This window comes from Myxine glutinosa, chromosome 1 (assembly GCF_964187855.1).
Source record: "Myxine glutinosa chromosome 1, kmMyxGlut1.1, whole genome shotgun sequence".
NCBI classification, from domain to species: Eukaryota; Metazoa; Chordata; class Myxini; order Myxiniformes; family Myxinidae; genus Myxine; species Myxine glutinosa.
In genome coordinates, this window is record NC_136261.1 from 185,833,419 (window position 1) to 185,977,597 (window position 144,179).

A 144,179-nucleotide genomic window follows, 5' to 3' on the forward strand; every position below is an offset into this window, starting at 1 on the left:
GCAGGAGTTCCTGGGCATGGTGAACTTTTACCATCGGTTCCTGCCCCGTATCGCCCAGCTCCTGCGCCCCCTGCACGAAGCTCTCCGAGGTAAGCCGGGCAAAGGCGACGTTACCTGGACCGAGCAGATGGACACGGCGTTCACGGGCGCGAAGCTCGCCTTGGCTAACGCCACCATGCTCGCGCACCCGGCGCCCGATGCACCGATCGCCCTCACCACCGATGCCTCGGACTACGCGGTGGGCGCGGTGCACGAGCAATGGGTGCGTGGAGCTTGGCAACCGCTGGCGTTCTTTAGCCGGCAGCTTCGCCCGCCTGAACGCCGTTACAGTACCTTCGACCGCGAGTTGCTCGGACTTCACTTGGCGGTCAGGCACTTCCGCCATCTGCTCGAGGGCCGGGCGTTCACTGCCTTCGTCGACCACAAGCCGCTGATCTTCGCGATGGGCAAGGTCACCGAGCCGTGGTCGGCCCGGCAGCAGCGTCACCTCTCGGCCGTGTCCGAGTACACGACGGACATCCAGCACGTCATGGGGAAGGACAACCCGGTTGCGGATTGCCTTTCCCGGGCCGTCGCCCACGCAGTCCACCTCGGCATCGACTATGCCCGGATGGCAGCGGACCAGGCCGCTGACCCCGACGTCCAGGCCTTGCGGACCGCCGTCACGGGCCTCCGCGTCACCGAGGTGCCGTTCGACGGCGCGGGCGCGGCCCTCTTGTGCGACGTCTCCCTCGGGCGTCCTCGCCCCATTGTGCCCGCGGGCTGGCAGCGCCAGGTGTTTGACGCCATCCACGGCCTGTCCCACCCGGGCGCGAGGGCCTCCCAAAGGCTGATCGCCGACAAGTTCGTCTGGCATGGCCTCCGGAAGGCCGTCCGCGGCTGGGCCAGGACATGCCTCGCGTGCCAGCGGGCCAAGGTGCACCGGCACACCCAGGCCCCGTTGGCCCCGTTCACGGTGCCGGAACGCCGGTTTGACCACGTCCACGTGGACCTGGTGGGACCTCTGCCCCCCTCGCGGGGTTTCACCCACGTCCTCACCATGGTGGACCGCACCACCCGGTGGCCGGAGGCCGTGCCCTTGGCGTCGACAACGGCGGCCGATGTTGCGCAGGCTTTCATCGCCACCTGGGTCGCCCGGTTCGGCGCCCCCTCAGACATCTCATCCGACCGCGGCCCCCAGTTCACCTCGGAGCTCTGGGGGGCGGTTGCGCAGGGGCTCGGGGTCCGGCTGCACCGAACCACGGCCTACCACCCCCAGGCTAACGGCCTGTGTGAGCGATTTCACCGCTCATTGAAGGCCGCGCTCCGGGCCACCCTCCGCGACGGCGGCTGGGTCGACAGGCTCCCCTGGGTCCTGCTGGGCCTCCGGACGGCGCCCAAGGAGGACCTGCGCGCATCCGCGGCGGAGTTGGTCTTCGGGCAACCGCTGCGGGTGCCGGGCGAGTTCCTCCCCGACTCCACGGCACCATGGTCCGCGGCACAGCAGCGCTCCGCTCTGCAAGAGACCGCCCAGAGGTTCGCCCCGGTGCCAACGGCATGCCACGGGCACCCACCGACGCACGTCGCCCCGGAGCTTCGCACGGCGGAGTACGTCTTCGTCCGCCACGATGCCCATCGGACACCACTGCGGCCCCCGTACGACGGGCCTTTCCGCGTGCTGGAGACCGGGGCGAAGCACTTCACCCTGGACATCGGCGGTACTCCTGACCGCGTTTCGGTAGACCGCCTCAAGCCGGCCCACCTCGATGTGGACCATCCACCGCCAGTGGCCCGACCCCCACGTCGGGGCCGCCCTCCTGCGGGCAGACCCCCGGCACCGCCCAGCCCCGCCGCCACGGCGCCCCCCGGTCCTGCACCCATCCCAGGGGCAGCCAGGGGCATCCCACCTGGTATCCCTGCACCCCGGACGCCGCCGATCGCCAGGGGGCGCTTCGGCCGGGTCATTCGACTGCCCCACAAACTGGCCCTCCAGGTGCGCGGGAATTCTGGGGGGGCGCGTGTGGCGGACACAAAAGCCCACTGGCGTGGTGACATCATTCCACGCACCAAGTGGGCGGTGGCCACGCCCGAGGGGTAGGCGTGGCCTCATGATATACACCGGGCGACCAGCCCGGAGGAGTTCAGTGTTACAGTGTAGTCTTACAATAAAGACGTTTATATGTTACCGCTTGTCCGCTTCCTCCTTGCTCACAAGCAGCGCGCGTAACGCCGCGCTTTAATATCACAAATATAAAGACAATGGTTTTCAATTACCTTTGTTTGTTGCTTTTCTATAATCCTGAGCACTATTTTGAGGCCTTTATTGGATTCCTTGACCCAGAAAACATAGGATTAGCATATTTAATTAAGTTTCTAGGTTGACTAGAAGCCGAGATCGCGCAAAATATGTATTTTATGGCGGCCATTTTGAAAATCCAAAATGGCGGCCATGCAGATGTCTGTGCAAATGTCAACATTGATTTTCGGATTCTCCATGCTCTGACGATTCCAAAATTGTACAGGTTTGCCAATCTCCCAAAATTTTGAACGAAATTATATTTGTTAACATAGTGAACCTGACTACTACCTTTTCAGGTGAGAAAGACACTGAGTTATTTAGGCAGTGTGCACGTTGGAGTAAGGTCGTGGCAAACACCGAATTTTCTTGAGAATAATCTACAATGAGGTTGTTTGAGGTGAGGGAGTGGATGTAGAGGGAAAATAAGTCAGATGCAGGATGGCTTGTCTCAGGATGGACATACAAGTACCGTATACGGCTTGACATGATTCGGTTTACCATGGCTGAGGGGATCAATCGCATAACCGCAAAGGGAATGGGATTGGCAAGTTCTAGAGACAGATAGAGTTTCCTTTGTGGAAGCAAGTCCACATGGAATTTATATCAGATGCTGTACAGATGGCACCCCCATCGACTTGTGAGAAGGCAGACTGCAGCCCTTGCCAGTTGGCCCTATAAGCAAACAAACAGATTGTGTTGTTGAAATCGCTTTCTAGGTAGTTTTATCTCAACAGCATCAAACTTTCATTGGTTATAAGTTTTTTATTTACTATCAAACACTAACTGGTTTCACTAATTTTGTATGCAGGCTGTGGCTGCTGGTTGCATCAATGCATGAGCATGATGCAAACACCGGGAGTTCTGCCACCTAATGCAGAGCTCTCTGTAGATCAGCACAGGAATTTGTAATTTGTTCAGGGTTCCGGCGATACTTTGCCTACTCTTCACTAAGGACACATTGGGATCCTTTACGTCCTCCAACTAATTCTGGCAGATGTGACGTGCAGTTTATGGTCCATCTGAAGGATGGCAAACACACTTAGGCCTCGCACTGCCAGTAGACACCAAGGTAATATTTGTCTCCCGTCGCACCGCGGAGCGAAAGGGTTTGTATGGTTGTATGGAAAGTATGGTTTTCTCCTCCGTCCGTGCGTGTGTTGAACCTTGTAAGCGAAATATCTTGAAAAATAAACGAACTACTAACTTCTAATCTGGTGTGTGGGTGTATCTGGGCATAAGGGAGAACGCTATTGAAAATTGGGTCGCCACGTCAAAATCCAAGATGGCCGCCACCATATATATGTCTGAACCTTGTGAGCAAAATATCTTGAAAAATAAACGAACTACTAACTTCTAATCGGGTGTGTGGGTGTATCTAGGCATAAGGGGGAACGCTATTGAAAATTGGGTCACCACGTCAAAATCCAAGATGGCCGCCACCATATATATGTCTGAACCTTGTGAGCAAAATATCTTGAAAAATAAACGAACTACTAACTTCTAATCTGGTGTGTGGGTGTATCTAGGCATAAGGAAGAACGCTATTGAAAATTGGGTCGCCACGTCAAAATCCAAGATGGCCGCCACCATATATATGTCTGAACCTTGTGAGCAAAATATCTTGAAAAATAAACGAACTACTAACTTCTAATCTGGTGTGTGGGTGTATCTACGCATAAGGGGGAACGCTATTGAAAATTGGGTCACCACGTCAAAATCCAAGATGGCCGCCTTGCGTCTTCCACTTTGTCAACTCACATCACTTCACCGACGGGGGACAGGGGACGGGGACGGGGGACGGCCAAGTTCGAACCCAGGTTAAACAGCTCAGAGGTGAGTATGCATACCTCTAGGCCAATCTGCCAAGTCAACAACTGGATTATTTAACACAGGCTAAAACCCCCAGGGTCTAACAAGCATCACAGTGCTTCTTCCTCTTCTTCTTCTTCTCCCTCTTCCTCTTCTTCTTCTTCTTCTTCTTCTTCTCTTCTCTTCTCTTCTTCTCTCATGGCCACAAGTATTCCCACAGAGCCTTTCAAGAACCGATTGGCCAGGTCTGACGTTCGACTAAGATTATGGCAGGAATTTTGAATTTTGCCAGGGTGCGGGCAATAGATCACTTACTCTTTGTGAAGGACACCCTGGGACCTTTAAAGTCCACCAACTAATGTCGAAGTTCATGTCTGGCTCATGAAGGTGAACTAGTCTGGCTCATGAAGGTGAACAAGTAAAGAAATAGATGGATTTAAGGTATGAAATATAAGTCGATTGAGGTATGCTAACAGTTGAAGGAAGCAAAGAGAAGCTGATGTTTCAGGCATTAACCCTTCATTAAAAAAAAGGAGAAGCAGGATAGGGGCGACAGTAGGAGTAAGTCAGAGATGTGTGCTTAGAGAGGGCTCAGGTGTCAGGGAGTGTGTGTGTGGCATTGAGATTCTCTTGTGTGTACTATGTGTAAATATTGTTACAGCTGTGGAGGAACTCTGGGAAGAGTTTGAAACAGCAAAGGGCTTACCTTGTATAGCCTTCATTGTTGCTTTATACAGATTTCTTCTCTATAAGAGCATGGGAGGAGTCTATTTATTTATATAATCCTAACCACCTGGGGTAATTGATTAGGTGAAAGCTGATTGCTTATTCCCTCCATTCACATGTGAGGGATGTGGGTGGGTCTTTGTTTTTCGTGTATGTATATATGTATATATATATATATTTATATATACAATATATATACATGTGCCTGTCACAATGACACACCACTGATAGTGAGTGGTGAGGTCCGAAACTAACCCGAGGCAGCACAAGCTGTCTGCTGCTCGAACACATTGTCTTTCCTCAGCAGCCCCAATCAGGGAGTGTTGGAGTCACATATTTATGATGTTAAGGCGATTTAAGGGCAGGACAGGACTCATGAACACTGTGACGTCTTTCCCTCGTTGCAAACTTTCAACATATTTCACCATGACTGCAGGTTAGTAGTTCAAATGGTGAGTGTCACCAGACAGTGCAGTGGCTGAAAAGATGAAAAGGTGAAACGAAAAGCTAAAACAAGGTCTCGGCCTTGTTTAGCCTCATCATGGCAGCACCTCCCATTCCCAACCACTAAAAAAAAAAAAATAACCACCTTTAGAGGCCATTTGTTCCCCTCAAGCGGGGGTTGGCCTTTTTCGGGAACCGTGGTTGTTGTTATTTTTTGGTCCCCTTTTTGAAGCAATGTTTTACGGCCGGATGCCCTTCCTGACGCCAACCCTTTTTGCCACCTTTAGCGACAAACAGGGAATTACCAGTGAACTGGTGCTCAATTAGCCGACCTCGGAAGGTATGAATACAGGCTGAGTCAACCCCCCTGGCGTTAATTCAGCGATCGACTGGGATTCCGAACCCAGGATCCTGGGATCCTAAGCCGGCACCCTAGCCGCTAGCCCAACACCAGGGATCCCATTCCCAACCACTGAAGGAGACTATTCTGATTATATGCTTATCATGCCTTTAAATCGCCTTAATCATGAGCCATTGTCACCTCCAAAAGTGTACAATTTCCGTTGTGACGGAAAACAGCACAATTGATCACTTGGCATTTTACATCACAAAAACTTTACGGTGTGGTCCAGGAAAGCCAAATATGATTACACCATGTCACAAAAATAATTTTCTTGTGTCCAGTGTGTCCCAGAAAACATGTCACTTTCTGGAAAATTCTATTTTTGTTGCATTTTATAGCACACAAAACATTACATTATGGTCCGCAAGGCCAAATCTGGTTATAGTATATCTGAATGCTTTTCAAGTGCACATTGTGTTCCAGAAGAGAATACTGTATCACTTTGTGGAAATATCACAAGTTCAAAATTTCCAACCGAAGGTAAGCCGAAGCTAGTTTACTCAATTGTGCTTTACCCATAAATCTGTTGATACTATTCATATCAGATTTAAGTTTGGGGATATATGAAAACATCACCGAACGAACTATTACACCTTTACTCCTTATTAGTGATTTGTTCCCCAAGAAAATTTGAGTTTAAAAAGACGTGGCCCAGCCAAAGGCAGAAGGGACCGGTGACAACAGGTGGGTTGTGGTTGTGCAAGTTTTCAGCCATGTTAAGAGCCCACTTGGAGCGATTATTAAACATCCATCTTGATATTTGATGCAATGACCAAGGTCTTTTGTAGGAGTCGGTTTGTTTTTGGTTCCTCTTTGGATTTTTAAGTCTTATCAGCAATTCCCATACAAGACCTCCAAACAGGCTGGAACTTGATGTGCTCGGGGTGTGGAGTGAGGATTGGAGGTGGTGGGGGTCGATGTGCTTGTGGCACAGTATTTATATTTACTTTCAAAAATAGCAATGCTCATTGTTTGATGTTATATACGATCTTTGCGTTCCTCCCTTCATTGTGGCAGGACGTTGTTAAACAGCTATGTCGAAGATACGACTGACCTTACCTTCTCAACTCTGAGGAATATCACACAAATGTATGTACATGTCAAATTGTTGGAATCACCTCGTGCTTTACCTGGTTCATTAACACGTCTGTTACGGGCACATCTAATGTTGCAAATTTAAAGGAAAATAAGTTCAACTGAAAATAAGTAAAATTGCTTTTGCAATTGTTTTGTTCACCGAGCTAAAACTTTTTGTTCTCACGTTAGCATTATATGGATTAATTCCACATTAGTTATCAGGAAATGATGTGCTACAAATTGCTGTCGCTTGATTGGTGATACACGTTGTCACACTCGGTTCATAGCCACGTGTTACGTGGTAGAGCAAGCCACAGACATTAGAATGTTTAATTCATGTCCTAATGATCATAACTGCATTATTGAGCCTTCACTTGATACTGCAGGTGCGATGTTACTCTCACCCTAACCCTAACCCTAACCATAACTAAACCTAAACTTAAACCTAAACCTAACAATAACTCTAATCTATCTATAACTCTAACTCTAACTCCAACTCCAACTCCAAGTCTAACTCCATTAATGCTTTTAAAACAATATCTAATGCTATAAATACTATGTAATGCAACCAGCAATTGCTATTTGATTAAATCTCAAGTATAAGTTATTAGCAGAGGTCATTTATTTATGATGTAAAATGGTGGAATTTTGATCCTCGACACCCCCCTCCTCCCTTTACCCTTCCACTAGCTGCACCATATATGCCCTTCCTTTCCTCCACCTGCTCCAATCTCCTCCCAACCCCTTCTTTTCCTTTCTATCCCCCATTCCTCCCACACTTCACACAATACCTACAATAATATTCCACAAATAACCACAATTCCACAATTCCCACAATACCCTTTCCCACTTTCCACACAACACCTTCCCCTCTTTTTCCTATCCCCTCCTCTTTTCTCAATTTTTATTTTCTCAATGTAACCTCCCTGATGGGGGATGTGCATGAGTAAACTAGAATGGCGCTGAACAGTTTACCTCTGCGAGGCAGAACAGTTTACGTATGTATCCGGACCTTAACCAAATTCGAATCAGCTTGTTGTCCCCCGTCGCACCGCGGAGCGAAAGGGGGACTATGGTTTTCCCCTCCGTCCGTGTGTGCGTCCGTGCGTGCGTGTGTGCGTGCGTGTGTGCGTGCGTGCGTTGAACCTTGTGAGCGAAATATCTTGAAAAATATATGAACGACTAACTTCTAATCTGGTGTGTGGGTGCATCTAGGCATAAGGAAGAACGCTATTGAAAATTGGGTCGCCACGTCAAAATCCAAGATGGCCGCCGCCATGTATGTCTGAACCTTGTGAGCGAAATATCTTGAAAAATAAACGAACTACTAACTTCTAATCTGGTGTGTGGGTGTATCTGCGCATAAGGGAGAATGCTATTGAAAATTGGGTCGCCACGTCAAAATCCAAGATGGCAGGCTTGCGGCTTCCACTTTGTCAACTCGCATCACTTCACCGACGGGGGACCTAGGCGTAACGCGTGTTCTTTTCACCTACCCAACTCACCCACCAAGTTTTGTCATAATCTGTCCACATCTTTTCATACTATATATGGTTTTTTTTCTTTTTGCTATACCGTATATCGTTTTTGGCCCTATCAATGGTGAAGAATCACTTGAAAAATAAAATACAGTCTAGTAACCTGATCTGGATATTCACCAAAATCGAATCAATTCGCCCTTGTCACAAAGTCAAGCTGTCCACCACGTTTCATCCAAATCCATCTGTAACTTTTTGAGATATCGCGATATATATGTCGTTTTTGGCTCTATCACTCAATGGTGAAGAATCACTAAAAAAAAGTTATAGTACCCAGATCCGGATCTTTACAAAAATCGAATCAATTCGTCTTTGGCACACACTTAACCTGTCCACCATAAAATCTCAGTGTGTGCAAATTTAGCCTCTACTGCTTAAACATGCTCCTTTCCTTTCCCGCTTTCCTTCTATTCCATAGTACCGTACTGCATAAAATGGAAAGGGGGAGAAATATGGCCATGTAAATATAGGTGCAATAGTGCATTGCTATTCCTTACCTGATATAACTAATCATTGTGTTGCTGTTTTTTTCTTCAGAAGAATCAGCACGGTACGAGGATTATACCGGGTGAAAGAACGTGCTTTTGCAGATCTTCCCAATCTGCACACCATGTGCGTATCATTAGTTTTTTTTTAGTGATCTCATTACCTTCGCGAAGAGTTGGGAATCTATCGCCGGCACCATGGCCAAATTCCTAAGTCGAATGTCAGGCCTGGCCAGAGGGTTACGTACTTTGAAATGCTGCACCTACATGTGCCCATGAGAAGACAGTTTGTAAACCACAATCTGGATTTGTCTTTAATAAACATTTTCACATGATCTTTACTATCCTGTAAACCTCAGCACTCTCCTTCTTGAATATCACTTGGAGGGTTAAGTGATTAGCATGGCAAAATTGTTGTATGAGTACTGTATACCGATTCTTGTGATCGGATCCAATAAACCCAACTTAACAGGCAAATCTGGCAGAGGAAACTTTTAGATTATTCTGAAAATCTGCAATTAACGTGTGGCTGTGTCCAAAATACAATATATGGTGTTTCAAAAGTATTGGTACTATCTCAATGCTTTATTTATAAAAAGGTATACAAGATTCAAAACGAAATCACCCATGTTAAGGTAGAGACTTGGGAGATTTTTTTTTGGCATTTTGACTTGCAATGATAGATTGGCGTGGATCGCATGTTCGATGTGACCTTCATGGCGTGCCAGGCAAGCATTCACTCTGATAGCGAAGTTCTGCATCACCCTCTTGCATGGCAGACCTGAGATGGATCTTACACACTCCTCAATAACTCTCTTTAGCTGCTAGAATTTTTTTTTTTTTGGTATACAATATCGAGGCTCGTGTAAGAGCTAACATTAATGACAAAAAAAACGGACACATAAGACAAAATAAAAGGAGCAGGAGACAAGATGGGGAGAAAGGGGGAAGCACAGGAGTACAACATTAGAGAGCAGGGACATCGGGAGATCTGTGGGAGGGAGAGGGCTTGGGGGGAGGAGGCGTGGGAAGATGGGTGGGGGTTGGGAGAGGTAAAAAACACATGGACACTGCTAGGACTTCCAGGAAAGAAGTCGGTATTTCAGAAAATTGGATCTGGGGTGAATTAACGGGGATAGAAAAGATCAAGGTTATGGGTGGGGGAAGATAAGAGAAGTCTTAAGATAAGATAAGATAAGATAAGATAAGAGATCAAGGATGTTACGAGTGTTGTCTTTGTAAACATTTCCCTTCCTGTAGCTCCACAGAAAGTCTTGGGAATTGAGGTGTTTGGGATTTGGGGGACTAGATGTGCTTTGTCTTGAAGAAGATTACCTTGTCACCGAACTTCTCTGCTTTGTCAGTGTCGGAGAGAGTGTTTGATCTGCACTTTGTATGGATAAAGTTTCATGTCCTGCCTCAATCTCAAAATATAGTGTGTGAACAGTGAAAGACCAAGTTCTTGTGAGCGCCGGTGAGAGGATCTTTTTGAACTTTGAGTGACAGAGTCTCATCACCTCAATGTTCTCTTCTGAATGTCCAGTCTTCTTTCTCTCTGATATCCTAAGATTGTGAACTGTACCTTCTTTCTGGAACTTCTTGACATTATGAGGAATACAATTTTTGCTGTTGGGTCTCTCACTTTGCAATGTTTGTGATAAAGCCACTGAGTCTTGATCACAGTCTTCATCTCAAGGTACCATTCTACCATTTTACTTCGTTGTTGTACTGTGTACGACATATTTACTCCAGACTAATGAAACTTGATGGAGACAACTTCCCAACTTCCTAGAACATAACCTAACAAATAAATAAGAATTACAACTCGATATTTGCGATTACAAAGCGATCGCCAAGGGTAAGCCTCCCCTTGCACCCGTGATCCATTGGTGGTCATATTATTTTCAGACCGCCATGACATTGATCTTCAACATTTAAGGATAGAGTGTAAACTAAGAAAATGTGTCCCCATTTACAATCTATCCAGAAAATTCAACATCATGAAAATTGGACGAAAATTATTCAAGTTATGATCAAAAAGGTGTTTTTGGTAATTAGGTCACAATCCGAAAAAAGTAGGTCAAGGACACAAATCAAATATCAGGTGCACAACTTCAGTGCAGGTGCACTATTATAATACAAAACATATTGGAAGGCCAAGCGGTGTTTGAGATTCAGCATTGGCAAAATTGAGCGATGACAAAACAAGCCCAAAAGTTTAACAGCATCGTAGCCAGGCTTGTAAAATATTATAAACCACAAACAGATATGATTAGCTTTTTAAACAGTAGCTAATGCTGTTTATAACATTAAACAAAGAAATATGGAGGCATCCAGACATCCGTGAGGTAAGTTTTACTTAGAACTGAGTGAAGATCTACTGTAATCTATATAACCCACAAGGGTTGGAGGTGTGCTCATTTACCAAGCTGCTAGCTAGCGCTTGCCAAGCCAGCCGTTCCTTAAGGGTTTTGAATGGCGTGCTGGCTCGAATGCTTAAACCACTTGGCGATCTCTCCACAAGAAACTTGTTAAATTAACACACCCCATGTTCTTGAGACCAGACCATAGATCGACTGTAATCTATATATCTCAAAGAGGAATGACCTTTCCTGCCACTCCCATAGTGAGCGGGTGTACTAGTAAATTAAAATGTCGGTCAGTGTAGTCAGCCATCGTAATGACACCATAGACGTAATGACGTAATGGACACAAAACTGCCGCTACTTTAATATGTAGAAAATGATTTATTTTAACTACCAGTATGTTTGCAGTCACTATGAAGGGATTAGTGTTACAATTAGATTAGATTTATTTCGAAAATGATATTACTATCAAAAAACCGAGGCTAATTCCTTACTTCTGCGATTATTAATATTATTGCCGAACACCGCTCATCATTGATCATGAACCATACACCGCTTCAATCCATTAACTTTGTATTCACGACATTGGGATTAAAGTGTTATGGTTATATTTACTATATTATTATTTTTACGAAAACGATACTACTGAAACGATACACTACTGTATTAACAAACCTGGGCTTAATTTGTCCGAAACGGCTTGAAGGTGAGGCATGAAGCCTCAGGCCTATACATACTGTATTGTTGGAAGAGACGTAACGCCAATGCTTTTGATATTTGATGGTCATTTTAACAATCGGTTTGTTTGTGTTTCACACTGAATGAAAAACGCAAAGATAAACATGGCGATTGTGATATAAGACAGGTTCGACGATATGAACGGCATATAAATTAAAATGGCGGTGTGCGTAGTCAGCCGCCGTACGCCGTAATGACATCAGATGTAATCACATCACCCTGTCATGTCACCAGATCCTCAGCTCTGATTGGTATACGTTTGAGGGGACATACATACATACATACATACATACATACATACTATCGTGCGGCTCGCTCAGTTAACACCGAGTACGCCACGGATGGATAATCGAGCTTAATGAGGCGTTTCCAATTCAATGGCGGATCGATACATGAGCCGGGAGATGAAGACCACCAAGGAGTTTTGAGAGATTTTATTGTTGTGGATTAATAAAGACATGATTTAAAATCTGAACATCTAGGATGTCTTTTCTTCCATGCGAAAAACACTGAAGGACACAAATCTCCTTGTTGGCATTTGCAAAAACCTTTCGTTTATCAGTACTTGGACAAAATATTACGCCATTTTACGTCCTCTCGTCCAATCAAATTTGCTGTTCGTACTCTCAGTGCTGGAGAATATCAAAACTCAGCCGAAAATGTGGCTCGTAGGACATAGAGATTGTGTTCAGAAACGCAAAGAAGAGTTGAAAAAGGCCCTTCCTTTGTCCTTTTTCGCAAGACTGCAGGGGTAAGGTGTTCTATGAATTCTTTAGTTTTTCTCTATGTTGTTGTCTTGCACACTAAATGTCCACGAGGGCTTTACATAAAAGATGTACACCACGTGATACGTTTTCCCTTTAAGTATGGGTTCATACCCCTCTCCGTGCCAGGCTCCATGCATGCATATTTATCGAAAAAATATTGTAAGTTTGATTTGCATTATGGAGTACAGGAAAATGGTGTGAGTATGGGAATTAGGGGGTGTTTGGCATTTACCAGACATTTTCATTTTTACTTCCGCCAACGAAAGTGGATGGAGGTTATGGTTTCACCCCTGTCTGTCTGTTTGTTTGTTTGTTTTGCTGTGAACAACATATCTCAAAAAGTTGTGGACGGATTTGGTCGAAACTTGGTGGAAAGGTTGTGTGTGTGACAAGGACTAGTCGATTCGATTTTGGTGAAGATCTGAATATGGATTCGGATACGAGAATTATAAAAATTTTAAGTGATTCTTCACCATTGAGAGATCGGGCAAAAATTGATACATAGCAGGATATCTCAAAAAATTATGGACGGATCTGGACGAAACTTGGTGGAATAGTCTAGTAGGAAGACTAGGTCCCCCTGCACCCCCCGGAGATATACTTCTAATCAGTGTTTCTAGATTGGATAAAATGTGTAGAAAATGACTAGCTATGGCCCCAAGCTGAAAAAATGTCCCACATACCATTTTTATGCAAATTACTGCTGCAAATTTTATGCAAAATTATGCAAATTTTATGCAAATTTTTGATGAGGAGTAGAGTTGAGGGGTCTTTGAGGGCTTCATCGAGGTGCTCTCGGTTGCAAGACTGGGTCATTCTGAGAAGCACAGCAGGGTCAGAGATCATGATGTTCTCCTCCTCAGTGAATCTCTCCATCAACAGCCTCTCCATTGCCTCACACACTGTTTTGAGGCAAAAGAGGGACTTTGCGTAGGCCTTTCCACTGAGAACACCTTTGAGAGATCCACTTGTTACTAGTTGTGCCTCAAAGAGAATCTCTGCATATCCAGAACCACGCATCTTGTGTCCAGTGAGCATCCCGATGTAGTTCATGGATGTGTGGAAGGGTCCAATCGTTACTACATGACTAGCAAATTCATTTGGCCAGCGCCAGATGATGGGAAGGGCTTTCATGCAGACACCCAGATCAAATGTATTCAGGACCCATCTCTGACCCACCTCAGCAGTTGCTGCCTCGGAACGCTTCAGTAGCTCACGAACAACTGCGTTGTCTGTGATCGGTTGGTGGATAGGCGTGCAGTAGTCGACTGTTGATTTGCTGGGTGGGGGAGAACCAGTTGCAGAGGTGAAACCCCCTAGCCCAGGCACAGGCTGCAGGCCATTGCCATGCCATGCAGGCACCAGGCACAGACCGATCACAGACAACGCAGTTGTTCGTGAGCTACTGAAGCGTTCCGAGGCAGCAACTGCTGAGGTGGGTCAGAGATGGGTCCTGAATACATTTGATCTGGGTGTCTGCATGAAAGCCCTTCCCATCATCTGGCGCTGGCCAAATGAATTTGCTAGTCATGTAGTAACGATTGGACCCTTCCACACATCCATGAACTACATCGGGATGCTCACTGGACACAAGATGCGTGGTTCTGGATATGCAGAGATTCTCTTTGAGGCACAACTAGTAACAAGTGGATCTCTCAAAGGTGTTCTCAGTGGAAAGGCCTACGCAAAGTCCCTCTTTTGCCTCAAAACAGTGTGTGAGGCAATGGAGAGGCTGTTGATGGAGAGATTCACTGAGGAGGAGAACATCATGATCTCTGACCCTGCTGTGCTTCTCAGAATGACCCAGTCTTGCAACCGAGAGCACCTCGATGAAGCCCTCAAAGACCCCTCAACTCTACTCCTCATCAAAAATTTGCATAAAATTTGCATAATTTTGCATAAAATTTGCAGCAGTAATTTGCATAAAAATGGTATGTGGGACATTTTTTCAGCTTGGGGCCATAGCTAGTCATTTTCTACACATTTTATCCAATCTAGAAACACTGATTAGAAGTATATCTCCGGGGGGTGCAGGGGGACCTAGTCTTCCTACTAGACTAGAAAGGTTGGTTGTGTGACAGGAATGAATCGATTGTATTTTGGTGAAGATCTGAATATGGATTCGGAAACGAGAGTTATTTAATTTTTAATGATTCTTTACCATTGAGAGATTGGGCCAAAAGCGATTATATAAACATGATATTTTAAAAAGGTTATGGACGAGTGTTGTGGACTAAACTTGGTGGACGAGATCCTTGCCTCTCCGTGCCGGGCTACATGCACGCATATTTATCGAAAAAATATTGTAAGTTTGATTTGCATTGTGGAGTTCAGGAAAATAGTTTAAGTACGGGAATTAGGGGGTGTTGGGCATTTACCAGACATTTTACTTTCCTGCAGAGACATCAGGAATCAAGTGTGGCTGGTAATCATCGACTCAGGAGCTTTTCAAAACCTTCCCAAACTCGAACACCTGTGAGTATCAACAAAGAAAGCATAACTACGTTCAGTTAACAAAAAACATTTACTCACTTGGTTCTATGAAAGATTGTTGTAGAGCTTGAAATAACCTATTGGAGTTCCATTGGAATTCTTAATAAGAGTGACAGATTAATTTACTTGTCACCAACAAACATTAAACAAATTGATGTTGCCTCATGCTTCCTTCACAACAAAAAGTTATCTCTGGAGTGGTGATGTGTGTCCTTATTCTGTGGACTTTTTTGGCTGTCTGGTAGCCCAAATAGCTAGTTGTCAACCCTTGACTTTTCACTGGAAGTTGGCCATCATGAGAATCCGTTCGTCGGTCAATACCAGACCGCCTATTGTCCAAAGTTTGGTGTGATTAAATTACTGTCATATTGACCTTTGCCTGTCCTTTCTTGCTCTCAGGAATATTGTTAACACGGGGATAAGTACATTTCCTGATCTGCACCTTATAAGGTCGACCAGCTGGCGGTTTTTCCTGTAAGTATTATTTTTATAACCCCATTCCCAAAAATATAACCTCATTTATAACCCCATTCCTATTCATGATCTGATTTTAATAAATTTTTGGAGAAATGAACCCTGTGTTTTCAATATTGTATACACTCCTGTTTCCATGAGATCCCACTACCCCCCCAAAAATATCCATGTGATGGAATCGCTATACCAGACTAGACACAAAAAATGAAAAAAAAATGCAATGTAAGGCATTGGTCATTTTTGTTCATTTTGCAAGTCATATTCATTTTTGTTAATATACTTTTCTCGACTAAATCTACCCTGCTGATTCCGAAAATCGCTGTTGCCAAGCTGGAGTTTTAGCCGGAAGCCCACACACAATTCAAGATGGTGGAAAAACTGGCCAGCAAAATTAATGAACCCATATCTTGGCTTCTCCTGATGGATGATACAGAGGGAATTTTTATGCTGGGAGTGGAGTTTTCGGGTTCAAGTTTTTTTTAAAAGAACATGAAATTAGACTGAACAGCAAGTACTTTAAGAGTTTTCGAAGTGTTTGTTCATTTTCTGTTCATGCATGTGCCATGATCATGGCGCCTGCAGATGGAACAACACTGCATGTTTGATTTTCGGGACTTGCACAAGTGACATTTGCACAATTTTTTCTTGCAGCTGCATGACACAACATCTTAGCATTTCTTTGGGACCAAGTCTATTGTCATCAGCACTGGTACCAATTGAGATGGGTCGCTGGTCTCCTTATGCCAACCATGAATTGTTGCATCAGCTGAATTGGATGTGCTGCTGCAGGCCAGTTCCCACACTGACTGCTGATAGTGGGTTAGTTTGATATGTTGCCGCAACACATCCCTTGTTGGTGGAAGTCATTCTGGCTGTCTGGTTTTCGTGAAAAGCTATCTATGAGCATCGTCAACTAAGTCGGTGCTAGTGTTGTACTTGCTAGTGTTGATTCAAGGGCTGGACAAATTGATATACGTTAGAGAGAGCAGATTCTGGCTTCTCCTTGAAGGTTGCTCGCCTGGGGATGAACGAAGTCGGCATTTCAGCACCTGCTTCTGCTGTAAGCTTCACACACCACTCACAGATGCCAGAAATTGGAAAGCCAGGAGTCAAGAATTCCTTGCCCTTCTGGGCTGTATGTCGAAGTTCTTGACAAACAGCAGTAAAGGGATATTCAGAAACTCCAGTACGGCCAATTCCTTCCTTTGCTGTATCGGCTAATCTTTCGAGGCGTATCAAACAGGAAGAGTGATATCATGCTTCCGCTGCAGTCAAGTCGCTGACCCTGGCAATTTGTGTTTCCAGTCTGTAGTCAGACTTGGTGAGATCGTTTGAGACGTGATAGTTTGATTTCTGTTGAAGGTCAGCACTTTATGCAGCACCTCTTTCTTGTGCTCATGACAGATAATACAATGGTCCCACGACATGCGCCATTGGTCAGATCTCCCCCTAGCACCGGCAGATCCTGTGGGGTTTTCAGCTGTTCCAACATCCTGAACATTCCATGAATCTTGGGCTCTCTCGCCTCTCTGGAGGCACAAAATCTTTTATTTACTTGTGAAGGAAGCGTAGCAAGGCTGACGGTACACAATTCGAGAGACATTACCACAACGAAGAGCCTAATTGATACGAATAATAGCACTAATGTTCTCTCCATCCGACAGTCTCTTCCTCTCTTCTGATGCTAGGCCTACTTCTAGGCCATCCAAACCTTTTTCACCAGGACTTGACTTTCCATCTTTCACAGTCTTCCTCTTTTGGAAAATTATACAGAGATTGAAGTTCGCATCTGCTAACCTGTTATAAAGTGCAGTCATTGTAAGGAAACCTGCTTGTTAATTAGCAATCTGAAACCAGTGTTATGGATTCTTCATTTCTCCCATTTAAATTTTGACAAACTTTTGATATTCTTTATTATAAAAAATATTGCTGTTTCGATTTGTAAATTGAATTGCGATGACGGAGGTGATGAAAATGAAATGTAAAACGAAAAATGAAAATATATCCTATCTATATATATAAGATAGGAAATGGAATTGATGGACCGAGAATATGGTTTCATCTCTTTTGGTGACCATCTTGAATTGCGGGCTTCCAGGTAAAAATCCAGCTTGGCTACAGTGATTTTCATATTCGGCAGGTTTGATTTTGTCTAGAAAAGTATGTTACCATACATGAACATGATCTGCCGCTTACATTGGTTTTTTGACGACTTTTCAGCTTAGCACGCCTGGTCTATAACATGTCTTCCCTTAAGAGATTACTCGTGTTAAGAAAAACATAACTGTTTGTTGCAGTTTTACTTTATCAAGTAGAGACCATCTAATTTCAAGTAATTGGGTCTGTTTACCAAATCGTCTAATTTTTCAGCCGAATCTGTCCACAACATTTTGAAATATCATGCTATATATCGTTTTGGTCCTATCCTTCAATGGTAAAGAATCACTTCATAAAATTATTAAATTCTCATATCCGGATCCAGATCTTCACCAAAATGTAATCAATTCGGCCTTGTGACACACGTAATCTGTCTACCAAGTTTTGTCTGAATCCGTCCATAACGTTTTGAGATATCCTGCTCACAGACAAACAAACAAATGAAAAATCGGCCAGAGACCGAGGACTTGCCGGAATGTACTTTTTTATCAACCATTTTGGACAAATATGGCGGCCGAACCACGCGACCGATGACTTCATCATTATTTGTTTTCTAAACTAATTTATTCCTTGATGATGCTCAAGAAATTTCATCTTGATCGATGAAGTTTTGTACTTGTCGAATTATGACGTCATAATGGAGGCAGGTATGACATCATCATTAAAATATTTTATTCCCCATGGAGAGTTCTTTACAATGAGACATGTCTCAATTTTTTCTATTCAGCACTTTCGGAGATATAGAGGTGCAAAATTTTTCGGTTTTTCCAAGATGGCGGCCGAACCACGTGATCGATGACATCATCATTAACATATTTTATTCCCCATGGAGAGTTCTTTACAATGAGCCATGTCTCAATTTTTTCTATTCAGCACTTTTGGAGATATAGAGGTGCAAAGTTTTTCGGTTTTTCCAAGATGGCGGCCGAACCAAGTGACCGATGACGTCATCATTAATTTTTTTTCTCCACCAGTTTATGCCGTCATGTCGCTCAAGAAATTGCATCTTGATTGGATGAAGTTTTGTACTTGTCGAATTATCAAATTATGACGTCATAATGGAGGCCTTGGGCCGAGAGAGTTAAAATTGGGCACAGTCTATTCCAGGGCAAGACAAATATGTGTGTAAAGTTTGGCGATTCTACGTGCAACGGTGTAGACGTAATACTGCGAACAGACAAATAGACAAACCAACCGATCAACATACTTGCCGGAATCTTTTCCGGCAAGTAACAAACAGACAGACAGAGGTGAAAACATAACTTCTGTCCGCATTCGGTGGCGGAGGTAAAAAAAATATGTCATTCTAAAGTTCTGGAACAAAATATCCAACTTGAAATGCATATTTTCACATAACATTTGTTATGTTACCTGGGTAATATGGTTTGTTGAATTCCTTATAGTGGGGCGGCTTAGCCCAAATATTCAACAGAATTGTGCATTTTGTGATACAAGCACCAAATTTGGCACAAATGTACATTAATATGTTGCGAACATTTTCAGATATTGGGCCACTTGAAATTCCGTAATTTTTTTTTTCAAATTTTTTCAAATTTCGTAATTTCAAATTTTTCGGGTGACACCGTCACAATTTCGGTCTTCGAGGCCGGCCGATAGGCAAAGTGTGACCGGAAGGGACGAGGTTCTCCTGACCACGTGGCCCTCGATCTGGGAAGCGAGAGGCGTTCCATTAGTGGACGCGCCCCTCACGCCCGACTTTTGGGCGGCCCCGGCAGGCCGTTTGTTTTGACGTTCCGTGACAGGCCCCGCACCCCCACCTCCGGGCCGACCGGAAGCTTGTGCTGAGTACATCATACCTGAACAACTCAGTGAGGCAGAACACAGCAGTGCACACCAGGGTGACCCCTTCAGTGCATAAACCAATTAACCTGTCCACTGCAGGGCATATAGAAATGAAGTTATTTTCTGCATATAATAATAATATAAGTTCAGTTCTATATAACAATTTCTGTTATCACCACTACCACTACAACTACTACAAGCTTTGTCTGGAATTTTGTGGACTAACAGACAAACAGACATACAGACAAGCTGGGATCAAAACATTACCTCCTTCCACCATTGAGTGGAGAGGTAAACATCATGGAAATTATATCATGCCCTAGATTTAATTCATGCTTACCCGTGTATTTGCTTCACTGGTTCACAAGGTCTTTTGCATTCATGTAATTCAGACTCTCGTCTTCATTGCTGACCACACAATGTTCGCAACATATTAATGTACATTTGTGCCAAATTTGGTGCTTGTATCACAAAATGCACAATTCTTTTGAATATTTGGGCTAAGCCGCCCCACTATATCGGCCGGCCTCGAAGACCGAAATTGTGACGGTGTCACCCGAAAAATTTGAAATTACGAAATTTGAAAAAATTTGAAAAAAAAAATTACGGAATTTCAAGTGGCCCAATATCTGAAAATGTTCGCAACATATTAATGTACATTTGTGCCAAATTTGGTGCTTGTATCACAAAATGCACAACAGGTTTGCTATGCTGCTACACTATTATCATTCTTGTCAAGCTGAAAGCCTGGTGTTGGATTAACAGTTAAGGTTGCTGGCTTAAGATCTTAGGGTCCTGTGTTTGAGACTTGTCATCCGTTGGATTAACACCACTCAGCCTGTCATCCTTCCGAGGTCGGCAAAATGAGTACCAGCTTGCTGGGAAGAATGAGCCATTTGAGTGTCTTGCGTTGAGTGGCGACCCGTCTAGGATTGTGACCCCTAGCCAAGGAAACTGCTTTGGCAGCCCTTGCATCTGAAGATGCAAAAGGAATGGTCTTCTTCTTCTCATCAAACTGTTGCTTCATTTTCTTCTGAATATTTACATCAATGATAGACATAGTACTACTGATAAATTTTATTCATGTCACATTATTAGCCCCTCTTGGACTTAGATCGAAACGGGGGCTAATGGATTGGGTCTTGTCCATGCGTCAGTGAGTGCATTCGTCCGCCACCATATCTCAGATGTGTATGGATCGATTTTGTTCATAATTAGCATAAAGACAAGACACGATGGCATACACGTTCATCTCACTTTATTTTGCGATCTAATTGACTGGTAGACTGGCGGCCATTTTAGTTGTAAAAAAAAACCCCAATATTGACCGCATCCTCAACCATTTCTCGGACATGCATTTACTGATCTTGTTAAAACTTGGCAGACAGATAAAGAATGATGGCTTACACATGCACGTCATTTACTTTCGAGATCACGTCCAAGATGGCCAAGTAGCATCCATTTTGTTCCTTAAATGCGTCCCCAACCATTTATCAGACATGCATGGACCGATTTTGTTCAAACTTGGCAGAAAGACAAGACAAGAGAGTATACATATAGGCCTACAGAAGATTTTGTTTTGTAATCCAACCAAAGATGGCCGACTGACAACCTTTAACTCAGTAGAGCAAAATTACTAAAACCACGGGGGCTATTACATTTTACGTCTTTTTCTCCTTCTTTTAATTAATCTCCATCCTCTTCAATGCACTTTTTGTGTATTAATAAGTACTAGGGCATGCCCGTACTATATATATATCTAAAATTATATCCCCCCCCTCTATTTACATGAAATGGTTTGGTCCATTCGCAAAGCCAAAGCGAACGGCTTGCGAGTACGGTGACAATCCCCCCCCCCCCTCTATTTACATGAAATGGTTTGGTCCATTCGCAAAGCCAAAGCGAACGGCTTGCGAGTACGGTGACAATCCCCCCCCCCCTCTATTTACATGAAATGGTTTGGTCCAAAGCGAACGGCTTGCGGAGTTTGGTAAAGAAATCGCCATAGCTCGGTAACTACTTCTCCGATTAATATGAAACCTTGAAAAGGCACATCCTCGGGTCCCCAGCAATATACCTGGCAAGTTTCAAGTATATCGGACCCGTGGTTGTCGAGAAACAGCGGTCACAGACAAACACACAGACACACAGACACACACACACACAGAGATTACTGGAATTATAGATAGATATGGTCCTGAATATGGGTTTTAACCCATGTGGACACATAGTGTGTGATTTTCCTGTTTGATGCTACATAATGGGTTCTCAGAATAAGCTTGTCTCAATCAATTGCTGTGTCGCCTAATTTTGCTCCATTTTGCAGAGAGCTCATGGACAATCCAAAACTCCTGGTTATTCCTCCAAATGCTTTTACCGGACTCTGTGACCATACATTAAACCTGTAAGCTTGCTATGTCCTCAACGCTGGCTGATGACCATGCACAAAAACTCACATTTCCCAATTATTTGTAATTTACCAGCATATGATTGTTTGTGGGTGAACAAAGTTTGCATCGTTTTCATGTATAATCAACCCCTTTTTTGCAGGAAGATCACAAGCAATGGCTTGCAGGAGATTATGGCCAGAGCATTCAATGGGAGCAAGCTGAAGGAACTGTATGTGTTATATAAGCGCGGGTTATTTGTACAACATTTCAAAAATGAATTGATGACAACTTGCCAACGTTCATTTTTTAATTACCAGTTTTAAATCAGTAGAACGATGAGCCTCTAAAACCCCATATAAGTTACATTAGGATTATCGTGTCAGAGGGTCTGCCAATGTAGACCAGACAGAGGTCTAATAAAGACCTCCATGAATATCGAGTTGATGTTTAAAGTTATTACGTTCAATATTTACTGCAGGTATCCCTCGCTTAAGGGTGTAGTACTGGTGAAAAATTGAGAAAACTACATAGGTACCTTTGAGAGGCCTTTACACAAAAACAAAGTCAAGTTAATATCTAATTTTCAGTTTTTCTTGAAAGATATAATCTTGGCTTTAACTCAGACCAGTTTCAACACTTCTTTGTCATATTACATGCATATAATTTGCATAAATTAGACCGTCAATAAAAAACAAGGAAAAACAAAGAACACATTTCTACTTCTATCTTCGATGTCACCTATCATTCTTTTCACACAAAACTTGGTACATGTATTATACATGTGTTACTCTACTACCTGATGAGAGGATTTTGTGAAATTATGTCAAATGTTCACTAATTAGATAATTATGCCAATTACCAGATAAAACTTGGTTGTCCTTCAATAAATCCACAATGGCTACTCCTATAAACAAAAGCCTTCATCATGTTAAAGGAAATATCCTGTCCAAATTTCAGCCCAAAAGAATGATGCATTTCCCAAGTTATAACAAATTTCATGCAAAATATTATATTGAATTGAATTGAAATTTGAATTTTTCAATAATTAGGGGTATTTCTATGACCTCTAATAGCATGATTCTTGTTTATAAGACTATAAGGAAACTGTTCAGCTAAAAATAAATAAATAAAAAAAATCACCTGTTCACCAGTACTACACCCTTAACGAATGGGTTATGTACCTTTATAGCCCTTCGTTATGTGAACCTTCTTATGCGGGAGCTCGTTTTCCATGATTTCTTAAGGGAAAATTACACTTGGTTTCCTAACCGTATTTTTTCGGTCTAAAAGCAAAGCCATATGCTTGGTATAACGATGGTTTTAGTTGCAAGTGACATTTAGAGTCAGGTCGGTCTCTTGACTGCCGCTGCTAACATGTAACCCAGTGCTACCTGCCGCAAGGTAGGGTAGTCGGCGACTAAACCGACTACCCTCACTAGCTTGCCAGTGGGGAGGGTGACAGTGACACCTTGCAGGAATAAAAGCAATACCTGTTAAAGGGCGGATGAGATCCCTCTGTGAGCCAACGGCCATCCAGTATGGAGATGGAGATGGTGTCTTCTAAAAACACTCATCCTGTTGGACCGCTTCCCTAGGTAGTATGTTGAAGACAGCAACCGCTCAGGGTCATACTACCGTTCGGACTTAGGAGCGTTAAAGTGGTACCCGGAACCATCTTACACTGACCGTGTCAAGATTGCTGGTCTTACTTTCTGTCTCCCTCAAACTACAGCTACTGGCAGAGCTTCAATCTCTCTTTCTCACAAACAAACATCATACACTTTTATTCATTTTCACTCCTCATCTTTACATTCTCTCTTTCTTCACTTTTCTCTCAATGCAGCTTTTTTATTTAAGGCCTGGCCTTGATGAGGACTATATAGTCCGTGACTGGAGCCTTCAATATTAAAAAGAAAAAAGACATTATGATATTATTTACCTAATAATAAATACAGTAGCACAACTAGAACGCACTCAGTAGACATCATACCTCCACCTGGTTGGCCATATCACTCAATGGTGAAGAATCACTTAAAAAATTATACAAGCTGGATCGGATCCAGATCTTCACCAAAATCGAATCTATTCGTCCTTGTCAGACACCCAACCGGTCCACAAAGTTTTGTCCGAATCCATCCAAAACTTTTTGAGATATCCTGCTATGTATCGTTTTTGTCCCTATCTCCCAATGGTGAAGAATCACTTTAAAAATTAAATAATCCTCATATCCGAATCCATATTCAGATCTTCACCAAAATCGAATCTATTTGTCCTTGTCTCACACACATCCGGTCCACCAAGTTTCGTCCAAATCCGTCCACAACTTTTTGAGATATCCTGATATGTATGTATCATTTGTGGCCCTATCTCTCAATGGTGAAGAATCACTTAAAAAATTTTAGTAACCGGATCCGACTCCGGATCTCCACCAAAATCTAATAATTTCGTCATTTTCACATACGCTACATACGCTACATGCCAACTTTCTTCCAAATTTGTCCACAACTTTTTAAGATATTTTGGTCACAAACAAACAGACAAATGGGCAGACAAACAGACAGGCAGTGGTGAAAACATAACCTAAAGTTAATTTAGTTGTAACACTGACTTAACAATATTTATTCCCAGTTCCTGTCGGAGGAGGCAGACTAGGTGGTGGAGGAGATCGTTATTTTAACCCTTTCATTCTGAGAAGTTAATTATTCGCAAGCCTTTTGAAAAGTTAATCCCCCCATTGAAGAGTTAATCCCCCCATTGAAGAGTTAATCCCCCCATTGAAGAGTTAATCCCCCCATTGAAGAGTTAATCCCCCCATTGAAGAGTTAATCCCCCCATTGAAGAGTTAATCCCCCCATTGAAGAGTTAATCCCCCCATTGAAGAGTTAATCCCCCCATTGAAGAGTTAATCCCCCCATTGAAGAGTTAATCCCCCCATTGAAGAGTTAATCCCCCCATTGAAGAGTTAATCCCCCCATTGAAGAGTTAATCCCCCCATTGAAGAGTTAATCCCCCCATTGAAGAGTTAATCACCCCATTGAAAAGTTAATTGGTGGAAAAACATATCCTACTTATAATCTCCACGGAAGTGATATTGCACGATCACCATGACACTGTGACGGTTCCTTCGTTGTAGCGAATGAAGGCCTTCGTTAAGCGATGAATAGGCCCAAATGAAACCATTCATTGTAGCGAACCTTTGTTAAGAGGGCGATACCTGTGTATATACAATCTACCGGTTTTGAGATATCCTGTCCATTAAGTTTTTGGTGGACAGGATATCTCAAAGCTTCTAATATTTACAGTCGTGGCCAAAAATATTGGCACATTGCACCTTTTTAAAATAATGCACCATGTCCTCCAGAAAATTGTTGAAATAAAAAAATATTTTGGTATTCACACATGTATTTCTTTGGTTTGCAGTGGAACAAAACAAAAAAACCTGAAAAAATTACTAAATCGTAGCTTATTCCACACAGAAATCCTAAAATGGCCCGGACAATATTATTGGCAGCTTTTAGAAGTTGTTTGACATAATTAGATTTCAAGCAGGTGATTCTCCTTTACTTTGGAATTCAACTCACCTGTGGTGAGTTGCAGGTGTCTGCAATATAAAAATCACTCATTCAACCAGTTTGAATAGAGAAAAGGAGTCATTCTGCTGTTTTGTGTCACTGTGTGCACCTCAATGAGCATGGAGAAAAGAAAGAAAACCAGAGAATTGTCTGAGTAGGTCAGTTACAAGATTGTAGCCAGGCATGGACAATCTCAAGGCTACAAGTCCATCTCCAGAGACCTTGATGTTCCTGTGTCCACCGTACGCAATGTTATCAGGAAGTTTAAGGCCCATGGCACTGCAGCCAACCTCCATGGACATGGCCGCAAGAGAAAACTTGATCGAAGATTGCAGTGAAGGATTTTTTTTTTTTTTTTTGTATACTGAATCGAGGCTCGTGAAAGAGCTGACATTTACTTCACAAACAAATCAACCAGACAAACAAAATATATAAAAAGAGGGAGTGGAAGACAAGAGAATGGGAAGCACACAAACACTTGAGAGCACACAACATTTAAGAGCAGGGAGATGTGTGGGAGGGAGAGGGCTTGGGGGGAGGAGGCGTGGGAAGGGGGGGGGGGGGGTATACAAAATTGTTCGAATGGTGGAGAAAGCACCTCAATAAACTGCCAAACAGATTCAAGCTGACCTTCAGACACAAGGTACGATAGTTTCAACTCGCACCATCCATCACCAACTTAATGAAAGGGGGTTCTATGGTAAGAGATCCAGGAGGACCCCACTGCTAAGAAAGCTCGACTGGAGTTTTCTAAAACACACCTGAACAAGCCAAAATCCTTCTGGGAGAATGTCCTGTGGACAGATGAGACAAAATTAGAGCTTTTTGGTAAAGCATATCATCTCTATGTTTACAGAAAACAAAATTAAGCCTTCTAAGAAAAGAACACCTTCCCTACAGTCAAACATGGAGGAGGTTCAGTGATGTTTTGGCGTTGCCGTGCAGCCTCTGGCACTGTGTGCCTTGAGTGTGTGCATGGCATCATGAAATCAGGAGATATCAAGGCATTTTGGAGCATGATGTTCAACTCAGTGTCAGAAAGCTTGGTCTCCATCAAAGGTCATGGGTCTTGCAGCAGGACAATGACCCCAAACACACTTCAAAAAGCACCCAGGAATGGTTCAAGATAAAATGCAGGACTGTTCTGAAGTGGCCAGCAATGAGTCCAGATCGAAATCCCATTGAACACCTGTGGGGAGATCTGAAAGCAGCAGTTGGGAGAAGGCACCCTTCAAATCTGGGAGAACTGGAGCTATTTGCACAAGAAGCATGGGCCAAACTGCCAGTAAAGAAGTGTAGGAAGCTCATTTATGGCGATAGGAAGCACTTGACTGCAGTTATTTTGTCCAAAGGCTGAGCTACCAAATATTAAGTCTAGAGCCTCAATAATTTTGCCAATGCCATTTCTTTTCATTTTCTGAATTAAAAGGATACATTAAGTTTGAATCAAAAACAAAGGTTCTGCAATATTAACAGTGAAATAAAGAATTGTGGAGACCAAATACTTTTGTCAATTTCAACTTATTTTTGTAGAAAATTGTGAGTTATTTGAAAAAAGTGCAAGGGTGCCAATATTTTTGGCCACGACCGTATCTTAATATAATTCACCAAATGTCCATCTGTCCATTCGAAGGTACTGCAAAAACGGCTGAACCGATCGCAACGATATTTTGGGTGGGTATTCCTGGGACCCCTTGGAGTAAAATAGGCTATATTGTTTTATCCAATTTTTTCCCCCAATTTTCCAAGTTTTCCAATTTTCCAGTTTTTCCAAACACGATGGAATAATATTTACCGATATGAACAGTGATATGGCTTTTGTTGAAATTCTACGTACCAGGAGAGAGTAGATCGACTCCTGACGAACTCTTCCTATATAAAAGTGCGGCTCCGAAGTAACATGGCAGCATGTGCAAAGCCACTGAGAAACAGGTGTAGCGGCCGCTTCCGTGTTACAGATTCGGCGCGCACTCTTCACACATAAACGTGCGACTGAGAAAGACGGGTAGTGGCCGCTTCCGTTTTGCAGAATTCAATCTTTTTTACAAAATGGGCGCCATGTACTGTTTAGATTTTGATGATTTGCGTGTGATATGATTCAACGGATGTTTATATGAATCGTTTAAAATAAAAAAAGCCTTCAATTTCTGATATTTTGCCTTTTCATTTGGGCTTCCCAATTGAAGCCCCGCCCATAGAGCGGGTACCGTTGCTAGTATATATAATCTACCGGTTTACCGTCATCCCCTAATGATCACCCAATAAATAAAATGAATTTTGCAGTTGGTCGCGTGTGGGAAGCAGGAAACGGGAAGATATTTCTTATAAATAAACGGTTATTTATCAATTCAGGGAAAAGGATATACAGGATGCCTAAAACAAATACCGAATGAACCAAGTGGTGAACCAACACAGATAGAGATGATGGGGAAAAGAAACTTGATCTTGTATACCACTATAACAGCACTCGGTAAAACGCATCTGCAGCAGGTGACAGTTGACATTTTGTATCCCACTGATACGATAGGCTGGATCTGCATCCGGACCTTAACCAAAATCTAATTGGCTTGTTCTTGTAACTTACCCAACTTATCCACCATGTCTCATCCAAATTTGTCCACAACGTTTTGAGATATCATGCTATATATTGTTGCGGATCTCCCAAAGCCCGTTCCACGTTAGAAAAGGGGGGATTAAACCCCCTTTTCCCTTGGGTCTTCGTGTCCACGAGGCCGAATCGCCACTTCCGCAGCAAGCGTGAAAAAGGGTATCGGGTCGACGCCGCTCGTACCTTTGACCCACGCTGCCACGAAAGCGGGGACCGGACCTCGCACAAGCCACGCTTAATTGAGTATGCCCGAGCGGTATGCGTATCACGTGACTCATGCCGTTACTTTTATGGAACCCGATTCGAGCGGTTCTATTCGTACTATGCCAGGCCAATGGATGGAAGGGATGGGAACGGTCAAATAAGAGGAATAACATGATTTATTTATAATGTACAGGATTCGAAGAGACACAGGGCAGGCACTTAATCAATGTTAACTTATCCCCAGACACAGGGCCCACTCGCGCACACGGGGAGAAGGAGGAAGAAGTTCGCGCGCCAAGCGCGCTTTGCCGTCGGTCGCTCCAGGGCAGCCCGCCCGGCGTGGCCCTCTGGTGGTCACGGCATGTATGCAGGAAAAGGCAGGCAGGAGGAGATCACGCGTCTGTGGCCTGGAACGGGTCGTCTTCTCGAGTGCGATTAATACAGCGCAGAGCGCAGGGCACGGGGCATGGGGCAAGTTCGTGTACAATGACGATAACCGGCAATTGTCCAGGGGCTGGGCGATTCTCTCTCTGTCTCGCACTCCAGCTCAACCCCACTCAACTCAGAACTCCAACTGAACTCAACTGACTCACGATACTCCCCGACTCTGAATCGACTCTGATCCTGACTCTGCTGCCTGTGCACACGACTCAGAACTGAGGCGGGGGTACCCGGGGCAGGGTTTTATGGCTCCGCCCCGGCCTTACTCGAATGTTCCAAGCCCCACCTCTCGTCGACGTGGTGAGCCACTCCCCTCGAGCCCTGATTGGCGGCTCATTGCTTATCGGCCACTCCCCCTGCAGCTCCTCCCTTCGGCCTTGACAGACTTGTTCAGGCCGAGCACATGGCATTCTATCGCCAAAAGACCGCCCTACTCACGGGCATGCTCAACACAAAACTAACACAGGAAAGGACTACGCTTACATTCACTAAGAAATAACTGAACTATCGTGAGGCTTCATGTTGTGGTGTGTCTACCTATGAGGGGGATTATCCTTTATTCCAAAACCGCAACACTACACCCCTCTCTCACCAGACTTCGTCCCGAGTCGAACCCACCAATGGCACGACTGGTAGAGCCTGACATGCAAAATTAATATTACGTTTAAATGTGACACATAGGTGTGGTTCCCCCTACCATTTACTCTGACCCATGTGTGCGACAGTTTTAGCACTAGATACGTCCCTCCTATTGCGTTGAGCAGCTACCTGACAGTTTCACACCCACAACTACCCGAGTATTTCCGGAATTTCAATCGAAACACATAGCCGGTGGGCAACATTCTTATATTTACAAGCACAGAACTTAACTTTATTTACAATGCTATGACCCAGGACCTGTTCTTTTTGGAAGAGAAGATTGGAGGGGAGAGAAACACACAGCAAAACAACACTCATAAATGGCACTTGCTGCTTGCTTCTTGCATCTTGCTTCTTGCTGCTTCCGTGTGCGTCTAACAAACCGGCTGGCCCCCTGACCGGCATACAGGCCATTTGAAGCATCAGGGCCATCTAAACTTGCAGAACTTCTTTATCCCTAGCACACAATAATAAAAATGCTTTTATTTGCTTTTCATTGGCCAGCAGGGCCGTTCTCACTTGGTCCAACTGCATGGCATCAATGCCACTCAACAAGTGGTCCGAAGCTGCAAGATGATTTTACAGCAAGATGCTGCACAGCAGAGGTGCAAGGCCACAAGGCTTGTGGTCCATAATGAGTGACAAGGTGCAGCAAAAATGCTGCACATGTCGGCTGCACAGATGAAGCAAGGGTGCAGCAAAAGTGGGTTGGCAGCAAAGTGCTGCACAGTTCGGCTGCACAGGTGGAACAAAGGTGCAGCAAAAGGACATGGCAGCAAAGTGCTGCACAGTTCGGCTTCCAAAATGGCCCTGGGGCGGGGAGGAGAGACAAAGCACAACAAGCAAAATGGAAAGGACGCAGTGGCAAACGAAAAAAAGGTGACCAGGCACCACCATGCCTGGTGCAGTGCGAGGGACGTGGAAGAGCGAGCAGAGCAAACTGGTCCCTAACCGTCCGTATCCCCCACCGTTGGCTACACTACCCTAGCCCCCTTGTATTTAGAATCCGTCTCTACGTCTTGTCTCCCATATCCCCCTCTAACTCCAAATTCGTCTCCCAATCCCTCCCAAGAAAGAAGGGATGGAACAAACACAATGTCTCATTATGTCATGATGCGTCTTACCACTCAAACAGTTCACAGAGCCCTGGTGTGGAGCTCGTCCTCCTCGGTGACTGGCTGTGGATGGTGTGAAGGGATTTCTCATCCTAATGACTCTAAGAACATTATCATTTAAACTACCCGGGGTCGTACCCTGCCAATCGGCCTCTTTAAACTATGTGGTTCTGAGAACTCGAATTCCCATTGCCCACACTGTGGTGCCCTCCAAAATTTGGGTCTCACTCCCGCAAATTTTCACTCGTGCCCTCGCACAATTTCGGGGCTGGGTCGTGTGGCCCTACCAGCAGGTCTAACTACCTGCGCACCTCCGCCACTGAAGCCGCCACCCGAGCTTACCTGCTCCTCGCGACTATCTAATCGGGGAAGGCCCTCCCTGGCTCTTACCCTCTGATGCCCACCTTGGCATTGGGCAACCCGGATCCTCTCCTAGGATCCTCGGGCCCCACTCAACAACTACCCTAACCGGCTCCCAGAGCCTACCTACGGCCTCACCTGGCCGACAAACTACCAGTGGCGGAGTGCCCCAATAACCATACGCACTAAGTAAGCCACACACCCAGCCATTCCACAGACTCACGCACCCTACAAAGCACTACTTTTCCTCTACCCGCACCACAGGTGTCAATATCCATACAATTTACCTTAGCCCTCTACCTGGCTTTACACTACCCACCCCGGGCTTCCGTGAATGGGTTCCACCTCCCCCCATTCACTCCTTCGCACCATGCATTCCACACCTTTTATTCCACACCTTTTATTCTGCACACCAAATTTGTCACACCACTACTTTCACACACCAAATATCTGGCACACCATTTTTCTCACACACCTCAACTCAATTCCATTTATTTTCCACCCACTTCCTCAAACACACAGCATCATCTACCTAACTACCTCCCCTACACTCGTGCTTCCCTCGTCGTCCCTTTACACGATGCACTCCCTTTTCCTTAACAACCACCTAAACTGTCTACGTCCCCTCTACAGTTCAGGTGTCCTACTTAAATCTTGGTCTCTAGTGTCTTCTAAATCCCTAACAATTATCCTAGCCCTCCCTCGGCTAGCTTCGGTGCCCCATGGAGGCAACCATTGCTGGCCCCTCCATGGACCTAACATTGCCATTCCCCTAAACTAATGCTCATGGGCCTGCCCCCCCCCCCATGTGAGGAATGGTGACACTACCATTCCCCCACGTGGGGGACACTACTCCCCAACGTCCACTACACTATGAGCCCCCATCTCTGGAGGTGCATTGTCACGGCTCGGCCTCGTAGGGCCGAGCGATCCATGTGGGTGGTTGGTCGCCTGCATGTGGTGTCCGTCCGGCATTTTCAATCCAAGGGGGGAGGGATTGATGGGCCCAGACACACTCTTTTCCTGCACACTTCGGTGCACACTTTTCCATTACACACTCCATAACACACTCGCTCTCCACACACTCAGGTACGGACTCCCTCTCACACCGCACAATGGTCCCATCACGAACGCCCGGGTCTCGCCTTTGTCCCAAGCGCGCCGAACACCCGTTCACGCCAAACACATTCGCGCCATTTTTACTCCCTGCGGGGCCCTCCTTCCTTGCCAGCACCTGCAAACTTTTTATTGGGTTAGCAAGCCCGGCATCACGGTGCAAATACAGACTTTGTTCAGGCTCTACTACACAGATAGACAAACAAACAGACAGGGGTGAAAACATTCAGAGGTAATGAAAAATTATTCTCTCAATGTCGCCGATAATACCAGATCCACACGACAATGGAGATATCAGGTGAAGATTTTATGCAGGCACGGGATAGTGTCTCTGCTGAACCACGACCCATGGTTGTGGACATCATGCAGGCTGGTGATTCTGATAGTATTGTGAAGTGTAGCTCTGGGAGCGATGGCAATGAGGATGCCAGGAGGCCAAGCAGGGAGAGAGATGTATTATTCACTATCATCAAATGTAATCTTTCATCCACATACCTTTTTCATGGCCTTTTTTTCATGGCCATGGCCTTTTCATGGTTCATGGCCTTTTTTTCCTTCTCTGAGACTGCTTTCATTGATGGCAGGTCCTGCTGTTGACTGCCCATTGTCTGTGGGTGGCACCATCTTCTGGGCCATCCCACATTGTGGGGTGGCTCCTCACAAAAGTACCCCCACTCCCTCTCCAGCCTCTTACAGTCACTCATCCACTGTGGCCTGAGCTGTCCTCTGGCCAAACAGCCCGTGATGAGGTTTTTAAATGCGTGAAGCGCTTTATAGGTGCCTTTGACCTCAAGTCCTCCTTCTGGCCTTACCTGAATAAGAGGTTTGAAATAATACAACCTTACCGTAGTCTGCTCTATAAAGGACGGTCACTGCCCCCTCGTGCACATATTACAAGCAACTTTCCCCTAACAGATCCCTAATGCAGGTGTAAAATTAACCTACCCAAACATACGGTCCTTACGATTCTTAACACAATCAATCTATGGACTATCCCCCCCCCCCCCCCCCCCCATTCCCTTCCACATAACGATACTTTTCACCATGGCTGTGGTTTACCAATTTCCAATGTTGAAAGAGGTCGAGAAAAATGTTTCTGGGAATGAGGAGTTTATTCGAAAGCAAGTGACTTTGGTGTTATGAGCTGGGATTGGATGGAGGGGATGAAGGTTTGCTTTGTCAATAACAATCATATTTGGGATTGTCCTGTTTGGATTCCCATCCTGCTCATGATGCTGGGGTCGCAGATTCAAATGTACTGATGTTCCCATTGTCTTTCTAACCCTAACTAATGTCCTTCTACGTTATGTACAAATGCATTGACATCTTTCAATGTCCTCATCCTGTGCAGGAATTTAGAATTTGGCCAGGATGCCGGCAATATCTCACATATTCTTCGTGAAGGACATGAAACAGGGATGGAACAAAATAACTTGAAAAGGAGAGGGTTAATGAGCTTTGAATATATCCTTAGTATGGTTAGGGGAGCTGATGAACAGCCACCTTGAAGCTCTGGAGCTAAGAATGGGATTGAGTATAGACTGAGGAAGTTGGTTCCACAGGTGAGAGAATGAAGAACAAATGAGTGAAAGTGAGTGTATTGTGGAAGTTTTACCAGAAGTTAGTTACTGGGACAAAGTGTGTGCCCTGCAAGTTGGGGGAAAATGCTTCATTAGAGCCTCTAGCTAAAGAGGCTAATTTAAAACAAAAGTATCCCAACTAAGGTAAACAATATATTCGTATGAAAGGATAAGTCCAGTATTTACTTGTTTTTAATCTTGAGCTATTTGGAGCTGGGTCGAGACCTTCAAAAGTAATCTGACTTGACAAAACCACCCTCCATTACAGAGGCAGCATTCCATTCTGGATTCTGCTGTTAACTGGAAGAGATATTAAATTGTTTGCCCGATGTGTCTACAATCACTTGTAGACTTTAAATAATCCACTATCTTTTCTAAAGGGTAATAAGCCTTATTCTATGGCCTACTTTTCTATATCTTTTGAGTTCAGTTGACCACTTTGCCATATTTGCATCCTTCCTGGCTATTTTACTACTGCTTGTGGTTCAGTGCCATCTATCACTATTGTGGCAGCCCCATGAGGCTGCTTGGATATTCAGCCTTCATGGATAGATAAGATGAAAATAAAACAAACTACTGTATGGGTATCACATTACTTTACATAAGTGTACGCATACAGGACCAAAATCTAAAACATAGTACGATATTAACTAACTTGAAAATGTACTGGACTATAATATTATTATTTATTATTATACTGTGTATATATATTATATTATTATATATTATATAATTATGTTATATATTTATTATTATTATTATTATTACATTATTATGTTTTGAATCAAGTGTCCATGATATGACTTTTTAATCAAACATTTTTTGTTTTTTATTTAGTGCTATACACTACCGGTCAAAAGTTTTAGAACACCTCAGTTTTTCCAGTTTTTGTTGAAATTTACGCAGTTTAATGTCTCAATGTACTCTGAAATTAAGCATAGAACTAATAAACAATTGGAGATAAAAAAGAAATCATAGAATCATTTTGTTTAACAAAATGTAATTCAAATTTTGGACTCAGCAAAGTCGCCACCTTTTGCAGATATAACCGCCGAACACACTCGTGGCATTCTTTCTGCAATGGGAATCAAATATTGTTCGGGAAGTTCTTCCCAACACTGTTGCAGAAGTTCCCACAAATGTGTTGCACTTGTAAGTTGCTTTGCTTTCACCCTTCTGTCCAGTTCATCCCAAACCAGCTCGATGGGGTTTAAGTCTGGAGACTGTGCTGGCCATTCCGTGATTTGAAGCTGACCGTCTTGTTCTTTTCGTCGAAGGTAGTTTTGACATAGCCTGGAGGTGTGTTTAGGGTCATTATCTTGCTGTAGGATGAACCCCTGACCAACTAGGCGTATACCAGAGGGTATTGCATGGCGCTGCAAAATTCTGTGGTAGCCCTTTTGGTTCAAGGTGTCAAGTCACTCTGTGCAAGTCGCCGACTCTGGATCCAGCAAAAGAGCCCCAGACCATCACGCTTTCTCCTCCATGTTTGACAGTTGGTGTCACACACTGAGGAACCATCCTTTCGCCTACTCGATGGCGTACAAAAACCCTGCGTGATGAACCAAAGATTTCTAATTTTGATTCATCGGTCCATAAGACCTTCTTCCAGTCTTCAGTAGTCCACTGGCGGTGATTCATGGCCCAGGCAAGCCTCTTTTTCTTATTTTGCCATCTTAGCAATGGCTTTCTTACTGCCACTCGACCTGTTAAACCTGCAGCTCGATGTCTTCTCTTCACAGTTGAAACTGAGACTTGCTTACTTCGACCAGTGTTAAGCTGTGCTTGAAGGTGTTGTCCTGTGAGCCGCCTATCATGCAAGCTGTTTACTCTCAGAAACTTGTCTTCTGATTCTGTTGTGGCTTTGGGTCTGCCAGACCTCTTCCTGTCAGAGTTTCCTCCAGTTTCCAATATACTACTTCCTGCAGTGCAATATTGTCCAAATAATGCTTCGGAGGGTGTAATAACAGTCTGTTCCAATACTGCTTTTATACAGACAGGGGGTTTGTAATTAAGTAATCCGCAGAGGTTGGGACACCTGTAGGAATTGTTTGCATCAACTTTCAAGGCTTAATTTACTTACATTGCTGCAGAACAGCTGTAAGTTGTTGACCCATTACTTGTTCCCTGAAGAAGGCCTTTTTTTACAATAGAACTGTGCAATTTACATTATTTTCCCGTTTTTGCTAACCTAAACTTTTTTTTAACCTTGAGCAGTTTACTGCTTACATTTGTACAATTTCAGGTTATTCAATGGACATTAAACTGCGTAAATTTCAATAAAAACTGGAAAAATTGAGGTGTTCCAAAACTTTTGACCGGTCGTGTATATCGGCTTTGGGAGAGTGAGTAGAAGGGTAGCAGGGCAATAACACACTGATGCAACAAGAAAGGGAATGAAGAAACAAAAAGATGGACAGGGAAAGGAACATAGTAACCTGCAAACATGAACAGTTGGTTTGGGCGCAGATGGTATTAGTTGGGGTAAAAAAAACAAACATCGTGAAGTGGGAAAAGACAGATTACAGGAGATTGTGGCCAAGTTGAGGCCTTGACGGAAGAGCGAGATTATTCAAGAAAGTTTCCAAATTGTGAATAATTTCAACATGAAAGTGCGTACAACTGGTACAAGTAAGAATTACGACTCTGTCCTGATCCGTACTTTCTTTACTCGGTCAGATTGCCATTCGTTGTTGCAGTCCTTCACTCTGTGGCCTAGCTTGGCCTTGGCCGTCAGCCCATCATTTTGTCACATTATTGCTCCATCAATTTGTGTAAGTTGCATTTTTTATTTAAAATGTATGACCTCAGCACAACCATGTTGTGAATCAGACTGAGGTTAACGCTTCCTTTGGAGCAAAAGCTGCAACCCAATGCACAGGAGCAAAATTACACCGCAAGCCAAGGAATATGCAGGGGATTGTAAAATCATTTTTAGATATCAGGTCTCCATTCAACTCTGTGTGGAGTTCAAGGTCAATTCTGCTTCTGTTTGTGCCGTTTTCCTGCTGTGCACCGTTTTATTTTCTCTGTAACAACAACAAGGAATAACAACAATGAGCGTTGATGGAGGCCATTTGGCCCATCATGCCCGCGCTACACCAACACCAGATTAAATAAATCCATCAAGCTAAGGACGTAATTTCACTGGTGGGATGGGGGAGCTGTTATATATGCAAATAAAATTTATGTTTAAATGAAAATATATATTTATTACTATATTTTATTTTATTTAATGGAGGATGGGGGCCTTAGGTTGTATGGTGAGGTATGCACACATGGCAACCACACATTCCCCTTTTGATGAGACCTTCTCCACAATCACTACACATGCATACTATCACACATCCATATGCAAACTGCCTGCTTGTCCTGCAAATATCTCTGTACCGCTCTATCTCCATTGCTTCTGGGTAATTATCTAATTCCAATTTTAACCTATCTACGTTTTCTGCTACCAGTACCTTTCAAAGAGACCATTCCATGCATTATTTACTCTCTACCTGAAAGACTCCTACCTTACTACTGTCCTAATTATCCTCTTCACTGCCCTCAAGCTATGGTATTTACTCTCAGGCTAGTTTTTTTTTTAAATATCATGCTATATATCGTTTTTGTCCCTATCACTCAATGGTAAAGATCCGGATCTGTATTTGGATCTTCCCCAAAATCGAATTGATTCGTCCTTGTCACACACCCAACCAGTCCATCAAGTTTGGTCCGAATCCATCTGTAACTTTTTGAGATATCGTTTTAGCTCTATCACCCTGGTGTTGGGCTAGCGGCTAGGGTGCCGGCTTAGGATCCTAGGATCCTGGGTTCGAATCCCGGTCGATCGCTGAATTAACGCCAGGGGGGTTGACTCAGCCTGTCATCCCTCTGAGGTCGGCTAATTGAGTACCAGTTCACTGGTAATTCCCTGCTTGTCGTTAAAGGCGGCAAAAAGGGTTGGCGTCAGGAAGGGCATCCGGCCACAAAACATTGCTTCAAAAAGGGGACCAAAAAAAACAAAACAACAACAACCACGGTTCCCGAAAAAGGCCAGCCCCCGCCTTGCGGGGAAAAATGGCCTCTAAAGGTGGTTATTTTTTATATTATACTCAATGGTGATGAATCACTTAAAAACTCTCTGATCCGGATCCGGATTCGAATGTTCACCAAAATTAAATCAATTATTTCTTGTCACACAACAAACTTGTCTATAAAGTTTTGTCCGAATCCGACTAAATTTTTTTTGAGATATTGTGCTATATATCATTTTTGGCCAAATCTCTCAATGAGGAAGAATGACTTTAAAATATATTGGATCCAGATCCGGTTTCCGGATCTTCACCAAATTCTAATCACTTCAAAATTAAATCACTTCAAACTAACCTCCACACCTCATTTCGTCCAAATCCGTCCACAATTTTTTGAGATATCCTGTTTTTACAGATAAATAAACAGACAGACAGGCAGGGGTGAAAACATAACCTCCGCCAACCTTAGGTGGCAGAGGTAATAAACCTGTGAGGTCACTTGAAGCAAAAATGTGTTTTGTCCAAAGGAATTCCTTTACAAAGTCATAATTCCTGATTTGTAACAAATCCGTGCACAATCCGAACATAATCTGAAAGCTTATAACCTCAGGCATACAATGATATCCATAACTTTAACCAAAATCTTCATTTAGACAACTTTATTCATCAAAAACGCTGTGACCTAGTAGCTTTCCAAGACCAATCCAAGACCATCAGCCCCCATATTTTTAAACATTAAGAAAGCAAAAACTACAAACCTCACAACACACAAGTCTCACTTTATTCTTCTAGGAACACCCTTGTCTTTTCAAATATGCAGACATATCCCCAGGACCGACTCAGGAAACCTGTCTCACGACGGTCTAAACCCAGTTCACGTTGCCTGATAGTGGGTGAGCAATCCAACGCTTGGCGAATTCTCAACGTTTCAATCGGCCACAACAAAATGGCAGCTTAAGAACCCAGCGATGTGTCAGCGGGCTGACCAAGATGGGGGACCGTCATTTTGGTTAGGCCATTTTTTTTGTTATGAGTAACCTGCTAATCATCTTAAAAAAGGGTGTTTTAACACACCCAAAACCTAGTTTTTATTCGTGCACTCCCTTGGAGGTTGAGAAGTATGCATGCAAGGTTTGGGGCCACTAGGTTTCATGGTTTTGGAGTTATGGAGGAGACACACACACACACACACACACACACACACACACACACACACACGCACGCACACTGACACACTGTCTTTTATTATTATAGATAAAGTCCTGTCTCCTTCAGCCGCTCCTCATAGCTGAGTCTAGCTTGGCCCAGAATCAATCTAGTAGCTCTATGATGAACTCCCGCTCTGGAAGCTACTGTATGTCCTTCCTAAGATGTGGTGACCAAAACTGAACACAATATTCTAGATGACACCTCACTAAATTAGTATACAGTGTGAACACTACCTCTTTTGATGTATCCGCCTTCAAATACAACATAAAACCCTGTTAGCTTCACCGATATATATAAGAGTATCTAGACTTTCCTAAATCTGATCACACCCCTCCAGGCTTTGTGTCATCTGCAAATTTCGAAAGCCGACTTAACCCCACTATCCATATTGTTGATGTAAATTATGAATAATAATAATGTTCCTAGTACTGATGCTTGACACATCCCACTACTTATATCATCCCAGCTAGACATCCTCCCACTCACATCCACCCTTTCCTTCCTATTACTAAGCCAGTTTCCAATCCAGTTAGCTACTCTATCAGCCACACCACAAGCCCTCACTTTAGCTAACAACCTCCTATGTGATACCTTATAAAACGTCTTCTGAAAGTCTTGATATACCACATCCACTGCACTTTCCTCATCCTGCCCAATCACAAGCGACTTCATATAACTGCAATAAATTAATTATTTGATAAATAGCTTTGCAAATTTCAATAAGACTACCTCAACCTCCTCCACCATAATGTAATGATAACTTATTTGGAGAGGTTCTGGGCTGAAAGGATCGAAACCTCGATGAAAAACGGTGCCCAGTTGATGATCCGGACAGTTAGAAAATTCAGTCAATTGCTTATAGCTTAAGGTAATAACTTCAAATATAATAGATTTACAAGTACTTACAAGTTTATAATATATCTGTGTATGTGTGTTTGTATATGTCCGTTTATATGTGCATGTGTATGTATTATATGTATGTATTTATTTTATATACCTATATATATATATATTGCTGCGGTTTTGAGATGGGCACATTGAAGTCATTAAAGGTTAAAGGGTTGCACCCCATAGTTAGTCACACGAACAACATAAAGGCCCATTTGTAGTATAGTTATGTCTTAGTATGTGTAAGAATAGGCCATTTCCCCTCTTAGTGCCTGCGTTGTGGAAAGACAGAAAATAGGTTTTACTTGCCACCGATTTCCCAGCTACCCTAGCCTCGATCCAGTTTGTTAAGCATTGGCTGCCCACTAGTCGAGTAACACGAGGTAGGCCTGAGAAGGAGGAGCGTGGGGTCGGGGTGGGGGCGACGTTGAGATCGGAGTGGCAGAGGCGATTTCGGTAAGAGCCACCAGCCAATCAGGGCTCTAGCGGCATGGCGTGAGAGGGCGTGGTGAGGCGCGTCTAGTGAGTTCGAGAAGGTTCGCAGGGCGGATCTATATAAGTCGCTGCGCAAAGCCCTCTAAAGGACTTGAGGGAGTTTGCTTGTTGTGAAAGGACTCGCAGAGGAGAGAGAGAGATAGAAGGACTTGTTGGGAGAGGACTCGCACTGCAGGACTCGCAGAGGAGAGAGAGAAAGGATTCGGACGCGCAAGATAAGCGCGTTGTTTAAGGACTTGCGCAGAGAGAGAGAAGAAGAGGCGTTCAACTGTGCCAAGTACGCCGGCGCAGCCAGACACACCGGTAACGCATATTGCGCTTTTCACCCACGCGAGTAAGCGCGGCCATAGCCGCAAGTGGATAACCGCCAGCCGCGTCAAAGTCCGCTCCCTACCAATTCGCCCCGCGATAACTCGCTCCGTTCAGACGACACGCGTAGAGCTCCTGCCTTCACCTACTCCAAGGGACGTGCCGGGGACCGGAGAGAGAGCTGCACGGAAGCCATCCCTGGACGCGCTGGTGAACATCAACCCGCTCATCAGCAACCCCCGTGTGAGTGTGTGTGTGAGACAGGCCCGTGTCCTTGGGTATTAAGTAAGACTGTTTTTAAGGATTTGCTCTGTGTCTCTGCTCTTGAATCATTGTGTATAGTGTAAATAAACCTGTTCTTCCTTTCCAATTCGATCGCCTTTGTGATTTCACCATTGACTAAGCGTGGTACGAATGAAAATCGCTTGAATCGGGTTCCACCATCATAATAGCATGAATCACGTGTACGCAACCGCTCGGCGTCTCACCAACACACGTGGTTCGTGCGGGGCTTATTTCCTCGCTTCCAGGGCAGCGCGAGTATTTAGGTAATAGCGAATTTGGTCCTAATACCCTATTTCACGCTGTCCGGAAGGGACATCATAGGACCCGGGTCGCGCCAGGCCAGTCAAAGACAAGGGGACTAATCCCCCCTTGGTAAGGGGAGAAGGCCGGCGGCAGAACCACAACAATATATATATATTGCTGCGGTTTTGAGATTGGCACATTTAAGTCATTAAAGGTTAAAGGTTTGCCCCCCATAGTTAGTCACACGAGCAACATAAAGGCCCATTTGTAGTGTAGTTATGTCTTAGTATGTGTAAGAATAGGCCATTTCCCCTCTTAGTGCCTGCGTTGTGTAAAGACATGAGAGTAGGTCCTCCATTCATTGTGCGTCCCACCTCCAATTCTACCTCTATGGGCGTAATATCGGATGGGTGCAATTCTACCTCTATGGGCGTAATTGATCCCGCGCCCCATTCGGCTGACCACTAGTCGAGTAACACGAGGTAGGCCTGAGAAGGAGGAGTGCGGGGTCGGGGTGAGCGGCGTTGAGATCGGAGCGGCAGAGGCAATGATGGTAAGAGCCACCAGCCAATCAGGGCTATAGCGGCATGGCGTGAGAGGGTGTGGTGAGGCGTGTTTGGTGAGTTTGAGAAAGGTTTGCGGGGCGTGCCTATATAACGCGCTGCGCAAAGCCCTCGAAAGGACTCGCAGAGGAGAGAGAGAGATAGAAGGACTTACAGCGTGGTAAGAGGACTTACCAGCAGGACAAGGACTTGAGGGGGTATGCTCATTGTGAAAGGACTTACGAGCAGGACTCGCACGCCAGGACTCGCAGAGGAGAGAGAAAGGATTCGGACTCGCAAGATAAGCGCGTTGTTTGGAGAACTTGCGGAGGATACGCGCGTTGTTGAAGGACTTGCGCAGAGAGAGAGAAGAAGAGGCGTTGAACTGTGCCAAGTACGCGGGCGCAGCCAGACGCGCCAGTAACGCTTATTGCGCTTTCCAGCCACGCGAGTAAGCGCGGCTATAGCCGCAAGTGAATAACCGCCAGCCGCGTTGAAGTCCGCTCCCTATCAATTCGCCCCGTGATAACTCGCTCCGTTTAGACGACACACGGAGAGCTCCTGCCTTCACCTACTCCAAGGGACATGCCGGAGACTGGAGAGAGAGCTGCACGGAAGCCATCCCTGGACGCGCTGGTGAACATCGTCCTGCCATCTGCAATCCCCGTGTGAGTGTGTTCGTGAGACGGGCCCGTGTCCTTGGGTATTAAGTAAGACTGATTTTAAGGATTTGCTCTGTGCCTCTGCTCTTGAACAATTGTACATTGTAAATAATAATAATTAAACCTGTTATTCCTTTGCTTCCCAATTTGATCGCCTTTGTGATTTCTCCATTGACTAAGCGTGGTAAGAATAAGAACCGCTTGAATCGGGGTCTAGTAAGAGACAACGGCGCGGATCACGTGTACGCAACCGCTCGGTGTATCAACACACGTGGTTCGTGCGGGGCTTATCTCCTTGCTTCAGGGCAGCGCGAGTATTTAGGTAATAGCGAATTTGGTCCTAATACCCTATTTCGCGCTGTCCGGAAGGGACGTCGTAGGTCCCGCGTCACGCTGGTCAGTCAAAGACAAGGGGACTAATCCCCCCTTGGTAAGGGGAGAAGGCCGGCGACGAACCCGCAACAATATATCTATATATATATATATATATATATATATATATATATATATATATATATATATATATATATATATATATATATATATATGTATATACAGTATATATATATATATATGTATATACATATATATATATATATATATATATATATATATATATATATATATATATATATATGTATTGTTATGTCGGTGGGGCAGGGATTACCTTAGAACAGGTAGGATGTATAAATTAACGTGCTCCGGATGTTGGGTAACAACAATCACCATGTAGTAAGTTTTGTTTAGCCGGTTGTCGCGTAAGAGTGAATAATTGTGGTCATACGAGAATGGCCCATGTGTTAACTAGTTGTAGGGATTATGTAAATTCCCCTGTTCGTCAAACCTCAGTGATCTATCCTTTATCCTTTTTGGCACCGCACCATAGACACCAGTTAGAATGGCCATTAAACGACACTAAATAACAATAAAAACCACCAGGAAGCCAGGACATTGGGTGCTGCCGCTAATTACACCATTGGGAAGCACACATTGAGGTCAAGCAGGCCGAAGACATGCCCCGAAGAGCCGTGATTGCCCAGGGCAGAGTAAGAAGGCACTCACTGATTGGCATAGAGAAGGGCGAGCCAGAAGCAGCGCGCTGATTGGTGCAGAGCTGGGCCGGTGGTGTTGGCCTGCGGATATTGGAAAAGAAGCGCCGATGATGTCAGGAACAGGATGTTAAAAGAACTCTCGAACTGGCATTTTCCCTCTTGCTCTTGCTCCCTCGCGCTCTTGTGCATGTTCGCGTTCCGGACCTCGCGAGCGATTGTGCATGGGCAACAGGCTCCAGGAAGCGATTGGACCGACCGTGTTCAGAGATGCCATCGGGAGATGTGCAGAGGCAGCAGGAAGAGCTGCGGCCTGAGAACTGTGGTTCTCCACGTGGACGAGTGCTGCTGGTCGCTGGCGAGCGATTGTGCATGGGCGACAGGCTCCAGGAAGCGATCGGGCCGACCATGTTCAGAGATGCCATCGGGAGACGTGCAGAGGCGGCAGGAAGGGCTGTGGCCTGAGAACTGCGGTTCTCCACGTGGACGAGTGCTGCTGGTCGCTGCAGCCCTGAACAAGTTGGCATGGCGCATCGAGGCTTGGTGAACAAGGGCAAACCATCGAGGCCCACTGGGCGTGTCCCCAGTGGGCCTCGATACCTCCGGACCCGTTCACAGACCCTGACGAGATCCCACCAGTGATCGGAGCTAAGTGCACACACACCCCATTATTTTTCAGTTTTTTCTTCCCTTTGTCTGTGTTCAAGTCTGGTGTGGGGGACATCCCGTTTAGGACTTCACGTTTCTCTTGTTATCGGTATTTTCTTTTATTAAATCCTTTTGTTATTTTCCTTGTACATTTTAAACCCGTCTTTGTTTGAGTTATTCCTGCAGGTTCGGGAATCGCGGGTGGGACCACAGGAAAATTTCAGTTACCCCTTCCCTTTCTTCCTCCGGCGCAGATATATAAAGTCCGCATTTGAACTGAACGCCCAGGAGTAACGCTTGATTGCCTTCCGTGACTCTCCCGGTGTTAACTGAGAGCAGTTACACGACAGAATATATATATATATATATATATATATATATATATATATATATATACGTATATATATATACAGACTTGGCATTTAATATGGAATATCTTTTTTTTCTTGACTTGGGTTTACTTTCTGAACTCGGGTATCAATCTGGTGAGTTTCTTTTACGCTTTGGTGATTTCTTTGTTAAAAGAGCCATGTCACTGATTGTCTGTCACAGCAAGAAGTCAATAACAGGATTATATCACAGGTGGCGTGACAAAATGTACGGACAGGTACATTTGACGATTGGCTTCACAATCGGGTATATAAGGGTTGTTGCATTCTGTATTAGTGGAAACCAACTGCTGCACGTCAACAAAAGTTATTGCCGCTGCCCCTGGAGATGGTCCGTCAACTCGACAATGCTGTTTGTCATTTAGTGGTGGCTTTACGAAATTCCGGCATGAAACAGCGTGCTTTTGCTTGGCAGTATGGCATCACTCAAGGTCAGGTGTCAAATATCCTGAAATGAAATGCTCAGAGGGGTGTCCCTACTCCAATACCGAAGCCAGGACGTCCCGCAAAACCACAAGGAGTGATGATCGCCAGCTGCACCGGTTAGTCCGCAATGGCCGCACCAAGTCAGCTAATTGGCTTAGGGCTGAGTGGCAGCAACGGACAAATGTGCCTGTATCCAGAAGGCGAGTCAACCAACGACAGGTTCAAGCAGGCTATCGTGCCAGGCGTCCCCTGAGAAAGCCACGTCTGACCAGACAACACCGCGAGCGCCGATTGCAGTGGGCCAGAGAGCACCGTCAATGGCAGCCAGGACACTGGAATCACGTGATCTTCAGTGATGAGTCTAGATTTCTGGTCTATCGTCAAGATGGCCGCGTCCGAGTGTGCAGACAAGTGCATGAAGCCTACAACGAAGATTGTATAGTGCCAAGAGTCCAAGCTGGAGGTGGTGGGGTGACCGTTTGGGCTGCTTTTCATGCAGGGGGCAAAATTGACCTGGTTGTTCTGAATGGAAACCTGAACCAGTTCAAGCACAGGGCCATTCTGGAAGAAACATTGCTTCCATTTGTTCGTGCAGCCTTTCGAGGAAACTTTGTCTTCCAAGATGACAATGCACGGCCTCATCGTGCTCGCATGATCCAACACTTTCTTGCTGACCGTGGTGTGGAGCATATGGAGTGGCCTGCCATGTCCCCGGATATGAATCCGATAGAGAACTTGTGGGCAGAATTAACGCGTCAAATCGACAACACCGGACCAGCAGAAGGGTGGTCCAAAAATGCAAAAGAAATCACTTTTTTATCTGGATTTTGATGCTCTTTTGGATTATTGTTAGAAATGGTCTAAATCATTCACCCAAAAAATATTTTGCATCTGAGTCATCTATAAACGCATACATACATCACACATACATCACACTAACTCCAAGATGCTATGCTTTTTATGTCATTATATGCGTACACATCAACATAGGTCTAGAACTTGAAATGCCATATCCTATCCAATTGTTCGTATATCTTTTATCAAGATATTTATGGAAATGGTTCAGATGAGATAATTTACTTGATGCCTGTGCCACATTTTAGTCACATTATGTGAAATCTGTAATAAATACATTTGTGTCACATGATTTTAACTTTTGTCCATATTTGCCGAAAATAACCAAATTTGGTGAAAAATGCCATATTTCAATTGAAGTGTGTATGAGTTTCTAGATGGAATTGAGCGAAAATATTTGGTGGGTGAATGTTTTAGACCATTTCTAACAATAATCCAGTAGAGCATCAAAATCGGAGAGATCGATGTTTTTTGGACCACCCGAACCAGCAGCCTGCCTCTGTGCGTGAATTGCAGCAGGCTATTGTAACTGCATGGCAAGCGAATTCCTGTCCAAACCTTGGCAAATCTCGTGAACAGCATGCCTCAACGTGTATGTGCTCTCCTGAATGCTGGTGGGGGTTACACGAAGTACTGAACTGTAATTTTACTGTCCGTAATCCCAGTCGTAATTTAACTTTTGTTTTTGTTAAAAATTTTTTTGGCTAATGTGCAAAATATAGAGATACTTCTGTAAAACGCACAGAAGTTTAACACAGTACTGTCTGTGAATTGAGTTCGATATCAGTTTACATCACTTTCAAGGATCAATTTATTTGCTTCAAAATGTCAAATGTGGTTTTTGTTTCTTTTAAAGGTCACATTAACAAAATCTAGAATAATTTCAACATAATTCCAATGAACTTTTGGTTCTAAGTCATCTTGAAAATTAAGTTCAGCCCCACAAAAAAAATATTCCATATTAAATGCCAAGTCTGTATATATATATATATATATATATATATATATATATATATATATATATATATATATATATATATATATATAATCGTTAGATTAAATAAGACGCGGACGTAGCTTCAGGACGTCGATCTTTAATTGTCGACTGAAAATTGTAAAATTGTAAAAAGATCGACGTCCTGAAGCTACGTCCGCGTCTTATTTAATCTAACGATTATTTATTCAATACAAATGAGACGCCCTGCTCGTACTTTGGAGTTTCTACTATTTCTTACAGTTATATATATATATATATATATATATATATATATATATATATATATATATATATATATATATATATATATATATATATATATATATATATATTGTTGTGGATATGAGGATTGTATTTTTTCTATTGTGTGTTTTATTAATATTGCTTGATTCTGGACCCTCCTGCCTCCAGTGTTGTGTAAAGGTCAAAGGGCGTCCCATAATTAGTCCATAAAGCATACACGTCAGCCAATCATAGATTTCCCCCTGGTTGATAGTTATACCTTTATTATGTGTATTAGGGTAAGGCCTTGTCTCCCATTAAGATGACACTCCATTGCACCAAGTGAAATAGAGTAGATTCCTTTCACTTTCCCCTTTTATCATTGCCAAGCCTCAATTGCCAATTACATCCCCTCCAAAACCACCATTGAACATGTGCTCGGGTCGGGGAAGACGGGCGTGCCCGCCCGTCGTCATCAAGGGCGGAGCCAGAGGGTCGCGCGACCAACCAGGGCCGAGGTGAGCACACCGAGGGGCGTGTCCTGAAGGCCGGCGGCTTGATCGCCGGAGGCGTTATAAAAGCGCACACGCAAGGACTGCGTGAGATCATCCAGAAAGATCATCCAGGAAAGAACATTAAGGAGATCATCCAGAGAAGAGCAGAGAGAAGATCATCCAGGGAAGCACAAAGCCTGCTATTCGTCGCCTTGCTCGCCAAAGTTGGACCAAGCAAGAGAGTTGGGCAAGAAGCAAGCACGTGGTTCAGTTGTGTGGTTGGACCAGATGAGTCCTGGCAAAGCACGCGACGTCCAGGAGCAACAGCCACAGCAGCTTCAGATACAGCAGCTTGGGGCCTGGACGGCAGTTGTGAGCGGGGCCGTGAAGGAACGGCGGCTGCCAAACGCGCCGATCGTGCTGCAGTACCGGTGGACCTTCCTTTCCCTCCAGCCATCCACCTCCTGCCTTTCCATCCTTTTGTGTACGTGAGTTTGTTCTGTTTGTTTTGTCCCTGGGTATTTAATTAAGCTCGTATAAGCTAGCGTTGCACTGTGTCTCTAAAATCTTCTGTATATTATTTTATTATCTTTCCTTCTTCCTTGGTTATTTTGAGCCTGTAAATAGTAAATAAATTATATTCGTATTTCCAACCTTTTCGTCTTCTTCCTCTTCTTCACAGCCGTGTCGCTTTTGTCTTTTCCATATTGAATATCTGTGGCGCGATCCGGCCAACGTTCGGGAATCGGGTTAGTCGGGGTAACTGTTAGGGCCGCGGGGCCTCCGCTCGGCAAAAGGAACATCTTATCCGCGGTCCGTAACAATATATATATATAAATATATATATAAATATAAATGTGTGTATACAGTCACATGAAAAAGTAAGTACACCCCATGTAAAGTTTTGACTTTTTCAACATATGTCAACATACACCTATTTGATCTTCATTTCAACAATATTGATAGATAAAGGTGATATAATATAACAAATATCATGAAACATTTACTTTTGTAGTCCATTGTATAATTTCAACACACATAAATGCAAATTTCGCATGTGGAAAAAGTAAGTACACCCTTGGCTCCAATAGGTGGTATTGCCCCCTTTGGCAGAAACAACCTCAAGTAGGCGTTTCTTATAACTGTCTACCAGTCTCTGACATCGACTGGGAGAAATTTTTGCCCACTCCTCCATGCAGAATTCTTTCAGCTGTGCGATGTTTGAGGGGTTTCTTGCATGCACAGCTCGTTTCAAATCCCCCCACAACATCTCGATGGGATTTAGATCCGGGCTTTGACTTGGCCATTCCAGAACCCTCCATTTCTTTCTGTTCAGCCATTCCTTGGTGGGTTTACTGGTATGTTTAGGGTCATTGTCATGTTGCAAGGTCCACCGTCGGTTGAGCTTCAACTTTCCGACAGATGGCCTCACATTATCCTCAAGCACCCTCTGGTACAATGAATAATTCATAGTGGATTATATGATGGTGAGCTGCCCAGGCCCTGATGCAGCAAAGCTGCCGGCGGTTGCTCTCTCCGGTCGAGCTTGCCGAGATGTCCCCGCAGTGACGTATGGGTGTTCATACGCGTCGGATTGTTCCCGCGCTTGGGTATAGAAGTGAGTCAGCCGTAGGGCTTCAGCGAGCGTCAAGTCTGCTTCTTCGAGAAGCCGTTGTCTCACGACTGGGGATTTGATTCCAGCGACGAAAGAATCGCGTACAATATCATCACAATCTTGTTCATGTGTACATACCTCCGGTGCGCTCTCGGTCATCAGACGCCGGAGTTATTGCGCGAATTGGTCTAGAGTCTCCATGGGCTGTTGCTTTCGTACTGCGAGCAGATGCCGAGAATAAACCGTGCTTCGTTTCTTGATGTAGATTCGCTTCAGCTCTGTCACGGCTGCATCAAACGTCACGCACTGTTCGATAGCCCGGTAAACGTTATGATGCGCTTTTGTTTGTAGCACCTCTAATTTCGTTTCATTGGTGATGGCGGTTTCCTGGGCCTTGAATTGTCCAAGGTTTTCAGCCAATGTGTCAGTTCCGCACCCGCATCCACTGCTTGCGGGTCGGCTGCAAATTGCGGCACTTGAATCATTCGGTGTCCTGCCATGTCGTTCACGTTCGCCTCTTGTTCTCGATTGGACAGCGAGATAAATTGTCATTAATTGTAATGGAAATCAGTTCCACGACATTGTCCTGAAGGTAGGTTTAATGACAATTTGATCTCTGGCAACATCCTGTAAAAATACAATCATGCAATATATCAGGATCATGGAATCATGGAGAAAGTTCAGTAATATCAATCAATGCAAGCAAGCCTAGACTAACTACGTATACACACCATCCGAGTCTACATGGCATAGATTAAATGTCACAGGAGTGTCTCGGAGCAACTATCGTCCGAGCTCTTATAGACGCCTCTCAGTGGCCAGAGAGAGCATCACGCCTGGGTTCAACTTAGATACATTTTCATTACAGTAGACTCGTGCACTTTGACATCAACAGTGGCAAGAGTTACCTGTATGTCCCGTGATGACATTCTGGGGTTCTTAGAGATTTCTTTCAGCATCTTGCGGTCTGCTCTCGGGCTGAACTTGCTGGGGCGGCCTGGCCTGAACAATTTGGCAGTTGTTTGGAATCTTCTCCACTTGTAGATGATCTTCCGGACAGTCGAATGATTGATTTCAAATTGTTTGGAGATCTTTCTAAATCCCTTCCCAGACTAGTAGGAATCTATAACTTTCTTTCTGAAGGCATCAGAGAGCTCTTTTGATCTCGACATGGTGACGCCGCACACTTCAACAACGAAGAGCAAACCAAACTAAATGTCTGAGGTTTAAATAAGACAGGTTCCTCCAAGATCCTCTCTGACGATGTTGTAATCATTTGCACCTGAGCTGGTGCACCTGATCCTAATTTTAGGTATTTGAAGTAGTGATAAATGTAGGGGTGTACTTACTTTTTTCACATGCGAAATTTGCATTTATGTTTATTTAAATTATACAATGGACTACAAAATGTAAATGTTTCATGATATTTGTTATATTATATCACCTTTATCTATCAATATTGTTGAAATGCAGATGAAATAGCTGTATGTTGAAATATGTTGAAAAAGTCAAAAGTTTACATGGGGTGTACTTACTTTTTCACGTGACTGTATACACACATTTATATATATATATATATATATATATATATATATATATATATATATATATATATATATATATATATATATATATATATATATATATATATATATATATATACATACATACATATATATATATATATATACATATATATATATATATTTATATATGGTGTGTGTGTGTGTGTGTATGTGTATGTAGGCTATGTATGTATTGTTAATTCCTTCTTGTGACCACGGTGCAGTAATTGGTCTTTTCTTTGATTAAAAGGAGGTCTAACACTGCACCCCACCTCGTTGGCTTATCTCCAAACTGCGTTAAAAAGCAATCCTGGATTAGATCGAGGAAATCCTCCCTCATTTGCTCTGCCCTTTCCCTCTTCATGAACCTAATCTCTCCCTGGCAAGTTAGAATCCCCTAACACCAATGGTCTTCTCATACCACATGGCCTTTGCTCAACTTCCTTCACACCAAGAGCCATATAAAAGCATCCTATGAGTATGTTACTGTTCTTACAATCTATAATCTTTATCCACACAGAATCCTCTACATTAATTCCCTCCTTCTCAACACAAGACTATATTTTACCCAGACTGTGACTCGCCCTCCTATTTTCTCTTTCCTATCACACCTGTACATCTTGTAACCTTCTAGTCCTTTCCTCCAGTTACTCTCCTTGCTTCCTGCAACTACATCATATTCTTCACTATCTACCTTGGCTTCAAGCACTTTCACCTTATTGCTTAAACTCCTGGCGGTGATATATATAATATTTTATATTGTACTAGAATGGCACTCAGTGGAGAACATACCTCCGCCTGGTGAACAGTTTATGTTTTGTATCGCAGAGTAGACCAAAAAAATCACAATGCAGAATCACATTTAATCAAAATCAATCACAGGAATCACCATAGATAGGTCCAGTCTTTCATACCCTGATCTGCCCCTCGTTTTTGGCCATATCACTCAATGGTGAAGAATCACTTTAAAAATTCTACTAGCTGGATCCGGATCGGGATCTTCACCAAAATTGAATTGGTTCTTCCTTGTCACACACACAACCTGTCCAACAAGTTTCATCCAAATCCATTCATAACCTTTTGAGGTATCCTGCTATGTATCGTTTTTGGCCCGATTTCCCAATGGTGAAGAATCACTTAAAAAATTAAATAATTCTCATATCCGAATCCATATTCAGATCTTCGCCAAAATCGAATCGAATCGTCCTTGTCAGACATCTAACCGGTCCACCAAGTTTCCTCCAAATCCGTCCACAACGTTTTGAGATATCCTGCTATGTATCGATTTTGTCCCTATCTCCCAATGGTGAAGAATCACTTTAAAAATTCTAGTAGCCGGATCCGATTCCGGATCTTCACCAAAATCGAATCATTTCGTCCTTGTCGCATGCGCTACATCTCTGCCAAATTCCGTCTGAATCCGTCCACAACTTTTTGAGATATCTTGTTCACAAATGGACAGGCAGACAGGGCTGAAAACATAACCTCCATCCACCTTTGGTGGTGGAAGTAAAAATACACTTTAGAAGGTGTGCACACGAGAGGTGTTCTTAACTTTCATGTTCATTCATTCTAACTTTCTTTTATTGCCCACAGGTTGTTAACGAATAATCATCAGTTGTGCAAATTTCACCAGGAAGCCTTTTCTGGAGCTCTTCAAATGCCATTAAACATGTACGTATTTCCGAGCAGTCATCGACACCAGCCAATTTTGGAATTGTAAACATTTTACTCTTGGTATTACCCCCATGAATGTGTCGATCAGTTTAATTTTTTACGGCGTAACCCGTTGGGCAAAGCCATCTCGAATAGTGTTTTTCTGTCTGTATGTATTTATGTATGTATGTATTTATGTCCCTCACAAGCGTACACCAATCAAAACTGAGGATCTGGTCACATGACAGGGGTGATGTGATTCCGTCTATGATGTCATTACGGCATACGAGGCTGATTCCACACACCACAATTTTGATTTATATGCCATTCAGGCCGAACACATCTTCGAACCTGTCATATATCACAATCGCCATGCTCTACCTGTACGTTTGTCATTCAGTGTGAAACAAACAAACCGATTGTTAAAATGACCATCGAATATCGAAAGCATCGACATTATGGGTCTTCCAACAACACAGCACGTATCGGGCTTCGGCTTCATGTGTCACCTTCAGGCCGCTTCGGACAAATTATCCCAGGTTTATTAATACAGTAGTGTTGTTTTCATAATAATAATAATAATAATACCGTTAATAATAACAATAATATAGTAAATATAATCGTAACACTGCAATCCATTGTTGTGACTGCAAAGTTACTGGATTGAAGTGGTGCATGCACGGTTTATTGTTGACTAAATGAGAAGTGGTGTACTAATTATCGTGGGAGTAAGGAATTAGCCTCGGTGTTTTCTGAACAGTAACATCCTCTTCGTCATAATAATAATAACATTAATATTAAGAATAATATAGTAAATATAATGGTAACAAGTACAGATACATTCAAAGTACACCGCCCCCATGCCAAATAATTAAATATCCTACAGCACGGCATTGCCGGGGCGCCTCCGTCGCCCGGCCATACCGCAGTGCAGCTCATAGAGACTGCATTGGGAGGGAGAGGTGTACAATAATTGATTGATTAATTGTATAATTTAAATCAATAAAAGATTATAACAAAATATTTTCTTAATCAATTGGCTAATAGCATAACTAAACCACTAGTGCTTCATCCGAAGATGTATCTTTTAGAAATTTAATTAAATAAGTCATTTATAAAAAATTAAAAAATTAATTGATTAATCAATAAAGAATTAATCGTTTAAATGATTAATCAATAAATCAAAAATATCCTTGATAGCCACATCACTTGGTCACTGTCATGTCCAAATATTAGCTTCCTAGCTCAAAAGGTGCCTGAGATATTGGCCAAATGAGAAAGAAAATAAATAAATGATTAATAATGAAAATAACGAAATAATAATCATGAAAAATTAAAATTATTAATCAATTCGGTCACAGAACACATAAAACACCACCATTTCATCAGAATCTGCAACTTAAAAAAAAAATTTTTTTTGTCATTACTCCAATAATTCAATAATTAATCGATTAATTGATTAATTGATTAATTAATAAATCAAAAATAGCCTTTGCAGCCAAATCACCTGGTCATTGGCATGTCCAAATATCAGCCTCCTAGCTCAAAAGGTGCCAGAGATAATGCCCAGAAGAGAAAGGAAATATATAAGTACTTAATTAATCGCTAATAATCAAATAACTCATCAATTAATTGATTAATCAAAAAACAAAAAATACTGTTTTTGAGAAAGTACTTGCGCACTATGGTGCCGAAATGTTAGCTTCCAAGCTCAAAGGATGGCTGAGATATTGCCTGGACAAACAAGAAAGAAAGAAAGAAAACAAGAAAGAAAACAAGTACAAATACATTCAAAGTACACCGCCCCCATGCCAAATAATTAAATATCCTACAGCGCGGCAATACCGCAATGCAGCTCATCGAGACTGCATTGGGAGGGAGAGGTGTACAATAGTTGATTGATTAATTGCATAATTAAAATCAATAAAAGATTATCATAAAATATTTTCTTAATCAATTGGCTGATAGCATAACTAAACCACTAGTGCTTCATCCGAAGATGTATCTTTTAGAAATTTAATTAAAGAAGTCATTAATAAAAAAATAATTAATTAATTGATTAATCAATAAATAATTAATCGATTAAATGATAAATCAATAAATCAAAAATATCCTTTATAGTCACATCACTTTGTCATTGTCATGTCCAAATATTAGCTTCCCATCTCAAAAGGTACCTGAGATATTGCCCAGATGAGAAAGAAAATAAATAAATGATTAATAATGAAAATAAATAAATAATAATCATAATTTAAAAAAATAATTAATCAATTGGCTCACAGAACACATAAATCACCACCACTTCATCCGAATCTGTATGTCCTCTAAAGGTCTGTCTGTATCTGTATGTCCTATGTCCTCGAAATGTCCTCCAAATGTGGTTCCTTTATTTCATCCGAATCTGAAACAAACAAAAAAAAAAAAAATTGTCATTAATCGAATAATTAAATAATTCATCGATTAATTGATGAATTGATTAATCAATAAATCAAAAATAGCCTTTGCAGCCAAATCACTTGGTCTTTGGCATGTCCAAATATCAGCTTCCTAGCTCAAAAGGTCCTTGAGAAATTGCCCAGATGAGAAATAAAATAAATACCTAATTAATAATGAAAATAAATCGATAATAATCATAAAAAAAGAAATTATTAATCGATTCGCTAATAGAACACATAAACCACCACCATTTCATCAGAATCTGTAACTTTAAAAAAACCAAACATTCTAGTCATTAATCGAATAATTAAATAATTAATCGATTTATTGATTTATTGATTAATCAATAAATCAAAAATAGCCTTTGCAGCCAAATCTCTTGGTCATTGGCATGTCTAAATATCAGCTTCCTAACTCAAAAGGTGCCTGAGATAATGGCCAGAAAAGAAAGGAAATATATAAGTACTTAATTAATCGCTAATAATTAAATAACTCATCAATTAATTGATTAATCAAAAAACCAAAAATACAGTTTTTGACAAAGTACTTGCTCACTATTGTGCCGAAATTTCAGCTTCCTAGCTCAAAGGATGGCTGAGATATTGCCTGGAAAAACAAACAAGAAAACAAACAAGAAAACAAACAAACAAGAAAGAAAGAAAGAAAACAACCAGAGTGAAAACTGAGTACTCCCTTTCAGCATGCGTCACTGCCGAGCCCCCTTCGGTGCCTGGCAATGACGTTTTGCAATGCCTGGAGATGGCATAGGAAAGGAGCGGTGTACAATTATCACAAAATATTTTCTTAATCAATTGGTTAATAGCATAACTAAACCACTAGTGCTTCATCCGAAGATGTATCTTTTAGAAATTTAATTAAATAAGTCATTAATAAAAAATTAAATAATTAATTGATTAATCAAAAAATAATTAATCGATTAATCAATAAATAATTAATCGATTAAATGATTAATCAATAAATCAAAAATATCCTTGATAGCCACATCACTTGGTCACTGTCATGTCCCAATATTAGCTTCCCAGCTCAAAAGGTGTCTGAGATATTGGCCAAATGAGAGAGAAAAAAAAAAAAAGATTAATAATGAAAATAAATAAATAATAATCATTAAAAAATTAAATTATTAATTAATTCGGTCACAGAACACATAAACCACCACCATTTCATTAGAATCTGTAACTGATTTAAAAAAAGAATTTGTAGTAATTAATCGAATAATTAAATAATTAATCGATTAATTGATTAATTAATTAATTAATAAATCAAAAATAGTCTGCAGCCAAATCACCTGGTCATTGGCATGTCCAAATATCAGCTTCCTAACTCAAAAGGTGCCTGAGTTAATGGTCAGAAGAGAAAGGAAATTTAATTAATTAAATAAGTACTTAATTAATCGCTAATAATTAAATAACTCCTCAATTAATTGATTAATCAAAAAACAAAAAATACGGTTTTTGACAAAGGACTTTCTCACTATTGTGCCGAAAGTTCAGCTTCCTAGCTCAAAGGATGGCTGAGATATCGCCCAGACAAACAAACAAGAAAACAAACAAACAAGAAAGAAAGAAAGAAAACAACCAGAGTGAAAACTGATTCCTCCCTTTCAGCGTGTGTCACTGCCGAGCCCCCTTCGGTGCCCGGCAATGACGTTTTGCAATGCCTGGAGATGGCATCGGAAAGGAGCAGTATACAACAAACAAGAAAGAAAGAAAGAAAGAAAACAACCAGAGTGAAAACTGAGTACTCCCTTTCAGCGTGCGTCACTGCCGAGCCCCCTTCGGTGCCCGGGAATGATGTTTTGCAATGCCTGGAGATGGCATTGGAAAGGAGCGGTGTACAACAAGTACAGATACATTCAAAGTACACCGCCCCCATGCGAAATAATTAAATATCCTACAGCGCAGCATAGCCGGGGCGCCTACGGCACCCGGCAATACCGCCGTGCAGCTCATGGAGGCTGTATTTGGAGGGAGAGGTGCGCAATAATTGATTGATTAATTGCATAATTAAAATCAAGAAAAGATTATCATAAAATATTTTCTTAATCAATTGGCTAATAGCATAACTAAACCACTAGTGCTTCATCCGATGATGTATCTTTTGGAAATTTAATTAAATAAGGCTTAATTAAAATAAAATAAAAAAATACATTTTTTAATCAATAAATAATGAATCGATTAAGTGATTAATCAATAAATCAAAAATATCCTTTGTAGCCACATCACTTGGTCACTGTCATGTCCAAATATTAGCTTCCCAGCTCAAAAGGTGCCTGAGATATTGCCCAGATGAGAAAGAAAATAAATAAATGATTAATAATGAAAATAAATAAATAATAATCATAATTTTTAAAAATAATTAATCAATTGGCTCACAGAACACATAAATCACCACCACTTCATCCGAATCTGTATGTCCTCTAAAGGTCTGTCTGTATCTGTATGTCCTATGTCCTCTAAATGTCCTCCAAAGGTGGTTCCTTTATTTCATCCGAATCTGTAACTAAAAAAAAAAAAAAATTGTCATTGATCGAATAATTAAATAATTCATCGATTAATTGATGAATTGATTAATCAATAAATCAAAAATAGCCTTTGCAGCCAAATCACTTGGTCTTTGGCATGTCCAAATATCAGCTTCCTAGCTCAAAAGGTCCTTGAGAAATTGCCCAGATGAGAAATAAAATAAATAACTAATTAATAATGAAAATAAATCGATAATAATCATAAAAAAAGAAATTATTAATCGATTCGCTAATAGAATACATAAACCACCACCATTTCATCAGAATCTGTAACTTTAAAAAAAACCAAACATTCTAGTCATTAATCGAATAATTAAATAATTAATCGATTTATTGATTTATTGATTAATCAATAAATCAAATATAGCCTTTGCAGCCAAATCTCTTGCTCATTGGCATGTCTAAATATCAGCTTCCTAACTCAAAAGGTGCCTGAGATAATGGCCAGAAGAGAAAGGAAATATATAAGTACTTAATTAATCGCTAATAATTAAATAACTCATCAATTAATTGATTAATCAAAAAACAAAAATACTGTTTTTGACAAAGTACATGCTCACTATTGTGCCGAAATTTCAGCTTCCTAGCTCAAAGGATGGCTGAGATATCGCCTGGAAAAACAAACAAGAAAACAAACAAGAAAACAAACAAACAAGAAAGAAAGAAAGAAAACAACCAGAGTGAAAACTGAGTACTCCCTTTCAGCATGCGTCACTGCCGAGCCCCCTTCGGTGCCCGGCAATGACGTTTGGCAATGCCTGGAGATGGCATAGGAAAGGAGCGATGTACAATTATCACAAAATATTTTCTTAATCAATTGGTTAATAGCATAACTAAACAACTAGTGATTCATCCGAAGATGTATCTTTTAGAAATTTAATTAAATAAGTCATTAATAAAAAATTAAATAATTAATTGATTAATCAATAAATAATTAATCGATTAATCAATAAATAATTAATCGATTAATGAATAAATAATTAATCGATTAAATGATTAATCAATAAATCAAAAATATCCTTGATAGCCACATCACTTGGTCATTGTCATGTCCCAATATTAGCTTCCCAGCTCAAAAGGTGTCTCAGATATTGGCCAAATGAGAGAGAGAGAAAAAAAAAGATTAATAATGAAAATAAATAAATAATAATCATTAAAAAATTAAATTATTAATCAATTCGGTCACAGAACACGTAAACCACCACCATTTCATCAGAATCTGTAACTGATTTTTAAAAAAAATTGTAGTAATTAATCGAATAATTAAAAAATTAATCGATTAATTGATTAATTAATTAATTAATAAATCAAAAATAGTCTGCAGCCAAATCACCTGGTCATTGGCATGTCCAAATATCAACTTCCTAACTCAAAAGGTGCCTGAGTTAATGGTCAGAAGAGAAAGGAAATTTAATCAATTAAATAAGTACTTAATTAATCGCTTATAATTAAATAACTCCTCAATTAATTGATTAATCAAAAAACAAAAAATACCATTTTTGACAAAGGACTTTCTCACTATTGTGCCGAAAGTTCAGCTTCCTAGCTCAAAGGATGGCTGAGATATCGCCCAGACAAACAAACAAGAAAACAAACAAACAAGAAAGAAAGAAAGAAAGAAAACAACCAGAGTGAAAACTGAGTACTCACTTTCAGCATGCGTCACTGCCGAGCCCCCTTCGGTGCCCGGCAATGACGTTTTGCAATGCCTGGAGATGGCATTGGAAAGGAGCGGTGTACAACAAGTACAGATACATTCAAAGTACACCGCCCCCATGCCAAACAATTAAATGTCCTACAGCGCAGCATAGCCGGGGCGCCTATGGCACCCAGTAATACCGCCGTGCAGCTCATAGAGGCTGTATTTGGAGGGAGAGGTGCTCAATAATTGATTGATTAATTGCATAATTAAAATCAAGAAAAGATTATCATAAAATATTTTCTTAATCAATTGGCTAATAGCATAACTAACCAACTAGTGCTTCATCCGAAGATGTATCTTTTGGAAATTTAATTAAATAAGGCATTAATTAAAAAAAATTAAAAAAATTAATTGATTAATCAATAAATAATGAATCGATGAAGTGATTAATCAATAAATCAAAAATATCCTTTGTAGCCACATCAGTTGGTCACTGTCATGTCCAAATATTAGCTTCCCAGCTCAAAAGGTGCCTGAGATATTGCTCAGATGAGAAATAAAATAAATAAATAATTAATAATGAAAATAAAGAAATAATCATCATTAAAAAATTAAATAGTTAATCAATTGGCTAATAGAATACATAAACCACCACCATTTCATCTGAATCTGTAACTATAAAATAATGAATTAATTAAGTCATTCATCGAATAATTAAATAATTAATCGGTTAATTAATTAACCAATAAATCAAAAATAGCCTTTACAGCCAGATCACTTGGTCATTGTCATGTACAAATATTAGCTTCCAAGGTCAAAAGGTGCCTGAGATATTGCCCAGATGAGAAATAAAATATATAAATAATTAACAATGAAAATAAATAAATAATAATCATAAAAAAATTAAATAATTATCATTTCGCTAATCTCTATTATAATAGCCGTAGATGATTCTGTCTGTCTGTCTGTCTGTTGGGCGTCTGTCCGGGGTGTGGCTTACTCGGTTTGCAGAGTAGCTCCACCCATAGCTCCACCCATTCTGGGAGAGACTTCGCTTCATATAAACAAATATCCACCATTTTATTAACTCGCATAGCTTTGAGGCCTGTTTTGTAGGCCCGTGGTGTCTTGCTCTCTCTCCCAGTTTTATTTCAAATCAAATTCGATATATCATTTCATTTTTCACAGTCGCTAACATAGTTTTAGACTCGGTTGAAAAAAAACGGGAAGAAAATCCGATGAAAGTTGCCATTTATAGAACGAAATGAATTCTCAAAGGCCTGTAACTTCAAGGCCATTGAGTCTCTCTCACGCCTTTATCTCCAATCTAACTCACCATCTGATTTCATTTTTATCGATGGTTTTGGACTCGGTGTCAGCAATAATTGAGAACATTCCACACACGCGGGAAAATGCAGATATATTTTTAAAAATCGCGTCATGATGTATCATACACCGCCCAACATGACACCGACGGCAACGTGTCGACATATATTAAAAATTCGCTTTTGCTTTTCCGTTAAGATATATTACTTTTTCGTTTGATGACAGTCGTCACAAAAACGTCAACAATGATGCCGACATATATTTCTTCGTTTTTATTTCATTCAACATTATTAGCCGGAAGTAAAATATGTTTCAGGAAATTACCGAGAGATATTTCTTCGTTTTTTAAAATTAGTTATGTGCGCATACACTTTGATTAGGTTTATTTGAAATCTTTAATTTTCCACAATATAATTTACTTGCCATTTATCATTTGATGATTACGAGACACTTCCTCTTGAGGATCGTGACAATTCATGCGCTGCGTGGAAACTTCTATTTCCAAAATGAATGAGACGATCGATGAAGAACGCAGACTTGAACAGGATGCAGCAAGAAAACGAATGAGACGGGCGAATGAGTCCATCGACGAACGTCAATGCAAACTTGCGGGGTCACCCGTGAGAATCCCACGGGCATGGATGTGTGTGACATTTCGACATATTGAGTTAGATGCTGCACATTCGTTTTTACAAAATGGTTACTGGCAAGTCATCAGATCCAGAAATGGTGTAATGAACACAATTTATTTACGCGCAAGCACGAAAGCAAGACGGGCCGATTTTCGATTCCGACGGGCCGACGGGCGAGACGGGCCGATTTGGAGCAAGAAAAAGAAAGAGACGGGAGAAAAACGAGAGAAACGACATGGGGAAAGCCGATTGGAGAGGCGAGTGAGGAGCGATTGGAGAGGCGAGTGAGGAGCTATTGGAGAGGCGAGTGAGGAGCGATTGGAGAGGCAAGTGAGGAGCGATTGGAGAGGAGAGTGAGGATTGATTGGAGGGGAGTGTGAGGCACGATTGGAGGGGAGTGTGAGGCACGATTGGAGAGGAGTGTGAGGCGCGATTGGAGAGGAGTGTGAGGAACGATTGGAGAGGAGAGTGAGGATTGATTGGAGGGGAGTGTGAGGCGCGATTGGAGAGGAGTGTGAGGCGCGATTGGAGAGGAGTTGAGGCGCGATTGGAGAGGAGTGTGAGACGCGATTGGAGAGGAGTGTGAGGCGCGATTGGAGAGGAGTGTGAGGCGCGATTGGAGAGGAGTGTGAGGCGCGATTGGAGAGGAGTGTGAGGCATGATTGGAGAGGAGTGTGAGGCGCGATTGGAGAGGAGTGTGAGGCACGATTGGAGAGGATAGTGAGGAGTGATTGGAGGGGAGTGTGAGGCATGATTGGAGAGGAGTGTGAGGAGTGATTGGAGGGGAGTGTGAGGAGCGATTGGAGAGGAGTGTGAGGCGCGATTGGAGAGGCGAGTGAGGAGCGATTGGAGAGGAGAGTGAGGAGTGATTGGAGGGGAGTGTGAGGCGCGATTGGAGAGGAGTGTGAGGCGCGATTGGAGAGGAGTGTGAGGCGCGATTGGAGAGGAGTGTGAGGTGTGATTGGAGAGGAGTGTGAGGCGCGATTGGAGAGGAGTGTGAGGCACGATTGGAGAGGAGTGTGAGGCGTGATTGGAGAGGAGTGTGAGGCGCGATTGGAGAGGAGTGTGAGGTGTGATTGGAGAGGAGTGTGAGGCGCGATTGGAGAGGAGTGTGAGGCGCAATTTGAGAGGAGTGTGAGGCACGATTGGAGAGGTGAGTGAGGAGCGATTGGAGAGGAGAGTGGGGAGTGATTGGAGGGGAGTGTGAGGCGCGATTGGAGAGGAGTGTGAGGCGCGATTGGAGAGGAGTGTGAGGCACGATTGGAGAGGAGTGTGAGGCGCGATTGGAGAGGAGTGTGAGGCGCGATTGGAGAGGGGTGTGAGGAGTGATTGGAGGGGAGTGTGAGGCGCGATTGGAGAGGAGTGTGAGGCGCGATTGGAGCAGAGTGTGAGGCGCGATTGGAGAGGAGTGTGAGGCGCGATTGGAGAGGAGTGTGAGGCACGATTGGAGAGGAGTGTGAGGCGCGATTGGAGAGGAGTGTGAGGCGCGATTGGAGAGGAGTGTGAGGAGCGATTGGAGAGGCGTGTGAGGCGTGATTGGAGAGGAGTGTGAGGCGCGATTGGAGAGGCGTGTGAGGGATTGGAGAGGAGAGGAGTGTGAGGGATTGGAGAGGTAAGGGATTGGAGAGGAGAGGGATGTGAGGGATTGGAGAGGAGAGGAGTGCTAGGTGGAGAGAGGAGAGTGTCAGGTGGAGAGAGGAGAGTGTCAGGTGGAGAGGAGTGAGGGGTCACATATTATGTGAAATAAATAAATTGTGTTCATAACACCATTTCTGGATCTGATGACTTGCCAGTCACCATTTTGTAAAAATGAATGAGCAGCATCTAACTCAATATGTCGAAATGTCACACACATCCATGCCCGTGGGATTCCCATGGGTGACCCCGCTAGTATAACACATAAACCACCACCATTTCATCAGAATCTGTAACTTAAAAAAAAACAAAATTTTAGTCATCAATCGAATAATTAAATAATTGATCGATTAATTGATTAATCAATAAATCAAAAATAGCCTTTGCAGCCAAATCACTTGGTCATTGGCCTGTCCAAATATCAGCTTCCTAACTCAAAAGGTGCCTGAGATAATGCCGAGAAGAGAAAGGAAGTACTTAATTAATACTAAGTACTTAATTAATCGCTAATAATTAAATAACTCATCAATTAATTGATTAATCAAAAAAAAATACTGTTTTTGACAAACTACTTGCTCACTATTGTGCCAAAATTTCAGCTACCTAGCTCAAAGGATGGCTGAGATTTCGCCGGGACAAACAAGAAAGAAAACAAGTACAGATACATTCAAAGTACACCGCCCCCATGCCAAATAATTAAATATCCTACAGCGCGGCATTGCCGGGGCACCTCCGCGCCCGGCAATACCGCAGTGCAGCTCATAGAGGCTGCATTGGGAGGGAGAGATGTACAGTAATTGATTGATTAATTGTATAGTTAAAATCAATAAAAGATTATCACAAAACATTTTCTTAATCAATTGGCTAATAGCATAACTAAACCACTAGTGCTTCATCCGAAGATGTATCTTTTAGAAATTTAATTAAATGAGGCATTAATAAAAAATTAAATAATTAATTGATTAATCAATAAATAAATTAATCAATTAATCAATAAATAATTAATCGATTAAATGATTAATCAATGAATCAAAAATATCCTTGATAGCCACATCACTTGGTCACTGTCATGTCCAAATATTAGCTTCCCAGCTCAAAAGGTGCCTGAGATATTGGCCAAATGAGAAATAAAATAAATAAATAATTAATAATGAAAATAAATAAATAATAATCATTAAAAAAATAAATTATTAATCAATTCGGTCACATAACACATAAACCACCACCATTTCATCAGAATCTGCAACTGAAAAAATAATGTTTTTTTAGTAATTAATCGAATAATTAAACAATTAATCGATTAATTGATTAATTGATTAATCAATAAATCAAAAATATCCTTGATAGCCACATCACTTGGTCACTCATGTCCAAATATTAGCTTCCAAGCTCAAAAGGTGCCTGCGATATTGGCTAAATGAGAAAGAAAATAAATAAATGATTAATAATGAAAATAAATCGATAATAATCATAAAAAAAGAAATTATTAATCGATTCGCTAATAGAATACATAAACCACCACCATTTCATCAGAATCTGTAACTTAAAAAAAAATTTTTTAGTCATTCATCAAATAATTATATAATTAATCGATTAATTGATTAATTGATTAATTAATAAATCAAAAATAACCTTTGCAGCCAAATCACCTGGTCATTGGCATGTCCAAATATCAGCTTCCTAACTCAAAAGGTGCCTGAGTTAATGGTCAGAAGAGAAAGGAAATTTAATTAATTAAATAAGTACTTAATTAATCGCTAATAATTAAATAACTCCTCAATTAATTGATTAATCAAAAACCAAAAAATGTTGTTTTTGACAAAGGAGTTGCTCACTATTGTGCCGAAATTTCAGCTTTCTAGCTCAAAGGATGGCTGAGATATCGCCCGGACAAACAACCAAGAAAACAAACAACCAAGAAAACAAACAAACAAACAAACAACCAGAGTGAAAACTGAGTACTCCCTTTCAGTGTGCGTCACTGCCGAGCCCCCTTCGGTGCCAGGCAATGACTATTTGCAATGCCTGGAGATAGCATAGGAAAGGTGCGGTGTACAACAAGTACAGATACATTCAAAGTACACCGCGCCCATGCCAAATAATTAAATGTCCTACAGCGCGGCATTGTCGGGGCACCTCCGGCGCCCGGAAATACCGCGGTGCAGCTCATAGACATTGCATTGGGAGGGAGAGGTGTGCAATAATTGATCGATTAATTGCATAATTAAAATCAATGAAAGATTATCACAAAATATTTTCTTCATCAATTGGCTAATAGCATAACTAAACCACTCATGCTTCATCCGAAGATGTATCTTTTAGAAATGTAATTAAATAAGTCATTAATAAAAAAAATTAATAATTAATTAATCAATAAATAATTAATCGATTAAATGATTAATCAATAAATCAAAAATATCCTTGATAGCCACATCACTTGGTCACTGTCATTTCCAAATATTAGCTTCCTAGCTCAAAAGGTGGCTGAGATATTGGCCAAATGAGAAAGAAAATAAATAAATGATTAATAATGAAAATAAATAAATAATAATCATTACAAAATTAAATTACTAATCAATTCGGTCATAGAACACATAAACCACCACCATTTCATCTGAATCTGTAACTTTAAAAAAATAATTAATGAAGTCATTCATCGAATAATTAAATAATCAATCGATTAATTAATTAATCAATAAATCAAAAATACCCTTTACAGCCAAATCAATTGGGCATTGTCATGTCCAAATATCAGCTCCCTAGCTCAAAAGGTGCCTGAGATATTGCCCAGATGAGAAATAAAATAAAGAAATAATTAATAATGAAAATAAATAAATAATAATCATAAAAAAATGAAATAATTAATTATTTCGCCAATAGAACACGTAAACCACCACCATTTCATCAGAATGTGTAACTTTAAAAAAACAATTTTTAGTCATTAATCGAATAATTCAATAATTAATCTATTAATTGATTAATTGATTAATCAATAAATGAAAAATGTCTTTTGCAGCCAAATCACTTTGTCATTGGCATGTCCAAATATGATCTTCCTAACTCAAAAGGTGCCTGAGATCATGGCCAGAAGAGAAAGGAAATAAATAAGTGCTTAATTAATCGCTAATATTTAAATAACTCCTCAATTAATTCATTAATCAAAAAACAAAAAATACCTTTTTTGACAAAGGACTTGCTCACTATTGTGCCGAAATTTCAGCTTCCTAGCTCAAAGGATGGCTGAGATTTCGCCCGGACAAACAAGAAAGAAAACAAGAAAACAAACAAGAAAACAACCAGAGTGAAAACTGAGTACTCCCTTTCAGTGTGCGTCACTGCCGAGCCCCCTTCGGTGCCCAGCAAGGACGTTATGCAGCACCTGGGGATGGCATAGGAAAGGTGCGGTGTACAACAATGCAATCCCTTTGTCATGACTGAAAAGTTACTGGATTGAAGCGGTGTATGGATGGTTCATTGTTGACTTGAAACATATAGAATAAACCAGTGTCTCAATGTAATCTCTTCACTTCCATGGTGACAGACATCGTATTGACTTACAGTACTTCAAAATAATTTAATACTTACATTCGTTGATAACTGGTATCCCCACCCAGGTCATACCATCCTCTTCAACTAAAGTATCTAGCAAGCCCGGCTACACCGCTGTTAGACTTTCGGTCTTGTTTTTATTCCTCTTGCAGTAACCTTTGTACTGCCTTTTCATTCAATGTCATCTTACATTTCTTGAACTCACAGTTGTGCCAAGGACATTATACACTACCCTTGTTTCCTTGAAGAGATTTGCTTCCAGGCTGTGCATTTGTCTATGCTGCAGTGACTAAAAATAGGTCCTAAATTGGTGGACACGAATGTCTTTGTGAAATTTCTGACTACCAAAATGTTATTTGATTGTTTAAAAATATTTATACGGTATGACCCATCAGACTCTGCTAGTCAAACTGAGCACACCCACTGATTGATGGTGATGGGGTTGGTTTTGAATCGGCACCATTGGTGGATTGTGCGGAGTTTTTTAAATTGTTTTTTTCTTTTTTTTCTTTTTTGTATACAAGATCGAGTCTCGTGTAAGAGCTAACATCAATCACAAAAAAAAAACGGACACACAAAACATACAATAAAGGGAGCGGGAGACAAGATGGGGAGAGAGAGGGAAGCACAGAAGTACAACAGCAGATAACAGGGACAACCGAAGATCTGTGGGAGGGAGAGCGCTTGGGGGAAGGAGGCATGGGTTTTCCAACATTCCCAAATTTTTCAAAAAAAAAATAAATATTTTTTACATTTGTTGTGTGAAGGTTAACAGGTGTTAACGGATAGTCACCATGGAGTTTGACGCAGAGAAGTTTACAGCGACCCCTAGTGAGGCACAGTTCCGAGCGTTACTAAAATCGGAACTCTTGATATTGGGCAAAAATTTTAGCTTGGAGGTCCGAGCTAAAATGAAGAAAACAGAGATGCAGATAGTGGTGATAGAATCTATGGTGGAACTAGGAACATGGAGAGAGGGAGCCTTGGATTGGTTACCAGAAGAACAAGAAAGTGTGGAGCTCCAAAAAACGGGGATGCAATAATTGAAGAGCCAGGAAAGGTTGGAAGAGAAAAAGCAGAGGAAAGGAGAGTGGAAAGAGAACTCCAGGAAAGGTTAAAAGTACAGGAAAGAGAACTCCAGTAAAGGTTAGAAGAGAAAAAAACAGAGGAAAGGAGAGTGGAAAGAGAACTCCAGGAAAGCTTAGAAGAGAAAAAAACAGAGGAAAGGAGAGTGGAAAGAGAACTCCAGGAAAGGTTAGAAGACAAAAAAGCAGAGGAAAGGAGAGCTGCAAGAGAACTCGAAGCAGAGGAGAGAAGAGCCGAAAGGGAGTTAAAGGACCGTGAATTGGCGCGTCAGCAGGAAATTAAAGTCAAGGAGCTGTAGTTAATGAGAGAACGGGGAGAGGTACCACCCATGCCGACTGGTTCGACAACTAGTCAAAACACCTGGGATGTTGGCAGACATGTGAGGCTGGTTCCACCCTTCAATGAAAAGGAGGTAGCCAAGTTTTTTTTTACACTTTGAGAAAGTGGCTCAAATGCTAAAATGGCCGGAGGAGTCCTGGACCATATTTGTACAAAGTGTTCTGATGGGTAAAGCTCAAGATATTTATTCGGCTTTACCGATTGAGCAATGTGCAGATTATGAGATAGTGAAGAAAACCATTCTCAAAGCCTATGAATTGGTCCCTGAAGCTTACCAGCAAAAATTCCGGAACGCCAGGAAGAGGGAGAATGAGACCCATGTGGAGTTTGCCAGAATGAAAGAAACCATGTTTGATCGGTGGTGTGATTCAAAAGAAGTCGGGAAAGACTTCGAACTATTGCGACAATTGATCCTGGTGGAGGAATTCCAACAGTGTGTCCATGCGGACATTAAGGTACATCTGGATGAGAGGAAGGTACCAAAGTTGTATGAGGCAGCAACCATGGCGGATGACTATGCCTTAACACACAGGATGAGGTTCCATAAACCTAACTTCCCGCCTAGAGTTCGCACGGAGAGTTATGATACATCTGGTGCGGAGAACGAAGATTCAGGGGGTCGGCCTCGAGATGAAAATGAGGACCACTCCGATACCACGACTTCTAGAAATCAGAAGACTGCGGTTCCAAGACAGACCTATCGTCCGGGGGGCTCGAGGCAGACCGCCGCCCCCATGCCTTGGCAGACCACGAGGTTCTCCTCAGGGCCTACTTGTGCTTTTTGCCATAAACCTGGACACTTGATCTCCAACTGTTATGCTCTGGGAAAGGAAAGTCAGGAGCGGAGTTCGACTAGTATGACTCCAAATGCAATGGCCAGTGTGAGAAATCTCCCTCAAAAGGGTTACCAACCATTTATTTCAAAAGGGTTCGTGTCACTGGATGGAGACCCGACTACCCGGAAACCTGTTAGGGTATTGAGGGACACCGGAGCACATCAATCTTTAATGATTGAAGGCATCTTGCCATTGTCAGAGGAGACAGCAACTGGTGATAGTGTTCGTTTACAGGGGATTGGCGGCTGTGTTAGAGCTCCACTTCATGTCATCCAGTTAGAGTCTGATTGGGTGTCAGGACCGGTCACCGTAGGTTTACACGCCACTCTTCCTGTCGAGGGAGTATCTGTGGTTATCCAGAATGATTTGGCCAGTGGTCAAGTTTATGGTAACCCAAGGGTTGGTAAAGAGCCCAGCAGGGAAAATAACACCACACCAGTTAGGGATGGCGACAAAAGTACCAAGTTATTTGTAGGGGACTGAACTTCAAAACAAAGGAAGAAGTTCTGACCTCTGTCTTCAACAAATATGGACCACTTGTGGAAGTGCGGTTGGTAAAAGACAGGGAAACGCAACAGTCAAGAGGGTTCGGCTTTGTCACGTTTGCAAGCACAAAGGACGCCAAAGAGGCAGAGAAGAATTGGAATGGCAAGGATTTGGAGGGTCGGACCATAACAGTAGGGAAGGCATTTCGTAGGCGTCGAGAGGTCTACAGAAGAGGACAACTTGGCGGTAGTTTTGGTGGTGGCCGCAGCCGATATTACTATGGAGGCTCCCAGAGTTACGGCGTCTCCCGAAAGAATGATTATCAGGGTAGCGGCCGAGAAGGAGACCGCTATTCCCGTGACCACAGGGACAAGCGGTCCAACCGGGATTATTACGAAAGTTAGAAAGAGTTGAAGCACTGAATGCTGCGGAGCAGCCGAGTGAACTTTCCTACACAGATTAACCGTGAATGCCACGTTCCTAAGGGCGTCCATGTAGTGAACTTTCCTGCACAGACTAACCGTGAACTCCACGTTCCTAAAGGCGTCCATGTAGTGAATACTTCCAGGCCTCACCACCCAACCACCATGGAACCTGGTTTTCATCTTGGCCTCCCGGAAAAAGTGCTATCGAGTTGCTTAACTTTGGATTTTTGATCAACCCCTTAACCTCCATTCAAAAATGAAAAACAAAAATCTGAGGTTCATGAGATGGAGTTGGCTTTGCAGGAGGTCAACTTGGAAATTGAGCACGTAAAGGGCAGGGACAATGTCGTTGCTGATGCTTTGTCCAGAGTGAATTAACTTTGTAAATCTCTGTGGGTTGTGTGAAATTTTGTTGCTTTATTTTTGAGATGTGATAATTGTTGCCCACAGGAATTGATTATTTGGATTGTGAATTTACTTTTGTTTTTTTTGTTAAAGTTTGCATGCAAAGAAAGTTTTCGCTGTGTTCAAACTTTCTTTCTTGAGGGGGGGGGGGAGTGTTACGGGTTCGTGACTTCCGTTATTGTGGTTTTCACCCACTGGACATGTTTCTGATATTATGTATTATTATTCGTTTCACAAGGTTTATTATTCACGAACGGTTATCAAAAGTTAAAAAGGATAACTGTAAGTGAAACAGGAAACCGAAGGAGAAGACAATGAGGTGAAGAGGGAAGCAGCACGTGCAAAGTCGGGGAAGACGGTGACGTCAGCGCTCCGTAACGAGCCAGGTTTACCGACAGCCGCGAGGGGATTTTGAGTTCCTGGAAGGGACATCCGGCGATATGAATATTCGCTGGAGGAGAGAAATCTGCGACGACAGATTTGGGGCGCTGAGATTCCGACGAATCCTTGCCTCGTCGCATCGGCTCAAGCCAGAGCCGTCAGCCATTTTGAACCCCGTGCTTCGGACACCAGTGAACGTTTGCTTCGTGTCATCTTCACCCCCAACATCCCACGTCTGTCGGGGATGAGTGGGTGCGACCGCTTCATCTCCAATTACGTTGCGGTTTGCTGAGGGAGCGGTGAAGGTGCGCCTCTGGAGGGCGCCGTTGTACAATTTGGCGGGAAGAGCACCCTTGCCCACTGTACACGCTTCGGATATCGACTGGAGAGCGAGATTCGGGCTTCGACCGGATTTCGTCATAGAGACATTGAGGAGTGTCCGATCATTTGCTGGCAGAGCAGTGAGTCACTTGACTTTATATAAGATATATATAGAGTGCACTATCAATGGCCATTTGCTGTACCGTATTACCTGTGTGTGATTTATAATACAAGTTTGTTCATTTATTAATCATTGGTGTGGTTTTACTATTGATTTGCAGCACAGGGTAATATATTTTTCTGCCGGGGTTCCTCTCAGGGTTCGGAGGTCACCGAGACCAGGAGATTGTAGAGGACTCCGTAACAACATACATACATACATACAGACAGACAGACAGACAGACATACATACAATACAGAGACAAATACAGACAATATACAGATAATACACAGACATACACAGACATACCAGTACATACACAGACATACCAGTACATACACAGACATACCAGTACATACACAGACATACCAGTACATACACAGACATACCAGTACATACACAGACATACACAGACATACCAGTACATACACAGACATACACAGACATACCAGTACATACACAGACATACCAGTACATACACATATACGCCATAACTCAATTGTAGTACGATGTTGTTTGTATATATTCATAATGTTTCTAATTGGGTGCCAAAAAAACATGTCACAATATGTGTTGCCACTGTAGAGGAGAAAAATCTATTATTGATGTCGAGAAATATTGCTGACAGGATGGACAGTGTTGCCTTTTTCTGCACCCTATATGTGTTTCGCTCCTCATTTACTACCTCCGCTACCAAAGGTGGATGGAGGTTATGTTTTCACCCCTTTCTGTCTGTCTGTTTTTTGTTTTGTTTGCCAACAAGATATCTCAAAAAGTTGTGGATGGATTCGGACGAAATTTGGCAGAGGTGTAGTGTATGTGACAAGGACGAAATGATTCGATTTTGGTGAAGATCCGGATTCGGATCCGGCTGCTAGAATTTTAAAGTGATTCTTCACCATTGGTAGATAGAGACCACCAAGAACGATACATAGCAGGATATCTCAAAAAGTTATGGACGGATTTGGACGAAACTTGGTGGACCAGTTGGGTGTCTGTTTTCACCCCTGTCTGTCTGTCTGTCTGTTTGTTTGTTTGTGAGCAAGATATCTCAGAAAGTTGTGGATGGATTCGGACGAAATTTGGCAGAGAGGTAGCGTATTTGACAATGATGATTGGATTCGATTTTGGTGAAGATCTGAATATGGATTCCGATATGAGAATTATTTAATTTTTAAAGTGATTCTTCACAATTGGGAGATAGGGCTAAAACCAACATATAGGAGAATATCTCAAAAAGCTATGGATGGATTTGGATTAAATTTGGCAGAGAGGTCGTGTATGTGACAAGGACAAAATGATTAGATTTTGGTGAAGATCCGGATGCTAGAATTTTAAAGTAATTCTTCACCATTGTTTTCCTCCTGCATTCCTTCACGAAATGATATCTCACATTTTCATTCTTCCTCATCCTCATTGTCGTTTTTGTTTTTCTTTCACCATTTCTTACATCAACCTCACCCAACAGTGATATTTCCCATACGGCTTTGACGGCTTTGCCCGAGCAGGGCCTCAGCGCTTTGAAAAATCTGAAAGTATTTGAAACATTTACGCTCAAGGTCCTACCTCCATTTCCTGCCCTTGGATCGCTTGAAGTGGCTAACCTAACATATTCGAGCCACTGCTGCTCCTTCCGAAATGCCAAATCAAAATCAAGGTGAGAAGCACTTTTTCAATCTGATGCTGTCAATCAATTCAGTATGCAGACAAAAAACAAAAAAACAAATGCAGTATACGTAGTATCAATCATTTGTCTTATCAAAAAGGGGCTTTTTACGGTGCTGCCAAGAGGGCAATGCCATCTGGAACAGCGTTTGTCTGTCCGTCCTTTATGTCCTTTCTGCCGGCATTTTGCGGTTTACTCCCTTTAAAATTGGTTTTCTCTGTAACCGTTGGTCCGATTGATAATTGTGACCTCATAGGTCACATGGACCTCCACCCAGCAGATCGAAGCCCACTACGCGGTTGTTAGACTATCGGTCTTGTTTCTTATAATTCGATTGTGTTCATTTTTGCAGGACAGGTGGTTGGGTAAACAGATGTTAAATCTACATTTTGATGAAACAGGTACAAAAACTTTTGACTATCTTAATTTTTTTTTAAGCGGTAAATGATCATAATGCAGCCTACATGAATGGATCATTCTGGTTGAAAGTAGACAAGAGGGCAAGTAACAAGTATGATAAAAAAAACGTGAAAGTCATAGGCTGAATGCAGTTTCTTCTTGCGAGTTTAAAATGGCCTGTATAGATTACATCACCATGTCAAATCCATGTGGTGATGTGATCTGTTCATGCCAAAATGACAATAGTTGAACCCACATGTTGACGTTCATTGGTGAAGTGTGATTATGTACTATTTCATTGTATAACTTCATGATTAGAGATGGCAAGCTGAATTCCTCAACACTGTCAAAAAGCACTTCGTCCCAGATGGTTTCTCCAAACCTGCCCGAGACAGCTGTTGTTCCTCCATTGTAGTGTCTTGAGTCTTGATGTGGTTCTTGTTTACTTTTCCAATCCATCTGCTTCTCTTAACAACCCTCTGTTTCACTTTGCACTTAGCCAAAGGCAACAGAAGTGTTACTGGAAAAATTATTGGTATCATCCATAAGTTGCAACATTCAATCCAGCTATGTTCATGCTCTTAATCTTAGGATAGGGAAGAAAAACGAGGGTGGAGGTTAACTTGTGAAAAAAACTAGTTGAATAAAAAGTTGAATATAAGTTAACTACGTAGTTGAATGTAAGGCATTTTGATTAGGGGAGAACTCATTCATTTGTTTTGTATGCTGCAGCTGATACTTTGCATCATTTTTGAATAACATGCTTATGCCGATGATGCGTATTGAGTAAAGCCTGGATGTGTTGAGTAAAGGAAATAGAGGGAGCGCAAATATTTGAAACAAGTTGAGTGGGGAGAGGAATGTTTCAATCATTTGGGATGGTTGTGAGGATGGGGGTGGGTGGTGTTCAATAAGTCTACCGTTTTTGCATCGTCATCGATGACGTCATTGTCATCATTATCATCATTTTCTGCAGTACTGTACTTTTCAATGAATTAGGAAATTAGTAGACCATGGACAAATCAAAATTGTATCTGCTTGTTGTACTGGGATCAAAGTATCACTAGCTATGTGACAGAAAGAGCAAACAAGTATAGGTACATTCAAAGTACACCGCCCCCATGCCAAATAAATAAAAAACATCCGGTGCGCGGCATTGCTGGGGTGCATTTGGCGCCCGGCGATACCGCCGTGCAGCACAGAAGACGGTATTGGGAGGGAGAGGTGTGCAATAATTGATTGATTAATTGCATAATTAAAATCAATAAATACTAATCATAAAATATTTTCTTAATCCATCGGCTAATAGCATATCTAAACCACCAGTGCTTCATCCGAAGCTGTAACTTTTTGAAAATTAATTAAATAAGCCATTAATTGAAGCAATTTAATAATTAATTGGCTAATCAATAAGTAATTGATCGATTAGTTGATTAATCAATAAATCAAAAATATCCTTGATAGCCACATCACTTGCTCACTGTCATGTCCAAATATCAGCTTCCTTGCTCAAAAGGTGCCTGAGATATTGCCCAGAAGAGAAAGAAAATAAATAAATGATTAATAATGAAAATAAATAAATAATAATCATAAAATAATCAAATAATTAATCAATTGGCTAATAGAATACCTAACACCACCACGGTTTCATCCGAATCTGTAACTTAATTTATTTTAAATTAAATCATTAAACGAATAATTAAATAATTAATCGATGAATTGATTAATCAATAAATCAAAAATATCCTTGATAGCCACATCACTTGCTCACTGTCATGTCCAAATATCAGCTTTCTAGCTCAAAAGGTGCCTGAGATAATGCCCAGAAGAGAAAGGAAATATATAAGTACTTAATTAATCGATAATAATTAAGTAACAAATCAATTAATTGATTAATCAAAAAACAAAAATACGGTTTTTGACAAAGTACTTGCTCATTATTGTGCCCAAATTTCAGCTTCCTAGCTCAAAGGATGGCTAAGATATCGCCCGGACGAACAACCAAGAAAACAAAAAAACAAACAAACAACCAGAGTGAAAACTGAGTACTCCCTTTCATCGCGCATCAGTGCCGGGTGCCCTTGGGGTGCCTGGCGATGACGTCATGCAGCTCCTGGAGATGGCAGGGGAAAGGAGCAGTTTACAACAATCGTAGAATGCCTTTGTTATCATCAGCATTTGTCCAAGACAATGAAGGGCTGACAAGATAGCTCAAAGGTGGTGAACTCGCCCCTGAGTTGTTGAGTCCAGGATTGATTCTCTGTCCAACTGAAAAACTTTCATCCTGGTGCTTCACAGGTAGAGTGGTGGTTCCATCAATGAGTATGCCATATTTCACAAAGGGCATAAAGCTGCCTGTCTTATCTGCTAGTGTTCTCGTGGACAATAGCCTTCTAGTCTGGGATCCGAGACCTCAAAATTTGATTTTGAAGTGACACCCCTGCTATAAAATGTTTGACCCCTAGATCATGTCTGTGGGGGTGTTAGCCACCAGAAAAGTGACTTTAGCAAGGTAGTTTGGATTGCGCGAATTCTGTAGGGACGTTTTTTAACTTGGGGCGTCAACTGTAAAAAAGCAAGAAATTTAGGGGTAGGGGAAATTCAATTGACCATATATCCCATTATACAGGGGTGAGTGCAACAAATTACCACTCATTCTTTTTGTTATAAAGTTGGCTTTTATATGAAACATGATTCAACGTGATTGGACCATCCATGAGGTCAGCAGAGGTCAAAAGGTCACGGAAAGTGGGTTAAGCTAAAAGTTTAGCTCCTTTAGTAAATAAAATCACATTTTTCCTACTTCAAGCTCAATATAGCCAAACTTTTACACCCAAAATATGTTGTTTGTACCCCTCTGATGTTTTTGGGAAAGAAATGCCCCGACTGAACTTAACTTACTGGCATGTATGTCACTTTAGATTTGCATAACTTTAAAGAAAATCACCAAAATCGGGCATTCACACTATATATTTGCACGGTACTCTTCAACATGTTTTAAAACGACAAGTCATACCACATACTGTCTGGAAAAGTGTCATTACCTCTATTTACTCATCATCATCACCGTCATCAGTCAGAAGCCGTCCACATTTTTCTCTGTCGCCATTGCAGGCACATGCAATGATGCATGGTACTCCAGCTTTCGCACAAGGGCAATTCCTCAGGCAGTTCGGTTTCTTCTTACATTTGCAGTACTTCAACTTCGCAGCAGAAGGCTTTGATGGCTTGCTCTTCATGACAGGAATTAACCTGTCACCATCCATACTCCTGCCATACTCTTCAGGTGGAAGAAGCACTGGATTGCTGAGTGAAGCTTGCTTGTATATGCTGATCTGACAAAGGCTCCTGAGAACTTGGAAGTGAAAAGCATCTTCTGTTGGAGGAAGGGAGCGCAGATCTAGTTTGCTAGATGCAAACAAGTGGGCGCGGAGCTTATCCAGGGATGAATACCCTGGCTTGCCGTAGAGATCACAAAAGAAGCTTCATGCTTCAGTTATCACCTGATCATGTGCAGAAGGTCCGGATTCATGTCGGATGAAATTGGACAACGCTGGCTGTTTGTCAACATGCTGGAGTGCGACTTTCACTGCTCTCTTCTTACCCCGTTTGAAAGGATAGCTCACCGAATCACAACCTGACAGAATGTAGGAGATGAGCAGTGTGTCTGTGAGTGCCAATACGTCCTTTCCAACTGCTTTGGCCAACTCATTCACCAAGTCATGGATGGGGAGGAACAGATCATCCTTTTCCACCCATAACTCAACAACGTTTGTCAACCGAGGGAAATGATACATTGACAAGACGATGATATCTGTATCTGTAGCCTGAATGACAACTACGCTGTTGTCACAGCTAGCAATGTGAGCAAAGATTCTGGTGTCCGCCTCCTCGTGGTTAGGGCAGTACAGCTCATCAACATTGGTATGTTCCGTCTGCGTCACACGAGTTGCCTGGGCGTTGACCCCAAGGACCAGGCAGAAGCCATCAGGCCAGGATGCCTCCTGGGACCAACGTGAAGCAAGATACGACAGCAGATTGGTCTTGTGACAAGGGTTTGACAGGAATGTGTTCCAATCAGGGATTTTCATGATGTCCGTTGGAACAAACTCTGGCAAGTTGGTATTTGACTCCCGTCTCTGGCGTTCATCCCCTTTTAGACTCTTTAACCCAAAATCATATTGATCGCCCACGAAATGCACTTCAGTGCAATGTCTGGGTTTCATGTTCAAGAGTTTGTTCCTGTACCTTTCCTGAAGTTGGTCAAATGTACTCAAACCAAGTGTGTTGAACCGCTGGATGAATGCCATTGCATCGACTACATAAACTGCATCAGATGCAGAAGGAGGCAACTCTTTTAACGGTTCCCATGACTCGGCAACCTCTGCCTGTAGAGTGGATAGATAGTTGGATTTGCAACCTTTCCGCATGGAAAATCCATTCTTCTCTGGCTCAAACAACGAGGGAGGGTACTCAAGCCATTCGTAACTAAATGCCTCAGTCCGTGCCTCATCACTCAGGTCCTGTGCGAAACAAAGTTGCCCTTGTCACTGCACTCTCCTCTCTGATGACTTCTTTCACAGTGTCCATCTTTTTCTTACTTTTCTTCAGATGCGTGGCGAATGTTTCTATCTTTGGTTGGACAATCTTGTCTGCATTCGTCGTCGTGGCAGCATCCATTGCCTCCAAGCCTAGACGTTTGGCATCTACCAGGGTAGTTGCTGCAAGAATCTGACCTGTGGATATGTTCATTAGTTTATCTGTCACAAGTGAAGGATCGAATGGGTTTTTCATCTTCTCTTCCACGGTCCGTTTGATCTGCAACACGGCTTCCATGTCGTCTTTCCTCAGCTTCTCGTGGTGGTCAGATTGCGGCGAGGCCATGTGTGCCATCTGTTTTACACTTTCAGAGACAGAGGTCATGAACGGTAGAGCCTTGATGTACTTTTCTCATGCTGATTCAGACTGTGTTATACCCTTAAAGAGGCTTGTTTTGCCTTCCCTATTGTAGGTCTGTTCAAGGGCAAGGTCTGTCCACACACCATTAAAGTCTCCTGCAGTCTGGTGAACTGTGAATTTGCCAGCTGCAAACTCCTCGTGCACTTCTGGTGCTGTTTCTGGAAGCTTTTGCATCTCACTGAGATAGATCGGAAGGCAGGACATGTACTTACTATGGCCGGAAGCAATGGTATAGGGTAGCATATTCTGTACCTCTTGTAAGTGCTGTTGCCACAGCCCAGCTCTCAGCATGGATGTAACGCCTTAGGATAAGCCCTATGTCTATGTACATGCTCCAAAGATGGGCTGTCACTCCTAATCCCTTCTCAAAATCTCCCCAGAGTGACTCCAGTGACTCTAGGCATTTCATGACTTCCTTCATGAGTGCAGCAAATTCGTCCTTCTCTTTCCTGTCAAAGGCATTTCTAAGACTTTCAAGCAGAGACGAAAGCAAAGAAAGTGTCTCCTCATTCTTCTCGAACAACCGCCATTTCTCAAATGCCTCCGACTTCAGCATGAACAATGCCTCACTCAACCATGAATGATAACGGACCATCTTATAATCATCTTTTCCTGCCATGACTTTATTGGCTGTACCTCGACCACAGATATCACTAGAAACCAGAATGTCCTCTATGCCACTCTCCATTATGAAAAATCCAATAGATCCCAAAAAGTTCTGGGCAATATGGAATCCTCCAAGTCGAACAATAACATCTTTGTACTTTTCCAATTCCTTCCTAAACAACCCCTTTACTCTGTCATATATCGCCTGGTCACAAGTCACCATCGTCTTAGCCTGACCCATCTTAAGACTCAAGGAGACAAAGTAGTCCAATGAGGTCTGGACTACATCTGCGTTGGTTGGGTTTTGTGGAAGCAATGGTCCACAACCAATCTTTGTTTTCTCTGCATGTTGCCCAGAACTGTATTCAAAGAAGCTGCTCCATGTCAGGCTACCAGTGTCCTTGTCGTTTTCACCCGTCATCAACTGTGTTGGATACATCCTCAGTAGGAACCAAACGATGTTCTTGTCAGCTAGAAAGCAGGCTTCCCCCTTGTCATCATGAGGAAGTTCAATATCACGTAATGACCTAGCCTGTCTTCTGTCCTTCAGTGTCAGTTTACTACTTACTGGAACGAATTTGTCTGGTTCACTGATAGTCAGTTTCCTGGTTTTCTTAAGGGGCACTGCCCCCACTACCTCCCCACTTCCTTCTCCCTCAAATGTGTACTGATAAATTATATTTGTTGTAGCATCAAAACTACCACCATCTTGTGTCTCTGAATGGAAGTTTAAGGCTGAAGATCGATGGTAATCATAAAGATCAGCAAGAGTGAAGCAAGTTGCTGAAACAAATGTAGCATAATAATCCCTAGCACCACACAAAAGATGAAAAGCATCAACCACCACAGTAAACCATCACTATTACGATCAATATAGGCCAGAAACAGTAGAGGGATGCAAGGAACATATTGTGACATATACATATGTGAATTATTTGATAAAGGAGCTAAATTTTCAGCTTAACCCACTTTCCGTGACCTTTTGACCTCTGCTGACCTCATGGATGGTCCAATCACGTTGATTCATGTTTCATATAAAAGCCACATTTATAACAAAAAGAATGAGTGGTAATTTGATGCACTCACTCCTGCATTATGGGATATATGGTCAATTGAATTTCCCCTACCCCTAAATTTCTTGCTTTTTTACAGTTGACGCCCCAAGTTAAAAAAACGTCCTTACAGAATTCGCGCAATCCAAACTACCTTGCTAAAGTCACTTTTCTGGTGGATAACACCCCCACAGACATGATCTAGGGGTCAAACATTTTATAGCAGGGGTGTCACTTCAAAATCACTTTTTTACACATTTCCAGGCCTCGGATCCCAGACTATTCTCTTTTATAGTTATTGTGGGACCTTTTCACGTCTTCAAGTGAATACTAGCAAATGAGACATTTGAAGGACGGTATACTCTGATATACTTGCCCTGCTTGTTAAACCACAGGATGGTGGTATCTAATATATAAAGCACTTTCAAACTACTGACTCAATCACTGATATAAATGTTTTTTACATTACATGTGGCGTAGAGAGCTGAAATTTCACATGTCGTTATTATGAAGTCTCGTATCCGGATCCGGATTTGGATCTTCACCAAAATCGAATCGATTCATCCTTGTCACACACCCAACCTCCATGTCCATTAAGTTTCATCCGAAATCGTCTAGAACTTTTTGAGATATCATGCTACATATTGGTTTTTGCCCTATCTGTCAATGGTGAAGAATCACTAAACAATTATCGGATCCGGATCCGGATCTTCACCAAAATCTAATCATTTCGTCGTGGTCATATACCCAACCTCTGCACCAAATTTCGTCCGAATCTGTCCACAACCTTTTGAGATATCCTGTTCATAAACAAACAGACAGACAGGGGTGAAAAAGTTACCTCCATCTACCCTCGGTGGCGAAGGTAATGAGGCCTCTAAAGTGCTGTTGGAGTTGAATGAACAGTCAAGGTCAGAGAAGGCCTCTTGGTATTCCTCTTTTTCACACATTAGTGTGAAAGGTCGACTTTTCCCCTTGCCTTTGAACATGCTCGTGGAATAACATCCCATGAAGACCAATTAGATTGTTTGAAACACCATCACCCAGACTATCTCGAATGATTAAATGCCAACTAGTTGGTATTCATAGAATACTTACCCCACACAGTCAACTTGGTGCGAGGCAACTCTTATGTTTTTGAAGGATTTTTTTCTTTGATGCATTATGACTGCCAGACCACATGAGCGATGACGTCATAAATTTAAATTCTCTAATATAATTGTTCCGTAGATCACAATCAAGAAATTTCAAACTGATCGGACTAAGCGTTGTACTTGTCAAATTATGACGTCATAATTAAGGCACCAATGACGTCATTGTCAACAAAACTTATTCCCCATGCGGAGTTCTTTACAATGAGCTACATTAAAAAAAAATTTCCCATGGAGCACTTTCAGAGATATGGAGGTGCCACGTTTTTCGTTTTTTCCAAGATGGCGCCTGTACCACGTGACCTATGACGTCATACTTATCATTATAACATTCCAGAGGAGGAGGCAGGCCCTCCTATGGTGAAAATTTAGTGTCCATCGGACTTACAGTTGCAGAGAATTTTTTTTCATACTGATCGGATCAAGTGTTGTACTTGTCGAATTTTGACAGCTTATTGAAGGCACCGATGACATCATCATTAACATATCTTATTTCCCATGAGTACTTGACAAAGATCCAAGTTTCAATTTTTTCCCATTGAGCGGCTTTGGAGATATGGAGGTGCAACGTTTTTCCATAATGGTATCCGTACCACGTGACTTATGACGTCATAATTATGAATAACAAATTATACAGGTGGAGGCGCTGCTATTGTAAAATTTCGTGTCAATCGGACCAACGGTTGCCGAGAAAATGAATTTCAAAAATGCAGACACGTACGCCACATGTACGCCACACGTACGCACACACGCACATATGCAACCGAATGCCTAACCTTGCTTTGCGCATTGTGAGTGCAGGGTAAATATCATTAGACAGACCCTCAATTGTGTGGCCTTTTGCTTGGCAGGTTGCGACCACATACTTAACTAGAAGGTATTCATAGAATACTTACCCTGCGCAGTCAACTTGGTGTGAGCCAACTCTTCTATTTTTGAATGTTTCTTTTTTTTTTGATCCAATATGGCTGCCAGACCACGTGAGCGATGACATCATAAATTTATATTCTCTAAATAATTGATGCATAGATCATACTCAATAAATTTCAAACTGATCAGACGAAGCATTGTCCCTGTCGAATTATGACGTCGTAATTATGGCACCAATGACGTCATCGTTAACGACACCTATTCCCCAAATGGAGTTATTTACAATGAGCCACGTTTCAATTTTTAAAATGCTGACACGGCACACACTTTACTTTACTGAAATGCATACACAAATGTTATATTTTCGTCAAAAATCGTTGGAATTTTGCCAAATCTGTTTTGGTACTGTGTTAATATACCTCAGTGATTGACAAATCTGAAATCAGAATTTTATTTGAGGTCAAAATGACCCCGTGAGGTCGCTCCGTACTTTGCCTGCTCGTCATTTGCAGTGTGATAATTAATTCCATGCCCACACTAGAAGCCTCTTCTTCTTCACGAAATAACAACTTCTAGCTCCCAGATCGTACATCCAATCATCTTGAAATTTTGCAGACATGTTACACGTTATTACCTCTACTATAATATAAAGTTTTACATCGATCAATATAGCGATTCAAGAGTTATAAATTTTTTAATATTTTCGTTTAATTATTTATATCTGCCAAACCACGTGACCTATCGCAAATTCCAAAAGGTGATTTTAGTACACTGATATGCTGAACACATCTGTGAAGTTTCCCCTCGATAGGATCACAAATGAGGGAGGAGCTTGGTTTTAAAGGTTTATGCTTTAAAACGTCATAACTCCAAAACCATGTGATGCATGACGTCATTCTCGCTAACCTTTTTGTTCGTCATGGGTATGCGATTCTGCTTGCAAAGTTTGGCCTTGATCTGATCAGTCGTTCAAGAGAAAATTGGATTTTAGTGGTTTTTCACTCAAAACAATATGGCGTCCAAACCACGTGACCTACGACGTCATAATTTTATTTCTGCATCAATTTATACCGAGAAGATGCTCAAGAAATTTCATCCTGATCGGATAAAGTTTTTTACTTGTCGAATTATGACGTCATAACGGCGGCACCTACGACGTTATCATTCACCTATGTTATTCCGCATGGAGAGTTCTTTGCAATGAGACCTGTCTCAATTATTTATGTGCAGTGGTTTTTGAGATATAGAGGTGCAAAGTTTTTTGTTTTTTCCAAGATGGCGGCCGTACCACGTGACCTGTGACGTCATAATATTCACTGAAGTATTCTACAGGAGGAGTCCCTCCTATGGTGAAAATTTCATGTCAATCGGACCAACAGTTGCCGAGAAAATGAATTTTTAAAATGCAGGCACGCACGTACGTACGTACGTATGACGTACGGACGGACCCTAATGCTTAACCCTGCCTTTCGCTTCGCGAGTGCAGGGTATTAAAAGTTTTGGTCACTATCATGTCCAAATATTAGCTTCCTTAAGATAACATTACAATGAGAATATTTCATTTTTCTCATTTGCCATCATGCACATTATACCTAGCGATGATGAGTTTAGTTACATTATACCGATCACCGGTCACCTTGATATTAAACTGACCACAAAAATATTAAACATTATAGCGATCACCTTGATATTAAACTATTTTTTAAATGAGGTCTCTTTCTTTATTTTTGACTTTTTGCTTAACAAAACCTTATTGTGATTTGCAGCTCCTTATTGTACACCGCTGCTTTCCTATTTCATCTCCAGGCGCTGCATGACGTCATTGCCAGGCACCGAAGGGGGCTCAGCAATGATGTATGCTGAAAGGGAGTACTCAGTTTTCACTCTGGTTCACTCTGTTCAGTCTGGGCAATATCTCAGCCATCCTTTGAGCTAGGAAGCTGACATTTTGGTCCCCCTGTGCTGTCTTTCCCTCGCGGTCCCCCTGTACTGTCTTTCCCTCACGGTCCCCCTGTGCTGTCTTTCCCTCACGGTCCCCCTGTGCTGTCTTTCCCTCGCGGTCCCCCTGCACTGTCTTTCCCTCGTGGTCCCCCTGTGCTGTCTTTCCCTCGTGGTCCCCCTGTGCTGTCTTTCCCTCACGGTCCCCCTGCACTGTCTTTCCCTCGTGGTCCCCCTGTGCTGTCTTTCCCTCGCGGTCCCCCTATACTGTCTTTCCCTCGTGGTCCCCCTGTGCTGTCTTTCCCTCACGGTCCCCCTGTGCTGTCTTTCCCTCACGGCCCCCCTGTGCTGTCTTTCCCTCGCGGTCCCCCTGTGCTGTCTTTCCCTCGCGGTCTCCCTGTACTGTCTTTCCCTCGTGGTCCCCCTGTGCTGTCTTTCCCTCGCGGTCCCCCTGTGCTGTCTTTCCCTCACGGCCCCCCTGTGCTGTCTTTCCCTCGCGGTCTCCCTGTACTGTCTTTCCCTCGTGGTCCCCCTGTGCTGTCTTTCCCTCACGGCCCCCCTGTGCTGTCTTTCCCTCACGGCCCCCCTGTGCTGTCTTTCCCTCGCGGTCCCCCTGTGCTGTCTTTCCCTCGCGGTCCCCCTGTGCTGTCTTTCCCTCGCGGTCCCCCTGTGCTGTCTTTCCCTCACGGCCCCCCTGTGCTGTCTTTCCCTCGCGGTCCCCCTGTACTGTCTTTCCCTCGTGGTCCCCCTGTACTGTCTTTCCCTCGTGGTCCCCCTGTGCTGTCTTTCCCTCGCGGTCCCCCTGTGCTGTCTTTCCCTCGTGGTCCCCCTGTGCTGTCTTTCCCTCGCGGTCCCCCTGTGCTGTCTTTCCCTCACGGCCCCCCTGTGCTGTCTTTCCCTCACGGTCCCCCTGTACTGTCTTTCCCTCGTGGTCACCCTGTGCTGTCTTTCCCTCACGGTCCCCCTGTACTGTCTTTCCCTCGCGGTCCCCCTGTGCTGTCTTTCCCCTCGCGGTCCCCCTGTACTGTCTTTCCCTTGTGGTCCCCCTGTGCTGTCTTTCCCTCATGGCCCCCCTGTGCTGTCTTTCCCTCGTGGTCCCCCTGTGCTGTCTTTCCCTCACGGTCCCCCTGTGCTGTCTTTCCCTCGCGGTCCCCCTGTGCTGTCTTTCCCTCGCGGTCCCCCTGTACTGTCTTTCCCTCGCGGTCCCCCTGTACTGTCTTTCCCTCGCGGTCCCCCTGTGCTGTCTTTCCCTCATGGTCCCCCTGTGCTGTCTTTCCCTCACGGTCCCCCTGTGCTGTCTTTCCCTCGCGGTCCCCCTGTACTGTCTTTCCCTCGTGGTCCCCCTGTGCTGTTTTTCCCTCACGGTCCCCCTGTGGTGTCTTTCCCTCGCGGTCCCCCTGTGCTGTCTTTCCCTCGTGGTCCCCCTGTGCTGTCTTTCCCTCACGGTCCCCCTGTGCTGTCTTTCCCTCGCGGTCCCCCTGTACTGTCTTTCCCTCGCGGTCCCCCTGTACTGTCTTTCCCTCGCGGTTCCCCTGTGCTGTCTTTCCCTCACGGTCCCCCTGTGCTGTCTTTCCCTCGCGGTCCCCCTGTGCTGTCTTTCCCTCGCGGTTCCCCTGTACTGTCTTTCCCTCGCGGTCCCCCTGTGCTGTCTTTCCCTCGCGGTCCCCCTGTGCTGTCTTTCCCTCGCGGTCCCCCTGTGCTGTCTTTCCCTCGCGGTCCCCCTGTGCTGTCTTTCCCTCGCGGTCCCCCTGTGCTGTCTTTCCCTCGCGGTTGTCAGCTCTTTCACGAGCCTCGATTCAGTATAACAAAAAAAAGAAAGAAAAAAAAAGTACTTTGTCAAAAACGTTATATTTTGTTTTTTGATTAATCCATTAATTGATTAGTTATTTCATTATTAGCGATTAATTAAGTACTTATACATTTCCTTTCTCTTCTGCGCATTATCTCAGGCACCTTTTGAGTTAGTAAGCTGATATTTGGACATGACAATGACCAAGTGATTTGGCTGTAAAGGATATTTTTGATTGATTGATTAATCAATTGATCGATTAATTATTTAATTATTTGATTAATGACAAACCTTTTTTAAATTACAGTTTCGGATTAAATGGTGGTGGTTAATGTGTTCTTTAGCCAATTGATTGATTATTATTTACTTTTTTTATGATTATTATTTATTTATTTTCATTATTAATCATTTATTTATTTTCTTTCTCATCTGGGCAATATCTCAGGCACATTTTGAGTTAGGAAGCTGTTATTTGGACATGACAATGAAAGAATGAATGATTGAATGATCGTTTTAAGGCCATTTTCGCCGCTAGAGCAGGGGTTAGCCTTGCGGGCCCCATGACAATCATGGTTCCCTGTTTGAGGCAATGTTTTTATGGCCGGATGCCGTTCCTGACGCCAACCCTTAGTCACCTCTTACGATGCGCAGGGATACGGTGTACCTATTCTAAACCGGGGTACACACCGGGATTGGACATGACAATGACCAAGTGATTTGGCTGTAAAGGATATTTTAGATTTATTGATTAATCAATTAATCGATTAATTATTTAATTACTTGGTTAATGACTAAAAAATTTTTTTTTTTAAGTTACACATTCGGATGAAATGGTGGCAGTTTATGTGTTCTATTAGGCAGTTGCTTAATTATTTAATTTTTTATGATTCTTATTTTTAAAAAATTAATTATTAATCATTTATTTATTTTCTTTCTCATCTGGGCAATATCTCAGGCACCTTTTGAGCTAGGAAGCTGATATTTGGACACGATAGTGACCAAGTGATGTGGCTATAAAGGATATTTTTGATTTATTGATTAATCAATTAATCGATTAATTATTTCTTGATTAACCCTTTGAGTACGGATGACGTCCAGTGCCGCAACCCGCGAAAAGGTTTTGTGTACGGATGACGTTACTTCACGTCATCGACTGTACCTATAAATAGATCGTCAGTACGTGGTTGCATTGAATTTATACACTGAACTACTGCCTGGAGATTGTTTATAGTTACTCTGGCCAAAATTAATCCCATACCGGGGGTATTTTTATCAAAAATAAATCCCATACTCAAAGGGTTAATAAATTATTTATTTAATTTTTTCGATTAATGATTTAATTTTCAAAAAGTTGCAGCTTTGGATGAAGCACTGGTGGTTTAGGTATGCTATGATTATTATTTGTGATTATGATTATTATTTATCGATTTTAATTATGCAATTAATCAATCAAATATTGTGCACTTCTCCCTCCAAATACAGTCTCTATGAGCTGCGCTGGAGGATATTTAATTATTTGGCATGGGGGCGATATACATTTTGAATGTATCTGTACTTGTTTTAATGTTTATTTTTTCAATGGCCTGGTCTCCTTCCAAATATATATATTTTAAACAGATCCATTTGACATACCTGCATTTCTTCGTCTTTCTTTTACGGCCACAATGAATCCCACGTTCTTCTGGGGATGGCCAGGGGAAGTTTTTGGTCAAAGTCTTTCACGAACCGGCTGGGTATGCCTGACGTTCGACTAAGTATCGTTAGGGCAGGAATTTGGTCATGGTGCCAGCGATTACTCACTTACTTTTTGCGAAGATCACCGTAGGATCTTTAACGTCCACCTACTAATGCCAGCAAACGGGACGTCCAGCTTAACGTCCATCCATCCGAGGGACAGTCTGACAAACACATTGATGAATCACCTTGCCTGTGAAACACCGTCGGATGACAGTTTATAGGTTGGCCGATATTCAAACCCAGGATAGACAGCTTCGAGGCGAGTGTGTTGACATGCCTGCATTATTTATTTAATTCACCCTCAAATTGGAACATTGGTCCTTATTTTAAAATCACTGAGAAGAGAATACTAATTCCTGATGGAGGCAACATTAATGACCTGAGCCTATGAACATGTGTGAAATAGTCGCTGCCTCCAATATGTGATGAAGGTGAATGTGTTATTCAAAAGTTTCCATTAATGAAAAATGAACTATGTCACCTCACTACGAAATCAATGATTCTTGTGTCTAAGGCTTTGTCGTATGTGAGTCTTACATGTAAATCTGATATCATTCTAATTGCGTGTTGAATAGGAGTTTATGTTAGAAAACTTTCAGAACTTGATATAAAAATTTTCATTTTTAATGATACCTCTTTTTGATACCTTACCCATGTGTGTTTTAGAGAGTATGATGGTCTCTGCAACATCTCTGACGCCACGAGTAAGAATGTTGATCAAGTCACCAAGGACAATCTTACTCAAAGTCAAAAAGACTATGAGGATGTGTTTTACACTGCGTTCAAGGTATGTGTTAATGTGTTAATGCGTTTTACACTGCGTACAATTTGCCCGTTTTTTGGATACTTATTAGTATCTCTTATTAAAATAGAGCAAACGTATATGGTTATGTTTGTCTGTCTGTTTGTTTGTATGTATGTTTATATGCGACCAAAACGTCTTCTTCTTCTTCAAAAAAAATGAACACCCTCTTAATTACGTTTAGACTGCTGAGACCCCTCAGACCTTTGACGACCCTTTAAGTCCCCCAATACCTTTAAGACCACCAAGATCCAAAATACCCTTAAAGACCCAAAATAACCGGAAGACCCCAAAGAACCCGAAGATCCAAAATACACATGAAGGCCCTGAGGCTCAAAAAAGACTCTGAAGGCCAAATGGCCCCAAAGACCCAAAATACCCCAAAGACCCAAAACACCCCGAAGACCCAAAAGACCATGAAGACCCAAAATGCCCTAAAGACCCCCCCCCCCCAAAAAAAAACCCAAAAGACCCAAAACACTCCGAAGACCCCGAAGATCCAAAACACACCGAAGACCCAAAAGACCCCAAATATCCTGAAGATCCAAAAGACCCCAAAGACCATGAAGACCCAAAAGCCCCTGAAGATCCCAAAGACTCTCTTCACTCTTCCTCACTCTCCCTGCACTGCGCTCTCTCCACCTTACCCCCAGGAGTACCTCTGGCTACGGCTTCCCCTTCGCTCCCACCTTTTGTTCATATGTGTGTTGTACCACCCACCAAACAGTGATGACTCCATCTACATCTCGCTGTCTGATAACATGGACAAACTTCTATCTACTCATCCCAACTCTCTCTTCCTCAAATGTGGTGATTTCAATTGTCATCATCCCAGCTGGCTAGGTGTGGGTACCTCTCTCACCAGCCATGGCTCCTCAGCAAAGGACTTCTGCGACTCATTGGGACCGACACAATCTGTCAATTTCCCGATCCAAATCTCAGTCAACGGAGCATCTTCTCTTCTAGACTTGGTTATGACTAACTTCCCTGCAAATGTCTGCTGCTCTTCTTCTGCTCCAATCGGCTCATCTGATCATGTGCTTGTTAAAGTGGACATCTCTCTGGCCATTCTCAGAGAGCCTCCTCAGCGTCGACGAGTCTGGCATTTCACTCAGGCTAACTGGCATGGTCCTCAAGCAGCCATCAATCATCTGGACTGGTCTCCTATCTCCACTGCCTCTGACATCAACTCATCCTGGGAATTCTTCCAAAGTAAATTGCTCTCTCTCATGCACAGATTTATCCCATCTCATCTTCAGTTGTCATACCCTTCCTCCTGTCCATGGTACACGGAATATTGTGGTGAGGCAGTTGCCCTGAAACAACTTGCCATCGCCTCCTGGAAGGCAAATCCAATGGAAGGAAATCTCATTACCTTTCACAAAGCCCGGAACAAGTGTGTGTCCACCCTCAGGAGAGCCAGGAAACAATATCTCTCTACTCTCAAGCCTGAACTCTCAAACCTGTCTCCCTCTTCCAAATCCTGGTGGCATCTGGTCAAATCTGTTTCTGGTGTGCGTTCCCCTTCCATCCCCTCCCTTACCTCAAACAGCTACACAGCTGACTCCGCACATAAAAAAGCTGAATGCCTCAACTTTGTGTTTGCCTCAAACTCTTGTGTCCCAAACCCATCCTTCTCTGTATCCACCGTACCCAGTCGTACCCAGCTGCTCCTGGACTCTGTGTCCTTCTCTCCTGACAAGGTGGAGAAGATTTCGTCAAACCTCGACTCTGATTCTGCAACTGGACCAGATGGCATCAGCCCACGGGTCCTAAAATCCTGCTCTGTCGCTCTTTCACTCCCTCTCTCAGTTCTCTTCACCCTCTCTTTTGCTCAATGTCATCTGCCATCAGCTTGGAAATCAGCCAACATTACTGCTTTATACAAAAAATGTGCAAAAACAGATCCTTGCAATTACAGACCAATCAGCCTTTTTCCAATTATCAGCAAAGTCATGGAATCCATCATTGATTCGGATATCAAATCTTTCCTCTTCTCCAATGGCTTGATCTCTGATCATCAATTTGGTTTCAGACCAGGTCAATCTACTCTGGACATGCTGCTTCTGCTGTCTCAACAATGGATGGAGGTCCTCAATGCCAAACAGGAAATTAGAGCTGTCTCCCTTGACATATCACGTGCCTTCGATACGGTCTGGCACATCGCTCTGCTCACCAAACTCTCCTCCTATGGTATCCATGGAAATCTACATGCATGGCTTGCGGACTTCCTCTCTGGTCGTAGTCAACGTGTGGCCCTGAATGGGTTTCTCTCATCTCCCCCTTCCTCTTCAGAGTTCCCCAAGGCAGTGTACTGGGCCCTGTGCTTTTTCTGGTCTTCATCAATGATCTCTCTGACTCTCTTGAAAATCCTCTATCTCTTTGCTCATGACTCCACTCTCTGCCGCTCCATTCCTCATCCCTCAGATTGGCAGTCTGCAGCCTCCTCACTCTCTGCAGACCTGGACAAAATCACAGACTGGTCAAACAAGTGGAACATGTCTTTCCATCCTGACAAATCTCACACTCTTATTATGTCTCTCCAAAAAGACTAACTGGACAACCCTCCCATCTACTTTCTGAACAATCCTCTCCAAGAAGTTCTGTCACTCAAGCTTTTGGGTCTCACTATCTGCCATGATCTTTCCTGGGAAAACCACATTTCCAAGCTGGCCTCCAAATCCAGTCGCCGACTGGGCATCCTCCGTCGTGCGAAGTCCTTCCTTGGCACACCTGAGCTCCTCACCACATACAAGGCTTTCATCAGCAGCTCAATGGAATACTGTTCTCCGCTCTGGGCTGGTGCTCCTGCCTCACTCCTAGCTCGTCTTCACGCTGTTGAAACCAAAACGTTCAGAATCATTGGAATCTCCCACAATGAAGCTAACTCCGAGGGCCTTTCACTCACTCATGGCAGGCAGGTAGGTGGTCTTTCTGTCTTCTACCGACTCCTATCTGGCCTAGCTCTCCAGCTCTATCTGTGCTCTGTCCCGCAAATATTCCTACAGGTCGCACAATCTGCCAGTATCCCTCTTGTGGTGAAATTGCCAAATCAAGACTCTCTGCTCACCTTCACACCTCTTTACTCTTTACACCACCACTTCACACCTCTTACACCGCCACTTTACACCTCTTTACTCCCGCGTCTGGAACAAACTCCCTCACTCTTTTCAATCCCACTCCTCCCTCCATGTCTTTAAAACAGCTGTTTACCACCATCTCTTGTCTTCCCCCATCCATAACCTTGATCTCTTCTACCCCCACTAATTTACCCCAGATCCACTTTTTTTTGAAATCCCGACTTCTTTCTTTCCCTTTTTAGCAGTTTCCATGTGTTTTATACCTATCCTACCCCCCCCCCCCCTACCTTCCCATGCCTCCTCTCCCCAAGCCCTCTCCCTCCCATGGATCTTCCGTTGTCCCTGTTATCTGCTGTTGTACTTGTGTGCTTCCCTCTCTCTCCCCATCTTGTCTCCCGCTCCCTTTATTGTATGTTTTGTTTGTCCGTTTTTCTTTTGTGATGGATGTTAGCTCTGACCAGATCCTCAATGTTGTACAAAAAAAAAAAAAGACCCTGAAGACCCAAAAGACCCAAAACACCCTGAAGACCCAAAACGTCATGAAGACCCCAAAGAACCTTAAAGACCCAGAGAAACGAAAAAACCCGTAAGACCCAATAGCCCCTGAAGACACCAAAGACCCAAAAGACCATGAAGGAGATCCTGAAGACCCAAAAGATACCGAAATGGTCAAAGATGCCTATCCCTCTGAAACGTCATGTGGTGAGGTGAGGCGTGCGGAGTCACACTCGTCGTCCATAATTGTTTTTATTACTTGCAAAATCGAAGATTTTTCAAGTATATTGGTCGGTTGGTGTTTGTTATTCTGTCAGTCTGTTTGTCACTCTCCTACAGGTCACAATTCTAAACCGATTGTCATGAATTTTCACCACGTTGTAGAGGTCGTCACAATTGAGAAGCTTTCTTATTTTGAGGTTTTAGGTCACCTGGAGGTCAAGTTTCTAAAATCGCCATTTTTCATCCAATTGACTTGAAAATTGAACAGCATTTGTATAGTGAGTCACTAAATTAGGAAACAAGCTATTTTTTGAGCTCAAAAGGTCAAATGTCCACTCAAGGTTAAGCTTCCAAAATCATAAATCTTCATCTGAAAAACCGTCAGTTTTCATCTGATTGACTTGACAATTGAACAGCATTTGCAAAGTGCCTCACTGAATTGGAAAAACAACTATTTTTATGGTCAAAAGTTCAAAGGTCATCTCAAGATCAAACTTATAAAATCATCAATTTTTATCTTATTAACTTGACAATAAAACAGCAATTACATAGTGCATCACTGAATTGGGAAACCAATGAATTTTGAGGTCAAAAGGTCAAAGGTCAACTCAAGGTCAAACCTCTCAAATCAATTTTTCATCTGAAAAATCGTCACTTTTCAAAATTAACCCGAACTTTGATCAAGATCGTCAATTTTAATCTTGATGAAATGGACAATTTAATGGATAATTGGCAATCTTTTGGGGGGGGGGGGTGAGGAGGGGAGTTGTGGATTTTGCAAGTATCGTGCTCTACGTGACGTCTTCTTGTTTTTATATTCTTCGTTGAATGATCATTGATTTTTCTTTTCTATTGTTATGCAGACAACTCTCGTTTTCTGAGTATTGTTTTAACATGCATGCTTCTGCTATCCTATAATCATCACCATTATCTCCCATTTCATAGTAGGAGTAATACGCGCTCCCATCAGGAGCTAAATATGGTGTCAAACCCTCTCTCCTCCCTCTGGCAGGTCGATATTCAAACCCAGGAAAGGGGTCAGTGGTTAAACCACTTTCACTGTTTAATGTACAGTAAAAAAAATTGCAAGTCATCTCCCCACTTTCATCGGGGCAGGTGGAATACGCGCTCTTGATCAAAGCTTGGGTTAATTTTGAATCCAAGCCCAGAGCACATCCCCAGCACCCCCTCCCTTTCGCGAGGGTCGAGTGGCAGAGCACGTGTAATTAGGCATTGGGGGGCCTGGGGGCATGTCCCCCAGAAAAATTTGGATTTCTAGATGCTCTGTGGTGCATTCTGAGAGGTGTTTTTTTCCTTTAATTGGCTATTTTGTTTGTATGAGAATTGGTAAATTATTACACAGAAAATGAGGAATTCCAAGTAGCCAACATGAACATTTAGTTCCTTAGTTTTTTCTGTTCCTTACTGGCTCCCAACTACATCGTTTTTGGAAGAAGCAAACAAAGCAACGTCGCTCAAATGATGCATGTTTGATATGAGATTTTAATATTATCAGTAGCAACACTATGGACAGCATAAAATAGAACTGTCACACAAGACAACAGTATGAAAAGGTTCCAAGTCAAGAATATGTGAAAACTAAAAACCTCTGTTGTGTCTGTATTTAACGCAGTGTGTTATAATCTCACAAAAAGAAACTCAATTCGACAACAACTCAGGTAATCAAAACTAGGGACGCGGTGCATGCGCCATAAAAGTGAATTAAAAACTCAGTGGGCTGGCTGAAATTGCATTTTAGCTACCAATTGGGGTATCCGTGGTTGAGTCACAGTCAGGGCACAGCGGAGGTCATCTTCCACGTGGAGCCGATTACGCTGTTTCGATTTGATATTCAACAGCGTGGAAACCCCCGCTTCGCAGAGATTGGTAGACGAGAATGGCAGAAGCACTCGGATAGCTATCTGGCTGATATTAGGGTAGCGACCCATTCCCACCCAAAACTCCGTCAAGCTCTTCTCTTCGAATGTGTCTTTGGCAAATGAATCGTTTCAGAGATCCAGGAATTCATCTTGCATTGCCTGCGGCATGCTCTCCACGCAAAGGTTGATGGAAAAAGGATTCCTCACATTTTTGCCTCATTGTCGTCTAAATCAGGAAAATACTTATGAAATTCTAGCTCCATTGACTGCAGATGCTCAAGAATGTCATTTTTCAGTACGGGATCAAGCTCTTTTCCCATGCTGTCTTGCAATTCAGACATTCTTTCGAACATAGCAATGTTTCCTGTGTTCACTTTCCTCCGCCAGTTTTGGAGCTTGGCAACAAATCCTCTTAGATGAGTGTGGAAAAGAATAATATTAGTCGCTCTTCCTCAGAGCATGAGGTTCAGCTGGTTCTGCTGCTCGAAAATGTCAGCAAGATAAGCAAGTCGTTCGTTCCACAATTCTTCGTCGTAATGCTGCAGGAGGTCATGTTTCCCTTGAAGATTCAATAAATGTTTGACTTCCGCATGAAGTTCAAAGACGCGGTTCAGAACATTCCCTTTCGAAAGCCAGCATACAGTAGTATAGTACAGCAATGTTTCATGTTCCGCGTTCATGTCTTTGCACAGCTCCTTGAACATTCGGGTGTTGAGAGCCCCTGCCTTGATGTCGTTAACAATCTTGATTACGACTTCAAGAACTTTGTTCAATGAGAGAGGGAGAGTCTTACAAGCCAGGGCATAGCGATGAATCATACAGTGGGTTCCTTTCGCTTGTGGTGCCAGCATCTTAACTTTTGCTTGGAATCCGGATTTGGAACCAAGCATGGCAGGAGCACCGTCAGTACAGACACCGCATACATTCTCCCACTGAATTCCTCCCGCATCGAAGAACAACTTCATTTTTTTCCATGACGTTGTTAGCTTTTGTCGTTGTTTCCAGGGCACTGCAGAACAAGAATTCTTCCTTGATATCATCTTCCTTGACATGGCGAACGAATGTCAGTAGCTGGGAGCAGGAACTAACATTGGTCGATTCATCAAGTTGAAAAGAAAACAAGCCGAAAGGCGCCGCCTTAAACTCATTGATGATCTGTTGTTTCACATCTTCCGACATGTCACGGATATGATGCTGCACTGTATTATTCGATGAAGACACCTGTTCAACTTTGCGAGCCTCTGCCTTGCCGAGAACCCGTTCGACAATGAGGAGGGTGCAAGGCTTGATGAGTGTCTCCCCAATCGAGTGGGGTTTTTTCTTCTTTGCAATTTCAAGAGAAACTTCATAGAAGCCTGGACAGTTGCTACATTTTGTTGTTGAAAAGCTCCTCCCTCATCCAACTTCTGTCGCTTTAAATTTCTTTCATGCCACTTGAAAAATTCGGGATCCTGCTTTGCATGTTGTGCGTGATTCGTCTTGAGGTGCAATTTCAACTTGGATGGCCTCATGGATTCAGTACTCAAAACCTTGTGACACAGCACACATTGTGGTTTCTCTTGGCCAGACACGGTAATGGACGTGAATCCAAGCTTTATGTATTCGTCAAGATACTTTCTTTTTTACTCCCAGAAGCCATAACGTCAAATCTGCAATAGGAAAAAAAAAAAACAATATCAAAGTCAAAACAATATCAAAAGAAAAACAAAAACAATATTTAATTTTTAGTATGGTTCAAATTACCCTATGGCCTCCTGAGAAATACACCATGGCCCCCCCAGTGGACCATGGCCCCCAGGTTGGGAACCACGGCGATAGAGGAAAGATGTGAGGTGTGTGTTGGTACCTCGCTCATACAGGTGAAGAGGTTCAATCGTTTATAGTTCTCTTTCGTGCGTCTCAATTAGACGAATTAGGAATGTAGAAAGGAAAGATGATGTGTGTCAGTATGTGGGCTGCTGCGCCCCAAAAACCTCTTGCCGCCATTCTCTCCCGGATCCTCGCCCCAGCACAACATCTTGCCCCGTCCCTCCACTCAAAATAGGCAAGCAGGCAGTTATGGTTCTCGTTCAGGTGCCTTGGTGCGTGAGTCAGCCATGGAACTCTGGTGCATTCTGACTTATATTGGCCTTAGGCGAGGCGAGGCAAGAGTTCCTCCAACACCCTCTGATCCCTGCGTGTTACTTCCCCATTGGTGCGCGTATTCCATAGCTTTTCTGAAGGTCGGTCATGCACCTGGTTTTCGCATGCAGCTTCCCCCATAGCTTTTCAGAAGGTCGTTCCTGGTGGCACTGCAGCGGTGTGTTGTAGGTTACGCTCCCAGTGCAGGAATTCCTTGGAATATAGCTTTGATTATGTTTTGTAATGGAATGCGTGTGCTGTAAGACATGTTGTAGTCCGTGGGCTGAGTAGGGTTTACATGCACCCCCCCCCCCCCACAACTTAACTTCCGGGTATGTCCATGTACCCCCCACCCTAGGGGTTAGGAAAAACCATGTTAACAGAAAAAAAAACTCATTCCCAAGGTACCTCCCACGCATATTTTGATGTTACCCCCCCTGTGTCAGTGATTTCCGAAAATTAGGGGTAGGCGAAATTCAAATGGCCATAACATTTTACCTCGTCATCCTATGGTTGCATATGACCCCTCAAAATGTTTGTCCTGGGACACTCTTTACAATGATATGTGTTATATGCAAATGAGGTCACTAATGAGGTCACCAGAGGTCAAACTATGAGGGAATGAGTTTTTTTTCTGTTAACATGGTTTTTCCTAACCCCTAGGGTGGGGGGTACATGGACATACCCGGGAAGTTAAGTTGTGGGGGGGGGGGGCGGGGTGCATGTAAACCCTACTCAGCCCACGGCCTATTGTCTTGTGTGCATGATTTGCGCTGTGGAAAGGTGCAGGGGGAAGAAAGATGGGAAAAAGGATTTAAATGGAATGAGGATTGAAGGGATTGAAATGGATTGAATGAAGAGAGGGGAGGTTAAGTCAGTATGGGGCTTGAGAGGTTTTAGAATTTAGAGGGAAGGAGATTGAGATGGATGGATGGATCGGGGATTTCAAAAAGGTAAGAAATTACAAAGGGGACAGAACCTGCTACACACACAAACACAACACATTTCCCCATCTCTGTTACGAGGGGAAAGGTAACCTGACTAAACACAATTACTAATTAAATATCTAACTGAGGGTTCCTTATGTGTTGAGTGTGTCACCTCAGCGTCTTTTCCATAACCACAACATTATAATTTTAATGTTTGTATAATTGTTTTGCTTTTCCCTTATGTTATGATTGCATTGCTAATGTTAAAAATATGTTGAAATTTTGTTCAAGGTACGGTGCCAGGGAAAATCTACGCACGTCGAGTGTGTCCCGGTCCCCAATGCCTTCAACCCATGTGAGGATATCGTGGGATACCCGGCCCTGCGGCTGGCCATCTGGCTCGTGTCAGTACTTGCAGTAGCGAGTAATTTCACTGTTCTCATGGGGCTTGTGTTTTCGGGTCATAAATTAACGGTACCTCGCTTCCTTATTTGTCACTTATCTTTCGCTGATATGTGCATGGGCATATATTTGTTGTGCATCGCAACAGTCGACCTAAAGACCCGTGGCCAATTCCATAAGTATGCCATAGAATGGCAGAGCAACACCGGATGTGGCTTCACTGGGTTCTTGAGCATCTTTTCCACTGAACTGTCCATATTCACACTAACTGTAATAACACTGGAGCGCAGACAAGCTATCGTTCAGGCGATGCATCCTGATCGCAAGCTGCGCTTGAAACCTGTGGCATATCTCATGGCCAGTTTGTGGTGCCTGGCATTGGGACTTGGTATACTGCCCTTGCTCGGGGTCAGCAGCTACAACAAGGTGAGACGTCAGAGATTTAATGACTGCCATTACAATGCAAACTTTTAATCCTCGACATGAATAATAGGCTATGAGCCAAGGGGGTTGGTCGGTACCATACAGATGGAGTAAGGCTCATTGTGATTTTTAGCAAGATATATGTCCCTAGATATGAAAAAAAAGTGATAGCAGTGTATAACTCTCGGCCATCTCTGTGTTATCACCCGAAATATTATTATACGCCTGCTTCGCTTCGCCAAAAAATGTGATATTTGCTAAAATTGGAATAAATATGTTTTTAAGGACCACAGAGTGCCAATAATTTGCATACTGGATGCCAACTAATATAGTAATAGAAATATAGAACATTTGTGGGGGGTTATTTATCAAAATATTGATATAATGACAAAAAGTATGTTAAATTTAGTGAAAAAGTGGTCGAAATCGCTTCGAGTTCAGAATTCACATTGTACATTTTTGTCAATATTTCAAAAATGAAAACTCCCAGAGTAACATTTGACCCCTCAAAATCTTCGTAAGGAACCACTGCATTGGAATATATCATTACTTTGTAATATGGTGGTTGTTTGGGGCACATATTTTGGCAAAGTTCAAAATATGTTCAACCATACCCCCTAATTTTGATATTTTGGAACGAAACATAGCTTTTGAACATTTTAGGTTTATTCGTCTACTACTTTTGGTATCTCAGTGTAATTTTTGGTATTAGCTAGTATCCTAAAGTAGGTTTGTAACATCAGCTACATTATATTTCACAATGCATGCAAACTTGCTCCACACTCTAGGTTTATCATGATCTCTCGAACAAATACGATCTCGATCTCGATCTCGGCACTCTGTGGTCCTTAAAAACATATTTATTCCAATTTTAGCAAATATCACATTTTTTGGCGAAGCGAAGCAGGCGTATAATAATATTTCGGGTGATAACACAGAGATGGCCGAGAGTTATACACTGCTATCACTTTTTTATATATATCTAGGGACGTATATCTTGCTAAAAATCACAATGAGCCTTACTCCATCTGTATGGTACCGACCGGTCAATTTGGGGGGTCTGGCTCATAGCCTATAATATTTGGCAACTTTTTAGACCGAGGGTTCTGTCCATGCTAACTCTGTCTCTGATGAATTCATTTGAGTCACCCAAATTCTCGTTTAATTTTTTTTATGTCGCACAACAATACAATACATACGTAAAATTTCAGAAAGATATTGTGACCAGTATGAACAAAGTAAAAACCTTAAACGACACTCGGTAGAGAGCATACCTCCGCCAGGCTGAACAGTTTATGTTTTGAACTGATAGGCCGGATCTGGATTCCGACCTGAACCAAAATCTAATGTTATGTATCGCTTTTCACCAGTTATCTCAATGGTGAAGAATCACTTAAAATTAAATAATTCTCGTATCCGAATCCACATTCAGATCTTCACAAAAATCGAATCGATAAGTCCATGTCACACACACAACATGTTCACCAAGTTTCGTCCATATCCGTCCATAACTTTTTGAGATATCGTGCTATGTATCGGTTTTAGCCCGATCACTCACTGGTGAAATATAATTTAAAAATCAAATGAAATTGATATATGTGGGAAAATTACATGCACCAGACCAGGAATCGAACCCAAGGTTTTCTGGAAAACCGGAACCAATGCTCTGCCATCTAAGCTATCTGGGTGACCCTGACTGAGCATGCTATTTTCCTACACGTATGATTGCCACTCTCTTTCCGTCAATGCTTTGGGGCACTCACTGCCAACCATAGGAGGACCAATAGCCTGAACACTTGGCTTGACTGGTCTTCCATCTCTACTGCCTCTGACATCAACTCTTCCTAGGAATTCTTCCAAAGTAAACTGCTCCCTCTCTCATGCACAGATTTATCCCATCACGTCTTCAGTTGTCATTCCCTTCCTCCCGTCCATGGTACACTGAAGCTTGTGGTGAGGCAGTTGCCATGAAGCAACTTGCCTTCACCTCATGGAAGACTAATCCAATGGAAGGAAATCTCAGTTCCTTTCACAAAGCTCGGAACAAGTGTGTGTCCACCCTCAGCAGAGCCAGGAAACAATATCTCTCCGTTCTCAAGACCGAACTCTCTTATCTGTCTCCCTCTTCCAAATCCTGGTGGCGTCTGGTCAAATCTGTATCTGGTGTTTGTTCCCCCTCCATCCCCTCCCTTACCTCAAACGGCTACACAGCTGACTCCACACGTGAAAAAGCTGAATGCCTCAAATCTGTGTTTGCCTCAAAATCTTGTGTCCCAAACCCATCCCATTCTGTACCCACCATACCCAGTCATACCCAGCTGCTCCTGGACTCTGTGTCCTTTCCTCCTGACAAGGTGGAAAAGTTTCTGTCAACCCTCGACTCTGATTCTGCAACTGGACCTGACGGCATCAGCCACGGGTCCTAAAATCCGGTTCTTCCACTCTTTCACTCCCTCTCTCTGTTCTCTTCACCCTCTCTTTTGCTCAAGGTCATCTGCCATCTGCTTCGAAATCAGCCAACTTCACCGCTTTGCACAAAAAATGTGCAAAGTCAGATCCTAGCAACTACAGACCAATCAGCCTTCTCCCAATTATCAGCAAAGTCATGGAATCCATCATTGCTTCGGATATCAAATCTTTCCTCTTCTCCAATGGCTTGATCTCTGATCATCAATTTGGTTTCAGACCAGGTCACTCTACTCTGGACATGCTGCTTCTGCTGTCTCAACAATTGATGGAGGTCCTCAATGCCAAACAGGAAATTAGAGCTGTCTCCCTTGACATATCACATGCCTTCGATACGGTCTGGCACCCCGCTCTGCTCACCAAACTCTCCTCCTTTGGTATCCATGGAAATCTCCACGCATGGCTGGCGGACTTCCTCTCTAGTCGTAGTCAACACGTGGCCCTGAATGGGTTTCTCTCATCTCCTCTTCCTGTTCAGGCTGGAGTTCCCCAAGGCAGTGTTCTTGGCACTGTGCTTTTTCTGGTCGTCATCAATGATCTCTCTGACTCTCTTGAAAATCCTCTCTATCTCTTTGCTGATGACTCCACTCTCTGCCGCTCCATTCCTCATCCCTCAGATCGGCAGTCTGCAGCCTCCTCACTCTTTGCAGACCGGGACAAAATCACAGACTGGGCAAACAATTGGAACATGTCTTTCAATCCTGACAAATCTCACACTCTTACGATGTCTCTCCGAAAAGACCGACTGGACAACCCTACCATCCACTTTCTGAATAATCCTCTCCAAGAAGTTCTGTCACTCAAGCTTTTGGGTCTCACTATCTGCCATGATCTATCCTATGAAAAACACATTTCAAATCTGGCCTCCAAAGCCAGTCGCCAACTGGGTATCCTCCGTCGTGCGAAGTCCTTCCTTGGCACACCTGAGCTCCTCACCACATACAAGGCTTTCATCCACAGATCAATGGAATACTGCTCTCCCCTCTGGGCTGGTGCTCCTGCCTCACACCTAGCTCGTCTTCACGCTGTTGAAACCAAAGCGTTCAGAATCATTGGAATCTTCCGCGATGAAGCTATATCCGAGGGCTTTTCACTTACTCACCGTAGGCAGGTTGGTGGTCTTTCCGTCTTCTACCGACTCCTCTCCGGCCTTGCTCCCCCAGCTCTCTCTGGGCTCTGTCTCCCAAATATTCCTACAGGTCGCACAAGATCTGCCTGCAACCCTCTTATGGTTAAACTGCCAAAATCAAGACTCTCTGCTCACCTTCACTCCTTCATTCCTCTTTTCTCCTGCCTCTGGAACAAACTCCCTCACTCTCTTCAATCTCACTCCTCCCTCCAGGTCTTTAAAACAGCTGTTCACCACCATCTCTTATTCAAAACCCAATTTCTCCCCCATTCAAAACTTTGATCTTTTCTACCCCCGCTAATTTCACCCCAAATCCACTTTTTTGAAATACCAACTTCTTTCCTGGAAGTCCTTGGTGTCTTTGTGTTTTATACTTCTCCCTCCCCCCACCCCCCTTCCACGCCTCCTCCCCCAAGCCCTCTCCCTCCCACACATCTCCCGATGTCCCTGCTCTCAAATGTTGTGTTTGTGTGCTTCCCCTTCTCTCCCCATCTTGTCTACCGCTCCCCTTTTTATATACTTTGTTTGTCTGTTTGATTTGCTTGTGTGATAAATGTTAGCTCTTTCACGAGCCTCGATTCTGTAGACCAAAAAAAAAAAAGTGAATCAGATGAAAATTGAGGATTTTAAATTTTTTTAATTGTTGTTGACCTTTTGCCTATGTTGACCTTTTGGCCTACGCTGATATCAAAAATAGTTGGTGGTTGAATTCAGTTCGCTGATATGAAAATCCTATTCAAATTTCAAGTCAAACGGATGAAAATTGAGGATTTTAGAAATTTGAAATTGTTGTTGACCTTTGGCCAATGCTGATATCAAAAATAGTTGGTGGTTGAATTCAGTTTGCTGATATGAAAAATCATATTCAAAATTTTAAGTCAATTGGATGAAAATTGAGGATTTTAGAAATTCGAAAAACGTGGTTGACCGTTGGACTATGTTGACCTTTTGACCTCAACAATATATGGGATTTTGTCGGATCACGAACTTTACCATTTGGTGAAGTTTCGTGAAGATCGGTTAAAAACTGTGACCTGTAGGCAAGTAAAAGTGAGCGTACAGACAAACGGGGGGGGATCTTCATCGGGCGTTACATAATATTTTAGGGGATGTCTGTTGAAGTGGTATGGAGCATTACAAGGAGGTGAGGCAAGTGTCGGATTTGGGCAAAAAATGAGTTACGTAACTTTTGAATGGCCTCCAAAGTGGTTTTCTTGCAGAAAGAGCAGGTGTTAGTGACTCCGTAAACATGTGTGCGTTTCTGATGGGAAGCTAGTGGGTACCTTTCACCAAGGAATTTATTTCTAAATTTTTGTCCTGCTTCAAAGAAACTGTTTGTGCTTTACGTTCCCAGGTGACAACTGGAATGACACAAGACGTGAGAATTGTGTACAAGTCAAGGATGAGGCTTCACACTGACATAGTGACACACACACCTCACTGTAATAGATTTATAACTTTGAGTCCTACGTAACACGAGAGCATGGCCACAGTTTGCACGGACAGACTCTAAAGTGGTAAAAGACTAATTATACTGAAACATTATTATCTTGAAAATGTTCATGTAATCTTCTAAATCATTAGAGGTGGATTGTTTCAGTATTTATGAGTCTTTCCTTGTGTACAGGTGAGCTTCTGCTTACCAATGGACATCGGAAACTTGTCGGCATTGTGTTACATCATCTTTCTGCTCATCATCAACGATGTTGCCGTCCTCATTATATGCTGTTCATACATTCATATCTACATGATTGTGCGGAACCCCAACTTCACGTCAGGCCTCCAGGACATTCGTATCGCCAAGCGCATGGCTCTTCTCATCTTCACAGACTTTGTGTGCATTGTACCAATATCAATCGTTGCACTGTTGGCAGCAACTCACAAAACTATCATCACTGTCTCACAGTCGAAGATCCTCTTGGTGTTCCTGTATCCATTCAATGCTTTGGCAAATCCATTGCTCTACTCGCTGTGCTCACGCACATTTCGCAGAGACCTTGTGCGTGTGCATCGCCATCTGAAGTTCTGGAGGTTGTGTGGTGATGGCTACATTGCGGCTAGTTCTTCCACGCGTGATGGGAGGCCAAGACGAGGTTCAACAAGCTGTAACCACCGCTTTGAGTTGAATCATCGGCATGAGAATGATAGTGTGGAGCACTGAGGTCTATTACTCACGACTCTATTCCATTAATGTATTTCCTTGAGGTTTTTTTTTTTTTGGTCTACAAGATCGAGGCTCGTGTAAGAGCTAAGAGTTCATTTGTATCGTCAGACTTAAACCTGTTTTAGGAATTTTTGTCATTTTATAGTAGGTGATTTTTTCCATACTCCCAACCTTGTCTCAAACTGATCTCTGACAGTAGCCTGATTCTGGGATCCTGGGGTTTAGTCTCACTGCCCTAAAATTTTGCTGATCTTATCATTTGCCCAAAACACATTTCTCAAATGTTTGTGCCTTTGGTCTAACCCATGGGTTCTTAACCTGTGGTCCATGGACCCCTTTGGGGTCCGTGGATGGGCTTCAGGGGGTCCGTGAACCAGGCGCATAAAAATTATTTCAGCACTTGTTACCATCAAAACGAAAAGTAGAAATCGATTGGATGTCAAACATGACATGCATGACATGCCAATTTCATCTTATTGAAGCCAAACAACAACAGCCTTCTCACTGAAATGTACTTTTGAGCAGAATTGAAGTTTATTTTTTGTTTCATTTGCACAATTTGGATATATTTCATTTTATTCAGGGAATGGTCATTGTTTTTTGCATGAAAAAAGTGAGATATATTCTTTGTAAAGATTGTTTTTTTTATTCTGAGTATGATGGTATGTGAAGGAAATAATTTTCCTATGCAATAAAATTTATTCATTGCATGCAAAATTTTGTGTTTATGTGCTTATGTGCATTTTTCTGGGGAGGGGTCCGTAGCTTTCACCAGATTCTCAAAGGGGTCCATGACTCAAAAAAGGTAAAGAACCCCTGGTCTAACCAATACCACCGTTGGCATAATATATTGTACTGTTCTATGAGCCATGACCAATATATTTATAATATACAAGTGAATAAAAAGATTTATGCTAAATTAAAAAGGCAATGTAGGGATGACAAACTACAGTCTAAAAAAGGTCCTAAACAAGATAGGGATGATAGTGTAGCAGCATAGCAAACCTGTTGTGCATTTTGTGATACAAGCACCAAATTTGGCACAAATGTACATTAATATGTTGCGAACATTTTCAGATATTGGGCCACTTGAAATTCCGTAATTTTTTTTTTCAATTTTTTTCAAATTTCGTAATTTCAAATTTTTCGGGTGACACCGTCACAATTTCGGTCTTCGAGGCCGGCCGATATAGTGGGGCGGCTTAGCCCAAATATTCAAAAGAATTGTGCATTTTGTGATACAAGCACCAAATTTGGCACAAATGTACATTAATATGTTGCGAACATTGTGTGGTCAGCAATGAAGACGAGAGTCTGAATTACATGTATGCAAAAGACCTTGTGAACCAGTGAAGCAAATACACGGGTAAGCATGAATTAAATCTAGGGCATGATATAATTTCCATGATGTTTACCTCTACACTCAATGGTGGAAGGAGGTAATGTTTTGATCCCAGCTTGTCTGTATGTCTGTTTGTCTGTTAGTCCACAAAATTCCAGACAAAGCTTGTAGTAGTGGTAGTTGTAGTGGTAGTGGTGATAACAGAAATTGTTATATAGAACTGAACTTATATTATTATTATATGCAGAAAATAACTTCATTTCTATATGCCCTGCAGTGGACAGGTTAATTGGTTTATGCACTGAAGGGGTCACCCTGGTGTGCACTGCTGTGTTCTGCCTCACTGAGTTGTTCAGGTATGATGTACTCAGCACAAGCTTCCGGTCGGCCCGGAGGTGGGGGTGCGGGGCCTGTCACGGAACGTCAAAACAAACGGCCTGCCGGGGCCGCCCAAAAGTCGGGCGTGAGGGGCGCGTCCACTAATGGAACGCCTCTCGCTTCCCAGATCGAGGGCCACGTGGTCAGGAGAACCTCGTCCCTTCCGGTCACACTTTGCCTATCGGCCGGCCTCGAAGACCGAAATTGTGACGGTGTCACCCGAAAAATTTGAAATTACGAAATTTGAAAAAATTTGAAAAAAAAAATTACGGAATTTCAAGTGGCCCAATATCTGAAAATGTTCGCAACATATTAATGTACATTTGTGCCAAATTTGGTGCTTGTATCACAAAATGCACAATTCTTTTGAATATTTGGGCTAAGCCGCCCCACTATGATGTTTGTTTTGACTTTAGAGAGTAGCTAGCAGTATTGCCATCACATAACAATCACTGCCTCATTTACACTTCATCAATTACTGCTTCAAGCTTCTACAAACACTCCATTGGTTGCACCAGTACTTGATTACTCCTGTAGACCATCCACATACTGAGACTGTACAAATGAGCAGCCCGAGTACAATGTTATAATATCAGTACATGATCATCAACTTCTCACAAACTGCATGAACATCTCCAATAACAACATTCTATAATTATCTCCATTTGTGATCGGTTACTCTAAGTTGATAAAAAAAGAAAAGTAGGAAAGACAACTGAAGCTACAAGAAGTCCCTGAAATTATACAGGAGCTTCTTATACTTATGCAGAAATGAAATATAGGAGCTTCTAATACTTTTAGCGAGGCCTAGCCCTAGACAATAGTTTGGAGACAGTGATGTAGGGATTGTTATGTGATGGCAATACTGTTAGCTACTCTCTAAAGTCTAAACAAACATCATCCCTATCTTGTTTAGGACCTCTTTTAGACTGTAGTTTGTCATCCCTACATTGCCTTTTTAATTTAGCATAAATTTTTTTATTCACTTGTTTCTGTAATTTTTTACAATGTGGAAAAACACAATGGTATATAGTACTCAGAGGATACCCATTACCCAATCTTGGAGCAAAAGTGCCAAGATATCTTGGTCAACAATGTCAAACACTGCATGTGGGTTCCTATATTGTCTTCAGTAACCCTGACTGTATCTTGCAGCTCGTTTCTCAAAGAGTAATGTCTTCATCCAGCCTCAAGCCACACAATGACGTGCACTTAGAAACGGCCAAAATAGTTACTGTGGATTCACAGTCGAGAGAACAACATCAAAGTGATCATGCTGCAGCCTGATGTACATAGCCATCTGCGTGACATTTTCATGCAAACTTTCGTCAACATGCATAAGGGAGTACCTCACCCAATCCATACTCTCGCTGTTGTACACATACACTGGGGTGTTCAGCAAATGTGCGAGAGTAAGAATTTCGTTTTCTGTACCCCAAGCACCTACACTGTCCATACGAGAAGCTCTTATGGAGGCTTCAACACTGGACACACAAGTGGAAAGTATGAATGGCTCAATATCAGACATGTGTGTGACAATTGCAGAACGCACAGCTCCGCGTTGTTGTTGTGAGCCAGTGATGACATGTGCAAATGAGCGAATAATCAGTTACCCGTCGCCTTTGATTTTTTGAAATCCATGATGGTCTGGACATGTAAGAATCACATCTGGACCACCACAACTCATACCATTGGACCTGATGAAAACGAGACCGAGCATATTGCATGCTGAGCACTGCCATCCCTCCGTGATGGAATAGTACCTATGATCAGGCCATTCCTGTATATTGGCTGTCTGGGGCTTACTGTTATTAACAGGTTTATTTTTCTCGTCTGACTTTCCATCATTGACATTCTGCTGTGAATTGGTGCGTTTGTTTTTCCCAGGTGGGTTAGCACTTGAACTGCGAACCTCTTTAGTTACGATGACCACATAATAATGACTGCCTGTGTGTCTCAGGTAGATGGACTTAGCTGCAACGTCAACAGCCAACCTTCTGTCTACATTGTGGGGTCCATATCGGGTCCAGTTCCGTGGTACCACTGAGTAGGAAAACACACGTTTTGGTCAAATGTGCAAAGGTAAGCAGTTCGAGATCCGTGCCCCAGGCATACCTGTCCATCTTGCTTTGCTGGATGTATTCATCCATGCTTGAACAAGTGCTCAGTCCCGAATAGCTTTTGATATGTCCCACCATACAGGGGGCAATATCTCTCATGTGCTGGACTATTTTAGCACGGACTGCCTCGTGGTGGTCTTCAGAACCTGTCACGACATATGACAGCGAGCGGAATATGCAGTTCCCATCTGGCATTATACCTTTGATCTTACGCATGTCTGGACGAGTGCGAGGCAAGTCATGACCACCAGCACTCACTCCATTTGGTTTCTCAAACGGAAGACATAAATCTGCACAAGCATCACGCTGCCACTCTGCATCAATTGAGTTGAATTGAAATGGCCAAACTCTCTTCTCAGGCTCAGTGTTTCCTTGTGGCTTCTCATCCCGCAACTTAGATTTACCTTTGTCAATTCCAGTCTTAGCAGAGTTCGAAGTCTTTCGCTCTGCAACACGGGAATGAAGCTTCATCTTGGCAGAGTTGGAAGCCTTTCGCTCTGCAGCAGAAGACCGTTGCTTTTTTGCAGCTGGCTCGTCATTTTGGCGCACACCAATAAGCTTGCGCTTTTTGGTAGCAGATGCAGCAGGGATGTCATACAAGGGAAGGTCTTTTCTGTAGAGTCCCCTCAATCGGGTTATCTCCTTGACACATTTTGTATTGATCCGAATAGATGCTGGGTCAATGAAACGAGGTGCAACCCTACCTGCGTTTTCACTCTAGACAGTGCAACATAGGCCATTCCGTCAGCAAATACCTTATCGGAAGGGTTTACAATTGCACAATCCAAAGACAGCCCTTGACATTTGTGTATAGTCACGGCATAGACCAAAATAAGTGGGAACTGGGTGCGATACACATCGTAGTTTTTCATTACTATGAATTTTCCCTTCACTTTCTCAATGTCGCAAGGACTGCTCAGGTGGTCCATTTGGTGGTGGTCCTCTGATGCACCATTTGAAAGTTCTCGTCTGACTCGAGGACAACTTTAGTGTAATGATTATTAGGGCAGTTTTCATCACAAGTGTGTAAAATTTTTCGTACCTCACGCATGGCTTTTTCAAAGTCAGACTTGAACTCCAATATTGTGGAAACTTCTGACTCGGTAAGCGGTTTGCACTTGCTAGAGCACTTCCTAATACGATCGCCCTTTTCCTTTGTGCCAACTGCAGACTCATATGCTGGGTCTACATGAGCCATTCTGATCAATATTGTTCTCATCAACAGTATTACCTTCCACATTAAACAGGTAGGCTGCCTCATAAAATAATGGCTCATTATGAGCGCAGTGCAAACCCTCACCAAAGTCTCCCCTTTCTTTATCTCAAGGCTACATATTGACCGGATAGCCTGAAGCAAGACCCCAGCATACTGCTTACGCATCTGAAGGGCATTGTTTACCAATCTCTTAGCTGCTAGAGATGACACAGCTTTCTTACAAGAGTAACTCATTATTGCTTTGGATATATTTTGGTGCTTCTTTTTGAAAGCTTTGACTAAAGCTTCAGCATTGCAGAGTAGCTTCTTGTCACCTCAAGAACATACCGATGCTTTGCGTAAGGCTTAGGTTCAGCTAATTCATACCTCCGCCTCATGTCTGCACAACGCTGGGCTCTGTTCTTCGTGTGACATGTCCGAGCACACTTTAGAATAGACTTGGCCTTCTTTAGATAGTGTGCACTACGAGCAGCTAGTTCTTTATGTCTGTGAGTACTGCAGTACACATGACAAACAGCTTTTATTATATTGATGTGAGCAATGTAGTGTCTTTTAAAAGTAGCTTTGAGCTCGTCTCTGTGAGCACTATTGCACTCACGACAAGCAGCTTTGAGCTCGTCTACGTGAGCACTATTGCACTCACTACAAGCAGCTTTGAGCTCGTCTCTGTGAGCACTATTGTACTCACCACAAGCAGCTTTGAGCTCGTCTGTGTGAGCACTATTGTAATTAATCACCACAAGCAGCTTTGAGCTCGTCTCTGTGAGCACTATTGTACTCACTACAAGTAGCTTTGAGCTCGTCTCTGTGAGCAGTAGTGTACTCACCACAAGCAGCTTTGAGCTCGTCTGTGTGAGCACGATTGTACTCACCACGAGCAGCTTTGAGCTCGTCTGTGTGAGCACTATTGCACTCACTACAAGCAGCTTTGAGCTCGTCTCTGTGAGCACTATTGCACTCACTACAAGCAGCTTTGAGCTCGTCTACGTGAGCACTATTGTACTCACTACAAGCAGCTTTGAGCTCGTCTCTGTGAGCACTATTGTACTCACTACAAGCAGCTTTGAGCTCGTCTACGTGAGCACTATTGCACTCACTACAAGCAGCTTTGAGCTCGTCTCTGTGAGCACTATTGTACTCACCACAAGCAGCTTTGAGCTCGTCTGTGTGAGCACTATTGTAATTAATCACCACAAGCAGCTTTGAGCTCGTCTCTGTGAGCACTATTGTACTCACTACAAGTAGCTTTGAGCTCGTCTCTGTGAGCAGTAGTGTACTCACCACAAGCAGCTTTGAGCTCGTCTGTGTGAGCACGATTGTACTCACCACGAGCAGCTTTGAGCTCGTCTGTGTGAGCACTATTGCACTCACTACAAGCAGCTTTGAGCTCGTCTCTGTGAGCACTATTGCACTCACTACAAGCAGCTTTGAGCTCGTCTACGTGAGCACTATTGTACTCACTACAAGCAGCTTTGAGCTCGTCTCTGTGAGCACTATTGTACTCACTACAAGCAGCTTTGAGCTCGTCTCTGTGAGCACTATTGCACTCACTACAAGCAGCTTTGAGCTCGTCTTTGAGCACTATTGTAATTAATCACCGCAAGCAGCTTTGAGCTCGTTTCTGTGAGCACTATTGCACTCACTACAAGCAGCTTTGAGCTCGTCTCTGTGAGCACTATTATACTCACTACAAGTAGCTTTGAGCTCGTCTCTGTGAGCACTATTGTACTCACTACAAGCAGCTTTGAGCTCGTCTCTGTGAGCACTATTGCACTCACGACAAGCAGCTTTGAGCTCGTCTCTGTGAGCACTATTATACTCACTACAAGCAGCTTTGAGCTCGTCTCTGTGAGCACTATTGTACTCACTACAAGCAGCTTTGAGCTCGTCTCTGTGAGCACTATTGTACTCACTACAAGCAGCTTTGAGCTCGTCTCTGTGAGCACTATTGTATTTATTGAAAGCAGCTTTGCGCCTTACACAGCCCCCTGCATTGCTAGCTTTAGAGACAGTCTTTTTCTCCTCACTTTCATCGAGGTACTTGTCACGTGCCCATGATAAAATCATCTGCTTGTTATTTGCATAATATTTTCTATTTTGAGCTCGTTTCTTTTGCTGAGCAGAAAGCATATTGGAGGTATCTGCTGTAGCGGTTCTTTCCCTTTGAGTAGAGTCCCTGTATAAAGAGAGTTGCGCCATGCGCTGACCCGAGATTTCTGGTCACGTGATTTCGTGGCGCCATTTTGTGTCTAACTTCACCATGCGTGAACGTCAGCTTGGTACGGGAATGTTGTTTATTGCCAAACAAAATGACTGGTTGTTCTGCTTTTGGTTGTTCAAACCAATCTGGGAAATATAAGATGTATAGATTTCCAAGTGATAAAGTCAGAAGACAAATTTGGGAAGCGAAAGTCAGACGAAAGAGCTGGAAAGCGATCGACTCCTCGAGACTCTGCCAGGTAGGCCCACGCCGCTTGATGATCGATGTTCAAAAGCAATTCTATCTGCTCGGTTTTTTTTTGGTTGTCTGTCCGTTGAAAACCTGTCTGTGCTTTTCTGTGCTTTTCCATATCTGTTCGACTAGACGAACCGTGCACACTGCAGGTATTTTTAAAAAGTTTTTTCTCTGTTTAATTACGGCTTGGCGCAGTCGAAAATTAAGTGTTAATTAAGTCGCCAGCTATGAAACATTAATCGATCAGGCAATATCCATCAGAGTTCTGGGCAAGGGTGTAGTAATAAATGAACGTTTCAATCTTACTAGATGCCGATGACGTTTTCCTTATGTCAGAGACAGAAGCTGACTTGCAGCTTGTTAAATCATTACAATGGAAATTGAATATAAATGTCGATAAAACTAAAGTTGTACACTATAGAAATATGGCAATACCACGTACAGAATTTGTTTTAAGTGTGTTAGACTATATATCGGCTGGAAGTCCTACACCGGAATTGCTCTCGGCACACTTTAGAAAATATTGGATATGCCCACACTCCTTTCTAAAAGTTATTAAAATTCAGAGAACGACAGCATTGGTTTGTCTTACTTATAATGTTAGCTCTTATATGCAGTGTTGGCTTGTAATATGCATTGCCATACCACTTTTAATATCACCACACAGCTCTTTTTCACGGCAATAGCTGAGTTTTTGACAAAACAAATATCACCTGTATGTAATAATAAGACTAAATATGTGTAGTAAATTTTTTTTTAGCAGGTTTAGAATATATCACCCCATATCGCGAATGTACATGTATATCTAATCCGACACACTTAGACACAAAATGGCGTCCAAATTTGAGTTGACACAACTCTCTATATACAGGGACTCTACCTTTGAGAGACCGGATAACATCCGTTCACTCCTGGAATGTAACAGGTGTGGTTTGAAGGTTTCCCTCCAACCAACAGGGTGGGGACAGAGGAGAGGGGCGGAGCCTCTCTTGAGGAATTTATGCACGGCCGGACGTGAAAGACACTCTCGTGGTTTTTACTGTTTTGCTTACGGTACTTGGAAGTGTCAATAAAACATATTATACACTCGAAATGCAAATGTCCTCGATAAACAACTAGGAGAGTACGAAAAGATACTCCAACTTTCGTTTTGTATCAATGGGTGGGGCCGACATTTTTCATCCGCGTCATTCCGACGTTCGTCCGTGGATTCGACAGTGCCAGCGCACTCTCTGATAATAGTTTTGTAAAATTAACTTCAATGAAGAACTTTATCAAAATAAGATATTAAAGCGCGATGCTGCGCGCGCTAATGCTTACGCAAAGAGCAAGCGGACAACGCGGTTCATAAAAGAGTCTTTATTCAAAGTACTCAAACTGCAGCACTGCTGCTCAGGGCTGCGCGCTCCGCGTATATCGTGAGGCCACGCCTCTCTCCCTGGTGTGGCCCATCCCCACTTGGTGTGCGGGGTGATGTCACCACGTCAGTGCTTTCGTGTCCGCCACACGCGCCCCCCCAGAATCCCCGCGCACCTGAAGGGTCAGTTTGCGGGGCAAACGGATGACCCGGCCGAAGCGCCCCCTGGCGACTGGCGGCGTCTGGGATGCAGGGATGCCATCTGGGATGCCTCCGGCAGCAGGACCGGGGGGCGGCGTGGCGGCGGGGCTGGGCGGTGCCGGGGGTCCGCCCGCAGGGGGGCGGCCCCGACGCGGGGGTCGGGCCACTGGCGGTGGATGGTCCACATCGAGGTGGGCCGGCTTGAGGCGGTCTACAGAAACGCGGTCAGGAGTACCGCCGATGTCCAGGGTGAAGTGCTTCGCCCCGGTCTCCAGCACGCGGAAAGGCCCGTCGTACGGGGGCCGCAGTGGTGTCCGGTGGGCATCGTGGCGGACAAAGACGTACTCCGCCGTGCGAAGCTCCGGGGCGACGTGCGTCGGTGGGTGCCCGTGGCATGCCGTTGGCACCGGGGCGAACCTCTGGCGGTCTCTTGCAGAGCGGAGCGCTGCTGTGCCGCGGACCATGGTGCCGTGGAGTCGGGGAGGAACTCGCCCGGCACCCGCAGCGGTTGCCCAAAGACCAACTCCGCCGCGGATGCGCGCAGGTCCTCCTTGGGCGCCGTCCGGAGGCCCAGCAGGACCCAGGGGAGCCTGTCGACCCAGCCGCCGTCACGGAGGGTGGCCCGGAGCGCGGCCTTCAATGAGCGGTGAAATCGCTCACACAGGCCGTTAGCCTGGGGGTGGTAGGCCGTGGTTCGGTGCAGCCGGACCCCGAGCCCCTGCGCGACCGCCCCCCAGAGCTCCGAGGTGAACTGGGGGCCGCGTTCGGACGAGATGTCTGAGGGGGCGCCGAACCGGGCGACCCAGGTGGCGATGAAAGCCTGCGCGACATCTGCCGCCATCGTCGACGCCAAGGGCACGGCCTCCGGCCACCGGGTGGTGCGGTCCACCATGGTGAGGACGTGGGTGAAACCCCGCGAGGGGGGCAGAGGTCCCACCAGGTCCACGTGGACGTGGTCAAACCGGCATTCCGGCACCGTGAACGGGGCCAACGGGGCCTGGGTGTGCCGGTGCACCTTGGCGCGCTGGCACGCGAGGCACGTCCTGGCCCAGCCGCGGACGGCCTTCCGGAGGCCATGCCAGACGAACTTGTCGGCGATCAACCTTTGGGAGGCCCTCGCGCCCGGGTGGGACAGGCCGTGGATGGCGTCAAACACCTGGCGCTGCCAGCCCGCGGGCACGATGGGGCGAGGACGCCCGAGGGAGACGTCGCACAAGAGGGCCGCGCCTGCGCCGTCGAACGGCACCTCGGTGACACAGAGGCCCATGACGGTGGTTCGCAAGGCCTGGACGTCGGGGTCAGTGGCCTGGTCCGCTGCCATCCGGGCATAGTCGATGCCGAGGTGGACTGCGTGGGCGACGGCCCGGGAAAGGCAATCCGCCACCGGGTTGTCCTTCCCCGCGACGTGCCGGATGTCCGTCGTGTACTCGGACACGGCTGAGAGGTGACGCTGCTGCCGGGTCGACCACGGCTCGGTGACCTTGCCCATCGTGAAGATCAGCGGCTTGTGGTCGACGAAGGCCGTGAACGCACGGCCCTCGAGTAGATGGCGGAAGTGCCTGACCGCCAAGTGAAGCCCGAGCAACTCGCGGTCGAAGGTACTGTAAAGGCGTTCGGGCGGGCGAAGCTGCCGGCTAAAGAACGCCAGCGGTTGCCAAGCTCCACGCACCCATTGCTCGTGCACCGCGCCCACCGCGTAGTCCGAGGCATCGGTGGTGAGGGCGATCGGTGCATCGGGCGCCGGGTGCGCGAGCATGGTGGCGTTAGCCAAGGCTAGCTTCGCGCCCGTGAACGCCGTGTCCATCTGCTCGGTCCAGGTAACGTCGCCTTTGCCCGGCTTACCTCGGAGAGCTTCGTGCAGGGGGCGCAGGAGCTGGGCGATACGGGGCAGGAACCGATGGTAAAAGTTCACCATGCCCAGGAACTCCTGCAGCCCTCTGATCGTGCGGGGGCGCGGAAACCCCTTCACCACCTCCACCTTGGCCGGCAGGGGGACGGCTCCGTGCCTGGTGACACGGTGCCCCAGAAAATCGATTATGGCGGCGCCGAACCGGCACTTTGCGGGGTTCACAATCAGGCCATGCTGGCCCAGGCGTTCGAAGAGCTTGCGGAGGTGGCGTAGGTGCTCTTCGCGGGACGCGCTGGCAACGAGGATATCGTCCAGGTAGACGTAGACAAAATCCAAGTCGCGCAGGATGCTGTCCATCAGTCGCTGGAACGCCTGAGCCGCATTCTTCAGACCGAAGGGCATCCGCAGGAACTCGAAGAGTCCGAATGGCGTGATGACCGCCGTCTTCGGGACGTCCTCCGGCCTGACGGGGACCTGATGGTAGCCGCGTATGAGGTCCACCTTCGAGAAGAAGGACATGCCCGCCAAACGGGTGGAAAAGTCCTGAATGTGGGGGACGGGGTAGCGGTCGGGAGTCGTGGCGTCATTGAGACGGCGATAGTCCCCGCACGGTCGCCATCCCCTGCCGGGCTTCGGCACGATGTGCAGCGGCGACGCCCAAGCGCTCTCTGAGCGCCGAACGATGCCGAGTCGCTCCAGGGTAGCGAACCCCGCTTTTGCCACCGCCAGCTTCGTCGGCTCGAGGCGGCGTGCCCGGGCGTAGACCGGTGGCCCGACGGTGGGGATGTGATGGGCCACCCCGTGCTTGACGGCCCCTGCCGAGAAGGTGGGCCGCGTGAGGGCCGGGAAGCCGGCGAGGAGGCGGGTGAATGTGTCCGCTGCCGGAAGCGTACAAACCAACGTGGCCGGAACCGAACCGTTCGGCAAGCCGCTTGGCAAGCCGCTTGTTGAGCTGCTCGACGAGCTGGGCAGCGCACAAGCGAGCGAGCTGAACGTCTCGGCCTGGACAAGACGTCTGCGCTTTACGTCGACCAGGAGCCCATTAGCGCACAGGAAGTCCGTGCCAAGCAGTGCCATGGGCACGTCGGCGGTGACGAACGTCCATCGGAAAACCTGCCCTCCGAACCGCAGAGAGAGGCAGCGTTTTCCATACGTACGGATGGGCGTCCCGTTCGCGGCAAGCAGCGCGGGGCCCCCGCCTGCGGCGTGCTTGTCTGACGTGCCGGCGGGAACGACACTCACCTGCGCTCCCGTGTCGCACAGGTAACAGCGCCCAGATAAGGTGTCCGTTATGAACAGCAGGCTGCTCGAACGGCCGGCGCTCATCGCCACTATTGAGCGCCGGCCCGGGCGTTTCCCGACCTGTTGAAGGAGCATGGCGGATGACATTGCCGAGCCTCGTGGCCAAACTTGGCATGGAACCAGCACCAGGTGGTGGAGCTGGAGGAGTGTGGCTGGCTCCGCCAGGGCGGTGGAGTTGGCGGTTTTCGCCGCGGCGGTGGGCGGGGCGTGGCGGCGGTCACGAGGGGCGTATCAGCATGCTGCGTATGGTGTGGAAGCTGATGCTGTGGATCAGCATCATCAGCAGCATCAGCAGCATCAGCCTCGAGGTTCGTGACGGCCGCCCCGACTCTCGCCCGCGTATCCGAAGCCGCGAAGTACCTGTCCGCCTCGGCTGCCAATGCTCGGGGTTCCGTTAGCCCGGTCCCGGCCAACGCGAGGCGAACCTGCGCTGGAAGTTGACGTCGGAAAAGCGCCCGGAATAGAGAACCGGGGGCTTCGTCGCCCAACAGTGACAGCATATGGTCCATTCGGACCGACGGGCGCGTGTCGCCGAGCTCGGGGAGATCCAGGAGGCGGTCGGCCCGTGCGTCGTCCGTGAGGCCGAACGTGGCTAGGAGTAGCCGCTTGAGTGCCTCATACTTGTGGCCGTCCGGTGGGTGGCGAAGGATGGACACAACTCGAGCGCCGTGCCGGGCCCGAGGGAGGCGACGACGTGGCAGTAGCGCATGTCGTCGTTGGTGAGGCGCCGAAGCTGAAATTGGGCTTCGGCTTGAACGAACCAGACTTCGGCCTGGGCCTCCCAAAATTCGGGAAGTTTAATCGCCATTGCCATGGCGTCGTGTTCGGAAGGATCGCTACGGCAGATCCAACGTCGAGGTCACCATATAAAGCGCGATGCTGCGCGCGCTAATGCTTACGCAAAGAGCAAGCGGACAACGCGGTTCATAAAAGAGTCTTTATTCAAAATACTCAAACTGCAGCACTACTGCTCAGGGCTGCGCGCTCCGCGTATATCGTGAGGCCACGCCTCTCTCCCTGGCGTGGCCCATCCCCACTTGGTGTGCGGGGTGATGTCACCACGTCAGTGCTTTCGTGTCCGCCACAATATAAGTATTTATCTGTAGTATCCAAATCCTGGTTCTGAGAAATCAGAAGACCTCGGTACAGGGTCGGCGTCATGGGGGCGGGGGGGGGGGCATTCGCGGGCCATGCCCCCCAAATGAGTTATTGTGCTTCCCCCCACCCCCACCCGCAGGCCAAGCCTTTGGCGCCAAGCCTTTTGGTCGTAGAAATAAAAGTTTGCGTTTTATTAATTAATTTCTATTTATCATATTAAAAGTGAAAATCTTTTCGCTAAATGAAATGAAATAAAAACAAAAATAAGAAAAGAAAAAAACACCCTGTTTGTCATATTTGCATCAGGTCACATTTGAGGAAGTAGTATGCTCATCGACGAGGGGTTTAATAAGGTGTGGGACACGGCCATGGCTGCCAGCGCATCACTGAGACCCGCGATCCCCAAACGGAGACGCAAAGCGAACACAAATATGGATGAGTATGTCGTTATTGGAACTACAGGACACAGGGATGATGACGAAAAAACAGAACTACAGAGACTGTACTACAACACTATTGATTCAGTGCTTGGAGAGATGGATCACAGATCGGAACTCACTTGTTGCACTGAATCCAGAAAGTGATACATTTATTGATGTAAAGACTGTGAAGCATATTATGGACCTGTCACGATCGCCTATAATTGACACAGAGTACGAAGTTGCTAAACAGTTTTTCAGCTCACAAAAACAATCACAGCCAATCGAGGGGGATCGGACTACACAGCACATCCCCTCAGAGTACCACACACATCTGATCGGAATGCCCAGTGTACTGACTGCTTTCAAACATGCCTCAACATTTGGCGCCTCCACAGCAATGTGCGACAATTCATTCTCCACTCTGAGAAACGTATTTTCGGACCACAGACATTGCAATGCTCCACAAAAGAAAGGCCCAGTTGGTTCAGCTAGCGTTTGAGAGGGACCTAACCCGAAAATGCACAACTGAGTGGAAGGACACCATTCTTATAGTGTTGGAGCGTATGTCACTATATTGGGGCCCGTGGGCATTTTGTGAACATTTTGTTTTCTTTGTTGCGATTTGTTATTTATACCTAGCTGAATAATTTAAAATAGGGCGCCAATTTTTTAATGCATATGTTCGACCATTTTTATGCAAATTAAAGATTACATCATAATACCTATTGTATAGGACCATATGCTCCTGTTATTGTTCTTGAACACTTCATAGTTTTAAACATTTTAATGTTTCCTTTTGGTAGTTGTTATTTAGAATACGTTTAGCCACTAAAAAATAGTAATTGAAAGCAAATTGCCTAATTTTAACCCTTTGTATGCAAATTGCATTTGATGTAATAAAACCCATTGGACAAGTTCATCCATTAGTGTCAATTGTTCTTTGAGTATTTAAACGTTTCAATAATTTTTTGGGTTTAAAGAGTACATCTTGCTTCTATCGAAGATAGAACAAATACTTTGATTATGCAAATTACGTTTGGGATAGGAATGTACATTTGAACAATCTACGAGTTTGTACCCATACCTGCGTTTATAAGTTAAATGTGGAGATCTCCATCGTTGCTCTCGTCTTCATCGCCAGCATTCCTCAATAGTTCGTTTCTGTTCTCACAGTTTTTTTCACAAGCGATGCAGGTATCTGTACATTTCAGATTATGTTTCTTGCAAGAACAACTCAAGGTGATGCAGTTTCCTTTGCATCCGCATCTCACAAGCTCCAACACTGCCTTGGGCGCTGGCAAAAGTTTCGTTGGAACTGGGAGAAGTCTATCACCATCTAGGCACCATCCATGAGAGGTTGGGTCAGGAAGACTTGGACGTGGGTTACGACATTGTTTCCACACCAATGCAACATAGTTAGCTCTGTTAATCGTTTCTATTAGAGCGGCCTTTGTTGGGGATAGTTTTTCATCAGTATACTGTCTCTTGCTGAAGAGTTACCAGCGCATGTCTTTCACTGAAGAAATTGGTGTTCCAGGCACATAGAGTTGACATATGTAACATTCGAGTAGGCTGATGTCATCTTCCTGGAGATTCTGCGCATTTCCGAGATTACCCAGTGCCTGTACTATACTATCATCGGCCTTCTGCAGTGCATTCCACCATTATATTTTGGATCTCCCGCAGAATGTTCCTGTTTGCTCGCACCCACTAAGGGCATGGAATCCCGAAAGTGCTGAAGCCTGCCCTTCTCCTAGAGCATCTATATAATAATACCATAAGGACTCGACTTTGTTATCCCTTTTACGCCGCACCCAGTGACCCGATGCCCACGGCACTAATGCATTTTCCATCTACGAACCGCGCTCTTTGTTTATCACGTACAGCCATACTCGAAAAATCTGAATTCGCCGACTTTGGGACCCAAAAGCATCCGATTATCGGCCGATACGACGCCATCTTACGACACTATCGTATTGGCGTCTGCTGGGCGAAGGCGATGCGAGCCGTCCGCTGATTGGACAGTCGAGTGGTGTGATGGGTGGTGTGAACCAAATGGTCTTTTTATTCCCTTGAACATTTTAAATTAGGATATATAAGGAAACGTCTTTATCGTCATCTATCTATAATTCCACTAATCTCTGTGTGTATGTTTGTTTGTACGTTTGTTTGTTTGTTTGTATGTCTGTGACCGCTGTTTCTCGACAACTACCGGTCCGATATACTTGAAACTTGCCAGGTATATTGCTGGGGACCCGAGGATGTGCCTTTTCAAGGTTTTAAATTAATCGCAGAAGTAGTTACCGAGCTATGTCCAAAAAACGATTCAACCAATCAGAGAGCAGCGAGCTATCACGTGTGCCGAACGTGGCGAACACACTCTGCCTCGGATGGCACATTTGAGAGCGTATTCATTTATTTCCCGTCGGCAAACTATGTTGCCGTTAAACTATGTTTTAAAACTAATTATAAAACTAATTAAAACTAATTTGCGATTCATCGTAACTGCGATTTGCGAACTTCCGGACAGTGAGGACTGCACTTCCGGCATCCAATCACAGAACGCGTTGTTGCGTTGTTGTTGCATGTTTTTCCTTTTCATTTTTTTCATTGAATTGATTGATTCCTTGCGCTTAAATTGCAAACAGCCAAAATACGTTGGCGCTAATTGAATAATTGGGCATTAACCCTAAATGGCGAATAATCGTAACTGCGACATGCGAACTTCCGGACAGTGAGGACTTCACTTCCGGCCTTACGAAAGTGCCGACTTACTGTCTCGATTGTATCTTCCCACTGTCTTATTGTTATATCTATCTATTCTATCTATCTATTCTATTCTATTATCTATTCTATTATCTATTATACAATGCCCCAATCGAGTCGTCGTTTACGAGAACGAAGGAACGAAGCTGCACGGCGTGCACGCGCAATGGAATCTGACGAAGAACGAGCTGCTCGCCTGACACGCGACGTTACGCGCGTGACAAGTCGTCGTGCAGCTGATACGGATGAAGAACGGACTGCTCGCTTGGCAGACAACACTCGACGCATAACAAGTGGTCGTGCAGAAGAAACGGATGAAGAACGGACTGCTCGCGTGGCAGACAACACTCGACGCATAACAAGTCGTCGTGCAGAAGAAACGGATGAAGAACGGACTGCTCGCGTGGCAGACAACACTCGACGCATAACAAGTCGTCGTGCAGAAGAAACGGATGAAGAACGGACTGCTCGCGTGGCAGACAACACTCGACGCATAACAAGTCGTCGTGCAGAAGAAACGGATGAAGAACGGACTGCTCGCGTGGCAGACAACACTCGACGCATAACAAGTCGTCGTGCAGAAGAAACGGATGAAGAACGGACTGCTCGCGTGGCAGACAACACTCGACGCATAACAAGTCGTCGTGCAGAAGAAACGGATGAAGAACGGACTGCTCGCGTGGCAGACAACACTCGACGCATAACAAGTCGTCGTGCACAAGAAACGGATGAAGAACGGACTGCTCGCGTGGCAGACAACACTCGACGCATAACAAGTCGTCGTGCAGAAGAAACGGATGAAGAACGGACTGCTCGCTTGGCAGACAACACTCGACGCATAACAAGTCGTCGTGCAGAAGAAACGGATGAGGTACGGACTGCTCGCTTGGCAGACAACACTGGACGCGAGACAAGGCGTCGTGCAGAAGAAATCCCTCACCAGCGAGAAGACCGGCAAGTAAGGGATGCCCTGCGCCATCAGGATGTACACCGTGTGAGACTAGAGCAGGCTCGCCATGACAATCGCAACCTTGCTCAATACGATGATACCGATTTCTTCCGAGAGGTACTTCATGGTGAGTACAGGCACGCGCTGAGCAGGACCTCAATATTTCAATGCACTAAATGCTCGCATTGTGCTGCTTTGGTGTGGAATGAGGAGAGAAGAGGATTTTGCTGCAACCACGGCAAGGTCGATCTTATGCATGATCCTACGAATCCAAAACCCGGTTCAATTCCATCACATCCTCCAGATGCTATTAAAAACCTTTTCCTTAACCAGGCCTTTGTGAAGCACGCGAAACAGTACAACAACGCGCTGGCAATGGCAAGTATCGGTGTCCGAGAGATACGTATGCCTGGCTTCAATCCTGGAGTGCGCATACAAGGTAAGGTTTACCATTACATTGGTGCTCCTCTTGCCGATCTGGGTTGTACCCCACGCTTTGCTCAGATCTACTTTCACGATCCAGCCCATGAGCTGGATTATCGTCGTGCCCACACCTCGAACAGTGGCCTGAATGAGCAGTTTTTGCTAAGAGCACAACAGGCCATTCATGAGTGCAACCCATACGTCCAGCAATTCAAATCAGCCATTGAGTATGTGGTTCATAATGATAGCGCCAATGAACTGAATATTGTGTTAACAGGTCGCACGCGGCGCCGAGACCTTCATCATGGTACCGTCAACCTTCCCTCCCCAGACAGCGATGTGGCTGTCATTGCTCCAGGGGCAATGACAACTGAGCAGTTTGGAAGGCTGGCAGTCGCTGTTCACCTCAGAGGAGGAGGTTTACAGACAATAGACGCCATGCATCCAGCGTATGACCCACTATCATACATACTTCTGCTACCCTGCGGCTCTCAGGGGTACCACACTGAGTTGGCAGGGACAACGCCAACAACTTTCTACCGCTACCATCTACAAGTACGTGATCCTACTCATCACTTCAATCTACTGCTTCGTGGTGGAAGGTTGACACAGCAGTACGTATGCGACATGATGGCAAAAATTGAGTCACACCGTCTCACTTGGATTCGCTGCAACCAGAAGTCAATTAAGGCAGAAAAGTATAAGATCATCGTTGATGCGTTGAACAGTGATGCTGAGGTGCTACCTGGACGCCTCACCATTCTGCCACCGTCAATTTATGGGTCGCCACGTTGGTATGCCAAAGAGTTTCAGGATGCAATGGCTTTAGTCCGAGTCAAGGGAAAGCCAGACTTTTTCCTAACATTCACCTGCAACCCAAAGTGGCCAGAAATTAAAGAATCGGTTTTTGAGGGTCAGCCACCCAATGCAAGACCTGATATCATCGCCCGGGTGTTTCATATGAAGGTGGAAGCACTCCTCGCAGACATCCTCAAGCATGACATCTTGGGGCATGTGGACGCTTACGTGATGGTGAAGGAAACGCAAAAGCGTCACCTTCCCCATATACACATGCTCCTGACCGTGGTACCTCGCGACAAGCCCAGAACACCAGCAGATGTCGATCGCGTGGTCTCTGCTGAGATTCCTGACAGACTCACAAATCCGGAACTACACCGTATTGTGACATCACACATGATTCACGGCCCATGTGGGGAATGGAACATCTTGAGCCCTTGCATGGCAGACCGGAAGTGCACAAAGGACTATCCCAAAGCCCTACGACAAACGACAAGCTTCTCTGATGACTCCTATCCCCTGTACAGAAGACGGGCAGAAGCTGCACCTGGTGATCCCATCATGAAGACAATACGAGGCGGTGCTAACGTATTAGTTAACAATGCATGGGTTGTGCCTTACAATCCATATATTGTCCTCAGGTACGATGCTCACATCAACCTTGAGATCGTCTGTGCTGTCACCTGTGTCAAGTACCTGTACAAATACCTTGAAAAGGGCCCGGACCAGTGCCTGGTCAGACTTGAGCCTCATGAGAGGATGCGAGAGGCATTACGACATGATGAAGTGGCACGCTACGAACTAGGGCGTTACATCACCGCATCTGAGGGATACTGGCGCATATACGATTTCCCCATTCAACGCAAGTACCCACCAGTCGAGATGCTGGCACTCCATCTACAGGATGAGCAGGTGATCACGTTCAATGACGAAGGTGCCGTACAGAACGTGGCAGAGTCAGGACCCCCTGCAACAACCCTCACCGCCTTTTTCGAAGCCATGAATCTCCATCCACACATGCGTCATGTTCTATATCCAGATGTATTCCAACACTTCACCTACTTGAGGAAAAGGTTTCAATTGCGGAAGAGAAGGCTGAGTTTCCAGGATAACCGTAAGGCTGATACGGTTGGGCGGCTCCCCATTATTCCCGTCAACTCACATACTGCCGAGTTGTACTATCTCCGCATGCTACTGTACCGCGTGCCTGGCCCCACATGCTTTCAGGATCTCCGTCGTGTTGGTGGTAGGGTCATGGAGACCTATCTGGCAGCCTGCATTGCATATGGCATCGTTGACAATGACCAGGAGGTGGATTCTGTTATGGAAGAGGCTGCAAATATTGCATTTGGCCCTGCAGTCCGCGAAGTATTTGCCAACATGCTCATATTCGTTCTCAGAGGCAACCACGTGCAGTTCTGGGAAAGGCACAAGTATGTGCTGTGCGAGGACTTCATGCGTGCAGCAGGTGTGAATGAACCAAATGGACGCATTGTGAGTGCAGTGCTACAAGAGCTGAGGAACAAAGTTGAGTGCCACGGCTTTTCGCTCAGTAAGACCTTTGGCCTTCCTGAGCCTGAACCAGTTCATTTCCAGTCTCGCATTCCGCGCGTCATCGAGCACGAAACAGTGCACAATATAGGAGAACTTGAGGCTCACATCGCTCAAACAGAGTGCCTTCTTAATGACGAGCAGCGCGTTGTTGTCGATACAGTGATGCGGAGTGTGGAACACGGACATGGCTGCATGCTTGCAGTTGATGCAAGTGGTGGGACTGGGAAAACATTCACATTGTCTCATATACTCAACAAAGTGCGAGCAATGGGCAAAGTGGCTCTTGCAACTGCTGCAAGTGGTATTGCAGCTACGCTGCTGCCTAAAGGGGCCACCTTCCATAGTAGGACCAAGTGTCCTCTCATTCTCACTGATGAGTCCACTTGCAACATCAGTGAAAATGACACCACTGCAGCACTCATACGCATGACTAATCTAATGGTGGTGGATGAGGTTTCAATGATGGATCGTCGCGCATTGGAGGCAGCAGATCGAACATTCCAGTGGCTTCGGGGCTCAGAGGACCCATTTGGCGGCATCGCAATGGTTTTCAGTGGTGACTGGAGGCAGATCCTTACTGTTGTGCCACACGGTAGCCGTATTGACATAGTTGGAAGGTGCTTCAAGAGCTCATACCTGTGGAGAAAAGTGCAGATACTTCGTCTCAGAGTAAACATGAGGATCATGCAGGGTGCTGGAGAACAACAGGACGAATCTGATTTTGCAAAATTCCTGCTGGATCTGGGTGAAGGGAAGATTCCTGTCAATCCAGAAGAGGGTGAATTTGCTATTGAGCTCAGGGAACCGCTCATTCTTCCAGGTGAAAAACTTCCGGATATTGTCACTTGGGTGTACGAAGACTTGCATAACAACATTAGCAACCCCAAGTGGCTATGCGAGCGTGTTATACTATGTCCGACCAATTCCGAAGTCGATCAGGTAAATGCCTACATGACGACCATATTTCCAGGGGAGGAACATGTTTGCTGTAGCGTCGATACAGCGGAATCTGAGGGTGATCATTTGTATCCGCCTGAGTTCCTGAACACCCTCTGTCCATCTGGTATGCCGCCACATCGAATCTCTCTCAAGGTGGGTATGGTAATCATGCTGCTGCGAAACTTCGACCAGCAAAGCGGGCACTGCAATGGCTCAAGGTACATCATACTTCAGATCCTTCCAAATCTGTTGGTTGCACAATCTGTGATGGGTGTCAATTCTGGACGCACATTGCTCATTCCACGCATAACCTTGAGTCCATCTGACAACATGTTCCCGTTCACTCCGCGGCGTCGGCAGTTTCCGGTACGACCCTGCTTTGCCATGACTGTGAATAAATCCCAAGGACAGTCGCTACACCATGTTGGGATCTTCTGCACACGAGACTTCTTCAGCCATGGTCAGTTCTACGTGGCGGCCAGTAGGGTTGGCAGATCCAGCAGCCTCCGCATTCTTGCCCTGGACGAGGAAACAAAGAAGAAGCGCCGTTTCCTCAGCAACGTTGTTTATGAAGAGGTGCTAACGAGATAACGGTGTGTACAATGTACATGTAGACAATTTTTATTATTATTTATTTATTGAAGAAAAATTGTTTCGAAACGAATTCATCAAAAAAAGTGCACAACTTCTTTTGCCAGTCGTACACCATGTGAGGATCTCCTGGAGAAGTGCCGTTTCCTCAGCAATGTTGTTTATGAAGAGCTGCTAACGACATACAGGTGTGTACATGTGGACAATTCTTATTATTTATTTATTGATTGAAGAAAAATTGTTACGAAAAGATTTCATCAAAATAAGTGCACAACTTCTTTTGCCAGTCGTACACCATGTGAGGATCTCCTGGAGAAGTGCCGTTTCCTCAGCAATGTTGTTTATGAAGAGCTGCTAACGACATACAGGTGTGTACATGTGGACAATTCTTATTATTTATTTATTGATTGAAGAAAAATTGTTACGAAAAGATTTCATCAAAATAAGTGCACAACTTCTTTTGGCAGTCGCTACACCATGTTGGGATCTTCTGCCCAAGAGACTTCTTCAGCCATTGCCAGTTCTACGTGGCGACCTGTAGGGTTGGCAGATCCAGCAGCCTCCGCATTCTTGCCCAGGACGAGGAAACAAAGAAGAAGCGCCGTTTCCTCTGCAATGTTGTTTATGAAGTGGTGCTAACGACATAAAGGTGTGTACAATGTACATGTAGACAATTTTTATTATTCTTTGTTTGGGAGGGAGATGGGAGGGTGATGGGGCAAGGTGATGGGGCAGGGTGATGGGGCAGGGTGATGGGAGGGTGATGGCAGGGTGATGGGGGGGTGATGGCAGGGTGATGGGAGGGTGATGGCAGAGGGTGATGGCAGAGGGTGATGGGAGAGTGATGGGAGGGTGATGGGGGGGAGATGGGAGGGTGATGGGGCAGGGTGATGGGGCAGGGTGATGGCAGGGTGATGGCAGGGTGATGGGAGGGTGATGGCAGGGTGATGGGACGGTGATGGCAGAGGGTGATGGCAGAGGGTGATTGCAGAGGGTGATGGCAGAGGGTGATGGCAGAGGGTGATGGCAGAGGGTGGTGGGAGGGAGATGGCAGGGTGATGGGAGGGTGATGGGAGGGTGATGGGGGGGAGATGGGAGGGTGATGGGGCAGGGTGATGGGGCAGGGTGATGGCAGGGTGATGGCAGGGTGATGGCAGGGTGATGGGAGGGTGATGGCAGGGTGATGGAAGGGTGATGGCAGAGGGTGATGGCAGAGGGTGATGGCAGAGGGTGATGGCAGAGGGTGATGGCAGAGGGTGATGGCAGAGGGTGATGGCAGGGTGATGGGAGGGTTATGGCAGAGGGTGATGGCAGAGGGTGGTGGGAGGGAGATGGCAGGGTGATGGGAGGGTGATGTGAGGGTGATGGGGGGGAGATGGGAGGGTGATGGGGCAGGGTGATGGGACAGGGTGATGGGGCAGGGTGATGGGAGGGTGATGGCAGGGTGATGGGAGGGTGATGGGAGGGTGATGGGAGGGTGATGGCAGTGGGTGATGGCAGGGAATTAACATTAACGAATAAAATTTGTAATGTAATAATTTGTAATAATTTGTAGTAATATAATAATAATAACGAATTCTGCTCTGTTTCAATTCTGTTTCAATTTGCTGATATGCTTTGCAAACCTTTTTTTTTTTAAACTATTTTAAAACTAAAACAATTCGAACATGGAATACATACTGACACTGCACTTTCAGGTCTCCTACAAATCCTACCCTGTCGCCTCACCGTGGCGTAGGAGTGGCAATGGTCAATGGCATCGAATGTCATGGCTAGCAAAGACAGGGAGGTACACTTGATTTAAATTTGGAAATTTTTTTTTTTTTTTTTTTTGGCCCCGGAACGGGCACCCACGTACGGGCACGTCCTAGTTTTAATAAAGTTAAATGGAGTGACGTTGCGATACTCGGGGTGCGTTGCATAAATCCTCGTAACTCAGAGAGGTGTAGCAGGTGGCGAGACGTAAGAAAGGTTTTTTATTTCCTTGAACATTTGAAATTAGGATATATAAGGAAACGTCTTTATCGTCATTTTAATAAAGTTAAATGGAGTGACGTTGCGATACTCGGGGTGCGTTGCATAAATCCTCATAACTCAGAGAGGTGTAGCAGGTGGCGAGACGTAAGGAAGCTTAAAGATAACGAGCTGAAAACAGACGAACGATATCCCTTCCGTGGATGTTCCATGGGTTTCACGTCTTTATCGTCATTTTAATAAAGTTAAATGGAGTGACGTTGCGATCAGTGAGTTGTACTTGTATACGAAGAGATAAAAGGATGGCATTGACTTCGAGACGGTACGTGATAGTTGATGTGGCTGGCTGATGCTGCGTTTTTTTTCTAAGTGCCATGGATGCTGATGGACATAATAAAGGTATCGGCTGATCTCTCATCGTAATATTACCCGATGGAAATGAACTGTTTCTTTGTTTGTCATTTCCTGTGCAATAATGTCAAATTGATGTCAGACATCCTTTTCTATTGACAGCTGCTCTCCTTTTCGATGGCATCGTCTATTGATATGCATGTTCTCCTTTCATATAATTTTACACATTCACAATCAGTATTTCAATTCTTGCAGACATTGGAAAGGAAGTTGACTCACAGGCCAACTCTCTGGCTCAATCACAGGCCGACGCACAGGTGATGTAATTGTGAGTAGCATTTTTGCACAAGTGAAAATTGATCTTTCTTCCTAACTCTTACTCGGACAAGCAAATCCCCTATGCCATCCATAATGGTACACTCTATCCATACACCACATCCTCCCTTCCGTTGATGTTCCACGGGTTTCGGCTAGTCTATATAATAATAGCGTAAGGACTCGACTTTGTTATCCCTTTTACGCTGCACCCAGTGACCCGATGCCCAAGGCACTAATGGATTTACGATCTACGAACCGCACTCTTTGTTTATCACGTACAGCCATACTCTAAAATCTGAATTAGCCGACGTTGGGGCCCAAAAGCATCCGATTAACTGCCGATACGACGCCATCTTACGACGCCATCGTATTGGCGTCTGCTGGGTGAAGGCGAAGCAAGCCGTCCGCTGATTGGACAGTCGAAGGCGAAAGCAAGCCGTCCACTGAGTGGACAATCCCAGAGTGGTGCTATACCGATTCCTATTACGAATCCATTTCATTTTTCAAAAGTATATCGTAGCGTTGTCATTTAAGTAGATTGCAATAAATACGTTGTTCATATACGCACTCTTCATTCTCATCTTTCTTCCTAACTCTTACTCGGACAAGCAAATCCCCTATGCCATCCATAATGGTACACTCCATCCATACACCACATCCTCCCTTCCGTGGATGTTCCACGGGTTTCAGCTAGTTGTATATTAGTCCTAGAGTGATGACTCGTCGCTTACTACCGGTTCCAACAATCATAGTTGTGTCATCACATAAGTCTGGGTGGCACCATAAGGCTAGAACTAACACGTCCGTGTCTGGACTTTGGATGCAAATCGACGTGGCACCTCTCTGGGTTGCATCAAGTGCATGGAGCAGCATCCACGTACCTGCCTCCTCTTGAGTGTTGTGTAGGTTATCCACTGTGAGGTTATTGGACCTGCATTCATCTTTCAGGGTTGTAACATATATCATGTCAGATTGTTGATGACGCTTGAGGATGTGAAATGCCAAGTAATGAGCCAGGTTCTGTTTGCTGTTCTGATTGCTGAGAAGCTGCTGCAGTGTGACCTTTTCAATAACAGCGTCGTCGGATATGTTGTAGGCATGGCCAAGACGGTTTCCTTCTGCGGTTTCCTTGACGAGCCTTGCGTGTCCTTTCCTTGAGCGAATTTTCCACGTCATAGCGGTCAAACACAATATGAACCTCATCAACGTCATTGCTCTTATGTTCCAGGACATGCAAAAAATGTTCAGCAAGATCAAGGGCTGTTCTCACCCAAGTGGGCTTTCCCATAGATTGAACTATAGCCATGGCATCGATGATTGTAACTCGATTAGACGTGTGCTGCTCGTAGGCCTGGATGTCAGGTTGTTGGTTTGGAGGTAGACCTTCCAGAATTGTCATAAGCTTGCTTTTGGCATTACACGATCGCAGGTTTCCGTCTAGTGTGAAGAGTGAGCGAGGAGACACGGCAAACTCAAATTCACCTATGCTCTGCCTCAGGTCAATTTCAGGTCTGGACAATATCACCACCAGGAAACGTGCAAAAAGTGCTCTGTCATCCTTCATGGCTGAGACACTGGCAGTTGCACTACTCTTCTTGGCCTTTCTAGCAACTGTCCACGTCTGTAGATTTACTTTCTTCATTGGGCTCCAAATATTGATCGTTCTGTCAACAAGCCGCTCTCTAACGAACTTCAGAAATAACTCTTGCCCGATGATATCTGCTCGCGTCAACGCTTCTTTGACTCGCGAATCTGGCATGATTGCTTTGGTGATGATGTTTACAAGCTCCTCTTCTGCTACCAGGAAAGGGTTATTGACCTTCATTACCTCTCTTAGCTTCTCAATGTTGTGCTCATAGTGTTCTAAAGAAGCATCTGACAAATCATGGTGGTGAGTTGAACTTTGTCCACTGACTCCAACCAGATTCCCAGCTTCATTGGCCAAACGACTTAGCTCATGGGCGATTAAGAACCATCTTGCCATGGCAGATGGCTTCTGAGTTAGTCCTTTGAGCCCACCAAATACCTTCATGAGCCTGTTAACCTGTTCAATAGCATGGTCAGGGCCAATTGCACAAAACGGGATTTCGCTCTTGTAGACGCAAAAATTGCCAGCCATGAACTCTTCGTAGATGTCAGGATCACTTGTCTCAAGTTTTTCCATCTGCGCCAAATAAAGTGGAACCATACGAGCATAATCCAGTCTGTCGTGTGCGAAGAAGTACTTGCACAGGGATTTTAGTGATTCCAGATGCAATTTCCAGTTGGATTCACGAGTAGCGCGAATGAACATGAAAATCCAAGCCACAAATTTCATGCAATCTCTTGCAAACTTGAATGTAGGGCGACAAGATTCCATTTGAGTATCAAAACTGTCAAGCTTATCAACTAAGCCTTCAGCCACTATTGTATTCATAAGGTGCTTGTGGTGACCGTCAAGCTCATCGTATCGGTGTTCCTGGCAGCATGTATTTGCCAATGAAGCAGCATCACGAAGAATTGCATGACCAGTCCCTGGCTCATCCACTTCCGTTGTCAGAAAAACACTTAGATGCAAGTCACACAGTGCTGATAAGGTGATGCTGTGTGCCGTTAAAGCACGTTTCATGTGGCGGCCTTCAAGAATCTGGCGGGTGGTTGCTGATCCATACAAGTCCGCTTCCATCCATGCATCATCAATGCCACTATCCTCTATGAATGACCCAAGTGCACGCAGTGACGTCAATACAGTGTGCATCTCACCAATGCGAAAAACTAGATGATCCAGTGCTGGTGCCGAGTGCATTTGCAATTTCACAGCCTTCTCATAGAGTTGAAGATCAAAGGTAATAACCGTCTTCCGGCCTTCTCCCATGACAATCGATGTGATCGTCTGCGCTTGTTTGAGTATTGTAAGCATTGTGCTCCATTCATGTGCAGGAGCAGCAAGCAGTGGCATTATAGCTACCCTTGTCAGTTTAAATGGTGGTGAACCTTTTGCTGAATTAAAAGCACTCCATGTAGGTAAGTGTTGCTTTCCTGTGCCCAATCGTACCAACGACTGTCCTATCGCCCATGCGAAATCATCTTTCTGTGAAGCTTCTGTTACATCAAGTGATGGATTTATATTTATAGGATCATACTTGGGACATGGAGGATGTGTATTAGCAGGAACGTGACAAGGCAACAACTCTGTAGTAAGGCCTGGACCAAGCGGAAGTGATCTGGCTGTGGGAGTCTCATTCACGTCAACTGTTACAGCACTGGTAGCTTCAGTAGTTCGTTGGTACACCACCATTGCTGTAGCATGCAGGGTGCCTTTTCCCTCTTGGGTATCTTCTGAAAAGTCTGAATTGTCAGCAGCAAAGAAGATGAATTCATTTCTAACAAGACTTGGTGACACATATACATCATATTCAGCAGAACGGTTCAGAACAGCCTGTGCTAGTTGCGTTTCAATGCGCAATATACGGTCATTGTCTACAGACAAGCCGAGATGGTGAAGATAGTCTATTAATGTTTTGCTTCTAGTTCTTTGGTGAACAAAGATGCCAGTTCCAACTTGGACAGGGTACTCCCGCCGATGGTGAAATGAAGCTTCTTCTCCTGTTGATTCTGGCTGGTAGCGCACCTGTCTGTCAGATTTTGCTTCATACATAATATGTTGTGCTATCGTTGATGCTTTCTGATTTGCGTAATTTCTGCGCTTTTCAGTTGGGAGCTCAGTTGCCACGCCTCTCATAATCCATTGGAGAAATGTAAGAAGCCTTGTAGGAATGTTTGCACTTAAATCTGACCCTAGTGTGCCATCAAAAGACCAACGTGGGGCGTCAAGAATGTCCTTTCGCAGAACTTTGGCACAGTTGAAGATCATTTTCATGTCATCGTTGATATTGGATTCACAGAGAGCTGCTTCAATTGTGGCTATCTTAGCTGCACTGAAACAGAACCGATCTGACTCATTTCGACGTGTGGCAGGGATAAAGTCAATGCCCTCAATATTTTCTGTGAGCAAACGTCGCGTGCTTTTACGACTAGGCGTAATCTCGCAGTTATGTTCTTCTAAGATCGTCAGGTAAGCTATATGCGCAGCATCCGTCGACAGTATCTTACTCTTTTCAAGCAAATCTCGTATGATATCAAGATATTCCACCTTGGCAGCAACCTCTTTCTCATTTATCGACTGTTTCTTAGAGGCGGTACCAGAACTTGAACATCCAGAACCGCGAGCAACGTGACTTTGCCAGCAAATTCGATGATATTTCACATCTATGGAGAGTGCATCTTCGGAATGAATAGCACTACTTAGGTACACTTTGTAGATATATTTGTCACAATTTTTCACGTAATCATGAAGCTGCTTTCCACGGCTTGCACTCTGTATAGCATGGACAGGTTCTTTCTCTTTATGCGTTTGACAAAAAAAGCATAGATTCTTGTCATATCTAGCAGTGAACGAATGGGAAGGGCGCTGTTTATATGAAGATCCTGCAGGATCAAATTCTTGAAGGGATGACGAAGTCGATGGCCGCCCTGATGTCCGCAATAGTACATTGACGTTCTTGGAAGTGAGTGCTTCTTGATATCTTCTTTTGGCCCTGGAAAGTTTCTGTAAATTCACAAGATCTTTTCTACAACTGACATGATAAGTTGCACCGTCACGTTTTAGCGTATCCTCAGTGGCATTTTCCAACCGTTTACTTGCTTCATGGAAGACAATTTCACCATATTTTGCTCGGTCTGTCACATAGTGAAGAATGTTCTTTAAAGTTCCTTTATCAGGTTCCTTCACAAGCTGCTCACTAGATATTTTCTGACATATTATACACATACTGTAGTCGTTCAAAAGTTATATCCGTGGTCGTTTCACAGGAGGACTCTCCATGGTTGAATCTCACAGTAGTAATGGTTTGCTTGGGCGTGACTTTTATTTCTTAATTGTTCAATAGTCTTGAGATACCTGAAAGAAAGCATAAAGATTGACATCACATTTTAGGTATTGCATTTGAGTCATAGACAGTTACAACATTAGAAACATGAGTTGTTTTTGTAGTGATCTAACAATAACAAGCGTTACGCCTAGGTCCCCCGTCGGGGAAGTGATGTGAGTTGACAAAGTGGAACACGCAGAAAACATGCTATGATATGATATTTTGCTCACAAGGGTCAGACATACATGGAGGTGGCCATCTTGGATTTTGACGTGGCGACCCAATTTTCAATAGCGTTCTTCCTTATGCCTAGATACACCCACACACCAGAAGGAACTTCGCTTATTTTTCAAGATATTTCGCTCACAAGGTTCAGACATATGTATGGTGGCGGCCGTCCTGGATTTTGACGTGGCGACCCACTTTACAATAGCGGTCTTCCTTATGCCGAGATACACCCACACACCAGATTAGAAGTTGGTACTTTGCTTATTTTTCAAGATATTTTTCTCACAAGGTTCAGACATATATATGGTGGCGGCCATCTTGGATATTGACGTGGCGACCCAATTTTCAATAGCGTTCTTCCTTATGGCGAGATACACCCACACACCAAATTAGAAGTTGGTACCTCGCTTATTTTTCAAGATATTCATCTCACAAGGTTCGGACATACATCGCGGCGGCCATCTTGGATTTTGACGTGGCGACCCAATAGATACACCCACACACCAGATTAGACGTTGGTACTTCGCTTATTGTTCGAGATATTTCGCTCACAAGTTTGACATATATATGGTGGCGGCCATCTTGGATTTTGACGTGGCGACCCAGTTTTCAATAGCGTTCGTCCTCATGGTGAGATATACCCACACACCAAATTAGAAGTTGGTACTTCGCTTATTTTTCAAGATATTCATCTCACAAGGTTCAGACATACATGGCGGCGGCCATCTTGGATTTTGACGTGGCGACCCAATTTTCAATAGCTTTCTTCCTTATGCCGAGATACAACCACACACCAAATTAGAAGTTGCTACTTTGCTTATTTTTCAAGATATTCATCTCACAAGTTTCAGACATACATGGCGGCGGCCATCTTGGCTTTTGACGTGGCGACCCGATTTTAAACAGCGTTCTTCCTTGTGCCTAGGTACACCCACACACCAGATTAGACGTTGGTACTTCGCTTATTTTTCCAGATATTTCGCTCACAAGTTTCAGACATATATATGGTGGCGGCCATATTGGATTTTGACGTGGCGCCCCAATTTTCAATACCGTTCGTCCTTATGCCGAGATACACCCACACACCAAATTAGAAGTTGGTACTTCACTTATTTTTCAAGATATTCATCTCACAAGGTTCAGACATACATGGCGGCGGCCATCTTGGATTTTGACGTGGCGACCCAATTTTCAATAGCGTTCTTCCTTATGCCTAGATATACCCACACACCAGATTAGAAGTTGGTACTTTGCTTATTTTTCAAGATATGCAGGTTACAAGGTTCAGACATACATGGCATCAGACATACATGGCGGCGGCCATCTTGGATTTTGATGTGGGTTGCACCCACACACCAAATTCGAATGCGGTCCTCCGCTTACGCACGCACGCATGCACGCACGCATGCCCGCACGCACGCACGCACGCACGCACGCACGCACACACACACACGCCCGCACGCACGCACGGACGGACGGACGGACGGACGGACGGACGGACACACGGACGGAGGGGAAAGCCATAGTCCCCCTTTCGCTCCGCTGAGCGACGGGGGACAATAAAGGGCTATTAGTCAGGTTCACTATGTTTTTTCGTTCAAAATCATGGTAGATTAGCAAACCTATACATTTTTGGAAACGTTATTACATGGAAAATCTGAAAATCAATGTTTACATTTGCCAATTCCGACCAACTCGATTCGACCAATTCGACCAATTCGACAAATCGACCAATTCCATTCGACCAATTCGACCATTCGACCATTCGACCAATCGATTCGATCGACCATTCGACCATTCGACCATTCGACCAATTCGATTTGCCAATCAATTTGACCGACCTTTGCTTGTGTGGAACGGACTGTGAAAACGATGCGGACTATATTGTCGGATACGACACACAGGACAGTGATGACGAACTCTAAATGGCATATTCTGTAATCGTGTATGTTTGATGCCATTGACTGCTTGTGTATATTTTGTCATTGACTGCCTGTGTAGATGTGAAGTTATACTGACTGCCTGTGTATATTTTGTCATTGACTGCCTGTGTAGATGTGAAGTTATACTGACTGCATGTGTATATATGATTTTGCTGACTGCCTGTGTATGTTTGGTGATATGAATTATTGTGACACATTTTGATGTTATTAACTGCCTGTATAAAATGATAACATGTATTTGATTATGCAACTTATCGCGAATATAAAGACAGTATTTTGCAATTCAAAACCTTTGATTCGTGTCTTACCATTCCCCATAGCACTAATTTGATAATTTAATTGGATTCCTTGTCCCTGAAAATATAGGTTTAGTATATTATAAAAAGTTTTTAGGGTAATTAGAGGCAGAAATAGAACAAAATATGTATTTTACAGTGGCCATTTTGAAAATCCAAAATGGCCGCCATACAGGTATCTCTCCAAATGTAAACATTCATTTTTAGTTTCCTTATGCTATAACCTTTCCAAAAATGTATAGGTTTGCTAATCTACCATGATTTTGAACGAAATATAATTTATTGACATAGTGAACCTGACTATATTCAGATTTGTTAATTGTTGTGACGAAAGACCAATTCTCTTATAATTATATAATTGAAGGAGCTGGGGCTCCCACGTCGATCGGAAGAATGGACGCGACAAAAAGCTGGAATTCATCCGAGTTGCTTTAATCAAACCAAACACTCAGGCACTCTGAAAAGCCCGTTTATCGGGCAGCAATATATAAACATATTATCCCGGAGCGTTTGCCCAGGAAAGGCGAGAGGGGGCGTGGCCCAGCGTCCTGGCTGCGGCCTGGCAAGTTGAGGGCGAGCCTGCCCGGGCGTCCTGGACGAGCCCGGCATGGTGATCGCTCCGCGTCCTTGATAGGTGCAAGGCGATTGTGAAAACCCAGCGGTAGCCGCTACACACGTCCCCCCAGAATCGACTTGCACCGGCAGGGTCAATTTGAGGGGGGTCCTGATGACCCGGCCGAAGCGACCCCTGGCGGGTCGTGGGAGGGGGTCCGGTGTGGTGGTGGGCGGTCGAGTGGGGGGCACCGTGGACGGGGGGCGGCCTCGCCGCGGCGGAAGGGCCACCCGTGGTGGGTGGTCGACGTCCACGTGCGCCGGCTTGAGGCGGTCCACCGCAATCCGGTCCGACCTGCCGCCGATGTCGATGACGAACGACTTGTCGTCCCGTCGCAGCACCTGGAAGGGCCCGTCGTACGGCGGCCGGAGTGGCCCCCGATGTGCGTCGTGACGCACAAAAACATACTCCGCTGTGCGAAGTGCTGGGGGGACGTAGGACTGGGGGTCACCGTGGTGGGATGTTGGCACGGGGGCAAACCGTCGGGCGGCCTCCTGGAGGTCCGAGCGCTGGTGAGCTGCGGACCAGGGACTGGTAGCGTCGGGCACGAATTCGCCCGGGACGTGTAGCGCCTGGCCATAGACCAGCTCGGCGGTGGATGCCTGGAGGTCCTCCTTGGGGGCCGTGCGGAGGCCCAAAAGGACCCACGGCAGCCGGTCGGCCCAACCGCCGTAGTGAAGGCCGGCCATGAGCGCGGCCTTCATGGAGCGGTGGAATCGCTCGCACAACCCGTTTGCTTGGGGGTGGTAGGCCGTAGTACGGTGGAGCTTGACCCCCAGGTTGCGGGCGACCGCGCCCCACAGCTCGGAGGTGAACTGTGGTCCGCGGTCTGACGAGATGTCTGCCGGTGCGCCGAAGCGGCCGACCCAGGTGGCGATGAAAGCCTGCGCCACGTCGGCGGTGGTGGTGGAGATGAGGGGAACGGTCTCCGGCCACCTGGTGGTCCTGTCCACCATGGTGAGCAGGTGTGTGAACCCCCGTGACGGGGGGAGGGGGCCCACCAGATCCACGTTGACGTGGTCGAAACGTCGTTCGGGCACGGTGAAAGGTGCCAGCGGGGCCTGGGTGTGTCGGTGGACCTTGGCCCGTTGGCAGGCCGTGCAGGTGCTGGTCCAATCGCGGACGTCCCGACGAAGGCCGTGCCAGACGAATCGCGCCGACACCAGCTTCTGGGAAGCTTTCCGGCCCGGGTGGGAAAGGCCGTGGAGGGAGGCGAAGATGCGGCGTTGCCAGGTGACGGGCACGATGGGGCGAGGCTGGCCTTGGGAGACGTCGCAGAGCAGGACAGTGTCCGCGAAGGGGATGTCGGCCAGGCGGAGGCCCGTGTCCGCCGCTCGGAGGGCTTGCACCGTGGTGTCGGTGGTTTGGTCCGCCGCCATAAGCGCAAAGTCCACGCCCAGGTGGACCGCGTTCGCGCTGGCCCGGAAAAGACAGTCGGCCACGGCGTTGTTTTTGCCGGCGACGTGCCGGATGTCCGTGGTAAACTCCGACACGGCGGAGAGGTGGCGCTGTTGGCGGGCCGACCACGGCTCCGTGACCTTGGCCATGGCGTAAACCAACGGCTTGTGGTCGACGAACGCCGTGAAAGGTCGGCCCTCCAGGAGGTGGCGGAAATGGCGGACGGCCAGGTGTAGACCGAAGAGCTCCCGGTCAAACGTGCTGTATTTGAGCTCGTTCGGCCGGAGCTGCCGGCTGAAAAAAGCGAGTGGCTGCCAAACCCCGTTCACCCATTGCTCATGTACGGCGCCCACCGCATAGTCGGAGGCATCCGTGGTGAGGGCGATGGGAGCATTGAGCACCGGGTGAGCGAGCAGTGTTGCGTCGGCGAGGGCCCGCTTTGAGCTTTGGAAGGGCGCATCCATTGCTGCGGACCAGGCGATGTCGTGCTTGGCCGGCTTGCCCTGGAGGGCTTCGTAGAGGGGCCGCATGAGTTGAGCAGCGCGGGGCACGAAACGGTGATAAAAATTCACCATTCCCAGGAATTCCTGCAGGGCCTTTATGGTGCGGGGACGCGGGAACGTGGTGATGGCCTCGACCTTGGTTGGCAGCGGCACGGCCCCGTTCTTGGTGATGTGGTGGCCCAAAAAATCAACGGCCGTCGTGCCGAAGTGGCATTTGGCTGGGTTGACGATGAGGCCGTGCTCGCTGAGGCGCCCGAACAGTGTTCGGAGGTTGAGGAGGTGCTCGGCCCGGGACATGCTGGCGACGAGGATGTCGTCCAGGTAAACGAAAAGGAATGGCAGGTCACGCAGCACGCCGTCCATCAAGCGCTGGAACGCCTGAGCCGCGTTCTTGAGACCAAACGGCATCCGCAAGAATTCGAATAAGCTGAACGGCGTGATGACTGCCGTTTTAGGGACGTCGGCCGCCCTGACAGGTACCTGGTGATATCCCCGTATGAGATCAATTTTCGAAAAAATGACCCGTCCCGCCAGACGGGCGGAGAAGTCTTGGATATGCGGGATCGGGTACCTGTCGGGGGTGGTAGCGTCATTGAGACGGCGGTAGTCGCCACACGGGCGCCATCCACCCCCCGGCTTTGGCACGATGTGCAGTGGCGAGGCCCACGCGCTATCGGAGCGCCGCACGATGCCGAGGTGCTCCAACGCGTCAAATTCGGCCTTCGCCACGGCGAGCTTGGCTGGGTCGAGGCGGCGGGCCCTGGCATAGACCGGCGGGCCCGTGGTTGGTATGTGGTGCTCGATCCCATGCCGTACTGCGACGGCCGAAAACGTCGGCCGCGTGAGGGCCGGGAACTCCGTGAGCAGGCGAGCAAACTCGTTCGCCGCCGGGACGGCGCATGCCAGCTCGGTCGGCACGGAGCTGCTCAATGTGCATACCAGGGAGCTGAAGGTTTCGGCGTTGATTAAACGACGCCGTTGGACGTCCACCAGCAGTCCGTGTGCGCAGAGGAAGTCGGCACCTAGCAGAGCCATGGGCACGTTTGCGGTTACAAACGTCCAAGCAAAGCGTTGGCCGCCGAAGCAGAGGGTGACGTTGCGCGGGCCGAAGGTGCGGATGGTCGATCCGTTGGCCGCAACCAAGGAGGGGCCGCAAACCGCGGACTGCCTGTCCTGGTCAGAGGCGGGTATGACGCTCAGTTGGGCGCCGGTGTCGCGCAGGAAGCGCCGTCCGGACGCTTTATCCGTGATGAACAGTAAGTTGCCCGTGTGGCCGGCGCTCATGGCTGGTAATGAACGCCGGCCCGGCCGTTTCCCGGCCTGCCAAAGGTGCACGGGGGTCGGCATGTCCGGGCCTTCTGTCCGAACCTGGCATGATAGTAACACCACGCTTGGTCAGGTGGAGGCCCCGGTCATCGTGCTGGAGGTGGTCGGCTCGGTGTAGCGGCCGCCAATTGCGTCGGCAGTTCGGTCGTCGACCGTGCCGGGTGCTCAGGCGCCATGGGTGTTGCGTCGGACGGCGGTGGGTCCCATGTCGCCGCTGCGATGCGCTGACCTGCGGCGGAGATCTTGTCGGCTTCTCTGGCAAGGGCCCGGGGATCTGTGATCATCGTGCTTGCCAGGGCGAGGCGTACCGGGTTAGGCAGCTGACGGAGGAACAGCTCCCGGAACAGGAATGCCGGAGAGTGCTCGCCGAGCAGTGAAAGCATGTAGTCCATTCGCTCGGAAGGGCGCGTGTCGCCGAGCTCAGGCAGGTCGAGCAGGCGCCGTGCGCGTTCCGCCGATGGGAGGGCGAAAGCGTCGAGGAGAAGCTTCTTAATCGCGCCGTATTTGTCAGCGGCTGGCGGGCTCTCGAGGAGGCTCAGGGCGCGGGCCGCGGTGGCCGAACCGAGCGCTGCTACCACATGGTGGAAGCGGGTGTCGTCGGCCGTGATGCCTCGCAGGGCGAACAGGGAATCCGCCTGTGCGAACCAAACCGCCGCGTGAGCCTCCCAGAAGGTAGGCAGTTTAAGGGCGACTGCCGTGTCCATGTCGGTAGGTCACCAATGAAGGAGCTGGGGCTCCCACGTCGATCGGAAGAATGGACGCGACAAAAAGCTGGAATTCATCCGAGTTGCTTTAATCAAACCAAACACTCAGGCACTCTGAAAAGCCCGTTTATCGGGCAGCAATATATATACATATTATCCCGGAGCGTTTGCCCAGGAAAGGCGAGAGGGGGCGTGGCCCAGCGTCCTGGCTGCGGCCTGACAAGTTGAGGGCGAGCCTGCCCGGGCATCCTGGACGAGCCCGGCATGGTGATCGCTCCGCGTCCTTGATAGGTGCAAGGCGATTGTGAAAACCCAGCGGTAGCCGCTACATAATAGTAATAACAGTACAAAATAAAAATCTGAGGCAAGTTTGATACATTTTCACTCGTATTAGGAGCGAAATAACTGAATACATACCATTGTCAAATTTTGGGGGCATGCCAGTTGTTTACTTTGCGAGAAATGACGTCATAATTCATTTGCATAAAAACACACTAAAACTCGCTGAAAAAAATTGGCGCCCTATTTCATTTGTTTTCTAACATCCTAAACTACAATTTCCACCCAAGAAAATAAAATGTTCACGAAATGCCCACGGGAAAACAAATGCTCCAACACTATTAGGAGGTTCAGCACCAACACTCGCCGCCTGCAACTCTTCTGAAGGTAAGCCATGCGTTTAATTCACTTTATGATGCCAGCCTTGGCTTTCATGATTATTACGCAAAATGTTGAATGATTTTTGGGTCTGTCTGCATTTATCTCTGCATGTCTGCATTACGCGGTGGAGAAAAATAGTCTATTTCAAATGATGGTCCAATGACGCGCACAGTGCAGTGAGTGAAAGAGTGAAAGAGTGAAAGAGTGAAAGAGTGAAAGACAGAGACGTGGCTTGCACGTAGACTATATTTTGTGCAGTGTGGGGGCACAGTGCAGTGTGTGTGTGTGTGTGTGTGTGTGTGTGTGTGTATGTGTGTGTGTGTGTGTGTGTGTGCAAGAGAGAGACTTTGCAGCATATTTTTAAATAATTGTAACTGGGTTGGTGTGTTGATTGTTGATGGCAAACTCTTATTATCAAGCATTTACATCATAGATTGAGTTTTCGAACGGCAGTTTGTGCCCCCCCCCCCCCCGGGGTTACCCTAATGCCCCCCGATTAGATTTGTTCTGACGCCGACTCTGCCTCGGTAATAGTTGAGTAGATTCTCGCCAGACAAATACAGTCACTATAAATCATCAGAAAGACGTTGGTCAAACGCACCGTACACGTGACACGCTTTCTTATCTGTGCATGCGCATAGCAAGGTTCAGGGTTGAGCGAGTAAGGAAACTAGGATGTTAATATTTAAACTAGTATAAAGCCCATCAAAAATGATGGGTTGGAACAGTATATTTGACGGTGCGGCCGCGTGAGCGTGCCAAAGACTGAAGCCTGGGCCTAGTGTCAGGTGTGCTTATATCTTCTTTATTTATTAGATGTCTTACAGACATAAATGAACACTTAGTTTACTCTGCGCACTTTGCACGTCATATCTATCTATAATTCCAGTAATCTCTGTGTGTGTGTTTGTCTGTGTGTATGTCTGTGTGTCTGTGACCGCTGTTTCTCGACAACCACGGGTCCGATATACTTTTAACTTGCCAGGTATATTGCTGGGGACCTGAGGATGTGCCTTTTCAAGGTTTCATATTAATCGGAGAAGTAGTTACCGAGCTATGTCCAAAAAACGATTCAACCAATCAGAGAGCAGCGAGCTATCACGTGTGCCGAACGTGCCGAACAGACTCTGCCTCGGACGGCACATTTGAGAGCGTATTCATTTATTTCACGTTGGCAAACTATGTTGGCGTTAAACTATGTTTTAAAACTAATTAAAACTAATTTGCGATTCATCGTAACTGCGATATGCGACCTTCCGGACAGTCAAATGAGGACGTCACTTCCGGACTTACGGATAGTCATAGTGACGACGTACTGATGCTGAACGTGGCGAGCAGACGCTGTAAGGTACGATCGATTGTAGTACACGTTTATAATAACTCTGCCGATACAGGCCCGATTAACTGCAGCGCCATCCGAGCTGCGGCGTCGGGACGATACATTCATTGTACGGTCACATCACGCACTTACGGGCACGCCCATGGGCCCATGGGCACGCCCAGACATTTTTTTTTTTTTTTTTGGCAAGGAACGGGCACCCACGTACGGGCACGTCCTAGTCTATCTATAATTCCAGTAATCTCTGTGTGTGTGTGTGTGTGTGTGTGTGTGTGTGTATGTCTGTGTGTCTGTGACCGCTGTTTTAGACGGGTCAATATACTGCCTGACCCCAAAAAAATTGCAAATTTTTGTTTTATGCTTATTTCTAGTAGTTTATGAAGTGGAAGACAACATATTAAAAGTTGGACAATTTTGACGCATGGGAAAGTCCCTCAGTGACGTCAGAAAACAAGATGGCTGCCGGCAGATAAAACGTAAAAAAATTGACTGATAATCATCAGACCACTAACAATTTAAAGTTAATTTTGCACCAATATTTGTATTATGATCGTTGCTGGTAGTTTATGCAGTGCTAATCCTGAGACCATTCGCAATTTAAAGTAAATATTTGCACAAATATATGTTCTTTGATTGTTTCTGCCAGTCTATGACATGGAAAGCAACATATAAAAAATTGGACAATTTTGACACATGTGGAAGTACCATATGCCTTCTAGTCTTAGATTCCAGTTTCATCGTCCTCCTCCTCCTCCTCTATGTCTGGTTCAACACTCATAATGTCACAGTTGCTGTCCTGGCAATGTCCACATGCACTGGTGCACTCTAATCCATGCTTCCTACATGAACACCTTAGTGTTTTGCACCCCCCTGAACAGTTGCAGTGAATCATCTGAAGTAGTATGTCTGGAGCAGGGCTTTTGTCTGTCATCACTGGAACAAGTTTTCCTCCTTCTACCTTCCATCCCCACTCCGTTGGCTCCATTCCACAACAAAGGCCCATCCATTCCATTACCTGGTAATAGGTCCGCAGAGAATGAAACTTGCAGGCAGCGGATGTGGGTGGCAGTCTTTCAGGAGTGACAAATGCCTTAGCCCTTGCAACCTTTTTGCAGAGAATGTTGTATCTGATCGATGCCAATGAGTCGTTCTGATTTGCTTTAAACAATGCCACCATTGCTCTGCAGCCTGCAGTTTCAATAACATCCTGACTCTGCTGTGGTTTACAGAACACCTTTGAGCTGTCTATCAGTTCCTTTTCATTTCTTGATGATTCTTTGAAACCCTGACTTCTTTCCAATCCCAAAGACACGAGACGTTGCGTCACAGCCAGTTAATGCATGAAGGAACAATATATCTCTGCAGGCTGCATTTCCAAGTATCTGCTGAAGGACTTTGATATTGTAGACATTTGATTTTGCCTTGTCAGAACGGAAATAGAGTTCAATGCAGTTTGTCTCCACCATATAGAAGAGCAGGAGGAGAAGGAGATCTGTATCTTCTCCAATGAGGGTTGTAGATCTGGAAGCCGCATTTGCGACGGCCGCTTTTGCAATCTCAACATCAGCATCTCCCTCTGCTTGGATCACCTCACAGCCTTCCTTGTGCAACACCTCTATAATCAACAGTATCATTGCCTGCTTGTTTGACTCATTCGACAGAAAGTCCTCCTTTTTCCCAACAAATTTTGTTGACTCCGTAATGTTAACCTTGGTGGCATTCTTGTTTCTATTCCGACGTTGATGAGAACAGTCCTTTGTGCTTGGCCCAGCCTCATAACCATCAAACACAACAGTAGCTTTGCCATAGTGTCGTACTGTAAATGAGGCATATTCATCTGCAATGGAACTGTAGGTGAATCCCTCTGTCCACTTTAAGCGGTGAATAAGTGATCCCCCGTCAAGAACATAGTGATCTGTTCCTGGAACTGTCTGGTTGACAGCATTGTCAGATTTGGTTGTAGCATAATTCCTTATTGCCTCCGCCAACTGTGGTTTATCTGGCTGGCGCAGGATGTTTTTTGCCTCAAAAAGAGACATTGGGTATGGGCAGAGTTCATATTTCATCACTTCACCTATCTGGAGATCTCCCGTCTGTGACACCACTAAGAACCTCTGGAATAGTAACGCTGGATCTATTGTGCGGTCCTCAGCAACTTTGACTGCCCTGCTGAATGCAAGTGTCTTGGCTTTAGAACTCCTTTTGTGTGAATAGGAGTAAGCTGGGTGATCATCCATCTTCTTGACAATGTCACTACCTACTTTGAATAGGTCATGAACATTGACATCCTCATTTGCAGTAACCCCTGTGATGATATTGCGCAATGACTTGTCATCAGAAAATGGTGTGAAGCTGTCCAGTTTTTCGGCAACTTTGCCACGATCAGCTTCATCTCGACTCACCCTGGATGTTGTCAACTCCTTATGTTGTTCACTTGTTGAGTAGCTACTCGAGGTCAGTTCTTGCATAGCAAGGTTGTAGGAGGACGATATGGTTGAAGACAGAGTCCAAACTGCTCTCTGGTGCTCTGACATCCCACTTCCTCGAGTCAGCCCCCCTTGGCTTTTCAGTGAGCGCATTAATGTCTGTTCTATCACAAGATCAGAGCCTAGGCCAGCCCAGTATTGGTCACTGTGCCGGATTACATGATAACCAGATTGGAACTTCTGATGAACCTCAGGGTTGTCATCCTCTAACGCAAGCATCTTCTCGAGATAGAGTCGAGCTGACTTCAGGTAATTGGGATGGCCAGCAGCTGCAAATATCGGCAAGCAAGCTGATATGGCTTGGAGATGCATCTCCCAGGACCCCGTCCGATCAGCTGCCACAAGTGCCCTTGCAATTCCCAACATACGCTGGTAGTTGATCCAAAGTGCACTGGTTTTCGAGTCCTTTGCAAGTTTATTCCTTTCCTGATTCAATCTATTGTCAATGAAATGAATGCACTCTGATTGCAACACAGACTCTATAGTGTCACTTTCGACAGTCTCCAGGGAAATGTACAGTCGCTCCAGTTCTGCCACTTGTTCTTGAAACCCAGGGTCAACTTCCACAATCTTGCCAACAACCTGACGTGTAAGACACTGATCCACAAGCAAATGGCCACGAAAAGCACGTTGCACCGCCTTTCCACTCAGCATGTGCACAACAGCATTTTGACCATACACTGTTTCCAGGATCTCTTTCAGTCCACTTCCATCCATCAAACTTCCAATGGCACCCAA

The 144,179-nt window shown here is 44.5% G+C and overlaps 1 protein-coding gene across 1 annotated transcript; it reads left to right on the forward strand.

The window, feature by feature from the left end:
- The first annotated feature begins 6,016 nt into the window (after window positions 1-6,016).
- On the forward strand, window positions 6,017-103,345 carry LOC137431897 (lutropin-choriogonadotropic hormone receptor-like). The gene is made up of 12 exons (XM_068123733.2): window positions 6,017-6,140; window positions 6,678-6,749; window positions 8,813-8,887; window positions 15,032-15,106; window positions 15,524-15,598; window positions 21,885-21,962; window positions 22,109-22,177; window positions 52,092-52,169; window positions 71,821-72,009; window positions 87,186-87,306; window positions 96,340-96,876; window positions 102,096-103,345. Exons 1-12 carry the CDS (start codon window positions 6,055-6,057, stop codon window positions 102,627-102,629), a joined length of 1,989 nt encoding a protein of 662 aa, XP_067979834.1. The 5' UTR covers window positions 6,017-6,054; the 3' UTR covers window positions 102,630-103,345.
- The last annotated feature ends 40,834 nt before the right edge of the window (window positions 103,346-144,179 follow it).

Bases quoted from the DNA above. Each gene is read 5' to 3' on its own strand.
- LOC137431897 (XM_068123733.2), top strand. From the start codon at position 6,055: ATGCTTTTCAAGTGCACATTGTGTTCCAGAAGAGAATACTGTATCACT. The intron at 8,888-15,031 runs GTGCGTATCATT...ACTTTCCTGCAG, and splicing joins CTTCCCAATCTGCACACCAT to AGACATCAGGAATCAAGTGT. The intron at 52,170-71,820 runs GTACGTATTTCC...CTCACCCAACAG, and splicing joins CTTCAAATGCCATTAAACAT to TGATATTTCCCATACGGCTT.